Source organism: Protomyctophum parallelum (assembly GCF_964188405.1).
Source record: "Protomyctophum parallelum genome assembly, chromosome: 17".
Classification (NCBI taxonomy): Eukaryota; Metazoa; Chordata; class Actinopteri; order Myctophiformes; family Myctophidae; genus Protomyctophum; species Protomyctophum parallelum.
The window spans coordinates 29,370,891-29,500,010 of record NC_139719.1 but is presented as its reverse complement, the minus strand read 5'-3'; the positions used below and the strand labels follow the sequence as shown (position 1 = coordinate 29,500,010).

Sequence of the window (129,120 nt, the reverse complement as noted above, 5' to 3'; positions counted from 1 at the left end):
TATAGTATGCCGTGCGATATGGGCTATAGCCCATGTTCAAAAATGATGAAAAACAAGGTTATTTTTTTTTTTCAAAATTTCAAAAAACGATGGGCTATAACCCATGTTTTTTTTTTGTTTGTTTTTTTTCAAATGCTAAAAAATGATGAAAAACGGCGTGCTATAGTATGCCGTATGGTATGGGCTATAGCCCATGTTCAAAAATGATGAAAAACGAGTTCTTTTTTTTTTCTTCAAAATTTCAAAAAACGATGGGCTATAACCCATGTTTTTTTTTTCTTCATTTTTTTCAAATCCTCAAAAATGATGAAAAACGGCGTGCTATAGTATGCCGTACGATATGGGCTATAGCCCATGTTCAAAAATGATGAAAAACAAGGTTATTTATTTTTTTCAAATTTTCAAAAAACGATGGGCTATAACCCATGTTTTTTTTTTTTTTTTTTTTTTTTAATCCTAAAAAATGATGAAAAACGGCGTGCTATAGTATGCCGTATGGTATGGGCTATAGCCCATGTTCAAAAATGATGAAAAACGAGTTCTTTTTTTTTTCTTCAAAATTTCAAAAAACGATGGGCTATAACCCATGTTTTTTTTTTTTTTCATTTTTTTTAAATCCTCAAAAATGATGAAAAACGGCGTGCTATAGTATGCCATACGGTATGGGCTATAGCCCATGTTCAAAAATGAAGAAAAACAAGGTTAATTTTTTTTTTTTCAAAATTTCAAAAAACGATGGGCTATAACCCATGTTTTTTTTTTCTTCATTTTTTTCAAATCCTCAAAAATGATGAAAAACGGCGTGCTATAGTATGCCGTACGATATGGGCTATAGCCCATGTTCAAAAATGATGAAAAACAAGGTTATTTATTTTTTTCAAATTTTCAAAAAACGATGGGCTATAACCCATGTTTTTTTTTTTTTTTTTTTTTTTTTAAATCCTCAAAAATGATGAAAAACGGCGTGCTATAGTATGCCGTACGGTATGGGCTATAGCCCATGTTCAAAAATGATGAAAAACAAGGTTATTTATTTTTTCAAAATTTCAAAAAACGATGGGCTATAACCCATGTTTTTTTTTTTTTTCATTTTTTTCAAATCCTCAAAAATGATGAAAAACGGCGTGCTATAGTATGCCATACGGTATGGGCTATAGCCCATGTTCAAAAATGATGAAAAACAAGGTTATTTCTTTTTCCAAAATTTCAAAAAACGATGGGCTATAACCCATGTTTTTTTTTTTTTTTCTTTTTTTCAAATCCTCAAAAATGATGAAAAACGGCGTGCTATAGTATGCCGTATGGTATGGGCTATAGCCCATGTTCAAAAATGATGAAAAACAAGGTTATTTTTTTTTTCAAAATTTCAAAAAACGATGGGCTATAACCCATGTTTTTTTTTTCTTCATTTTTTTCAAATCCTCAAAAATGATGAAAAACGGCGTGCTATAGTATGCCGTGCGATATGGGCTATAGCCCATGTTCAAAAATGATGAAAAACAAGGTTTTTTTTTTTTTTCAAAATTTCAAAAAACGATGGGCTATAACCCATGTTTTTTTTTTTTTTTTTTTTTTTCAAATCCTAAAAAATGATGAAAAACGGCGTGCTATAGTATGCCGTATGGTATGGGCTATAGCCCATGTTCAAAAATGATGAAAAACGAGTTCTTTTTTTTTTCTTCAAAATTTCAAAAAACGATGGGCTATAACCCATGTTTTTTTTTTCTTCATTTTTTTCAAATCCTCAAAAATGATGAAAAACGGCGTGCTATAGTATGCCGTACGATATGGGCTATAGCCCATGTTCAAAAATGATGAAAAACAAGGTTATTTATTTTTTTCAAATTTTCAAAAAACGATGGGCTATAACCCATGTTTTTTTTTTTTTTTTTTTTTTTTAATCCTAAAAAATGATGAAAAACGGCGTGCTATAGTATGCCGTATGGTATGGGCTATAGCCCATGTTCAAAAATGATGAAAAACGAGTTCTTTTTTTTTTCTTCAAAATTTCAAAAAACGATGGGCTATAACCCATGTTTTTTTTTTTTTTCATTTGTTTTAAATCCTCAAAAATGATGAAAAACGGCGTGCTACAGTATGCCATACGGTATGGGCTATAGCCCATGTTCAAAAATGAAGAAAAACAAGGTTAATTTTTTTTTTTTCAAAATTTCAAAAAACGATGGGCTATAACCCATGTTTTTTTTTTCTTCATTTTTTTCAAATCCTCAAAAATGATGAAAAACGGCGTGCTATAGTATGCCGTACGATATGGGCTATAGCCCATGTTCAAAAATGATGAAAAACAAGGTTATTTATTTTTTTCAAATTTTCAAAAAACGATGGGCTATAACCCATGTTTTTTTTTTGTTTTTTTTTTCAAATCCTCAAAAATGATGAAAAACGGCGTGCTATAGTATGCCGTATGGTATGGGCTATAGCCCATGTTCAAAAATGATGAAAAACAAGGTTATTTTTTTTTTCAAAATTTCAAAAAACGATGGGCTATAACCCATGTTTTTTTTGTTTTTTTCATTTTTTTCAAATCCTCAAAAATGATGAAAAACGGCGTGCTATAGTATGCCGTGCGATATGGGCTATAGCCCATGTTCAAAAATGATGAAAAACAAGGTTATTTTTTTTTTCCAAAATTTCAAAAAACGATGGGCTATAACCCATGTTTTTTTTTTTTTTTTTTTTTTTCAAATCCTAAAAAATGATGAAAAACGGCGTGCTATAGTATGCCGTATGGTATGGGCTATAGCCCATGTTCAAAAATGATGAAAAACGAGTTCTTTTTTTTTTCTTCAAAATTTCAAAAAACGATGGGCTATAACCCATGTTTTTTTTTTCTTCATTTTTTTCAAATCCTCAAAAATGATGAAAAACGGCGTGCTATAGTATGCCGTACGATATGGGCTATAGCCCATGTTCAAAAATGATGAAAAACAAGGTTATTTATTTTTTTCAAATTTTCAAAAAACGATGGGCTATAACCCATGTTTTTTTTGTTTTTGTTTTTTTTTAATCCTCAAAAATGATGAAAAACGGCGTGCTATAGTATGCCGTGCGATATGGGCTATAGCCCATGTTCAAAAATGATGAAAAACAAGGTTTTTTTTTTTTTTCAAAATTTCAAAAAACGATGGGCTATAACCCATGTTTTTTTTTTTTTTTTTTTTTTTCAAATCCTCAAAAATGATGAAAAACGGCGTGCTATAGTATGCCGTATGGTATGGGCTATAGCCCATGTTCAAAAATGATGAAAAACGAGTTCTTTTTTTTTTCTTCAAAATTTCAAAAAACGATGGGCTATAACCCATGTTTTTTTTTTCTTCATTTTTTTCAAATCCTCAAAAATGATGAAAAACGGCGTGCTATAGTATGCCGTACGATATGGGCTATAGCCCATGTTCAAAAATGATGAAAAACAAGGTTATTTATTTTTTTCAAATTTTCAAAAAACGATGGGCTATAACCCATGTTTTTTTTTTTTTTTTTTTTTTTAAATCCTAAAAAATGATGAAAAACGGCGTGCTATAGTATGCCATATGGTATGGGCTATAGCCCATGTTCAAAAATGATGAAAAACGAGTTCTTTTTTTTTTCTTCAAAATTTCAAAAAACGATGGGCTATAACCCATGTTTTTTTTTTTTTTCATTTGTTTTAAATCCTCAAAAATGATGAAAAACGGCGTGCTACAGTATGCCATACGGTATGGGCTATAGCCCATGTTCAAAAATGAAGAAAAACAAGGTTAATTTTTTTTTTTTCAAAATTTCAAAAAACGATGGGCTATAACCCATGTTTTTTTTTTCTTCATTTTTTTCAAATCCTCAAAAATGATGAAAAACGGCGTGCTATAGTATGCCGTACGATATGGGCTATAGCCCATGTTCAAAAATGATGAAAAACAAGGTTATTTATTTTTTTCAAATTTTCAAAAAACGATGGGCTATAACCCATGTTTTTTTTTTGTTTTTTTTTTCAAATCCTCAAAAATGATGAAAAACGGCGTGCTATAGTATGCCGTATGGTATGGGCTATAGCCCATGTTCAAAAATGATGAAAAACAAGGTTATTTTTTTTTTCAAAATTTCAAAAAACGATGGGCTATAACCCATGTTTTTTTTTTCTTCATTTTTTTCAAATCCTCAAAAATGATGAAAAACGGCGTGCTATAGTATGCCGTGCGATATGGGCTATAGCCCATGTTCAAAAATGATGAAAAACAAGGTTATTTTTTTTTTTCAAAATTTCAAAAAACGATGGGCTATAACCCATGTTTTTTTTTTTTTTTTTTTTTTTCAAATCCTAAAAAATGATGAAAAACGGCGTGCTATAGTATGCCGTATGGTATGGGCTATAGCCCATGTTCAAAAATGATGAAAAACGAGTTCTTTTTTTTTTCTTCAAAATTTCAAAAAACGATGGGCTATAACCCATGTTTTTTTTTTCTTCATTTTTTTCAAATCCTCAAAAATGATGAAAAACGGCGTGCTATAGTATGCCGTACGATATGGGCTATAGCCCATGTTCAAAAATGATGAAAAACAAGGTTATTTATTTTTTTCAAATTTTCAAAAAACGATGGGCTATAACCCATGTTTTTTTTGTTTTTGTTTTTTTTTAATCCTAAAAAATGATGAAAAACGGCGTGCTATAGTATGCCGTATGGTATGGGCTATAGCCCATGTTCAAAAATGATGAAAAACGAGTTCTTTTTTTTTTCTTCAAAATTTCAAAAAACGATGGGCTATAACCCATGTTTTTTTTTTTTTTCATTTTTTTTAAATCCTCAAAAATGATGAAAAACGGCGTGCTATAGTATGCCATACGGTATGGGCTATAGCCCATGTTCAAAAATGAAGAAAAACAAGGTTAATTTTTTTTTTTTCAAAATTTCAAAAAACGATGGGCTATAACCCATGTTTTTTTTTTCTTCATTTTTTTCAAATCCTCAAAAATGATGAAAAACGGCGTGCTATAGTATGCCGTACGATATGGGCTATAGCCCATGTTCAAAAATGATGAAAAACAAGGTTATTTATTTTTTTCAAATTTTCAAAAAACGATGGGCTATAACCCATGTTTTTTTTTCGTTTTTTTTTTTTTTCAAATCCTCAAAAATGATGAAAAACGGCGTGCTATAGTATGCCGTACGGTATGGGCTATAGCCCATGTTCAAAAATGATGAAAAACGAGTTTTTTTTTTTTTTCAAAGTTTCAAAAAACGATGGGCTATAACCCATGTTTTTTTTGTTTTTTTTCATATCCTCAAAACAGACGTCTAAAACACGTCTATTTTTAGACTTGTTTTAGACGTTTATAAACAGAACTGTCCATCTAAATTCTAAACGGATGGTTAAATATAAGTTCCCGATTGTACCTCACATGCCAGTGTGGCGCCGTAGATAAACCTGGGGTTTATAAGCAGAACATTCCGGGTTCAATTCTCCTGAAGAACATTTTCACTGTCCATCTAAATTCTAAACGGCTGGTTAAATATAAGTTCCCGATTGTACCTTACATGCCGATGTGGCTCAAAAGATAAATCTGAGGTTCATAATCCAAAGGTTACTGGTTCAAAACTAATACTCAACCAATGCTGCAGTAATTTCAACTTTTCAAGGCTAGAATAAAAAATAAAAACTCATAAGCACCAGGAGACATCTGCTGATTGCCCCAAGGTGCCTTAGCTCAATGGTGTGGTGTGCTTGATCGGTAGCCTCTGCTACCACCTGCCTGCAGGTTCAAGTCCCATGCAAGGTACTAGTGAGGACCATCGGGAGACGGTGCTCTCTCCCCCTGTTTCCTGAAAAGTAGCAGTTGGGGGTTATGTTTGAAAGAACCCTGTCCACCTAAAATTTTACAGATAAGAATTAGGTCAAACGTTTAAAAATAAAATAGCAATTTGGCCCATCATCTGACAGAAAGAATAGTCTGTGTATTTGCATACTGGGCCAAAACTTGGTTGGAAAGTCCCTCTTTTATGTCTGGCTTCCAGGCCAGTTGGAAAAGGGCAAACTGAGAGGTGGTAAGAGTATGTTAAATTGGACATTTTCATGGTAAAAGGTTAGCTGGACAGGGTTCTTTCAGACATAAGCCCCAACCGTTACATCTCAGGAAACAGGGGGAGAGAGCACCCTCTCCCGATGGTCCTCCAGCACCTTGATGTCATGACATGGGACTTGAACCTGCCAACTGCCTGTAGCAGAGGCAACGGGTCAAGCGCTCCACACCATTACGCCAAGGCACCTTTGGGCATTCAGCACATGTCTCCTGGTGCTTTTGAGTTTTTATTTTTTATTCAAGCCTTGAAAAGTTCAAATGACTGCAGCATTGAGCTGTAGGAGGAACAGGACTTGAACATGGAATGTCTGTACTGAAAGCCTGATGATTAGACCATTGCACCATCAGTCAGACACTCTCAGGCAAAGTCTCCTGGTAATTTTGAAGTGATCTTTTGTTCGTTAGCCTTCAGTTAGTAAAGTTTAAATAACACAGAAACATATTAATCAGATGTTTCTTAGCGCTGTTGAGGTCTTCTTTTATATGATAGTGTAACAGCCGGGAATCGAACCCTGGTCTCCCACGTGGAAAGCCAACATCTTAACCACTACGACAATTAGAGTTTTGAGGTAATCAGGCTGAGGCTGTGAGCCACTGCTAGAATAGCAGTAAATGAAGCTCAATAACTAGCATTAAACTTTAGGAAGAGTGGGATTTGAAAATGAACTCTCTGTGCGGAATAACCCCTACTACACCATCACTCAGTAACATCTGCCTCTTTGTACTGTTGAAGCGATCTTTTGTATGTTAGCCTTCAGATAGTAAAGTTGAAAGAATCAAAAGTTGAACATAGAATCACGTTCATCAGAGTGTAACACCCAGGAATCGAACACAGGTCACCTGCACTGAAGGCCAAAATCTTAACCACTAAGCCAAAGCAACTGCCTATGGCTCAGGGGAGATATGAGACTTTTGAGGTCATCAGGCTGAGGCTGTGAGCCACTGCTATACAATAAAAAAAATTAAAAAAACGATGGGCTATAACCCATCTTTTTTCATTTTTTCATTTTTTTTCAAATACTCAAAAATGATGAAAAACGGCGTGCTATAGTATGCCGTACGGTATGGGCTATAGCCCATGTTCAAAAATGATGAAAAACGAGGTTCATCTTTTTTTTTCAAAATTTCAAAAAACGATGGGCTATAACCCATGTTTTTTTTGTTTTTTTCATTTTTTTCAAATCCTCAAAAATGATGAAAAACGGCGTGCTATAGTATGCCGTACGGTATGGGCTATAGCCCATGTTCAAAAATGATGAAAAACAAGGTTATTTATTTTTTCAAAATTTCAAAAAACGATGGGCTATAACCCATGTTTTTTTTTTTTTTCATTTTTTTCAAATCCTCAAAAATGATGAAAAACGGCGTGCTATAGTATGCCATACGGTATGGGCTATAGCCCATGTTCAAAAATGATGAAAAACAAGGTTATTTCTTTTTCCAAAATTTCAAAAAACGATGGGCTATAACCCATGTTTTTTTTTTTTTTTTTTTTTTTCAAATCCTCAAAAATGATGAAAAACGGCGTGCTATAGTATGCCGTATGGTATGGGCTATAGCCCATGTTCAAAAATGATGAAAAACAAGGTTATTTTTTTTTTCAAAATTTCAAAAAACGATGGGCTATAACCCATGTTTTTTTTTTCTTCATTTTTTTCAAATCCTCAAAAATGATGAAAAACGGCGTGCTATAGTATGCCGTGCGATATGGGCTATAGCCCATGTTCAAAAATGATGAAAAACAAGGTTATTTTTTTTTTCAAAATTTCAAAAAACGATGGGCTATAACCCATGTTTTTTTTTTTTTTTTTTTTTTTTCAAATCCTAAAAAATGATGAAAAACGGCGTGCTATAGTATGCCGTATGGTATGGGCTATAGCCCATGTTCAAAAATGATGAAAAACGAGTTTTTTTTTTTTTTTTCAAAATTTCAAAAAACGATGGGCTATAACCCATGTTTTTTTTTTCTTCATTTTTTTCAAATACTCAAAAATGATGAAAAACGGCGTGCTATAGTATGCCGTACGGTATGGGCTATAGCCCATGTTCAAAAATGATGAAAAACGAGGTTCATCTTTTTTTTTCAAAATTTCAAAAAACGATGGGCTATAACCCATGTTTTTTTTGTTTTTTTCATTTTTTTCAAATCCTCAAAAATGATGAAAAACGGCGTGCTATAGTATGCCGTACGGTATGGGCTATAGCCCATGTTCAAAAATGATGAAAAACAAGGTTATTTATTTTTTCAAAATTTCAAAAAACGATGGGCTATAACCCATGTTTTTTTTTTTTTTTCATTTTTTTCAAATCCTCAAAAATGATGAAAAACGGCGTGCTATAGTATGCCATACGGTATGGGCTATAGCCCATGTTCAAAAATGATGAAAAACAAGGTTATTTCTTTTTCCAAAATTTCAAAAAACGATGGGCTATAACCCATGTTTTTTTTTTTTTTTTTTTTTTCAAATCCTCAAAAATGATGAAAAACGGCGTGCTATAGTATGCCGTATGGTATGGGCTATAGCCCATGTTCAAAAATGATGAAAAACAAGGTTATTTTTTTTTTCAAAATTTCAAAAAACGATGGGCTATAACCCATGTTTTTTTTTTCTTCATTTTTTTCAAATCCTCAAAAATGATGAAAAACGGCGTGCTATAGTATGCCGTGCGATATGGGCTATAGCCCATGTTCAAAAATGATGAAAAACAAGGTTATTTTTTTTTTCAAAATTTCAAAAAACGATGGGCTATAACCCATGTTTTTTTTTTTTTTTTTTTTTTTTCAAATCCTAAAAAATGATGAAAAACGGCGTGCTATAGTATGCCGTATGGTATGGGCTATAGCCCATGTTCAAAAATGATGAAAAACGAGTTTTTTTTTTTTTTTCAAAATTTCAAAAAACGATGGGCTATAACCCATGTTTTTTTTTTCTTCATTTTTTTCAAATCCTCAAAAATGATGAAAAACGGCGTGCTATAGTATGCCGTACGATATGGGCTATAGCCCATGTTCAAAAATGATGAAAAACAAGGTTATTTATTTTTTTCAAATTTTCAAAAAACGATGGGCTATAACCCATGTTTTTTTTTTGTTTTTTTTTTTTAATCCTAAAAAATGATGAAAAACGGCGTGCTATAGTATGCCGTATGGTATGGGCTATAGCCCATGTTCAAAAATGATGAAAAACGAGTTCTTTTTTTTTTCTTCAAAATTTAAAAAAACGATGGGCTATAACCCATGTTTTTTTTTTTTTTCATTTTTTTTAAATCCTCAAAAATGATGAAAAACGGCGTGCTATAGTATGCCATACGGTATGGGCTATAGCCCATGTTCAAAAATGAAGAAAAACAAGGTTAATTTTTTTTTTTTCAAAATTTCAAAAAACGATGGGCTATAACCCATGTTTTTTTTTTCTTCATTTTTTTCAAATCCTCAAAAATGATGAAAAACGGCGTGCTATAGTATGCCGTACGATATGGGCTATAGCCCATGTTCAAAAATGATGAAAAACAAGGTTATTTATTTTTTTCAAATTTTCAAAAAACGATGGGCTATAACCCATGTTTTTTTTTTTTTTTTTTTTTTTTTCAAATCCTCAAAAATGATGAAAAACGGCGTGCTATAGTATGCCGTACGGTATGGGCTATAGCCCATGTTCAAAAATGATGAAAAACGAGTTTTTTTTTTTTTTCAAAATTTCAAAAAACGATGGGCTATAACCCATGTTTTTTTTTTTTTTTTTTTTTTTTTCAAATCCTAAAAAATGATGAAAAACGGCGTGCTATAGTATGCCGTATGGTATGGGCTATAGCCCATGTTCAAAAATGATGAAAAACGAGTTTTTTTTTTTTTTTCAAAATTTCAAAAAACGATGGGCTATAACCCATGTTTTTTTTTTCTTCATTTTTTTCAAATACTCAAAAATGATGAAAAACGGCGTGCTATAGTATGCCGTACGGTATGGGCTATAGCCCATGTTCCAAAATGATGAAAAACGAGGTTCATCTTTTTTTTTCAAAATTTCAAAAAACGATGGGCTATAACCCATGTTTTTTTTGTTTTTTTCATTTTTTTCAAATCCTCAAAAATGATGAAAAACGGCGTGCTATAGTATGCCGTACGGTATGGGCTATAGCCCATGTTCAAAAATGATGAAAAACAAGGTTATTTATTTTTTCAAAATTTCAAAAAACGATGGGCTATAACCCATGTTTTTTTTTTTTTTCATTTTTTTCAAATCCTCAAAAATGATGAAAAACGGCGTGCTATAGTATGCCATACGGTATGGGCTATAGCCCATGTTCAAAAATGATGAAAAACAAGGTTATTTCTTTTTCCAAAATTTCAAAAAACGATGGGCTATAACCCATGTTTTTTTTTTTTTTTTTTTTTTCAAATCCTCAAAAATGATGAAAAACGGCGTGCTATAGTATGCCGTATGGTATGGGCTATAGCCCATGTTCAAAAATGATGAAAAACAAGGTTATTTTTTTTTTCAAAATTTCAAAAAACGATGGGCTATAACCCATGTTTTTTTTTTCTTCATTTTTTTCAAATCCTCAAAAATGATGAAAAACGGCGTGCTATAGTATGCCGTGCGATATGGGCTATAGCCCATGTTCAAAAATGATGAAAAACAAGGTTATTTTTTTTTTCAAAATTTCAAAAAACGATGGGCTATAACCCATGTTTTTTTTTTTTTTTTTTTTTTTTCAAATCCTAAAAAATGATGAAAAACGGCGTGCTATAGTATGCCGTATGGTATGGGCTATAGCCCATGTTCAAAAATGATGAAAAACGAGTTTTTTTTTTTTTTTTCAAAATTTCAAAAAACGATGGGCTATAACCCATGTTTTTTTTTTCTTCATTTTTTTCAAATCCTCAAAAATGATGAAAAACGGCGTGCTATAGTATGCCGTACGATATGGGCTATAGCCCATGTTCAAAAATGATGAAAAACAAGGTTATTTATTTTTTTCAAATTTTCAAAAAACGATGGGCTATAACCCATGTTTTTTTTTTTTTTTTTTTTTTTTCAAATCCTCAAAAATGATGAAAAACGGCGTGCTATAGTATGCCGTACGGTATGGGCTATAGCCCATGTTCAAAAATGATGAAAAACGAGTTTTTTTTTTTTTTCAAAGTTTCAAAAAACGATGGGCTATAACCCATGTTTTTTTTGTTTTTTTTCATATCCTCAAAACAGACGTCTAAAACACGTCTATTTTTAGACTTGTTTTAGACGTTTATAAACAGAACTGTCCATCTAAATTCTAAACGGATGGTTAAATATAAGTTCCCGATTGTACCTCACATGCCAGTGTGGCGCCGTAGATAAACCTGGGGTTTATAAGCAGAACATTCCGGGTTCAATTCTCCTGAAGAACATTTTCACTGTCCATCTAAATTCTAAACGGCTGGTTAAATATAAGTTCCCGATTGTACCTTACATGCCGATGTGGCTCAAAAGATAAATCTGAGGTTCATAATCCAAAGGTTACTGGTTCAAAACTAATACTCAACCAATGCTGCAGTAATTTCAACTTTTCAAGGCTAGAATAAAAAATAAAAACTCATAAGCACCAGGAGACATCTGCTGATTGCCCCAAGGTGCCTTAGCTCAATGGTGTGGTGTGCTTGATCGGTAGCCTCTGCTACCACCTGCCTGCAGGTTCAAGTCCCATGCAAGGTACTAGTGAGGACCATCGGGAGACGGTGCTCTCTCCCCCTGTTTCCTGAAAAGTAGCAGTTGGGGGTTATGTTTGAAAGAACCCTGTCCACCTAAAATTTTACAGATAAGAATTAGGTCAAACGTTTAAAAATAAAATAGCAATTTGGCCCATCATCTGACAGAAAGAATAGTCTGTGTATTTGCATACTGGGCCAAAACTTGGTTGGAAAGTCCCTCTTTTATGTCTGGCTTCCAGGCCAGTTGGAAAAGGGCAAACTGAGAGGTGGTAAGAGTATGTTAAATTGGACATTTTCATGGTAAAAGGTTAGCTGGACAGGGTTCTTTCAGACATAAGCCCCAACCGTTACATCTCAGGAAACAGGGGGAGAGAGCACCCTCTCCCGATGGTCCTCCAGCACCTTGATGTCATGACATGGGACTTGAACCTGCCAACTGCCTGTAGCAGAGGCAACGGGTCAAGCGCTCCACACCATTACGCCAAGGCACCTTTGGGCATTCAGCACATGTCTCCTGGTGCTTTTGAGTTTTTATTTTTTATTCAAGCCTTGAAAAGTTCAAATGACTGCAGCATTGAGCTGTAGGACAGGACTTGAACATGGAATGTCTGTACTGAAAGCCTGATGATTAGACCATTGCACCATCAGTCAGACACTCTCAGGCAAAGTCTCCTGGTAATTTTGAAGTGATCTTTTGTTCGTTAGCCTTCAGTTAGTAAAGTTTAAATAACACAGAAACATATTAATCAGATGTTTCTTAGCGCTGTTGAGGTCTTCTTTTATATGATAGTGTAACAGCCGGGAATCGAACCCTGGTCTCCCACGTGGAAAGCCAACATCTTAACCACTACGACAATTAGAGTTTTGAGGTAATCAGGCTGAGGCTGTGAGCCACTGCTAGAATAGCAGTAAATGAAGCTCAATAACTAGCATTAAACTTTAGGAAGAGTGGGATTTGAAAATGAACTCTCTGTGCGGAATAACCCCTACTACACCATCACTCAGTAACATCTGCCTCTTTGTACTGTTGAAGCGATCTTTTGTATGTTAGCCTTCAGATAGTAAAGTTGAAAGAATCAAAAGTTGAACATAGAATCACGTTCATCAGAGTGTAACACCCAGGAATCGAACACAGGTCACCTGCACTGAAGGCCAAAATCTTAACCACTAAGCCAAAGCAACTGCCTATGGCTCAGGGGAGATATGAGACTTTTGAGGTCATCAGGCTGAGGCTGTGAGCCACTGCTATACAATAAAAAAAATTAAAAAAAACGATGGGCTATAACCCATCTTTTTTCATTTTTTCATTTTTTTTCAAATACTCAAAAATGATGAAAAACGGCGTGCTATAGTATGCCGTACGGTATGGGCTATAGCCCATGTTCAAAAATGATGAAAAACGAGGTTCATCTTTTTTTTTCAAAATTTCAAAAAACGATGGGCTATAACCCATGTTTTTTTTGTTTTTTTCATTTTTTTCAAATCCTCAAAAATGATGAAAAACGGCGTGCTATAGTATGCCGTACGGTATGGGCTATAGCCCATGTTCAAAAATGATGAAAAACAAGGTTATTTATTTTTTCAAAATTTCAAAAAACGATGGGCTATAACCCATGTTTTTTTTTTTTTCATTTTTTTCAAATCCTCAAAAATGATGAAAAACGGCGTGCTATAGTATGCCATACGGTATGGGCTATAGCCCATGTTCAAAAATGATGAAAAACAAGGTTATTTCTTTTTCCAAAATTTCAAAAAACGATGGGCTATAACCCATGTTTTTTTTTTTTTTTCTTTTTTTCAAATCCTCAAAAATGATGAAAAACGGCGTGCTATAGTATGCCGTATGGTATGGGCTATAGCCCATGTTCAAAAATGATGAAAAACAAGGTTATTTTTTTTTTCAAAATTTCAAAAAACGATGGGCTATAACCCATGTTTTTTTTTTCTTCATTTTTTTCAAATCCTCAAAAATGATGAAAAACGGCGTGCTATAGTATGCCGTGCGATATGGGCTATAGCCCATGTTCAAAAATGATGAAAAACAAGGTTATTATTTTTTTTCAAAATTTCAAAAAACGATGGGCTATAACCCATGTTTTTTTTTTTTTTTTTTTTTTTCAAATCCTAAAAAATGATGAAAAACGGCGTGCTATAGTATGCCGTATGGTATGGGCTATAGCCCATGTTCAAAAATGATGAAAAACGAGTTCTTTTTTTTTTCTTCAAAATTTCAAAAAACGATGGGCTATAACCCATGTTTTTTTTTCTTCATTTTTTTCAAATCCTCAAAAATGATGAAAAACGGCGTGCTATAGTATGCCGTACGATATGGGCTATAGCCCATGTTCAAAAATGATGAAAAACAAGGTTATTTATTTTTTTCAAATTTTCAAAAAACGATGGGCTATAACCCATGTTTTTTTTTTTTTTTTTTTTTTTAAATCCTAAAAAATGATGAAAAACGGCGTGCTATAGTATGCCGTATGGTATGGGCTATAGCCCATGTTCAAAAATGATGAAAAACGAGTTCTTTTTTTTTTCTTCAAAATTTCAAAAAACGATGGGCTATAACCCATGTTTTTTTTTTTTTTCATTTTTTTTAAATCCTCAAAAATGATGAAAAACGGCGTGCTATAGTATGCCATACGGTATGGGCTATAGCCCATGTTCAAAAATGAAGAAAAACAAGGTTAATTTTTTTTTTTTCAAAATTTCAAAAAACGATGGGCTATAACCCATGTTTTTTTTTTCTTCATTTTTTTCAAATCCTCAAAAATGATGAAAAACGGCGTGCTATAGTATGCCGTACGATATGGGCTATAGCCCATGTTCAAAAATGATGAAAAACAAGGTTATTTTTTTTTTCAAAATTTCAAAAAACGATGGGCTATAACCCATGTTTTTTTTTCTTCATTTTTTTCAAATCCTCAAAAATGATGAAAAACGGCGTGCTATAGTATGCCGTGCGATATGGGCTATAGCCCATGTTCAAAAATGATGAAAAACAAGGTTTTTTTTTTTTTTTCAAAATTTCAAAAAACGATGGGCTATAACCCATGTTTTTTTTTTTTTTTTTTTTTTTCAAATCCTAAAAAATGATGAAAAACGGCGTGCTATAGTATGCCGTATGGTATGGGCTATAGCCCATGTTCAAAAATGATGAAAAACGAGTTCTTTTTTTTTTTTCAAAATTTCAAAAAACGATGGGCTATAACCCATGTTTTTTTTTTCTTCATTTTTTTCAAATCCTCAAAAATGATGAAAAACGGCGTGCTATAGTATGCCGTACGATATGGGCTATAGCCCATGTTCAAAAATGATGAAAAACAAGGTTATTTATTTTTTTCAAATTTTCAAAAAACGATGGGCTATAACCCATGTTTTTTTTTTGTTTTTTTTTTTTTATTCCTAAAAAATGATGAAAAACGGCGTGCTATAGTATGCCGTATGGTATGGGCTATAGCCCATGTTCAAAAATGATGAAAAACGAGTTCTTTTTTTTTTCTTCAAAATTTCAAAAAACGATGGGCTATAACCCATGTTTTTTTTTTTTTTCATTTTTTTTAAATCCTCAAAAATGATGAAAAACGGCGTGCTATAGTATGCCATACGGTATGGGCTATAGCCCATGTTCAAAAATGAAGAAAAACAAGGTTAATTTTTTTTTTTTCAAAATTTCAAAAAACGATGGGCTATAACCCATGTTTTTTTTTTCTTCATTTTTTTCAAATCCTCAAAAATGATGAAAAACGGCGTGCTATAGTATGCCGTACGATATGGGCTATAGCCCATGTTCAAAAATGATGAAAAACAAGGTTATTTATTTTTTTCAAATTTTCAAAAAACGATGGGCTATAACCCATGTTTTTTTTTTGTTTTTTTTTTTTTCAAATCCTCAAAAATGATGAAAAACGGCGTGCTATAGTATGCCGTACGGTATGGGCTATAGCCCATGTTCAAAAATGATGAAAAACGAGTTTTTTTTTTTTTACAAAGTTTCAAAAAACGATGGGCTATAACCCATGTTTTTTTTGTTTTTTTTCATATCCTCAAAACAGACGTCTAAAACACGTCTATTTTTAGACTTGTTTTAGACGTTTATAAACAGAACTGTCCATCTAAATTCTAAACGGATGGTTAAATATAAGTTCCCGATTGTACCTCACATGCCAGTGTGGCGCCGTAGATAAACCTGGGGTTTATAAGCAGAACATTCCGGGTTCAATTCTCCTGAAGAACATTTTCACTGTCCATCTAAATTCTAAACGGCTGGTTAAATATAAGTTCCCGATTGTACCTTACATGCCGATGTGGCTCAAAAGATAAATCTGAGGTTCATAATCCAAAGGTTACTGGTTCAAAACTAATACTCAACCAATGCTGCAGTAATTTCAACTTTTCAAGGCTAGAATAAAAAATAAAAACTCATAAGCACCAGGAGACATCTGCTGATTGCCCCAAGGTGCCTTAGCTCAATGGTGTGGTGTGCTTGATCGGTAGCCTCTGCTACCACCTGCCTGCAGGTTCAAGTCCCATGCAAGGTACTAGTGAGGACCATCGGGAGACGGTGCTCTCTCCCCCTGTTTCCTGAAAAGTAGCAGTTGGGGGTTATGTTTGAAAGAACCCTGTCCACCTAAAATTTTACAGATAAGAATTAGGTCAAACGTTTAAAAATAAAATAGCAATTTGGCCCATCATCTGACAGAAAGAATAGTCTGTGTATTTGCATACTGGGCCAAAACTTGGTTGGAAAGTCCCTCTTTTATGTCTGGCTTCCAGGCCAGTTGGAAAAGGGCAAACTGAGAGGTGGTAAGAGTATGTTAAATTGGACATTTTCATGGTAAAAGGTTAGCTGGACAGGGTTCTTTCAGACATAAGCCCCAACCGTTACATCTCAGGAAACAGGGGGAGAGAGCACCCTCTCCCGATGGTCCTCCAGCACCTTGATGTCATGACATGGGACTTGAACCTGCCAACTGCCTGTAGCAGAGGCAACGGGTCAAGCGCTCCACACCATTACGCCAAGGCACCTTTGGGCATTCAGCACATGTCTCCTGGGCACATGTCTCCTGGTGCTTTTGAGTTTTTATTTTTTATTCAAGCCTTGAAAAGTTCAAATGACTGCAGCATTGAGCTGTAGGAGGAACAGGACTTGAACATGGAATGTCTGTACTGAAAGCCTGATGATTAGACCATTGCACCATCAGTCAGACACTCTCAGGCAAAGTCTCCTGGTAATTTTGAAGTGATCTTTTGTTCGTTAGCCTTCAGTTAGTAAAGTTTAAATAACACAGAAACATATTAATCAGATGTTTCTTAGCGCTGTTGAGGTCTTCTTTTATATGATAGTGTAACAGCCGGGAATCGAACCCTGGTCTCCCACGTGGAAAGCCAACATCTTAACCACTACGACAATTAGAGTTTTGAGGTAATCAGGCTGAGGCTGAGGCTGAGGCTGTGAGCCACTGCTAGAATAGCAGTAAATGAAGCTCAATAACTAGCATTAAACTTTAGGAAGAGTGGGATTTGAAAATGAACTCTCTGTGCGGAATAACCCCTACTACACCATCACTCAGTAACATCTGCCTCTTTGTTCAAGGTTACTTTTATTAGTGTCCCCGAAGGGCAAATGGTTTTACAGCAGATTCATAAGGCTTGAAACACATAACATACATCAATCAAACTTATTGTTGCTGGTCGCAAGCGTGAGCTGCGCCCGGTTCAAATCCCAGTTCTCCTATAGTTCAAATTCAATGCTGGAGTATTTCAACTTCCCTTTACTGACAAGTTACAACATACAAAAGAACACGTCTTCAGTCAAGAAGTGGTTGAGAGATGGTGTACTGGTCTGATGATCAGGCTCTCAACACAGAGGTTTCATGTTCAAGTCCCACGTGTGTGTGTGTGTGTGTGTGTGTGTGTGTGTGTGTGTGTGTGTGTGTGTGTGTGTTTGTGTATATAATTCTTATTATTTTCTAGTAAAGTGCATGAGCCAATTAACTCAGCCAACGTATAAATTCAATATTGCACAAAGATGTTAATGAAGTTAGAAACACGCTCAACACTCACTCAGCTCACTCTAATTCAATTATGAATATAATTAAATGTAAACTGGTGTTTGAAAATAAAAATCTATAGCAGAAGTTGAAAATGAACTACGCCGACACGCCGTGCACACGCCGTTGATACGCCGTCTTTCTCTGGACGGCGTATCAACGGCGTATCAACGTCCGCTCACGCCGTCGGACGGTTTTGGACTGTTTTTGTGGATTTCAGAAAATTCAGTCTGTTGAAAAATGAACTACGCCGACACGCCGTGCATACGACGTTGATACGCCGTCCAGAGAAAGACGGCGTATCAACGTCGTGTGCACGGCGTGTCGGCGTAATTCATTTTCAGTTCACTTTCAACAGTCTGAAAATACAAAAATAGTCCAAAAACAGTCCGCGGCGTGAGCGGACGTTGATACGCCGTTGATACGCCGTCCAGAGAGAGATGTCGGCGACACGTCGTATGCACGGAGTGTCGGCGTAGTTCATTTTCAACTTCTGCTATATATTTTTTGATTGATTGATTGACTGATTATTTTCCATACCGGCGTATGGACGTCCGCTCACGCCGCCGGTGCTTTTGTGGAAATGTAAGAGCTAGATTTCCTCAGTGACAGAATGAATGAATTACAACTAGGCCTATATCTTTAGTGGATTTAAATATGGAATGAATTATTACAACTAGGCCTAATCTTTAGTGGATTTAATTTAATTGATACAAGTGGAATGAAAAATCACAACTAAATGTCTTTAGTGGATTTATTTGATACAACAGATGACATACACAATGAAATGACAGTTCCAGAAATACAACAGATGACAATAACACAATGAAATGACAGTTCCAAATACAACAGATGCAATAACACAATTCATTAAATGATATAGTTCCGTCAGTCAGGTCCGAAATATACTTATGAACATTCTATAATAGTTTGTGGTGGTGATAATTGCCTGGTTCAATAGGTAAATTAAATTTGTCAAATGTAAATAAATATATTAAACTATTGCATTTGTGAACCTGACGGCTGACAGTGAAATATCTGTCTGAGCTTGGTCACCATGGGTTTGATTGCTTATGCTTATTGGGCCTGGCTCTTTAGTCGACTGGTAACGTATGAGCCTTGTTGATACGAGTTCCGGGTTCGACGCCCCAGCCGATCGAGGCTACGCTTGTTTCTTGTGTTTCTTTCTACATTTAGTATTTTTTCCACCACTGAGTGGAATCAAACCAAGGATCTCTCACTCGTAAGAGATGAACTCAATAGGAAGTTCGATGTTTAAAGTTAAATCTTATGACTATGTTATCTAAAATGTCTATACAGGCGACAAACGACAGAAACATCTAGGTGCCCTCTGAACATTGGCCACCCCTTGTACAGCGAGTGAGTTGAGTTTCCTACATAAGAAATGCAATCATGATTCACTTCACTATTTCATCCCTGAGATTAAATCCAACCGATTCATAGAACATTATCGTCTACAGTAGTGTAGACTCTACACTATAGTCACAAGGGGGCGCTCTGTACCAAGAACTGGAAGAAAATGTATTACGCCAGGGCTCCACTGGGCGCGTCTGCGGCGCGTCTGCGTCGCGTCTCCGTCAGTGTCGGGAATGTGCCCTTTTAATCAATGGAGGGTGGCTCCACTGCCCGCGTTGCGTCGCGTCTCCGTCACCATAAAATTGAACCGGTTCGTTTTTTGACGCACGCACGCGTGACGCACGCGTGACGCAACGCGCCCAGTGGAGCCAGAACCAGAACACACACTAATTACTAATACATTTTCTTCCAGTTCTTGGTAGACGATATGTTCTATGAATCGGTTGGATTTAATCTCAGGGATGAAATAGTGAAGTGAATCATGATTGCATTTCTTATGTAGGAAACTCAACTCACTCGCTGTAGCCTACAACAAGGGGTGGCCAATGTTCAGAGGGCACCTAGATGTTTCTGTCGTTTGTCGCCACATAGTCATAAGATTTAACTTTAAACATCGAACTTCCTATTGAGTTCATCTCTTACGAGTGAGAGATCCTTGGTTTGATTCCACTCAGTGGTGGAAAAAATACTAAATGTAGAAAGAAACACAAGAAACAAGCGTAGCCTCGATCGGCTGGGGCGTCGAACCCGGAACTCGTATCAACAAGGCTCATACGTTACCAGTCGACTAAAGAGCCAGGCCCAATAAGCATAAGCAATCAAACCCATGGTGACCAAGCTCAGACAGATATTTCACTGTCAGCCGTCAGGTTCACAAATGCAATAGTTTAATATATTTATTTACATTTGACAAATTTAATTTACCTATTGAACCAGGCAATTATCACCACCACAAACTATTATAGAATGCTCATAAGTATATTTCGGACCTGACTGACGGAACTATATCATTTAATGAATTGTGTTATTGCATCTGTTGTATTTGGAACTGTCATTTCATTGTGTTATTGTCATCTGTTGTATTTCTGGAACTGTCATTTCATTGTGTATGTCATCTGTTGTATCAAATAAATCCACTAAAGACATTTAGTTGTGATTTTTCATTCCACTTGTATCAATTAAATTAAATCCACTAAAGATTAGGCCTAGTTGTAATAATTCATTCCATATTTAAATCCACTAAAGATATAGGCCTAGTTGTAATTCATTCATTCTGTCACTGAGGAAATCTAGCTCTTACATTTCCACAAAAGCACCGGCGGCGTGAGCGGACGTCCATACGCCGGTATGGAAAATAATCAGTCAATCAATCAATCAAAAAATATATAGCAGAAGTTGAAAATGAACTACGCAGACACGCCGTGCATACGACGTGTCGCCGACCTCTCTCTCTGGACGGCGTATCAACGGCGTATCAACGTCCGCTCACGCCGCGGACTGTTTTTGGACGATTTTTGTATTTTCAGACTGTTGAAAGTGAACTGAAAATGAACTACGCCGACACGCCGTGCACACGACGTTGATACGCCGTCTTTCTCTGGACGGCGTATCAACGTCGTATGCACGGCGTGTCGGCGTAGTTCATTTTTCAACAGACTGAATTTTCTGAAATCCACAAAAACAGTCCAAAACCGTCCGACGGCGTGAGCGGACGTTGATACGCCGTTGATACGCCGTCCAGAGAAAGACGGCGTATCAACGGCGTGTGCACGGCGTGTCGGCGTAGTTCATTTTCAACTTCTGCTATAGATTTTTATTTTCGTGTCCTGCACACAAAGTGCCCAAACACCAGTTTACATTTAATTATATTCATAATTGAATTAGAGTGAGCTGAGTGAGTGTTGAGCGTGTTTCTAACTTCATTAACATCTTTGTGCAATATTGAATTTATACGTTGGCTGAGTCAGCCGCGTCAACTCCGGGGGTGCAGAAGAGCAGCTGCACCCACTGGCATTCTGTTTTAAACTTTTAATAGCAGAATATGCACCCACTGTATAGTGACTGTCCTGAATGAAAATGTCACGTAGTCACATACCAGCTTGTGCAGCGTCGGGCGCGGGCCAGAGAGGTGTTGGGCCGCCGCCCATGGGCATTCAAATGCTAATAAGGTGGCTTTTGTTCTGCTGCCAGGTAGAGAGTATAAATGGGGGGGGGGGGGGGGGGGGGCGGGGGTGGCACCCACCGCCGTTATAGGAACGTGACGCGTCTGGGCTGAGTTAATTGGCTCATGCACTTTACTAGAAAATAATAAGAATTATATACACAAACACACACACACACACACACACACACACACACGTGGGACTTGAACATGGAACCTCTGTGTTGAGAGCCTGATCATCAGACCAGTACACCATCTCTCAACCACTTCTTGACTGAAGACGTGTTCTTTTGTATGTTGTAACTTGTCAGTAAAGGGAAGTTGAAATACTCCAGCATTGAATTTGAACTATAGGAGAACTGGGATTTGAACCGGGCGCAGCTCACGCTTGCGACCAGCAACAATAAGTTTGATTGATGTATGTTATGTGTTTCAAGCCTTATGAATCTGCTGTAAAACCATTTGCCCTTCGGGGACACTAATACAAGTAACCTTGAACAGGGAATAGCCTATCTGTGCTGAGAGTCTGACTATTAGACCACGTCCCCAGCAGAAGTTTCTTGTATCCTACTCTAGAAGTGTAGCCTACATAGTTGAGTAACTTTCATGTCCCTGCATTTGTCTTTTAATGCTTTTGTCGTTGACTCGTAGCTGTCAAAACTAACCCAATAGAAGATTTTGGTACCTAAAAATACAATCATTATTTTTCTTCCAGTTTCCTCGTCAGATCGTCTTGGTACAGAGCGCCCCCTTGTGACTGTAGACAATATGTTCTTCTATGATGACACTGGTCAGTTGGATTTAATCTCAGGAATGCATTTCTTATGTAGATCTACAACTCACTGATCGCTGATTAAGACACTTTAAGTTATCACAGTTTGACACAACGGGCCTTAATTGTAGCCCTTGATGCCTGAAAAGATCCCTTGATTATACATTTGTTCCCTTTTTTATTTATTTTTGACAAATCAAACCCTGCATATGGGCGACACAGAACCTGTGTACCACATACTTTCCTTATTAATAGGCTAACCTGGAAGACAAACCATGTTTTTCATATTAATTTAGAGGAACTGTTCAGCAGTACAGTGACAAGTACATCGTCATTCACGCTTACATCATGTCAGCAGAATGTTTTCAATTTCTTTTTACAACAGGCTACAGTTTGAGTTTGTTGGCATTTACTCAATATATTCGATGCAAGTATACATTCATTTATTGTACTGTCTTAGGAGTTAATGTACTTGTCTTCAAATGCACGGTGAAAATGTAATTTATCCAGTGGACACCCATTGTGACTTTAGACACTAGACAGAGTTCAGTGGATGGGCAGTTAGTGCTAAGAAGAAGAAGAACAACAACAACAACAACACAAAAGTGACACAGAGGATAAAATAAGTCAAAGACAGCACTGAATTATTCTTCAAGTTTGCAAAGCTCGTCTATTCACATATATAAAAAAATAAATACAAGCACGTGTAGATAGGACCAAAGATGAGACATATTTCATAGGCATGGTCAAAAAGCATGCTGCTTCGCACATACTAGTACAATGTCCCTCCACGCTTTATGAGCCCCATTTACCCAGGTGTACACTACATCCACAACACACGACACGTATAATGACCATCTTCCACGGTAGGGGCTTAGCCCATGTTCAAAAATGATGAAAAACGAGGTTAAAAATAAATTTCAAAATTTCAAAAAACGATGGGTTATAACCCATGTTTTTTTAATTTTTTAATTATTTTCAAATCCTCAAAAATGATGAAAAACGGCGTGCTATAGTATGCCGTACGGTAGGGGCTATAGCCCATGTTCAAAAATGATGAAAAACGAGGTTAAAAAAAAATCTAAAATTCAAAAAACGATGGGCTATAACCCATGTTTTTAAAAAGAAATTCAAATCCTCAAAAATGATGAAAAACGGAGTGCTATAGTATGCCGTACGATATGGGCTATAGCCCACATCCTCGCGGTGTATAGCGGTGTATGAGAATGGGTGTTGCGGAGGATGAGAGGCATTCCTCTTTGGCATGCTACTAGTCCTACATACTTACACCTAGCAACCCCATTCTAGCCTACTTAGGTTCATCTTACGGTGGACATGTTTGCCTGAAAAGGAATCTTTGAAATGTTTCATAGTTTTAGAAATATAGTGCTTTCAAATTTACAATGGGGCTCAATGGCAGACATTGGCACGTCAAAAATCACTTTCACCTAGAAACTCCATTCACACTTTTTATTATTCAGCTTACTGTGGAGACACATGCTGGAACGTTTTACTTTGAAATGTTTTGTAGTTTCTGAGTTATTTAACTTAAACGCCCTGTTGTAGCCAATTTGATCATTTTTATTCTGTGGTTAATTTGTTGTGAAGTTGCTATGACAACCTGGGAATAGGCGGGTTCAGTCAAATTTCAATCACAGGCACAGCCTACTTGTATGTGTCACAGGTGTACGGCAGCAGGGATTTTGGGAAACGCCACAGGGAAGCCACACAGTTTTTCAACCGTGCGTGTTTTGTTTGTTTTCAGTTGTTTTGAGTTATCCTTTGTTTATTTTTGCATCACGAGGTATTGTTTAAGTTGAAGTTAAATATCCGGTTTATGTTATGCCTTATCCACCCTGCAAGCAAAATAAAACCTTTTAAATGCACTCAACGAGACGACCTGATTTACTGTCATCATCACCACGCGTTGGAAAGAGCTTCACACCATATCCCTCACTGGCATCCTTTCTTTGAAAAGTTGCCTTTACACGCCCAATGCATTCTCTATGGCAATAGCACAAACTTTGGCATGCTAATATAGTCCTTCATACTTAAACCTACCAACCCCATTCTAGCCTACTTAGGTTCATCTTGCGGTGGACATGTTTGCCTGAAAAGGAATCTTTGAAAGGTGTCGTAGTTTTAGAAATATAGTGCTTTCAAATTTGAGACTTTTAACATGGGGCTCAATGGCAGCTCTATAGGCACGTCAAAAGTCACTTTCATCTAGAAACTCCATTCACACTTTTTATTATGCAGCTTACTGTGGAGACACATGCTGGAACTTTTTACTTTGAAATGTTTTGTAGTTTCTGAGTTATTTAACTTAAACGCCCAATGCATTCTCTATGGCAATAGCACAAACCGCTGACTGGACCGATCTTTTGTTGAAAGAATTGAGTCCTGAACACAGAATCACATTAATCAAATCCTTTGAGCACTGTTTTGTACATTAGTGTAACACCCGGGAATCGAACCCAGGTCCCCCGCACGGAAGGCCAACATCTTAACCACTAAACCAAAACAGCTGTCTATGGCGAAGATATATAAGACTGTACAATAGCCTTCAGGTAGCTCTACATGTTCAAATCTCTGTTCCCCTATAATTTAATGCTGGAGTGTTTCAACTTTACTAACTGAAGGCCAACACACACAATTACCAGGAGACTTTGGCTTAGGGTGTCTGACTGATGGTGCAGTGGTCTAATGATGAGTCTTTCAGTACAGACTTTCTGTGTTCAAGTCTCATTCAATGCTGCAGTAATTTGAACTTTTCAAGGCTTGAATAAAAAAATTAACTCAAAAGCACCAGGAGACATCTGCTGAATGCCCAAAGGTGCCTTGGTTCAATGGTGTGGTGCGCTTGATTGGTTGCCTCTGCTACAGACAGTTGACAGGTTCAAGTCCCATGTCATCAAGGTGCTGGAAGACCATCGGGAGACGGTGCTCTCTCCCCCTGTTTCCTGAGATGTAACGGTTGGGGCTTATGTCTGAAAGAACCCTGTCCAGCTAAAATTTACCATGAAAATGTCCAATTTAACATACTCTTACCACCTCTCAGTGTGCCCTCTTCCAACTGGCCTGGAAGACAGACATAAAAGAGGGACTTTCCCACCAAGTTTTGGGCCACCAATCAGGGCCCAGTATGCAAATACGCAAACTATTCTGAAAGATTATGGGCCAAAATGCATTGGTATTTTATTTGTAAACGTTTGACCTAGGGGGAGAGAGCACCGTCTCCCGATGGTCCTCCAGCACCTTGATGACAACTGTCTGTAGCAGAGGCAACCGATCAAGCGCACCACACCATTGAACCAAGGCACCTTTGGGCATTCAGATCCTGGTGCTTTTTTTTTTCCTTTTTTTTATTCGAGCCTTGAAAAGTTGAAATTACTGCAGCATTGAATGAGACTTGAACACAGAAAGTCTGTACTGAAAGACAATGAGATTAGACCACTGCACCATGAGTCAGACACGCTCTGCCAAAGTCTCCTGGTAATTTTGAAGTGATATTTTGTTTGTTAGCCTTCAGTTTGTAAAGTTGAAAGAATTGAGTCCTGAACACAGAATAACATTCATCAAATGCTTTGATGCTTTCATGCATAAAGTCAGTGGCAAATCGAGTGGCAAAGTGAGTTTAATTTGTTTCACATAATTTAATGAAATCAAATAGGACTTTTCTGTATGATGTTTTTTTGCCACTCAGTAGGCCCGCATAACTTCCAGGTATGATGATGTCACGCGCATACCCTCTATTTGTTAAAATAAGTGCAAATGTGTAGTGTGTTCGAGAGGGTGAGGACTGTATTTGTATTAGGTGGTAGGGTAGCGGGCAGTAGTATTCGCCACAGGGAATTGGTAAGAATTCACAAGGAGACAAGGATGGAGTGTTGCTCGTAGGCACAGTCTTTGTTGAATGTAGCACAGCACAATTAAAGAGCACAGTATGGTAGATTGGCAAGACACAATAATCTTTGTCTGTTCACAATAATCTTTATCTGTTCATGTGTGTGGTTCTAAAGGAGGGAGGGAGACAAACAGTACTTACGTCCACAATAAAGCACATAACATTCACTACATTATACACCATTGTACACAGCAGTTAAGTATTCACAAATAATCACTTAAGTCAGCTTCATGAAAGGAAATGATCAAATACAACATAAGGGAACTAGGCCTAAGGGAACTAGGCCTATATTGTCACCCATATTCTGTATATTAACACTTGGTTGCCACATTTACATGGGGAAATCAAACCAATCATACTAATCATTAGTCTTGTCACTTACATGAATCAGAACCAAATAACAGTAATGTAGGTAACTTACTTTGGGTCAGTGACGCACACAACATAAACATTTGGACTGGTAACACAGTAAAACAGACTAAATAAGATAGAAATGTTCAGCTCTGTTGCTGGCATGTTCTCCTCTCCTGTCCTTGTTCTGAAGTGAATGAAGGGCACGGTGACCTTGTGTCAATAATCACACCTGCACTGGATGTGACTTAATTGTCCATTTCATTTAAGGCCTTTTGTACAAAGTGAAATAAGTCAAATGTAACAGTATACTTTACTCAAGACTTGGACTCGAGAGACGGGGAGCCCACTATGTTGTTTGTTAATGACCTCAAAAGGAAGAGCTTTTTATCATCTAAAGAGTAGAGGTTCAATATTTAAAGTTAAATCTTGTGTTAAAAACAACAGTTAACATCTAAAGCTGCCCTCTGAACATTGGCCTCACTCACTGTACCAGCAGGGGCAGCCCGGGCTGGTACAGTGAGTGAGTGTGAGTGGTCCTAGGGCGGCCTATACATAAGAAATACAATCATTCAGTATTTGATCCCTGATATTAAATAAATATATATATATATATATATATATATATATATATATATATATATATATATATATATATGTGTGTGTGTGTGTGTGTGTGTGTGTGTGTGTGTGTGTGTGTGTGTGTGTGTGTAGTAGGCCTAGTAGTAGAGAAAGGTGAGGAGGAGGCCAGCAGCCATGGTGTCATGCACATTCCCCTCAGCTGGATGGATGGATGTAACAATCCACTCTGGAGGTAGATGGGTTCCCACATCCCAGATTGTTCTGGAAGTGATGGAAGGAAAGGGACACAGCCAGTTAGCAGATACAGGTCCAGGGCGGACACCCTCAATGTTAAATTAGCAGTTTTTCTCAAAATAAATACAAAATAAATGTATGATTGGAAAATGGTTGAAATAAATGTAGCCTAAAGTATAAGATTTGAGACCAGCTCAGTGGCCTTGTGGATAGAGCAGGCCGGGTGCCCAAAAGGTAAAGGTAGATCACATGCCCCTAAAAATGTATAAAATAAAATAACTATTTTGGCATCTGCCAATTTAATTAAGGTGACTTGATTGATTGACATAAAAAAGGGCCTGTCATCTCAACCCCATAATGCATTAATTTGTTTTCAAGAGTGCTGCGCACAAGCATTACAAAGTTAAATACCCAAAAAAAAGAAAGAAACGAAACGAAAAATTAAGGGTGGCACGCACCCTTAATTTAATCTACCCTCTAGTTTCTTGTTTATCCCCAAAATGACTGGATATCAAACAGGTTTAGGGTTACAGTACTGTTACAGTAGCCAATCTGCCTATGTATTTGGCCCCTCATTTATAAAATGCATGTACATTTTAATATCAAATGTAAAATACAAAATGATATATAATAAATAATAATAATTATTATTATTATTACAAGGGTGACAAGACAGGTGCCCACTGTTCCGGTTACTGTAAGACAGGCACACATGTGGGCCTAATAAACAAAATCCTTCTATTTTAGAAAGGTGTTGCCCAAAATAGATATAGGGTTAAAGAAGTAATTTCAAGATTGGTCTGCCTTCAGGTAACACGTGACGGCAGAGTTAATGTATATCTTCACGCAAAAATCTGCTGTTCATTCATGGTAGGTAGGCTTTTGGTAGATGTTTCTCAGTCTTCAGGCAGCACACGTCGGCCGTTGTGTGCCTTTAAACAATAACCATCCTATATTTGAAGACCACTCCTCTCGTCTCGTGTAATTTGAGATGCTGTCTATCCTTGCGTGTTCGGGGGTCGGAATCTCGGAACCAAAAGTTTGGACAGACTCACTGGGGCAAGCTTAGTTTATACTGCCCAACTTCGATTCAAACGCAAAGAATTAGAAGGCACGGTTGTTTAGCCAGATGTTTGCAACGAACTTGGTGACCTGATCGACCTGACTCCAGACATTGAATACTCCTTTATTAAGCGTTATATTATATAATATATAAGAAAACAACGGTTAGTCATTGGTTGGCATGGCATCACGTGTAAACGAATCTAAAGGCAGGCATGAAAAAGACCTCACTCATCATGCCCACCTATAGCCTATGATTTATAGATTCTCGTAGAGGTATTTTTCGATTCTGACGAGTGTAAATCTTAGGCTAATGCCCACCTAAGAGCTATAAGAGCCGCACTAAACCCCCATTTCAAACTATTTTGTTCTGCCTGGGAAAATATTTGTTTAAAAACAAATTTGTCAAATTACCATACTTGGTCTGACATGACATCCCTGTATTGCTTAGGTTCTTACTAACCTAGCTATTTGTAGGCCTATTGTGTATTGTGCGGTGTCTGAAAACAGTTATGTAGGCAGCACCGTTCAAAATCCCTTGGAATGTGACTGTCTTGTGAATATATTTAGATTTATTTATTTTTAGCCTATATGCTATTGAAATATAACCTGCTCTACTGTTCTAACATTTTTATCCTACTGTATACTCATTAGATGACCGAGAGTTGTGGAGTGGACCCCCTGTATGTCCCCGGCCCGTGCGACCCCCACTTGGCTGCACGTCGACTCTGTGGAGCTACAGGGTCACAATATTTGATGGGCCACCGATGTGGGTATAACCGCTTAATTCCTGAGCAGCAAACTGCTACTGCAGACTGTCCACGTTTACAGAATTCCTCCAGCAGCTCTGCTCTTCACCGTTCCACCAAGGAGCTCCCCCCTCTCTCTCTCTCATTTCTTCTGTGTGCGTGTACAGAACAGACTACAGACACGAACGCACGAGCCTGCACGAAGATTCAACTTTGCACTATATCTTTAATATATTTATATCCTAATTATAACTTAGTTTTTTGGGGGTGTAAAGATGTTTGGCGCTAGTATTTTCATGTTATTCCTCTGGTCTTCTCTGGTGGTGGACTGCAACCCAAACCGCTCCGGGGAGATAGTGGTGGACAGATACTCCATACCTACCGACTGTCCCAGAGAGGTGAAGAACGGAGATTATGTCCGATATCACTACAACGTTACGTTTGTGGACGGGAAAATCTTTGATTCCAGGTGAGTGTGTGCCATAGGCCTATGCATAATGCATTCATTCATTTGTGAACATTTGAATGAATGCGTTTTCCTCTTGCGATCGAAGAAGAGAGACTAAACGCTTGTTGTTCTTTGTTAAGAAGAAGAAAAAAACTTTTGCAAAGTAAACCTAAGTATGGAAACATGTATGCTATATATTTGTTTATCTGTTGTTATAGCTACAACTAATTCATGGTTGTGTATGTGGCGATAATCACAGGCGTGATTTGTGAGGTCACCTCAAATGAACTCCCTTTCTGCAATCGGCTAAATTCGCCTAAAAGTATTTTTCTGATAAAACTAGCCTATAGTAGAGGCATATTTCAAGACTACAAAAGACTATTGTCTGTCAACTATTATATATATATATAATAAAAATAAAAATAAACAATAAATTATTTAGCTTGCACCCTTCAATGTAAGGTTAAAAAGCGACCATCATGCTCCATATAATGAATGTTTCTTGTCTGTATCCGTTTCCCATCTTTTGTCTCCCTCAGTTATCAGAAAGGAGATGCAAAGGTCGGCCTCATCGGGGAGGGGAAACTGATCGCCGGAATTGAGAAGGGTATGCAGGGGATGTGCGTAAACGAGCGCAGAAAGGTCACTGTGCCCCCAAACATGGCCTATGGAAGCACCGGTGCAGGTAAGTGTCCAAGTGTACAATGTGTCCCTTCACTCCCTTGGTCTATATATCTGATCACATATGCTTCTCAAACCTTTTCATGTCAAGATCGAGTTGTTAAAATGTTAAAAAAAATATTCCACATTTTTCGTAGGAGCTCAAATCACATAGTAGGCCTATAAGGCCATAGTAGGGCTATGTGGTTTAACAGATTTTGTGTGTGTGTGTGTGTGTGTGTGTGTGTGTACACACACACACACACACACACACACACACACGATATAGGGACCTCCAATCACTGTCTGCAGATGTACTAGTTATGTATATTGTATTAACGCACTCCACATTCCAGATTGATTAAAATAATGTTTAGTTCCAGATTGCAACTGAGAGTACAAAATAAATGAAACCAAATTGACCCATGTATGTCCATCTGTACTCTGTCAATAATAAAAGTCCACATACCTACTCAAAGATAAATGAACACTCAGGATTTCACATTGTAGTAATGTACTCTCTAAAAAGTGAAAACGGATCTCCCTGACAGTTTTGTTATTTTTTACTAATTGCTTGATTGATTTTGAAGTGTCCAGTGTTAAAGATCGAAGTGATGAGATTCTGGCCCATATGACTAGGGCTGGAACTATTAATTATTACATTTTTGATTATTTCTATTGTGGGTTAATAATTAACGGGCAAGGTTATTTCAATCGGTGGCCGTGCTTGCACGAGCGTGTGCGTGTGGCAAAGTGCTCTAACCCGCCATTAAATCGTGACTACACCCGTGATTCAATTTATATTTATTAAAAAGTATATATATATTTTTTAAATAATCGATTGTTTGGATTAACTGTTGCTTTCCCACAGGTGACGTGGTCCCCCCAGACACCACGTTGGTGTTTGAGGTGCATCTGTTGGACCTGTGGAACAAGGCTGACCTGGTCATCACCAAAACCAAATCCACTCCCAAAGACTGCAAGCGCTCTGTGATTCGCTCAGACTATGTGAGATACCATTACAACGGCACCTTGTTGGATGGAACAGCCTTTGACTCCAGGTGAGGTGCCGCCTGGAACGGATACCGGAGAACTCGACAGTTTGCCGACTCACCGCGGTTTAGTGCATTTAAATTGCATTGAATTGAGAGAGAGAGAGAGAGAGGATAGTTGTTTAGAGTATACACTAGATGAAGTAGGAATGCTAAAGTTTAAACACCAAAGTACCGAAACAATGTAATTCATTAGTAAACAATATCCTGAATTGGTAGGCCTACTATAATTGGTATTCACAATTTCACATAGGCTACTCAACTTTTTATCATTATCTAGCTGACCATTTAATTGCACAAAATAATTAATTAATCACTTTGGAAATGAACTATAACAGCTGTGGGTTTGACATTCTATACTGATGATGATGTTCTCTGCGGCGAGTTGGTAAACTGGCGAGTTCTCTGGATACCCCTGGAAAACTCCTGGGCAGTGGTGGGAAAAGTACTCAAAGTATCAATACTGCAGCATTATAAATACTCTGTTACAAGTAAAAGTCCGGAATTCAAAATGTATTTGAGTAAAAGTACAAAAGTATTGGTATCAAAATGTACTCATTATGCAGAAAATTTCAAATCTACAAATGGCCAAAATGAAGTGGTAAATGTATATTTTGTAATAATAATTAAAATCTACAATGTAAAGTTTTCAAATAGTTTGGTGCCGTTTGGGATGGGTAGAAAGTGGAAATGGTTACTTGGTCATCGGGAATGACATTCCTACACTTGTATTCAAGAAACGCCATGCAGGGTCTAACGAACTGTGAGACTAAGTCCACGACACCTTTTAAAGATGCTGTTTACAAAGCTCTTTCACAGTCAAATAAAAGTAAACATTGTGGCCCTAATCTGACCTCACACTGATCTGAATCCCTTATACGAATGACGGTCCTTTTGCGTGTTAGTGTCTCTGTACTGTATCAGTGTTGGGCCGTCCAAACCAAGCACGATAACTACAAAAAAGGGGGAAATGTTTGATATAAATAAAATAGAATTACTATCATTTTATTTTTGTATATCCTTCCCTGGGTTAAAGTGGTACTTTGTGTCGGAGATAATGTGTGTCTGACTTTGCTCTTGTATGAACCCTTGTAGCTACAACAGGCAGTCAACCTACAACACGATGGTTGGTGAAGGCTGGGTGATCAAAGGCATGGACGAGGGCCTCCTGGGGATGTGTGTGGGAGAGATCAGGAATATAGTCATCCCGCCCTTCAAAGCCTATGGAGAAAAAGGATACAGTAAGTTTTAGAACACATGACCTACCTACAAAGTAAAGGCTTGTTAGAGGTGATGAGCTGTAGAAGACTATATGTTGGTTTATCAAATCTCCTGGAGAATCAGGAGAGAATCTACATGAGCTCACAAGTCACAACATGTCACAAGTGTTGTGAGCATGTTGTAGATACCGGTAGTCTCTTTTAGCTATGAATACAGGTGTGCCTTGAGATTTAAACTTACCCGTTGGTGTGCCTTGGGTACAAAAAGTTTGAAAGTCACTGATTTATTTTCATACCAGTGTACCTCTGTATGTCTGTCACTCCAGATAGGATTTCAATGCGAAAATATGAAAACAAATACAGCCCAACAATATCAAACAAGCTCAGTGGAAATCTATTTACCTCTCTCCTCAGCAACAACCTGTGATTGATAAACTTCATTAACTTACACAGGAAGTTACACGTTTAAATAACTTGTGGCGAGCCCCAGCTTTACCATACACCCTCTAGTCACTTGGAGGAATATACTGTACACAAAAAAACATAAATCAAATATATGGCTCTTACACTTGCAGTATGTTATAGAAGTTAGTATTTACAGGACGTGTTCATAATGCACCAACACCAGACAGAACAACAGATGTTTGTGTGGGAGATTACCTTATTGTAAATGTTATGCCAGAGTCTGGACTTTATGGCTTATAAAAGTGTCCCCTCTCAATTCACCCCTCAGGTACAGACATCCCACCTCATGCCACGCTGGTGTTTGACGTCCTGCTGGAGGACATCCACAACTCCAAGGACAATGTCACAGTGGAGCAGGAGGTGGTGCCCGAGTCGTGCAAGCGGATGTCGGTGTCGGGGGATTACATCCGCTACCACTACAACGGAACATTCCTCAATGGCGTCACCTTCGACACCAGGTTAGCCCTGCTTCCTTTACCTCACTGGTGTCCAGCCTGTTTTTGCGCCTTCATACATTGGACAACAGCTGAGAGACCCCTCACACGTACACACACTTGTGTTCAGACATGTTAACAATGTAAGCCCTATATAATAGTGAAAATAGCTTATCTACAAGCTCACAGTGTGTCGCATCATGACATACAGTACTGTGAGCTTGTAGATGCGCCATTTAAAAAATATAAATAAAATAATGTTTTGATATTTCTTTTACTATGTTTGACTATTATGACAATATAATAACATGCCCAAAATAGGGATCTGAGGTTGTGCTTCTCAATGATGTTGCTGTGAGTTACAGTAGCTACAGGATAACAGATCATGTATGACATTATCACATTGAGCACACACACAGGCAGGCGGGGGATGAAAACAAGTCATCACCACCTCCAAACAAACCTCACATTCCGATCTTAGATCTATAATGTGCCCCAAGGGTGTGTGTGTTTGTGGGAGGGGGTGCTCATGGTAGCTTTCACACTCTGCCATAAACAGACAGGGGACCATAGTACTATCATGCTCTTTTATTTCCAATTGGGAGAGTCTATTGGAAGACTTTTGTCCCCAGTTTCCATGTTACCTTTTAACATGTATAACCTCTATTCATATTATAAATAGAGGTTATGGCTAAAATATAATCTGACATATCAGCTGGAGTTGGAATGCCAGTGGCACGCAGTGACGTGTTCTATCAGGTTTTCACATGTCGTCCTTGCAATAGAACTGTAGGACCAGGTTAAAAACCAGGTAAGTTGACCTTTAAGAAGCCAATAAACTGTTAAAACTCAACATTTCACTTGAGCGATGTCAAACCTAGCTAAAAATACTTCTCATACTCATGACCATGAGTACTTGAGTGTTTTTGTATAGGAAAAAGCTAAAACAATGTAAACTAAATACAAATCATTCTCATCCATCATCACTTCTTTAGAAGTGTTATCCGTCACTGTTGTCTGGTGTATTTTGAGGCTGTAAATTATTAGTTTGCCGTGTGAGACACGAACAGTAAACACAAAAGAGAAAGTTGCTGCAAAAAAGGGACACTCAGGTTACATGATCCCACATTTACATTTTCATCCTTTAGTTTAGGCAAAACTGTCATCCACAGAAATGTTAGCAGGTACAATGGGTCCCATACCCATTGGATTACTGTAGCATCTTGCTCTAGTTCTAGGACACTGGGAGACTGACAGTTCTATGAAATGTATAAAAGTACTTACTTATTGATGTTTTCCTGTTCACAGCTACCAGAGGAACAGCACATACAACACATACATCGGGATGGGTTATGTGATTCCTGGCATGGACCAGGCTCTGCTGGGAGTGTGTATTGGGGAGAAGAGGAAGATCACCATTCCACCACACCTGGCTTATGGAGAGCAGGGAGCAGGTCAGTCAACTCACAGGACCAGAGCCATTGAGATAGTAGAGTAGAGTCATCTCTGTTCATCATTGTAAATTAAGAATATTGTTTTGGTGTTCTCAGACATAACAAGAACAAACAAGAAGAATGCAGAAGTAATAGTTTCAAACTACTGCATACTGTAGTCCGAAATGACAATTGTGACGTGTTGAGAGTTGATTGGCAGAGGGTTTGATATGGTTAACACAGAAATGATTAATTAGATTGTTCCATTTATATTATCTTCTAACTATAAATGCACACTCTGTGCGTGTACGTACGTCTGTAATCCACGTAACTCGAGAACCGTTCGCCCCACCGACTTCAAATTCGACACACACGTTCCACACCCCCACAGGGAGTGTGCAGTGCCGGGTGTCGAGTAGGTCGGACCAACGGTTGTCCAGAAACGCCCCAAAAGGCCTCTGCCTCTAGACAGGGTCCGTGCCCAGTGTCCATATATGGAGCTGGCCTGTTCTGACATCATTCTGACGTCTGCATCTCTATATTTGGGCATGCCTGACAAAGAACTCCATATATGGGCATAATAGGGACACAGACATAATATCTGATTGGGGCATGCATTTCCAACTTCCAAGTAGGCCAGTGCCCAACGGGCACCGCTGTAGAGGCTCCAATGGGCACCGCTCTAGTCAGATATAAATATCAAACATATCAGACAGTACTATGCTTCCCAAAAGGAAATGCATGCTTTTAGTTCCGTCTGACCAGAAAGCAGGGATAAAATACATCCCTACGGACCATAAAAATGAATGACCAAAGGGGGGGGGGGGGGATCTCAAAAGCAGAGGCACCCATCCCCCCAGAAAATCAAACCCTTACGAATGTTTCAGAGTCACATTTTTTATCATTACGTCTTTGTCTGTCCAGGTAAGGACGTCCCCGGCTCAGCTGTGCTGGTCTTTGACATCCACGTCATCGACTTCCACAACCCCAAGGACACTGTGGTCGTCCAGGTCACCCACCGCCCTGAGGTGTGCAACGACACCAGCGTCGTCAACGACCACATCGACTACCACTACAACTGCACTCTGATGGACGGAACTTTACTCTTCTCCTCGTGAGTCGCATCAACCCAACACCACCATAATATTCACACAGTGGCCATTTTGCTCTTACATCGGCGACATAAAAGTGTCAGGGTAAATGGCTTGAACCCTAGTCAACAAACAGGGTAAATAGTCACATATTAGAGTGCAGAGAGAACAAGGTAGCGCAGCAGAGATACTAGGAGATACCAGGTAAACACCAAACCTAGCAGCTGTCTAAACAACATTCTTAACATTTATGGTAAAAAAAAGTATCCAACATATTATAGTATTATTTGCAATTTTAAAAAAGTTGACAAAACCTGACAAGAAGGGATGAACTAATATATCGAGAGAACAAAAGGTGACAAAGACAATTGAGTTCTCACAGGGTGTGAGTCTGAACTGAAGGTGTCTCTAGACATTGAATTGAAGAGGTGTCTGAAGACTGTGGTGGGTGTAAGTTTCTCATACACTGACCTCCACATGGACCTTCTGTTATCTTGACATTTTTCTTCCTGCTGTCTTTTTCTCCTAAACTGCACTGTCTCTGGCAGATTTAGTTGTTAAACAATACCCTTGTTCACACATATCATGCTCAAATGTTCTTCTCAGGGGTGACTATGCGAACGTTCAGAGTACAGTACTGGGTGCAAACAAAGTGATTGACGGCCTGGACGAAGGGTTGACTGGCATGTGTGTGGGAGAGAAGAGGGTGGTCACTATTCCTCCTCACCTCGGACACGGAGAGAAAGGAGGTGAGAAACCATGTCTGCAGTCCATAGTATGTGTCCATGTGTCCTACAGTACATAATCAATATGCGCAACATATTTTTGAGTGCATGCATACACCGAAGTACTGTATGAATCTTTTAGAATGCATGTATAGTTGAACCAACCAAGTGCCCCGTCTAGTGGACATCAGATGTACTACACATAAATATTTAAATGGGTCCAAAAGATGAAATTGTCTAACATTATGCCTAGTAACGTCAAACCTTACACTTACACACGTGAACATGAAAATGTTTGACAACCGCTGACTGACCTTAATCTCTCTCTCTCTCTGTGTCATTCAGCTCCTGGTGTGCCAAGCAGCGCTGTGTTAGTGTTTGAGCTGGAGCTGGTGGCCATAGAGAAAGGCGTTCCACCAGGATACCTGTTTGTGTGGATAGAGGACACTCCTGCTGATTTATTTGGAGCCATGGACATGAACCACAACAAAGAGGTTCCAAAGGAGGAGGTAAACTGACACCGATATTAATCTTAAATAGAAGCAAAATTAGCTGAAAGAATAACCAGTAAGTTAAGTGCTTTACAGAGTTGAACGTAACTTATGACATGTCATGTTTCAGGGCTATATCTTATCACTAGAAAAACCATCCAATGTTCATCTTTCAAAATCAAATTAAGCACACAGGAGCTTGGGCATAAGGGACTCACCTCACATAGCAACACTGAACTTCATATTTTCTCCATAGCATAGCCTATTGGGCTATGTTATTTATTTAAATTAACACCCAGAAAATGGCCAACCGAGCACATTTCGATCTATAAGGCAGTACATATTTATATGTAGCCTAAAGAGTACATGAAAGGAAGCCATTAAAAGAAAATCCTATGGAATTTCACACAGCTGGTGCCAAATGATTGATTACATCACTAGCAAAAGGTGCAAAACTGGACCAAGGCGTCGCGGTGTGAGCTTGTAGATTGGCCAGCACAGGCAGTGGTATATGTTATTACATTGCATGCTGTACAACAGTAAATGAAGGGACATCACTTAAATTACAATCTGAGTTACAACCCATACAATCTGAATTACAACCCATCGTCAAATATTCGGGAAAACAGCGAGAGACTACTTAAATTACGATGATATAGTGTAAAACTCACTTCAGTTATAACTACATCTCAACTCATAACAAAAAATATAAGTGGCATGTCAGTACAGTTTAAACATATTTGAACGTGGCAGATCCATCCAGCTCACCACGTTGCATGTAGGCTAAAATAGATCTACAGCAGAGGGTGTCACAGCTGCCATCTAGTGGATGAATAGGTGATTGCACATAATCAAAAGACAGACGCCAGCAACACAGGCAGGGCATGTATGTATGGGCAAGTAATGAACGGCGAGCATTGCATGTGTTAACTCACCCCAACGCAAGTCAAAACAGACTCAAGGCTTTTAGTCGTTCTGGTACTTTTGGATGAAAGCGTAAAGCATGGGCATACACGTGTATGCCAGTGCCTGTTTTCATGAAAAAGTAGTAAGTCTAATACTAGGACTTCAAGGGTACTAGTTTTATACACCGATATTAATCTCACGTGATAGATTGCTTTTTTTCCGCAAAGAAATTTGGTGAGAGGGACAATACGATAACTAACATGGATGCAATTCTTTGCCATTTCTAGTTTGGAGAGTTCCTCAAGCAACAGGTGACAGCGGGCAAGGGTCGCATGAAGCCTGGCTTGGGCGTTGAGGACATCATCGAAGACATGTTCAACAACCAGGACAGGAATAGTGACGGCGTCATCACCCCTGATGAGCTCAAAACCAAAGTGGAAGAGGACAAGGAGAGAGAGAGACACGAGGAGTTGTGATGAGAAGAAGATGGAGGTGCACTCTAAAGGTCCTTGCAGAATGCAGACTGATGCGTTTTTTGGCAATTTTCCACCGGTTATTTCCAAAAAATGCATCAGTCTGCAAAGACCTTAACTCAGGGACTGACCCGAACAACAATAAAACATCCAGAGACTGACAATTTGTTCTCCGTACAGAATAGTGTTTTAATATTATTTTTCAATGACAGCCTTTTTCAAACAGCGGGAAGAAAATAGTGCAAAGGGTTTCATCGAAATGGATCTGTGTTTGAGTGAATGATTGTGTTACATAAAGTGGTGTTTCAAAGAGATTGCGTGGAATATGTTGAAAAGCAAACATGCACCTTTTGTATTATCCCTGATGTTCTCACGGAATAAAATGTTTTTAAGAAAAAAAAAAGAGAAATAACGTTTTGCCATTTGGTTTGTTTTCGAGAACTTGTGTGAAGGAATACGTTTACAGAAAACCTTTGCATCTACTACTCTAGGATCGTTCAGATGCAAAGGAAAACTTTCAATAAAGTCAACTTAACATAATTATGACAACATCAGAGATCTGATCTGATCCCTGTGACTTATTCTTATAGCTTATTTAAACTGGAGTGCAAATTCATGGCGGCCAGGCCCATAGCTGAATGTGTAGGGAGGCCTAAGGTCTCCGGATCACCCCCAGAAGTGTCCCTGAGCAACTTCTAACCGGGCGCTGTATAGAGCGCCGAAGTCCTGACGTCACTCGCTCATCCCCTGGTTCACGGAAGTAATTTCTCTATGGAGAATAACATGGGGCCATCCGTCTCATATAAGCATTGTGGTCCAAAAATAAACTAGCTGTCTCTGCGATATTGTCAGGGAAGTGTCTCTGTATCGTTTACGACCGTCAGTCACTCATATTTGATAGTCTGTTTCTAGTGGAAATCTAACTAACATTTGTTACAGTAACATTAGCGTTTTCTCGCAGTCAGTTGCAACATTAGTTGCAGTAACATTAGCGTTTTCTCACAGTCAGTTGATTCTTCATATCCATATGAGTGAAACGGCCGGGATGACATGTTTAGTTTTCAAACAGTTCTTATATGAGGTGATCTAAAATCCCCCTATGGGAATTACAATAAAAAGTACAGGAACCTGTGGACTTGCGCCTTCTACCTCTACAGACTTCGGTGCTCTATTGATGGCACGTACAGCTCCTAATAGTTAGGATTAGTAAACGCAGGAGGACAAATGTGCAAATGTACAATGACAAATACTACCCCCAAAGGATTGGGACTAAATTATAATTTATTATCAACAGGTGCTTTATCATATTCTAGCGTTCACCTGCTTATCACTAGTCTAGTGTGGCCAGACTGTTGCTTCTCGCAATTTTTAAATGCTTCCGTCATACAGTCTGGAGCAACGGAAGCTCTATCATGAGTAAAATATAGAGCGGATGTGAAGCCTCCTACCCACTTCTGTTTCGTCTTTACAGTCGCACAAATTAATCCTAATATAAATAGAAATGGCAGCTTCCTTACTCGGATTTTGGGAGGTGTAGTTCCAGACTCTATATAGCATTCGGAGATGGAATAGTTGTCTGGCTACGTGAGACCAGCGTATCACCTATCACACTTTATTAAGTGCCACCTCATGATCACATACTGCTTGCTTCTAAAAAACATATGGGAAAAAAACATAATTATGTATCTCCATGTACGAACCCATGTTTAAGTTTGAATTCAATTCTCTGATCACTTTCCTCAAATCTAGAGATTCTGTATTTAAATAAAAGATGGAAATCTTGAGGCTGGACTGGATTCCAATAATTTTATTATCCTTAAAATTGTCTAAAACATTACTCATTCAATTACATTATATACATTTCCATCTCTATATTGTAAAATAAAACAACTAATTTAAAACAAGCGATAATTATCTAAAATGGAAACTCAACTGTAAAACATGGTTAATGGCTTATGGTTAATTACCACGACTCAGTTATTTGTATAAGTGGGACTTGTCTTAGTTAGATCACTGGACACTTGTAAAAGAAAGATATGTTTGGGCCCTCCAGATACTTTGAAGGAAGCACTGTTCCATTTTGTATTTTACTGTGTCTATATAGGCAACAACATGGCCATATATAATATTAATACCTGTACATATAATAGCCCTATAATATTCACATGTGTCTCAGAGTCCCAAATACACATTTAAAACATAACTCAAAATGCTGGGTTTGACATACAGTACAGAGTTGGGTTTTCAGTGAGTGTCGTTTCCACTGACTACCACTAGCACCAGTCTCTTCAACGTTTTTTCTTTTTTTTTAAATGTACCTAAGGTTTAACAGCGGTGTGTTCCTGTACATGCAGCTACCTGAAGGTGAATGGTGAGTTCCTTTGTGTGATTGACAAACCGGTACAGCCGTGCAACCTGGAAGTTAGCCATCTACTGGCTGGCTGGGTGTTCCAAATGCGTTGCCGTCCCAGTGTGTTATATTTATTGCTTTATCTTTCACTTGCCAGAGGTGATGTAGCTGAGGAGAGCGTTTGGGACGTCCAGGGTCTCGTCCCGGACCAGGACGATGTCAAAAGCATTGATGTATGACTCTTTCCTCTCTTCCACCTAGCGGAGACAGACAGCAAACAGAGACCCACACCCTGAGGGTCAATGGCTACATTTACACCAAACTTGTCAGGGAAAGCCCTGTGTTAAATTCACCTTATTTCAGGCATTGTCAGATAGCGTACACTCAACTGCTTGCCCTGCACCGTTTAATGCAGGGGTCGGCAACCCTTTTGACTTGAAGTGCCATCTTTTGATTTTCTTGATAGTGTGTTTATGAATTAATATGACACCACACCAAAATATAATATTTCCAAGATATTTTGATTGTCCATAATAGTACCTTTATTTTATTTTGAAATGGCCTATTTATGTTTTCCCATCAGAACATTGTAATGAGCATTAGACTGAGAGCCATAACCCACCCATCTCCCAGACTCCCTCCCCAGTTAGAGTTTGAATGAATGTCAAATAATTTGCATACAGATGTGAGGGGACGTCATTTACTACCACTTTATATTTTTCAGGAAAAATCCTCTATGTCATCAGGCACCCGGAACTAGTGGCAAGTAAACTGACACTTTGGGAGCCAACCCAGGACAAAGCCAGGAACACTGTAGAGCTCACAACGCTGATAGGTGTGTGGAGGGCAACGATTCAGGAGTCCCAAGTTAGTGTTGGCTAGACCGCACTCTCGCATCACATATCATATAAACACTGACTGTATCCTGTTTATAACAAACACATAAAACCTATTAAGCCGCAACAGACTCTCAATTTGTACTTGCACTTGAAAAGTGTAGACACTACAGCCTGACCGGCCAACACAGTGGTTTATACTTATAGTATACAATCTGCATGGTCGCAGCTACAAACCCATATAAGCTCTTATACCAGTTGTAAGAAACCAGGATATGGATGATTCCCATATTATCAGGGATATTGAAAGTTTGAAACCATCTTTAATTTCAGAGAGTTATGAAAAGAAAGCTATCATCTCTCTTCTCAACAACTACTTAATAGATAAGAGCTATTAAGCAGTCTTGGTCTGGTTGTGAAATTAACCGGATTGTTAAAAAGAATCGATCTGGGCACTTAGGCTACAATGTAGCCTAGACAGTGTGTTGTGGGTACGAGTCCCAATCCCAATAGCCTTTGCTGCGTGTCACTCCCCATCTCTCTCTCCCCATTTCCAACCTACTGTCCTATCCAAAATAAAAGGCATAAAATAAAAAACAATTCACCAGTATAACTAATGTTTTATCGGTGTTGTGCCAACTGCCTTACAGACCAAAGATAGGCAGATAATCTGTTTATTCAGATCTTGGAAAGCAGGTTATCAAAAGTTCACACATATGTAAACAGCGTGTCCCATGTAAACACAGCCAGTGTGTGTACATCTCGTCACCTGTGGTGAATAAATGTGATAAGACATGCGAGTTGAACTTAGCAGAATAGCAGATCACGTCGTAGTGCAATGCGTTATGAGCTAAGATCGGCTATTTTTGGCATGTGACACAGGCACATAACTCAGACTATTGTATCATTTAGCTGGGGACCCTCTGGAACCCCCTCAAGGACCCCTGCAGGTCACCGGAGTGACCGGACCCCACATTTAGAACCAGTCTCAAGGAACAGTCTGCACTCATGATGTTTTTATTTACCACAGCAGCAGTCATAGTGCTAAAAATATATAATTGTGAGTATGGTTTCTTAAGATAATAATAATAACTAGAACTGCACTCTGTCGAGTGCATACTTGCTTGTTGCACACTAGTAGGCCATAAATGGCCAACTAGTGCGCAAGCAGAGCGCGCAAGTACTTTCGACCGCTGTAAACTGTCAAATCTCAGTATATCTGTGAAGGAACGTTTGAAATGTATAATTATTAGGTGTAACTATTTGCTACCTACCTACTTTATGCATATAAACACCTAGTATTATTAAGTATGGTTCAAGTTTCTATCTATATAAGAAATACAGTTTTATCGATGTAGATATATTCTAGATCCCTTTTTAGTTTTTCAAAGAAAAATAAATCATTGATATGTGATGAGAAAAAAGGTATATAAACTGAATTAAAATATATTATACAGTATAATTATTTTATTATTTATTGTAAATTGTAAATTTTATTTTACTGATTATGTATAGTATACGTATGACTAACTCTAAATGATGACGTAAGACATACGTATACATATACTAGTATGTAGTTGTAAGTTGATTAGCGGTATACTGTGGTTACTTTGCGCCAAAAACCGTGACAGCCAACCCGCCATTTGATGCGTATGCAAATAAAACAGCAGATTTGTGCCTGGTTTGCTGGGACCAGATTACACAAATGACCATATTTCTTACGTCATCATTGAGAGCTAGTCATACATATACACACCACGTACTCTGGTCCCAGCAGATCAGGCACAATTTGCTATTTTATTTTACTGATTATGTATATAGTATACGTATGACTAGCTCTAAATGATGAAGTAAGACATACGTATACATATACAATTTATACATATACTATATAGAGTATGTAGTTGTAAGTTGATTAGCGGTATACTGTGGTTACTTTGCGCCAAAAACCGTGACAGCCAACCCGCCATTTGATGCGTATGCAAATAAAACAGCAGATTTGTGCCTGGTTTGCTGGGACCAGATTACACAAATGACCATATTTCTTACGTCATCATTGAGAGCTAGTCATACATATACACACCACATACTCTGGTCCCAGCAGATCAGGCACAATTTGCTATTTTATTTGACTGATTATGTATAGTATACATATGACTAACTCTAAATGATGACGTAAGACATATGGTCATTTATGTAATCTGGTCCCAGCAAACCAGGCACGGATTTGCTGTTTTTTTTGCATACACATCAAATGGCGGGTTGGCCAGGGCGGGCGAAATTATTACTTGCGCGCTCTGCTTGCGCAAGTAATAACTAGAACTACCTACTTGCTTGTTGCACACTAGTAGGCCATAAATGGCCTACTAGTGCGCAAGCAGAGCGCACTGTGTTCTAGAATACAGCTCTATGACTTACTTAAAAAGTATTTACCTGTCTGACACTATTTTGAGATATGTTGAAGAACATGAAGGTAATTCTATTTAAGCATTTCAAATTCATTCTTTCGTTACGTAATTAACAATCAATTACGTAATGTTGTAATTAATACAGATGAGTGACGGCTTTCGATGGTGACGTATATGTCGATCAGTGTCGGGTGGATTAAAGGAAATGCCTCTATGTATATGTAATTTGTAAATTGATTAGCGGTATACTGTGGTTACTTTGCGTATGCCCCGTTTGATGCATACCGTAGCAGCATATGACGTCAGGGTATAACTGGTACAACTAGCTCTCAATGATGACGTAATAAAGATGTGGATCAAAGGACCCAATGCCAGGGTGTAATTGGTTTTCGATGGTGACGTAATGACGATATGTTTTAGTGTCGGGAGGATTAAAGGTAATGCCCCTATGTATACAGTACATGTATGTAATCTGACACCACTGCCATATCAAGCACAAGTAGCCATTGCGTCATACGCTGGCACAGCGCATACACATCAAGCGGCGACATATGCATCGAAGCACTGGACGAAAACTATTACTTGCACGCTCTGCTTGCGCAAGTAATAATGGATTGCATTTTTATAGCGCTTTTCTATGCACTACGTGCGTACTCAAAGCACTTTCATATATTGGAAGGTGAAGCGGCGAACAGTCAACACCAGCGTCCTCACTTCCCACATTCACACACCAATGGTGGAAAACACTGGAAGCAAGGTGTGGTTCAGTGTCTTGCCCACGGACAATTCGACATGTGGACAGGAGGAGCCGGGATTCGAACCACCTACAAGATTGTTTGCAGTGAGTCTGCATCCGTCATTCCTTAAAGTTTAAGGAAGTTTAAGGCTTAAACTACCGTCAGTAGAGCACCCTCCCTTAGCTCGGGACTAACACACTACAGACGTGTAGTGTTTTAATGCCATAAGGATTCACACATGTATGGAAACACTCAATCTCTCAAGAAAGACAGATAAATAAAATAAAAAAAGACATGAGAATGAATGGGTTCCCAGAATGGGAAACACTGGGTTATACGCGTCTGACCTGGTCGTTGAGAAAGCCGACCGTCAGGGTGTTTTGTGGCTGAGTGACTCCGTCGGCCATGGTCAGGTCTCCCAGCGAGTCGCCCAACAGCAGGACGTTGGGCCGGCCCTCCAACTGCTTGAGATGGGACACCTGTTGCACGGACCCCTCCTGCTTGTTGAACGTATGGATCAGTGGGCCTTTGAAGGCCCGCAGGACTCCCTGCTCGACAACACAACATTAGAGGTGCTTGTTAGAAGAAAGTCTGAAAATGTATTTGTGTGAGTATTGTGAATAGCTGAACTGTCACAGTGGCTCCTATGGCAGCGGGCCATCTAGAAGAGGGCCTGTGTGTGTGTGTGTGTGTGTGTGTGTGTGTGTGTGTGTGTGTGTGTGTGTGTGTGTGTGTGTGTGTGTGTGTGTGTGTGTGTCTGTCTGTCTCTCTGTCGATTCATGGAAAATGTGCACACTGCCATTAGGCCAAGAAAGTAGATTCCCAAATAGTTTTTACATGATGAGAGTGTGAATATGTCTTTAAAGACAGTGGAGGTTGTACTGGGCTGATATGGAGATATAGACTGGCCACATAATGACCGATACCCACATCGCATCTTAGGGGCCGTGTACACAGAAAGTGTACAGAGGAGTGCTTTGAACATCATGTGAGCTCTCGCACACATCATTTATGTCCGCAACGTTTGAACCGAACGGCCCCTTATAGGTCATCTATTTTTAGCAGAGATTTGCTGTAGGGGGTAAAAGGACGGGCCCAGATACAGACCCCTGGGGGAGCCAGTGACCCAATAGTGTTTAGTGGTTAAAAGTGTTAAAACTATTTTTAACTAAATGGTGCAGAGGCCGGCTTAACTCACTGTGTGGTCAAAGTCCATGTAGTTGGAGATGACGTGCACATTGGGATGGAAGACCAGTTTCTGTCGCATCACTTCTTCCAGGACATCCCCGACGCCGGCCGAGAAGATGAGCAGAGGAACCTGACGTTCAGCCAGGCTGTCAAAGAACACCTTGTAGCCCTCCCTTAAGAGAGAGAGAGAGACACACAACACACACCCCTACGGTTGAAATCTGAATTTGTCTCTAAAACCAGTGGTTCTCAAACTTTCATAATTCTCAGAGTTACAGACCATTTGGTTCCTAGCTATAACAATCATCTACCTCGGGACCCTCTGTAACCTCCTCAAGGACCCATTGGGGGTCCCAGGACCACACTTTGAGAACCTCTCTATTTTTTTCTCTATTGAATTTGATCAGTGAATAGAGAGAACAGAAAGACAGTAGAGCTAGAGGGCCTCAGGCTGGATTCGAACCCGGGACAGTCGCATCAAGGACATACAGTAGCCTTGATATTCTACCATTTCAGCTACCCTGAGCTCAGCTACAATCACTAATTCCGATCCACTTAAACACTATAAATATAATATCCCATATGCTTTGTTGACCAGTGTCTGCCAGGGATCACACTCTACACCAAATGTTTTCATTGAAAATAGCCTATCTACAAGTTCACAACATGTTGGTTTTCAGTGAATGTGCGCCTAATATGACATTACAGAATAGGTGTTTAGATTTTACTGTCTGTGTGTCTCTGTCTATTTATCTGTATATTTGATTTGACATGGATTTTAAAACATCTATTTAGATTCACTGCATCACACTGAGACTTGAGTATTATTGAGTTAATACAATGGGTGAGTGGTATAGACCTGAGCATGGCATTGGACTCCCTGACAGCTTGGGACAACATGTCCTTCCTGATGTTCTGATCAATGAGAAGATCATGGACACTGGTCCACCTGTGGAGGCAAAAAAACAGCAACAAAACTATTAGATTGTGTGTGTGTGTGTGTGTGTGTGTGTGTGTGTGTGTGTGTGTGTGTGTGTGTGTGTGTGTGTGTGTGTGCTCTCCAGTCCTTACCATTTCACCATGAGAGGAAGCTTCTCCTCCACAGTGCGACCAGGGTCTATCTCTATGGGGTAATAGGTGTTCAGCAGCTGCCTAATCTACATACCAACAAAACCCCACAAAATAACAAACAAACTTTACTTTGCATTTGCGTCATCAGCAGTTGTACACAATGTTGGTTCATCATTATTTAAAACCTCTTTTTCAAAAGGTGCAGAGGTACAGACAAACAAATGCAGGCACAAACTCAGGGACGTAGTAGCACTTACTGTACCAGAATTAGAATCATCTTTAATTTGTCACATCACAGTTTTACAAGTAAAAAAGTGGGTGAAATTTGGTTTTGTGCCTAGTTCCCACCGTGTCATGTTTCCAAGAACAAAAAAAGAAAGGGGAAGAAGAGAGAGGGCGTTCAAGGCAGGAAAGAAGAACATTTGAGCACTGCATTTTCTGTATGTATGTGATCGAGACTATCCAGTCGCTTTTTGGGGGTGCATCTTGCACCTTGCACCCCCAAAATCTGGATTCATACACATTCTTGCACATCAGTATATCATGTACTATATGTGGAAGTAAGTGCTGATTCGTGCTCACCTTTCTAGTGCAGGCTTCACTTATCAATAACCTGTTATCCAAGATGTCTGCAGAGAAGAGACATGCACAAGATCAGAAACGCAGGTGATTATTTCAGTTGATGCGTCTGTTGTGTGGACGCCCGGGGCGGGCTAACTTACTGTGCGTGGTGGGCACTCTGCTCCCATTGTGGGCAAACCTGGTGAGGGTCATGTCAAAGTCAGAGATAACCTGTGGAAACAAAGAGCAACTCTTGATGATACTCAAGATGATCGTACAATTATATTGTATAGTGTCTTCCGCCGAAAATAGCAGATCTGTAATGTGTGGCGCGTTTTGAGCTTGTAGACATGCCTTCTCTGTGAATTTGACTCAGATACCAGATGCCTGCTCAAATAAATACAATTACAGAACTGCATGCATGCGCAGTTTGCGCACAGCTGCAAACACATTTCCATTAATGTACAGCCGGGTGTACCTGCAGCCTCTCCGTTCCAGCTCTCTGCATAGCCTGCAGGGTCTCCTCCACCCGGCTGCGTTCTCTGATCAACACAGAGCTTCTGGCCAGCTCTGGGATCTGTGGAGAAAACAGGAGAGCAGTTGTCGTCACACTTTTTTTTATTTCAAGGACCCCCATAACTCTCAGGGTTACAGAACCCTCAAACTGTGTGTAAGTTCCCAATGTCCATGTGGTTCCCAAGTATCATATCCCAATCACTTCACTTAACTGGGCCTAGGGGGATTTTTACAGTCTATGAACCAAACCCAAGGGCCCCTGGGTGTCCCCAGACAGACAGACAGACAGACAGACAGGTCAGACAGACAGACAGAGCAAAGGATTTGTGATCTGACCTCAGTCTTTGTCAACTGGTTCCACATTGCCAGGACAGTCCTCACTGGCATATAAATCCATGGGATGTGGTAGATCTGTGCACAACCGTGAGACAAGTGTTCAGTAACCACAGTCAACTGCAATAATAACACAGCATTGTATATTTTCTAAAATATACACATGAATACACATTAAAGTGATTTGCATAATATACATTATATGATAGTTTAACTACATGCAAAACTGTTTCAAATTCACATCCAATTCCAGGAAACGTTGAAAGTTACTCTAAAATCTATTTCAATAAAATGTCAATACAGCTACAGGAATTCATTAAAACAGAAGAGAAACACAGCTGTAAGCTGCTGAGGATAACATCTTAGTAGCATAAAGCTAAATAATTCCACTTCACTTTCTAGAGTCCAGGTACATGAACATACCATTTCCAAACGGATGAGTCCAATATGTCAGAAGCGGTGAGTTGAAAACGTAAATTGATTCATTCAAAATCAATTTAAAGTCCGGCTGGGAGCGTTTATTTACACTGTAATTGAGATCCCATTGGTCGAAGGGGCCGTCGTGCCGATTGGCTACTTGGTTAGGGCTATTATTAGGTCAACTACATTATGTAGTTGACATAATAATACATCTATGTAGTCTACATAGATTGCTACCTACAGTATTTCCTCGTCAAGACTATTTTGTCTAATAAAACAGGCGACAGATTATATAGCAAGAGCTGTCAGCAGAGCAGACTACTATACATTTTGTACGTTGTCTCCTTAACAACCAATAGCCAATAATAGCGAGACCTTATTATATAACTGAGTGAGACCCGCTGGACAATGGGATTCCTTTCACTGTTTACGTAGTCAGCTCCTGCATCTGCAGTGCTCCCAGTAGAACACACACTATACCATTGGTTCCGGAATCGTTTGTTCCTACTCTCACTGTATGTCGTTTAGAGCATTTCTGCAATGGCAGACAATTAAAAATTAAACCGATTCCGAAGCACTTTGTGTGCGCATATACTTTTTGGTAAGAAGCAGTGGGTGATTTAACTGATTTGTCAATTAATGCTGCATAATTAAATACTGAAGCATAATTAAGTATTTATCTAGACTGTCAGTATTGTGCACCGTTTGCAAATAATCAAATTACACGTTCATGTTCAGTGAAATATGATTTTTATTTAAAATGAAGGTACTCTTACAACTCTTGCACTAATGTATGAAACCACACTCCCAATGACATCTGGAACTGGGCTGTTTTCTCACCAAAAAAAATATATGAACTGAAAAACCATTTTACATGGCGATTATCAATATAGCATGGCCAATGAGCAAAACACCCTACATAGTATAGTCAATAATTCCCTTACATTTAAAGTCCTGTGAACTGACTGTGTAAATTAAGTGCTGTTCCAGTATGTAAATCATGAAATTGGAGAACAATAAGAGCTGCAGGCTTGCGTTATCTACACTATGAATACTAAATTTGTCATATTAACCACTTTCACCCTGGCATCACTGTTTTGGGCATGCCATTTTAGGTGATTTTGTAATGTTTTCAAAAAAAGAAAGATCTGAATTTAATATAGGCTCATGTAGGTCTGGTAGATTTCTTTAAAATAAGGCTTAAGTGGTTAATGCAAGGAATGTGATGATGTGGCTCACAACACCAGAAGCTAGCTCAACAACAAGATTCACATAGAGCCTGGCTGGGAAATAGTCAAGATGAAAGCAGTCAACTTCAACGTACACGTAACAGTCCCAACGGCGCAACACTTTGTTGTGACAGCAATACAAGTCCAAACCGAGCATGACATTAAAGTTATATCAAATATATTTTAGCTCCTTCAGTGTGTGAAATTTAACTTAAATCGATTGTGTCCTTGTGTGGAAGAACTTTACCTTCAAGTAAATAGAAAACCCACATTGTGGTTCACTGGACCAGTTGCAAAAAAAAAGAAAAAAAAAAAAAGGTTGACCTGCCCCTTCACAAAAAAAGTCATACTTCTTTTCCAGGTGCATGAGATTGACATATCATCTTTCTGCATTTATGTTGCACTAAAAGCTTTTTTTAAATGCATGGTGAACGGAAATGTCAATGCTTCTAATTTAGTCTGTTTGGATACAAGATGTTCCCAATTTCATTATTCATTATTCATTATATTTGTTGTATAGCCCACAGTGGTGTCCTTATCTCTGCTGTTGGGCAGAAACCAACTATATCCAAAATATTAACTTAAGGACATTTTAAAACACTGCCTCATCAAAGTTGGTATGGTGACTTAATACATCATCAGATACTTGAATGGGTCATTATCACCACTTTATCCCAAAACAGCGGTGGAGTGGAGTTACAAGGTTTTTGACCATTAATGTGGAGACATAAAGGGTGTCCAATAGCACTGATCAAAAAAGGGGGGAAAAAGTTTAAAGAAATGAAGATCACTGGTTTCTGCCCGACAGCGACGATATGAGAGGAACACTGAGGAAGAGGCAAAGCAGACGGCCTGATTTATACTGCCATATGATGTAGTACATGCCGGAAATAGTCTATAAGCATTGTTGATATTATACATCTGCTATTTTTGATCGGCAAAAAAGTGTGTTTTACACTCTATATCTGGACTAATATAAAGAACATTTTAAAGTAACTGGTCCACTGATGGGAATGTTTTAACAAAAACTGAATGGTATAACAGACCCTGCTGGAGATTATTTTATCAAGACAGTTCATAGATATCAAAGTCTTCATTCGAAAAACCTGTGCTTGTTCAACCTATACACACACACATCAGCCCACAAAGCCTTGAAAAATAAGCCAACATATTGGAATATCCAGAGGCTACCAGCTTAAGCACATCATAGAAAACCAGTGCAAATCAAGCGTCTTCAATCAGAAACCCTGCAACATTTCAAATAGCAAACTTGTTATTCAATGTCATCGGCCTATACATGGGCCCTCATTTTGGAAATTACAGAGGCACAATTTTAACCATAATATGCAGATTTACAAAAAGAAATAGTGCTTAGTCTGGGAAATTAAAGCATGTATATTTAAATCCATGAAAATATTAGAGGAAAAAAGTATGTGAAGGCCAAAGAGAATGAAACCATATGAAAAGGTTAACAAAACTGTCACAGATTTTAGTGCAACAGTGTAAAAAGCAGAATCATGTCATGAGTATGATTGTGAGGTCTACACTGAAAATGGTTAACACTCTCCTCCGCAATTCCACACAGTGCAGATTTAGACCTTTTCAAAATAAACATGTGCGACGCAAGATCATCCTCATTTCACCTTCGTGCAAAAGCCAACAACTAAAAGAATGAGAGGTAGAATAAATATGGGTTGAGGATAGGCTTAGCACTAAATAATTAAAGCTTTTTTCTCAAACCTTTACCCGACAATGTGTAAAGTGTGGAAAGACATGATTTACTAAGTTTTAACACAATATTAAACGCAAACCTAAATGGAAAGTCATTGGTTGATAAAAGGAATGGACATTTTCAAAAGATTTAAGAGGTTACATTTCTTGAAAGAATTAAGGTAAGGCTATTTAAGTAAGGCTAAAATGATTAAAGTTAAACGGAATTTAACACATAGCCTCGCCAAATCTTTATGTGCCACTTAAACCTGCTATACAAACGTGTGCTTGTACATCTCACTCGCACATTCAATTCAAAAGACAAAAAAACATTAAGACAAAGTACTGGACTATCTACAGGCCGCTCATCAGCCGAAGACAGCAAACAGCAGCGAGGAAATGAGCCATGTGCAAAACAGCTTCCCCTCCAGGGGAACACGAGAGAGCTCAGCACTCAATCTGAGACTGGAGTTGCCGGCGCAGGGTGAGGGTGCGCCGATGGAGTTGCTGCATCTGTTGCATGCGATCCCGCTGGCGTGCCAGGTTCTGGGGCATGGGGTAGCGTTGGCTGCCGTACAGATATCGGTAGGGTATGCGAACGTGGCATGCGGCGGCTCGGCAGCGCGGCTGGGGCATCGGCGGAAGCAACAGCCAACGCTTCCTCTCGGCAGAGTAGCGGTACGCCTCCTTGCGGTACTGCTTTTCCACATCGTCGCTGTTCTTCCAACCCCCGATGACGAAGACGTCTTCTCCCAGGTAGCAGATGGCAGCACCCTCAATGCTGGTGACCTCCGGGGGGAGGCTCTCGAGAATGTCGTCGGAGATGCGTCCGCTGATTTTCTGCTGAGCCACCTCGTCCGGCACCTTGTAACTTTTGGGGCAGCAGGATGCCGTGTGGTAGAAGTTGGTGGGAGCAACCGCCATCTGGAAGATGCAGTAGCTGTCGATGAGGGGTAAAGAGTCCACCTCCTGCCACTGCCGGCTTTCCGTGTCGTAGCGTGTCGTCACCGTCTTCAGTCCATCCTCGTTGTCCGTGTCAACGGGCGTGCGGGCTGTCACATACACGTAGCGGTCTTCAACGCTCACTGCCTTCACATCTCGCAGGATCTTCGGGGCCGACTCCAGGTTGTGCCATTTGTCCTGCTCAGGCTCATACACGCTGACGTCCTTGAAGCCCGGGCTGAAGTTACCGTGACCACCGATGCTGTAGAGAATGTTCTTTATGCTTGTGAGGCCAAAGGAGTGCTTGCGTGTGGTCAAGTTGCTCACCTGCTCCCAGGTATTGTGAACAGGGTTGTAGCGCTCTACAGTCTTTGCGAAACCCGGTTCCATAGACCCAGCGACGTAGACATGGGAGTCTGTGACCGCAATGGCATGTCCGTCGAGATGGTTGTGTATGTGTGGCAGGTTGACCCAACGGTCCTCGTACACAAAGTAGCCCACACACTCACTCAGATAATCACCACCCTCTGACACTCCGCCCACGACCATGATTACATCCATGTTTTGACCAAAGCGTGGCTGGAAAGCTGGCATACCAGAGGCGCAGGGCTCCAATTCAGCCGACTTGATGTGCTCAAAACGTATTGCGTGACCTTCCACAGCATCACACACCAGCTGTAGGCAAACCGCGCTGTTGGCGACTAAGGGCTCCTTTTTCACCACCCGCATCAGGTAGGCAGGCTTAATTTGGGGCAGCCTCAGGAGCTGGAACAGCTCCTCGAAATACTTCACTCGCTCGGTTGGGTTGCGCTGCACCCATTTCACTATAGACTCAAACAGTACCTCCTCCGAGTCTACAGTGATTTCAGTATCAGAGAGCCAGTCGCGCACCAGGTGAAATGGCAGCGTGTAGAACTCATCGTCCTGGATGACTTTGTGGAAGTTGCGTCGGATCATCTCGGCGGCTCTCAGTGCCAGCTGGTCCAACGTGTACATGTGGGCAAGGCTGTGCACGGCCACACAGTTGGTCAGACTCAACTTCTTCTTCAGGAACTCGCCACAAAAGTCCTTCAGCTGCACCAGTAGGAATCTATCGTGAAAATTATGGACTTTTTAGACCACTTGAGTATAAGAGGTAACTTTGGATTAGCTTCTATACATAATATTTGACCATATTCCATAGGGTGAACCCAAGTAATACTACTTGGGTTCATAAGACAAAGAGTAGTATTGTTTAGTGATATGACTAGCCATGTCCAATTCATTGACAAACTCACATTAGATCTAGCGAGAGACATCTTATTTACAATGTTCCTCCCCATAACCATGTACAGTAATTAGTAAACCTTAATGCCATCTTCTGGATAGCACTTTAAATTGCCTGCGGCGAAAACGAACAGGACAGATTTAATTTGTCCTCAAATTGATCAACTCGCAAAAATGCTCTTTCTACATTTCCATCATCCATTTCATCTTTCTGTTGCAATATATGTTACATTGTCATTCAACGTATGGCCAATATCAATATGTTGTAATTGTAATAATTGTATAATTAGATTATAGAATACTGTAGCCACATAACAGTTCAAACATAGGAAAGGGCCGGCATGCAATTGCTTTTCCATTGTGACGTGTTTACATGATCCAGTGTTAATGAGACACCACAATATTACATTTACCGTGTATATACCGTATATCATCTCACATGACACGACATACCAATACCATTGTTTTGGGCATGCACCCAGCACCTCCAACATGGGGAGGATAAAATGAAAACAATATAATTCACCTGTCAGCAAGCTCCAGAACCTCGTGGACATTGCCGATGGTCACCCTGATCTCCCCCGTGTACATGAACTGCACGACGGCCTCCACCGTCTCCGGGTCGGGCCCGGTCTCCGAGCTCCACTCTCGGATCTCCACTCGCCGGGACAGCGACTCGTAGAACTGACCGCCGAGCAGCGGCGTGAAGTAGTCCGTGGCGGCGGACAGCACGGAGCGGTGCGCGGACATCTCCAGTGTCTGCGAGCCCGTGTTGAAGGCCAGCGTCACGTCGCAGAACAAGCCGGACCTCCTCTGCTCGTTCTGCCGCCGCGACAGCTCCGAGCAGTGGACAGGGCAGCAGAAGCCCTCGGTCTCCTCGGTGTCTCCTGGAGGAGGGACGCTGGGGGTCCGGGCGGCGGTGGTGGTGACGGTGGGGCTGAGGTTGGTGGTGGTGCTGGTGGTGGTCGTGGCGTCCTCGCCAGCCGCTGCTACTGCTACCGTGGCCGCCATCATGTCGGCTGCAGGTGTGGCGGGTGGAGGAGCGGTGTTGGTGTGGCGCAGTACCGCGGGGAACAGCTCATATGTACAAACAACGCAGGTAAACAAACAGTCAAACATGCGTAGCTGAGCTCTGCCTGCTGCTGGTGGTGCGATGACTCTCACAACGCGGAAGTAGCTGCTATGGGCCGTTTGTGTGATGTGTGTCGCTGAGCATGCGCGCATTTATACTCCGTAGTCCGTAGTACGACGGTGTCCTTCTCTCGCGCGCGCGCGCGCACACACACACACACACACACACACACACACACACACACACACCACTAATGTTTGCAAATGTTAACTCCTCTCCACTGACTTCCTCTTAGCAAATTGAAAAACAAATATACAAAACCTTTTGTTTAGTAGTAATATTTATTTATTATTAACGCAAATCACCATCTCCTCTTTAAGGGAAGCTGTCAGGGGATAGAAGTCCAGTTGTACTTTTAGGTCAGCTAATTTCTGGACTAGAACAGAGCTCTCAGTATTACTATTTATGAGATTATTTATTTATTTTACATGCAAATATCATGTATATAGGCTACTAGACTGTAAATCCTGTTAAAAAGCAGAAAAGGCGACACTCCAAAATAAAAATCACACTCGAGTGGACTGTGGAGGCACTGGAGGGGCGCCTGGTAATGTTGAAATTAAGCATAATTTAGACTTTTAGAAGCCTGCACATAATGTGGCAGAGACAGAGTCACTTTCATTCAACAATTAAAGATTTATGATGATTTCCTGTTCTTTGGCTATAGAAGTATATATTTGTACGTCTCTAAATGTTATGATGAATTGAACAAGGTGGACCCTCTTGTTGAGTTGTGCTTGAAATGTACTGTAATTCTGCAAACTGTTAATAAATACTTCAATCAATCATTGCAGATTCACTGTCACATATGGTACGAGACATGAACGCAGTGTTATTATTCCATAACACGAAATCACAATTTCACAACAAGTCACAATATGTATTCATATTGGCCACATGACGTCTCACGTCGTCACGTCAGTAGCCTACAAATAACAACCGTAGACTTGGCTGGCAAACGATTTTTGTTAAAAGTGCTCTAAACAAACATTAAAAGTTCATGGACTTGGCTGCCATATGTTTTAATTTCAAAAGCTATGTATTGGAGGGGCTAGCGCCCCTCAAAAATCACACTTGTGTGAAGTGAGGGGCGCCGACTGTGTCTGCCACATGACATCACAGGTGCAAGAGTCCATAGACTATGGCTGCTACTGTGCTACAGGACGTCACGAGTGAAAGCCAGACGTTGGAGGGGATAGCGGCCATTACCCTCACCTCTGGCCCTTTCAGAGTGTACATGTGACGGTTGTCGAAGGTGCACACCCCCGGACCGGCATCCACCATCGCTATGGAGATCAGCTCAGTGTCTTGCCCTCGCCTGTCACCATCTTTGGGGGTGCAGAGGAGCCTCAGCCGCAAACCGATGTCCAGATTGGAAGGGATGTATACCCGTTCCAGTCCCGCCACTCTCCCCCCTACCCTTACATGACTGTAATAGAGGGTATGTGTGCACTGTGACATCATCATAATACCCGAAAGTTATGCGGGAACGCCTACTGAGTGGCAAAAAACGACTTTCTGCACAGCCCATACAAATCCAAACAGTCCTATCTGATTGCATTAAACGACATTAAACAACATTAAACTTATTTTACCACTCACCTTATGCATCCGCATACCATCTATTCCGAGAGTGTAAAAATGTTTATGTCCTATTTGTTCATGAGATGATGTATAACGATAAAAGCCCCCTCAGTTCACACAGGTGTGATTTTTGACACTCAGACCCTCAGCCACGGAACCCTCTTTCTTAATCTCTGGGACCCCAGTCTACGGTGTAAAATCCTCAGTGTTAATTATCCTTAAGGGTCAGAGCTACAGTACAGACGCATGTAAGGGTCAATTAGGGCACCCTGTTTGGTCCCGGGACCCGACCTTGAGGAGCAGTGCTTCAGTGCTTCCAGCGGAGGTCACATACCAGTGCAATGTGGTCTGAGGGGTGGGCTACACTGGGCAGAGCCTGGTATGCCGTCACCTCCTTGTGACTCGGCAGGGGGATCACCTGCTCCACCTCCATCTTGTCCGGCTCTGTGAAGATGTAGTCCAGACATCCGTGGAAACCTTCTATGTAGTTGGTGTAGGCCGGCTCTCCGCATGCACTGGAGAGAGGGCGGAATGGCGGGGACACTGTCGGTGGACAGGCCTCCTTCAAGCCTCCAGACCTCCAGTCCGGGTGGTTGTCTGGAGGTGGGATGACTCTCTGGGTCAACAGCCTGAACAGACTTGAGTTTGGGGTGGAGTTGAAGTCTCCAGCGAAGACCAGTGCAGCGCCAGGTGCCACCTCGCTGATCACATGGCTTAGGTGTCTCAGAGCAACACTAATCTGCACCAAGCGGATGTTCCCTCCTTTAGGGTGCCAGTACAGATGGGTGTTGGCCACACAGATCCTTCTAGAAGGTTCCTCCAAGACTTCAAACATGCTCACCTGCAGAGCAGTGGATTTGTCTTGGATCCTTTTTTTGAGGTTGGTGGATATTTTCTTTAACAGTTCAGAGTATAGAGGGTCGGAGGTCAGCACTTCTGCACTTAGGATGATGTCATGCCTACTCAACAACCTCAGCTTTGACCTACGGTAGAATGTAGACAAGCCTTCATGTTGTTTCCCTTTTTCCTTGAAAAACCCGTCCAAACCAAATGCATCAAGAGACGGAGCCAGACTGTCAATGAACACCCTTTTGTCTACTTCCTGGAGACAGATGACATCAGCATTGTACCCTACCAGTTCTTTCCTGATGAGGTTCTGTCTGTAGTCGACCTCCAGGGCATGGGGGGCACAGTAGGAATACAATGGCGTCTTAGACGGCTCCGCCTGGGTGTAGATGTCGGCGAGTATGTTGTATGACACCACCCTCAGCACCCGCACCTCTGGCCCTTTCAGAGTGTACATGTGACGGTTGTCGAAGGTGCACACCCCCGGACCGGCATCCACCGTCACTATGGAGATCAGCTCAGTGTCTTGCCCTCGCCTGTCACCATCTTTGGGGGTGCAGAGGAGCCTCAGCCGCAAACCGATGTCCAGATTGGAAGGGATGTATACCCGTTCCAGTCCCGCCACTCTCCAGATGTTGCCGCTGTTGTCTCCTCCTGCTGTGTACCAGGTAAACTCACACTCCTCCAGGCGGCCAAACTCCACCTCCAGTTTAGGACAGACGGGGAATCCAGCCAGCAGAGATGTCGGGAGTACCGCCGTGGTGAAAGTTGGCGGATTTAGCTGTATGGCATATTTGACCTCTCCGACATGTAGCATCGCCCCGTCCAGCCATGCTTGGGAATTTATCACACCCTCTGGCACCAACTCATTGTTATAAAACAGGTTGACCACTGGAGGTTTCGTAGGCTGCTTCTGCTGAATTCTGTTTCTCTTGGATTTTCTGGCCAAACAATTGCGGCCTTTGGAAGCACTGATGGATATCCTCGTCAGGACATTACCCAGGTCCTCGGTTGGGTCCCTAAGCATGTGTTTATTGCTGCCATCCAGGTCGAATGAGATGCTGAGTTTGGGCTCCCCGGAGACATATCTGACCACAGCCTGTTCCATCGTACACTGTTGATTAGTGACATCACACAACCTAGAACTGCTCTATTTGATAGAGATTTGGAAATGACGTGATAGCTGTCAGAGTAAAGCCCTAGTATACTATTAATTATGCACGTAATGGAATGCATATCTCTATCAGGACGGGTGGAACTCCATAACTGGGCTCTGTAGTCTATGACATCAGTCATATCTATGACATATGACCCCATAGTTCAATATAAGCTCAATAGTATATATTGTATTATATTTTGTGTATAGGAATATACACAATAACTGTAAAGAACCATGAATGCAAGTAGTCACACCGATAGGGGCACTAGGTCTCAATCCATACAAATATACAAAGGATTTGTGTGTTTCTGGTTAGGGATTCAACAATTGGAGTCCACGTAAAGAGCCAACAAGCACAGTCCCAGGAGTGACAGTGGTCTCTTAGGAATATGGCTCCACTGGAGGTGTCTGCCAGCACCTGGGACTGTAAGCAAGTGGCCAGATGGCTGAGTGAAGAAGGCTTCAGGGAATATGTGGAGCTCCTGTGTATAACGCACCGCCTGGATGGCACCGGCCTGCTGTCGCTGACTGAAGCAGACTTACGTGGTCCCCCGCTGTGTCTTGGCGTGCTGGGCGACATCAAGAGGCTGACCTCAGCCCTTGGGCGGCTCCAGAGGCAGAACCAGGCCCAGGTGGAGGAGCTGAGTTTCAGCACCAGAGTATCGTCAGTGGGACATGAATGCAGCCGGTGTAACAGGGCTGAGCACTTTTGTAAAGGGCCTGAGCTCTGCCTGAGCAACTGCGACAGACAGGGTTATGGATCGGACAACGCGGGCTGTCACAGCTACTTTAACGGGAAGTTGTGCAGGCAGCACATGGCCGCCGATCGTCGTCTGGACCCAGAACTGTGGAAGACGGCCATCAGCTATGTCTATGTCACGTTTGTGTTCGCATTCACATCCTTTGTCACGGTTCTCGTGCACGAACGTGTCCCAGACATGAGGACGTACCCGCCACTGCCAGACATATTTCTGGACAAAGTTCCCAGAATCCCCTGGGCTTTTGCGGCCGCTGAGGCCTGTGGCCTGATCCTAGGTTACATATTTATGTTGATCCTGCTGTTTCACAAACATCGATCAATTGTGTTTCGGCGTCTGTGTTCTTTGATCGGAACGGTATTTCTTCTCCGTTGTTTCACCATGTTCGTCACTTCCCTCTCCGTACCTGGACAACATCTCGACTGTGCCAGCAAGATCTACGGCGACACATGGGGAAAGCTCCAGAGAGCGATGGCGATCTGGAGTGGGTTCGGGCTGTCCCTGACAGGGGTTCAAACCTGTGGGGACTACATGTTCAGTGGACACACCGTTGCCCTCACCATGCTGAACTTCTTTGTCACCGAGTACACTCCACGGAGCTGGGGTCTGATCCACACCATCTCCTGGGTGTTGAACCTGTTCGGGATCTTTTTCATCCTGGCAGCTCATGAGCACTACTCTATTGACGTGTCCATAGCCTTCTACATCACCACGCGTCTGTTCCTCTACTACCACACCTTGGCCAACTATCACACCGTCCAGCACAGCCGGCGAGCACGTATATGGTTCCCCATGTTCACTTTCTTTGAATGCAATGTTAACAGACCAGTGCCCAACGAGTACCATTGGCCCTTCAGTAGGCCAGCCTATTTGAAGACTCTGTTTGGATGAAAGGCTTTAAAGGCGTTAAAAGACTCAGCAGTAGGAATATATATAGGCTATAGGATTATATTATTCAAGCCAGGCAAATATTATTCATTCATGTTATAATTATAATATTATTAGGAGGATATTGTAATTAAAATATAGCTTTTTTTACACCATGGTTCATATTTGTCATAATTTCAGAGACATCTTAATATTATGTAGCATAAGAACTGCTTATGTAATTTCCCTTGGTTAGAGACACAAATCAGTCACACCTGCCTTTAAATTATTTTATTCACCACTATGGTGATGTAACTGTTCAATATTTTCATATTTGGGGTTGTCAGTTTTCTTGATTCTTTAGAGTGTAGTGAGCCACTATAGAAAATGTAGAAGGTTCACCACACAATTTAATTTATGTATGAAACACTGAAATGTAACATTGATGATGTTTTGTTTTATTTTGCATTTGTGCTCAACAATTCTTTTTTTATGATTCTATTCTGCCGTATTAATTTGACGACGATGATGATTCATCATAGAATTTGACTTATGAATTTTATTTTGACTTCTAGTATAAAGTAATCTTCATAATTGTTACTTTTAACATCTTAACAGTACAGAATAGGAGACAGTATGTAGACCAATATAGCCTGAACCGAATCCAAACCATAATTTAGTGGCATTTGCTATTGATTTTTCCGTGTGAAGTGAGCGGTGCCTTCATCATCATGATGATGATGGCAATGTCATCATACATCAGCCAATTAAATCATCACATCCTGTACTACAAACACATTCCGTGCTCAAACACCTAGAGTACACACAAAGATGTGCATAGGAGTGGCTGCGCCTGCTCCGCTCAAAGGTATAGTTAGTCCCAATTTAATGTCCCCATACCCTGAAGCTCACACCCTACTGTAACAAGTTGGACTATTATCACATTGGGAACATACAGGCAGACAGTGGGCAAAAGCAAGTTGATGTATATTTCCTAGCAACTTAAGAGAGAAGAGTCTGACGACGGACAGGCCAATGAAAGTTTCCAAGTCCATTTTATTATCAGAGCTCAGTGTACAAAAACAGCATCGCAGCCATGCAGGGGCTAGAGCCCCATGCATGCACCCAGCCAGCCTCACGGCTTGTGGGCCTAACACACAGTTACAGACATTTCAGTGGAGTCTTATACAGGTCAGAACAAAGAGATCAAAGGGAAATGGCAAAAGGTGGTTCCCAAACCCCCACTCCCAAATTGTTCCCTTATATGGTAGTGGTCAACAGGAGGACAACAGGAGCACAGTATAGGTGTAGCTGCTTGCAGCTGTTATCAGCAAGCCATCTTTTAGGGCCCCTAAAAATCCCTCCTGCCCATGTATCCTGTCCAGACATGCCTGTCTCTCATTCATGAGAGAAACAAAGATCCACTTTAGTTTAAACATGGTTATTTAAGCTATATTATTGTGAATTGTGATTTCCATATACATCAAAGTTATGATCTTGTGCAACATGTTTAAAACGTTGAACTACCTCCAAACAGTCATGGCCTCATGCCCCCCTGTGATCTTTGCCATGCCCCAAGTGGGGCCCAGACTCAGGTTGAGAAACATTGACCCAGGCATTTATCACTTCATGAACTAGAAAATTCCCAATTTTTGGAAATTGATAAAAAAAAGTGATAATGTGCTCGAGTAGCTCGCAAAGTACAGTATGATGATGATATCTGGTGATGATGTATTGATCGTTACAGGGGGCGGACTAGCCTCGATACCCAGGCTTTCATTTCGTCTGCGCGAAAGATGAAAGCCTGGAAAAAGCCGTGGGCTGAACCAGTCTAAAAGTGGGAGTCAACCCTTCCGCGTAGGCGTCGCTCTAAATGATGTGATGTAGCGCTGCACTAGGGGGGAGAGGAGGGGCCGGGGGTGACGGACAGATCGATGAGATCCAATCAGGGTGCGCGTTTTTCTGAGCCGCGGCCCTCCCATCTAGGCCAGAAATGTCTCTGCTTAGGTCAGGCTAGGGGCGGACTAATAAATAGGCAAACCTTTTGCAGTTACTCTAAATAATAATAAAGTCAGGCAATGTAGTCTAGTCGCCCTGTTATGGCTACCACATTAATAAAGGAGATTTTCTGGTGGGGGTCATGACTTAGTATTCACTTACTTAGTATTAATTGACTTCGTATTCACTGATAAAGTAGTCACTTAGTATTTACTGACTTAGTATCATAGTATTCACTGACTTAGTATTACACTTAGTATTCACAGCAGTTGGTATTCACACTGACTTAGTATTAACTACAGTAAGTCTGGGTTGAGTTGTCCAAAATGTGAGCCAAATGCAAACGAAAATAAAAGCCTGGGTACCGAGGCTATCCAAAATGCAACAAGTCCATGTTAGGTTAGCCAGATTAGCTAGATGGATGTTATTCATCCATCTAGCTAATCTGTCTTCATCTAGCTCACAATGCCTAACAAACAATTCCAAATATCAATATTGGTTTGGTTCTTTATTGTTTCAACCATGTTGCTATGAGACTTGCAGTTACCTTCAAAGAACACGTCTGTATCCAAAGCGCTTTACAATCACACACTCCCTCTCCCCCAGAGCAGAGAAGGGCTCAGTCAGTGCCTTGCTGAAGGACACTTCGACATTATGCCAGGGATGAAACTGGGAAGTTTAGAAACGACTGGTTTTGACTTTCTCAGTTTTGAGTTCACATGTAACATGTTTAAGACCGCTTTATCTTTCCATTTTTAATGGATTACCATAGTTGGACACAGATCTTTCTTCAGACTCTACTTCTAATTTAGATAATGTACCAGTTGTCAAGTTTAGGTATTTCAATTCGTGTGGTGTCCTGCCATCTTCCCAGACATCACACAATACAATGTACTGTTCACTTCTGAAGGACATCACATCTACAACAGTCATACTTCGTTGTACAACATGTCATACAACTAACCTACCACACACACGAAACAAGTGTAACATTTAGAATTAAAATATTCGGAATGAAAAGTTTAACAAGAGGTTCTTTATTATGCTACTATATAACAGCATATATTAAAAAAAAGAAAACAAAGCATTTATTTCACAGTTAAATAAAAACAGCAAAAACAAGGGACAAACGTACAGTAGCAGGCCATACACTGGACAGTAACAAAGCTTCTTGAGGTGAGGTCAAGTCTTAACAGAAAGAGGTTGTTTACAGAATGAGACATGTAGAGCTGTACGACGTGCAAGAATGTTACTTCATTCACCGAATAAAACAAACTGCCTTCATGGTCCCTCGCAATAAAAAAAAAGTGCGTTTAAGACTCACAGGGCACATTCATAAAGCATTTTAACCATTTAACACCCTTTTGACCAGAAAACAAAAACAAGTCAGTCTAAATTGTACTTAAAATATCAATTATAATGTGAAAGACCTGAGGGCCACAGTGAGGCGAAACATTTAAAATAAAAGTAGTTATATCCCAATTCTTACATTTTTGTGTAAGTGTAACCTTAAACCGATGGCATTTGGATAATCAGTGTAATTTCTACCAAGTGACCATCTTGTCAAATCAGTTACATAGATATAAAGTTAAAGCAAAACATACTTTGGTTAGTCTTATGGAGGTCATAGACCACCAGACCTCTTTTCCCTTGAAAGGGACATCGTTTAGAGAAGCAACTTGACAGATTAAAATAGCTCTAGTGCACTAGTGTTATATTAAGGTGCAATACCAAGTGGGCCTCAAATGATACCCAGACACACTTTCTAGAGCAATGGTTCTCAAACGTTTCCATGCCAAGGACCCCCAAATTGTTACATTTCAGGCCACGGATCCTAATTTGAAAATATTGTGCCAGGGACCCCTACATGAGAACATTGTTGTCGGCAGTTGTTAAATTCTGTACTAAATATAATCTATACTGTGTAGGGAATAGCCTAGGTAGGTAATAATCTTACACATTCTCAAAGTCTAGCCACAGAAATGGTGAAACTAAAACGTAAAATTCAAAAGTAAAGCTTGTTTCTGGAGGCTTAAGAGAAGGTGAAGCACCTTAACACAGATCTACAGTCATCTCCCTCTCAGCCGATAGTCAAACAACTCGAAAGCCTCAAGAGAGGAAGTTGCCATCTAAACGAATACGGTTAGGAAAGGTGAGATTCAGGCTTTGTACATTCAGTTTAAAAACATGAGGTGCGATATGAGTGGTTCTACCAAACCAGCTGAACAAGCGTGAAGTTCTTCAACATGAAGAAGGTCCAGGTAGAAAATATGAGTTGCTTCCTCAAAAACGGCTTTAAGAACCGCTGTTCTAGATTAGAAGCAGTGGTTCACAAAGTGGGGTCAGGGGTCCCAAGCTAAATGTGGTAATATAGTATCAAACCACTTGCCATTTTCAAAACAAAAAAATCATAAAAATGTTCGGATATTTTTAAAACATTTTAAAAACAAATATTGTATGGGTGTCCATAGCAAAACAGATGAAGGTCCTTGACCAAATGCATATTAATTTGGGGGTCCTTAACATGAAAACATTGAGAACCACTGTCCTAGAGGCCCAGAACAGGCCAAACGCTCAGACATATTAAACTAAGGGTTACCGTTTGCAAAAATGTTATTAAAAAAAGAAGCGACAATTTACAGTATTGCTGTGCTTGAACAGGAGCAGAAATCTTCGCCACAAAGCGACTACCTCAGGCTAACTAATAAAATTCCACAACGCAGGGGTCGTGGTCAAAGCTGTGCAGCCAATTCTAACCTCATACCAAGTGTGTGAAAATGGAAGATCTACAAGGTGACAAGGCAATGCCGTTGCAACGCTTTGTGAGATCATATATCGGCTATTTGCGGCGAGCGACGCCACTGTACGATGAAGTATAAATCAGAATAAGAGATCGGTTGTGCTTCCTGCTTCCCAAGTACCAATTCAACTTGCAGTTTGCATTGATTTGGTTCTTTGTTCACAACGTAATAAGTTACATCTTTGTCTATTTAAATAGTCTTTGAAAAACAAAATCTAAAAACAACGGCTCCCATTTCTCCCCCCCTCCCCCCCCCCCCCCCCCCCCATAAAAACCAGTGCTCCCTCCCCTTCTACTCAGGCTCATCTGGATCAAAACGGCATTTCCAGAATCTTTCCAGGATCAATCCGGCACAGTTTTTCCCAAAAGCAGGTGCTGTTGCGGTGAACGGTGCTATGAACGGCAGGGTACCGCAGCAGCCTTGCATTTCTTGGGCGGTGGTACCATGTGGAGGGACATTTCACCGCACGAGGTCACCATTACTGGGACATGTGTTCAGGAAGCACGTAGGAGATGTCGTCCCAGGGGTGGCGGTACAAACCCTGCTTCAGCCTCTTCTGGTCCAGGTAGTGACCTGCCGCAGGAAACACAAGTTAGACGGTTAGATCTTCCAGTGGCTCAGGGGTAGAGTTGCCGCTATAGTGGCTGGATGGGAAGTTTCCAGTAGATACCAGGCTCTGTCGAAGTGTCCTTGAGCAAGACTAATTGCTCCTGATGTGCAGGTTGGTGCCTTGCATGGTTTCCTCCACCATCAGTGTATGAATGCGTGTGTGTGTGTGTATGTAATGCACATGTAAAGCACTTTGGATAGAAGCGCTATATAAATGCACCATTTTACGACATTGACATCCATCTTTCTAGAGAGAGGTAGTCGTGTTTACTTTCCCCAACGTCTTCACTAACAACCGTCATAAATATAGATCCTCTCTAGATATTATGTAGACGATTACACCAGCAATCAAAGGGAAGATTTGGAACCTGCAGTAGATCCCATTGTTCTACATGTGTGGATATTATATGTAGAGTGGGAAATTAAATACCCTGTGTTCGCCAGCATCGGGAAACAATGCATTTTGTGGGACAAATACAAAGACACCAACTAGATCGTAGATCTGCTATTTTGATGGTATATCAACTAATTATCAATATAAACAATCTAATATAATCACCCAGGACGCATGTTGATGTTAGTTACACTCACCAATAAAGCCCATACTGCGGCCCAGGACGAAGATCCCATTCAGTGCACCGATCTCCACAAATTCATCTGCCTCATCCCTGGAAAAAAAACCCCATTTTGATCATTCATCCAAACTCATGTGAGAACCAATACCCCATTTGGGGAAATATAAACTAAATACAATACTGGCCTGTGAAAATTTCCACAGCTAAAACAAACCCAATAAGATCCATCCACACCCACCCCAAAATGTAAATGTTATCCAGAGACCACAAATGTCATTATTGTCAGCTGAAATAAGCAAAGTCAACTAAACTGGGTATCTAAAATGCAAATAAGTAACATTAATTTCCCCCAATAAATGGGGATGAATTCAATGATCCATATAAATTCTAAAAGGTTTCCCCAATTCTGATTACCAGGCAGCCTCTCTACACAGAGTTATGGGCGGGACATTGCAAAAATAATGGTCCAAGTCTTGTTCAGTGAAAGTGGATGGATAGCAATTTTACATGTAGTCAGTCAGTCGGTTTGGACATCGGTGCATCCTTGATTACCCAATAAATGTGAAGTCAAGTCACCACAGAGCTGAATCCAGTGTTCTTACCGTGTGAAGCCACCACATGTTCTGAGCAGGTCCACAAATGCCACGCCGATAAAACCGTCTACGTTGAGGATCAGATTAGGTTTCTGGAAAGAAACGGGGGAGAAACATTTAAATCGGTACTCCAAAGCCAAAATAGGGACACCAGGTTGAACCGCGTGGTTAAAATATAGAATTTGCCACTCGATTGGGAAATCAGTGCGCACAAAGTACTGATACAGAGGAAAAAAATCTAACTTTTTGTATAGTTCTAACTATTGAATTAATGCGGTTGACACAAGCACCGGGTCTCAAGCATATTAAAAGACACTGATGTATTCTGGTATACATGTATTCATAACCTTAAAGTATCTTCAAGCATCCAAAGCACTAGGACAACTAATTACATTTACAGCAGGACATATTTAAGTGACAAGGGGTCAAACGGAAGTGGGGAAGCAGGATATGCGCTTTATTTTCTACTCAATTACTGCACTTCCAATGTACAGAATGCTAGGTGGAAGCATTTGAACATTGTGTAAGCCTATGTACAGAATGTTAGGTGGAAGCATTTGAACATTGTGTAAACCAACAAGCAGTCTCGAAAGATTAGGAGTCGCTGCTAAAAGACATGTGGCGTGGGAGAAGATCTCGGACGGACGGAAGGACATCCCCTCCCCCCAACCCAGCCTAATTTCAGCGGAGTAACACCCAAAGCATTATTGTCGTCGGTCCTCGAGGGAGGGGGCAGCAGGGGACAGTAGAGATACTGTACCTTGGAGGTTGTGATCTTCTCCACATCCAGAGCGTAGTCTAACATCTGGGTGGAAGGGAAATGCTGCTTCACAAAGTCCTTGAGAATCTGCACTCGCATGTCAGGGTTGTTGATCTGAAAAGACAACCCCACACATTAGCCCGGAACCGGAACCACACAGGAAACTAAACACAACCTTCCTAATCCTGTTTTAGGAGTTGTGCTGCTTTTTTGACCAAATAATCAAAGCCATCGAACTAAGCAAAAACTCGACCATGTCTTGCTGTAGTGAGAAATTATCAAATGTTCTGCCTCTTCGTTTAAAGGCTATGCAGCAGTGGAGGGTAGTTTGTGCACTTTTATTTCATTTTGCGAATATTGATCAACACTCACCGACTTGACTCTGTGACCGATGCCCATAATAAGCTTGCCGTCTTTTTTCATCTTGTTGACAAACTCCATTGGCAGCATCCCACTGTCAAACGCCTTGCTGAACTGCTTGGCTGCTGCGTCTAGAGCACCCCCGAAACGATCCCCCTGAAACAAGGACATTTAAAAATATATATATAAAAGAAAATTGTGAGACAAGGGTGAGATCAGCCCTCAACTGCTTGCTTCTATCAGAAATATGGGGAGGGGATGGGGAGAGAAGCCTCGCCCTATCGCCATCATCCACCCCCTTACTAGGCAGGGCTTTTCTTACCCCTCCCCTACTGGGTGGGGTTGTAATAATTATTTTACATGAGTTGGACGTTGTCATAAAACAGTTATAGGGTTAGGTTTTGGGGTAGAGTTAGTGTCTGACATACAGTACATACGTTCACCCGTGGCTTCGAGCGGTGCCACTCAAAGTGACTACTAGGTTGGGCTTGTTGGATGCATGGGCAAATCCCTAGTATGTATGTCAGAAGCAGTTGAGGTCTGATTTCACCCCAGTGCTAAATATGTTTTAGCTAGAGCATTAGGAAGAGTACATTTATTTGATTATTGTCAGTTCAGGTGGATTCGAACCCATAGACATTGCTGTGGTGAGCAGGTACTTTACTCCTGGCGCCACCCGAGTGCTTCACACTGCTCTTTCAACCACTGACATGCACCACTACCACCCTACTCCAAAGAAACACACATACACGTAGTGTGTGTGTGTGTGTGTTAACACTTACGATAGTGAGCAGGCCTGAGGTGAGGCTGGAGATGAGGTCCTTGCCAGCGCGGGCGCAGACGATGGTGTTGTGCGCCCCGGAGACAGCCGGCCCATGGTCGGCGGTCACCATCAGACACATCTCAATAAACTGGCAGGCGTATCGAGGCAACCTGGAAATGAACAGTTTTTACTATCATCTGTTGGCTGGGAAGAGACAGTCTACCTCAGTGGTTTTCAAAGTGGGATCTGGGGACCCCCTGGGGTCCTTGAGGGTGTTCCAGGGGGTCCCCATCAACATTGATTGATAGCTGTAACTCTGAGTGTACAAATGGGTTCCGGGACCATTTGGTTCCATTTGTACGCTCTCAATTATGGGGTACGTGTTGTAATGCATACCAAAAAGGGTCCTTGAAATATATATATTTTATATGGTTTGAGAACCAATGGTCTAAGTCATTTCTCACTGAGATAAATAATAAACTACAAAGACATGTTACTGCTGCTGCAGTACAGTTCGGACTATTTGAATCCTGAAGGCGAATACAACAGTAGGCTTGATTTAGCTAAACTTGCACGTTCAAGTTTCAGACTTGACCACATGAACCATAGTGTCCCAATTGTGGGGAGAACATTTGCCCAAAAATAGCCGATTGAAAACATTTTGTGTACATACAATTATAGGCATTTGTATTATCTCTTCTATACTATTCTTCCAAGTGTCTGGTTACTTCCAGGTGTCCGGCTAAGTGTTTATCTCAAACTATGTAGGTAGCTTGTGTGACTACCTGTTCCGTATCAATATGTCACTAAACCTACAAGTTCCCTAAAGGTCGGTTCAGATCAAAGACTGCCGACGCCACAGAACCATTTTAGAATGTTGCAGTCGATAATTGAAGTGGCATGATCTAGCGTGTCTGTCTTCAATGATTCAAAGTAATCAGTTTCATCCCATCACAAATAAATAATGTAAACTGGCCTGTTCATAGTCCATGTTCATGTCCATAGAGTTTATGACTAACTGTTTCACTTCCATTCCCAACAGTGACTCATTTCTAGAGTTTATGACTAACCGTTTCATGATACCGACATTGTTGTACACACCTGCGCTGGAACCAGAGCAGACCCAGAACTCCTCCGAGGCCCATCTCCTCTTTGAAGACCTCAGTGATGGGCATGCCGGCATAGATAAGCTCCTGGCCTCGCTCGTCACAGATGCTGGTCATGAAGGACGCTGGCTTGCGGATCAGACCCAGTTCCTGGGGAACATGGATAACAAGCCAATATTAATAACACTTACTTTATGCCCATGTTTATACTGCTCCAACAATTAAAAAAAAGAAAAAGTTTATATTTCAAAAGTAGCAGCCATAGGTTAATTGGTAGAGAGGTGGTGATGTGGTAAGGTAATTAGAAGGTCACAGTTTGTACCCCGGTCAGCACATCTATTCCTAAGTGTCACTTAGCAAGAGACTTGTCATAAACCCTTTCATGTCATACTGAAGAGGTGGAGAGACTTACATTTCAAGGACCTCCCCAACTATGACAGTATAAAAATGTAGTTACAATAGTACTGTATATGTCTTACCCTAGCCCAGGAGTAGTCCATTGGAACGGTTGGGGGAGGTACCTCCTGAGCTGGAACAATAGTACCATTGGCCACCAGCTCGTCATACACCGTCCTGTTCAACCACACATGTACAGTGTCAATGACATGCCCCACTCAATGACATGCCCCACTCAAGTAAGTCAGTCGTCATTATCGGGCAGAAACCATGCATTTTTTAGTATTGAAAAACAGAGGATCTACAAGCTCATAATGCATCACGGTGTGTTGTGAGCTGAACTGCGTTGTGAGCTTGTAGATCAGCTCTATGCTACAGTATATATGGCATGCCCAAAAGACGGACACCAGGTTGAAGGTGGCAAAGTCTGTCTGCAGGTTTTTTTAATGTTTTATTAATATTTAACAGGAGCTTGTGACTAAATAATAACTACACTGAAGACACAAGTAACGTTTTGGGCATACAATGTTTCTAGCCGACAAGGAAGATATGTACAGTAAATATCTACATAATCATGTGATGTGACTGCGTGTCAAATGTCTCACTTGATGACGTCGCCCAGCTCGTCAAAGCTCTTTGGTACATAGGCCCCGGCATCCCTCAGGGCTTGGTTCTTGGCCACTGCTGTTTCAGAGGCCTGGTTTGCACAGGCACCTGCGTGGCCAAACTGGACCTACAGATGGCGCCATCGTTCCACAAGGTTTGACAAGGTTAGGTTCTGGAATTGTAATCTTACGCCCATGTGTTTAACACTAAAATGTATAATTTCCACAGGTAAACGCAGTTTACGGTAATTAATTACATTGAGGGTGCATTTCATGTAGGCATTTATGTGTGCCATCGTGAAGTTACCTCTACAGGAGATATCCACTCTGGCACAAAAGTCACACCCTCAATTCACAGTCACCCGTAGCTGTGTGTATCCATCAAAATGGCCTTTGGGTTTTGAAGCGACCCTTTTCACAGACACCCCACCGCCCTCCTCACGCCTTCCCTCCCTGCAACCCCATCCCCCTCTTCACACCTTCCCTCCCTGCAACCCCATCCCCCTCTTCACACCTTCCCTCCCTGCAACATACCTCTGAAGTGAACATTGTGGCACAGGTTCCTATGCACCAGCAGACCACAGGTTTGGTGATCGTGCCCTCTTTGATGCCCTGGCAAATCTTGTACTCCTCCATGCCGCCAATCTGAATGCCGACACGATGACAGAGTCAGAGACCTCAAAACACAGAACATCCTCTCACACAGCGAGGTCAATTGAATGCACAGGTGACTTAAGGATGTAACGTCATCCCTACCTCTCCCAGCATGATGATCATCTTCACTCCCGGAGTGTCCTGGTAGCGAATGACGTGGTCCATGAAGGTGGAGCCCGGATACCTGCAGAGTCCAAACAACAGACGGGCTTAGAGAGGAATCACAACATCTGCTAATAGTCGCCGTCTGGCAGAAACCATTATGTTCACATGCAGGGGTCATCGCCATGTTGGCTTGTGGACATTTTTGTCAACATAGTTTTTGCCACGAACATACAAAATGAGTAGACAATAAAAGTACCAGAAACACAAATAGATAGCCCTGAATAACAGGTCTGTAACTCTGAGAGCGTTCAAATGGAACCAAACCATTTGAACCATGGTTCCATTTGAACACTCGGTAGTTACATTTGAGAACCACTAGTACTAGTTGGACTCCTAATGTGCCATAATAAATAACTACCATACATATTCTGAAGAAAACCTGGAGATTCACATACAGTAATTTGGTCTTATGATCAAAATAAGATCATAAGGGTGTATAAAACACACAATCTAAAATGTTGCCACGGACATGACCAAGTCTTTGCCATGGACTAATTTTGTCAGTGTACCGACATATTGGTGACCCCCGCTCACGTGGCTCAGATCCATACCTATCGCCTCCGATGGCCACTCCTTCGTAGACGCCGTCGGTGGTGCGCGAGATGATGTTGTTGAGCTCGTTGGACATGCCTCCAGAGCGGGACACGTAGGCCACGCTGCCGGGCCGGTACAGCTTGGACGCCAGGATGTTGTCCAGCATGCCGCCCGTGTTGCCGATCTTAAAGCAGCCAGGTTTAATGCCTCCCACCTGGCGGACACGCAGTGGTGGAAAAGGTACTTAAGTAAAAACATATCAATACTGCATTGTAGAACTACTCTGATATGAGGAAAAGTCTGGTATTCAAAAGTTTCCTTGAGATACAAAAGTATTGGCATCAAAATGTATTAAAGCAACAAAAGTTGAAAGTACTCATTGTGCAGAATGTCCCATTTCAAGTTAAAAGATTTACCGGTATATAAATTTTCAGCCATTTGAAAATAAGAAATAAGACATTTGGTAAACAATAAACATACAACACATTTAGGGCTGCAACTATAAAACATTTCTCATCCACCTTTTTTTATGAATCTAACTGAGACACATTTATTTATGCAATTTCTTTTTTATATCAACAAAACGATTAAGCACTTGCACAATGTCGAGAAAACAAATGGTTAAAATGGCCGATCAACAAGCTCACACCCCTGCAACGTATTGTGAGCTTGTAGATCAACTCTTTTTTTGAAGGTTTTGAAGCCTTTTGCCAAGAATGGCATGCCTAAAATAGACACCTCTGTTGTGCTATGAAGTGTGTGTGTGTGGTGTTATACTGTAGGATATAAAGCAGTTACCGTGGCGGGCCCGATGATGGTGACGCCCTTCTGATCAGCCAACTTGATCATCTTCCTGGTCTGGGCTTCGGGAATTCCCTCAGCGATGATGGCGATGGTGTGGATCTGAACACACAGATAAGACAGTAAGACGATAAGGGACTAGTAGAGCTGATTGCCAGAACTTTACATTGGGCAGGTAAATCTACTTGTGGGTTGGGGTCCAAATGGGTCCAAGTTTTTAATGTTAGATCCGGAACTGAAGTGAAAAGCTATATATTTACAGTAGTTAAGTAGGAATTGTTAAGGAAACGAATCCTTAAAATGCACTTGTTAGGTACATGGTATACATTTTCTTTTTTAAACACTCGAAAGCTCCAATAAAATAAAAACAAACCTAAATCATGGAACATAATATGCATAATATGCATGTACCTGTGGGTACTGCATGGTTTCCATGGTGCTGTCAAAGGCAGAGCGCAACGAGGCGAAGCTAATAACCACGTCCACCTCAGGGTGCTTCTTCATGGCGTCGGCCATGCACTTGTAGACCGGGACCAGGATTTCCTTGTGGCCCCAGTAGAACTTCTGCTTATGGTCCCCACTAAAGGAGACACACAGGGAAGAGGTTTGCCGACAACCAAAAGGGCAAATGGAAAATATTTTTTTTCCCCGACCTCTTGTCTGCCTAGTCGAGGACTCGTTGGTTGGAACCTACGTGAACGGGTACACCATCGCAGCCACCGAGGGTTCGTCACGGGAGCACACGTAGTCGAAGTCCATCATGCCCTGCACAGCACGCGTCTGCATGCCCCACACGATGGACTTGGTGTTTCTGCTGAAGAGCGTGGTGGCTTTGGCTGTGGGTGAGGTGGTACGACACAGTTCGGCAGATGAGGAAGGAGGAGAAAGCACAAAAAACAAAAACGAGAGGAACGGCTTAGTGTCGCAGCAGGAATAAAGGCGGTGACAAGCAGGAGGTGGAGGGATTACACAGGATTCACATGGTAGACACACAGGGCACCATTAAAGCAACAACACTGAGGAAGAGGTGGGTCCCCACACTGTTAAACAAATGGAAATCACACTGGCAGTGGATGGACAGAGCAAGTGACATGTTGACTTCAAACGTAAAAATTAGTATATTACAATGTGCTTTCTGAGTAACGAAGGTAGTTTTTCCCCTTGGCATTCACTTGCATAGGGATTTTAATCTAAATGACTCCCAGCCCTGTGCTCCTAAAGATCAGATCTGTGTTCCCAATATCAGAAGCAAATGTCAAAGCTGCCACCTAAACTATGGGAAGCACCTTAACCCATTTTGACCTAGAATTTGAACGATTCTACAAATGTCTTCTAAATCCTGACAGTTTTCTGAAAAACCCCAGTGGTTCTCAAACTATGTAATGTCAAGGACCCCTAGAATAATATGTAATTGGCTGCAGACCCCCATAAGAAAATATGTTGTACCAGGGTCCAGGGACCACCCAGATGCAAAGATTTGAGCCAAAAACGAACGCTCTGAAAGAATATATATTCAAACATTCGGGCTATATTGTCACGATTTTCAAAAATAGCAGACCTACAAGCTCGTAGCGCGGCACAACTATTTTTCAATAGTTAAAGTATAACATAATGCTTCAAACACCAAAAGGGGTTCCCGCCAAAAATGGGTTAAAGAGTTTAAAAGATTAAACAGTCAACTACATTCCAAAGCAGTACGTTGCAGGCATCACACCAAGCAGAATGATAAAGAACAGTGATTGTACAAACATGTCCTTTAATTAAGCAGCATTAGAACCACCCAAGTGGCTGGATGATTGCAATTCTTTGAGACACACATCACACAAATCAGCTAATGTCTTGGGAGATGAAAGCACTGCATAGCGTTTGATCGTACAGTGAAATCTTTCTGTCCCAGGCATGTGTTTTTTTCCCCCCACCAGAGCTCTGTGCAGGTGAGTCACATCAAAGCAGCAGACACAAACAAAGGGAGAGGGGAGCAGAGCAGGTCCATCACACCCTTCCCTACCTCCACTGTGGCCTGCCGACGTTTGTGCTTCTGCGACCCCGCAGGATGGAAACACAAACATGACAAAAGAATAGTCAAACACAAAAGCAAAAAAATAAGACTTTAATGTATTCATTGATCTGTGTGCAATCTAATAGTCTGCCATCAATACGTAAGTTCACTGGAAGCAAATAAAAATGCATTAAGCAACCTTGTATGCATAAGCGCTTATCAGTGCAATATGGAATATGAATTCCACAACAATGGCAAAAGCAACGACAGCATTCTTAACTCTATGTCTAGCGGACTAACCAAAGCAGTAGTAACATCATCCGTTATCTGATACATTAGATATACTTTTAGAGAGAGCATTGAATTCAGGCCTAAGGTGTACTGAGAATGACGTACTGAGATCGTGATAATGTGTGAAATATTTTATACACAGCATGTCATGAAACCATCAGAGCAATCCTCAATTCATTGACAACCGGAAAATTATCGTTAGCAACCTTCATGTCACGGTTTAAACCGATGAGCCTGACCACAAAGGAATCAACAAGGGCATGGCACTTCTGTACCTTCACTAGATGACCCATCAGCTTCCCTATGACATCCTGGCCAACGCCAAGGACTGTCTAAAGAGGACAAGAAGCGAAGACCGTACGGGCGCTCACATGGTGCTCCATGGAAGGAAAGAAACATGCGCAGTTGCAGACCAAGGAAGCTGAACGCGGAAGTGTTGGCTGCATAAAGCCCATTGCGCATGTTTCTTTCCTTCCATGGAGCACCATGTGAGCAACATGGCGGCGCCCTTACGGTCTTCGCTTCCTGTCCTCTTTATACAGTCCTTGGCCAACGCTGCACACATCCTAGTCTCTTCTCTTCCCTATAGCTAAATTCCAATACCCAAAATCTCAGACACTCGCTCACTCCCACTCGGTCACTCGGGGTCATTCCAGCGTGACCCGGAAATGGTTAACGTTCCATTTGTTAAAGTGAGAGTGAGAGTGGGCTCTCCGAGACCGCATAGAGCGAGTATACATCAGGTGCAGGCTCGGTGGGGTATTTTGTCTCCTCGCGATTTCCACATCACGTGTATTTGTTTTTTTCCTTCTCCAGTGACATAAGTCCGCCTCCTCCACATGTGGCACAAAAACACTGGTTGAAACCCGATACTATGCCCCCCCCCCCCATCCACTAGCTGCCAGCCGGCTGACTGGCTGAAGTCGCTGACCCAACGGCCAACACACACATGCACGCACTGTTCAACTGTTTGTTGAAGAGACATTTTCGCTGAATGAATAGAGCTTCAGAATGATAAAGTAGCCTATCTAGCCACTGGCTTTATTGCGTTGTGTGATATAATAATATATATATATAATATATAATATAATATATTATTATAATATATAATAAAAGTAGGATATATAAATTAGGCCGGCGGCGGCTATATTGTGCGCACCTCAAAAGCTATAGTTAATTTATCTCTGTGCATGCCTGAATGCACAGACTGCTATGAATGGGTGACAAAAATGTATTTATTTATATGTGGACTGAACTGAATATGTAAGTCAGAGAGACTATACCCAATTCCTGTTATAGTGTCCGTTATTTGCAAAGACCGCGGAGGAGGACTGACTGTCGGAGGAGGGGGTGTTTTATATGTATATGTATTGTTCCACCACTTTTGCTTTGGCAATGTTAACGTATGTTTTCCCATGCCAATAAAGCCCTTTGAATTGAATTGAATTGATACACGTCATTAGTGATCTCGGAATGTGTCGTCGCTTTGAAATGACAGCGTAGTACATTCCGATTCTAGAGGAAAATTCGACCACCACTCTGTCCTCGCATCGAATCCTCTCCTCCTCCTCCTCCTCCTCCTCCTCCTCCTCTCCTCCTCGCTGGGGACGGAGCCGAGGAGCAAGTGGAGGACGCGAGGAGAGTGAGCGAGTGTGAAAGTTGCGGTATTGGAATTTAGCTTATGACACCCTCCTGGCTCAGTCAGCACTGCAGATTCACTCCCCATTTTCCACTGCAAAAGAAACCCCTCACCTTTTCAGACTCCACCTCATCCCCTAGCACTACTCACTCCTTGTATGCATCTTGTTACTTATTCACTTGTGTTATTTGAAGTTATTTGTTAACTTGAAGCACCACATTTGTTTCTTTGCAGTCTACTTATGCAACCATTTACCCTTCTGTTATTTGACTGGGCTTCATGCCATTTAATCTGTTGACTGGGCTCCATGCCATGTACTCTGTCTGATCTTGTAGAGTAATGTAGTTGCTCTGGACAAGAGCATCCTAATAAAACAAAATTGAATCATAAAAACCATAATGCGACAAACAGCTACAGTTGACAACCATGTCACGTCTCTGATATTAAAAGGTTATGACATGAAGGCTGTTGACAATGAATTTTTTCCAGTGTACTTTTCTTTTTCAACCAGGTACGTTTCCTTCAAGCCGTTATGATAAACAGCGACACTTCTTTTAGTGTAAAGCTTGACATACATTGTCAACCACCTCAGTGCAGCCGTCTAATACAACAGGGCTCAATCTAGGTGAGCCTTAAAGGATTTTGACATCTCAATCACACAAACATCTTAAGTAAACCTCTAAATGTGAAATCGTCTCAATTCGTCAGATTTTAAGTTATGATCTGACATTAAAAGGATAAAGTTTGCAATTAACCACCGTGTGTGCATTCTACACTGAAAGAAGATATTTCTCAAGGAAAATATGACCCTGGTTGAATTCTTTTTTACAAATTGGTACTGGTAAGATGATGCAGAGATGCAAATTTTGCAAGCTTCCCCGCAATGCACAAACACAAACACGCAGACCCCATTCTTCACAGTAAAGTCCACAGTGTTCATTTATACATTGAGTGAACAAAAATGTAAGCAAATGGAGGGACCCATAAAGGTTTGTTTGCTTAGAACACTCTTACATTTACATTAATCCAGCATTTGACTGTGTAGCTCATATGGGGGCAGTGAGGAAGGGCAAAGCCAATCAGGACAACAGGGGTGAAGGCACAGGGATCTACAGTGCAGGTGTGACCACAACACACCCTCCGACTTACCTGCATAGTTCCCTGTGACCACATTCTTCAGGGGCCACAGTATAGAATGTAGAGAATCTTTGGAGGTGTGAGAAAAATAAATACATGAATAAATAAATAAAAACGAGAGTCGGGAAGGAGGGGGTGCAAGTGCATAGCGAAATGAGGGCAGGAGGGAGTGGGGCAGGAGGGAGTGGGGCAGAGAGAGCAGCGACAGAAACGACAGGGGAGGTAAAGAAAGAATACAAGGAGAAGGACAACAGGAACGAAAGGATGAGCAGAGAGTGATGGAGGAGGCAGCGATGTTTACCTGGTGGGACGCCTGCTTTACACTTCTTGGGCGGAGTGACGTCATTGACTGCTCTAGGTTCAGAAAATGATGCTGTTCTGGTAGGAGCAGGAGTCTGAGAGAGAAGATGAGGGAGAGAGAAAGATGTGGACAGAAGGAAGGAGAGAGAGAGAGAGACAGTTTTATCAACTACATGTTCAATGTACAGTAGCTACCATATGTTAAGTACTTTACCTGAACTAATGAGCCTTTTAGCTCATTTAACTAAATACATTTTTAGCATCCCCATCTGATCGGTTCTGGGGTTATACAGCATAAGACAGACAAAAGAAACAGCCTTTATCGTTTGAGAATGTGTCATGCGTTATTATTAATGGCAAAAATAGAAACATGTGTCAACGTGACCTAATATGAAGGGAGCACAGGATGTTCTCATTAGGGCTGTGACAGTGACGCTATTTTCAGGCTCGGACAGACAGACCCAGGCCGCCAGCCAGCCAGGGACAAAAGAATATCCTTTTAACATACACAACAATACTAATGGACCACACACACACACACACACTCAGAACTTGAAGAGTGTTAACACCCCGAGCGGCAAGGACGGAGTTCTCCATTCAATCAATTACCGGTAGTAACGCCCAGCACTCAGGACGGTGATTGATAAAAGGACGGAGATTTATTGATATCAAAACCGATCGCATTGCTCCACAGGCTGGGAGCGTCTGTTGTGCAACATTCGATGTTATTTCACGGTGGGACTTCCATCGAAAATGTTCCATTTTAGCCGATGAGACAGAAAATCTTAAAACGTGAATAACTCTTGATCTAAATCATTCAGTCCAATTCTAAGCAAAGATGATGTGTTAGACGGCCCATCACGGTCCCGTTAGAATATACCTCCCGTTGTTGTCGGGGGTGTTTTGGCTACATCAAGCTACTTCAGCTACATCCGGGATAGCGGCTGGTCCGTCGCTAAATGTGCTCCGCTGCTATAAATCGCTGGGCACTCTGATTTAATGGATTAAATAACCCCGGGCGTTTGGTGTGTTAATGTAACTCAAGTGTGCAAATGCAAATTTTGCACACAGGATTTTACTGTGAAAGTGGTAAGGCCTGTGAAATTGTGTGGTCAGTCACAGTATTTGAATACACCACACATTATTATTATTTGAAGACACCGTAGCATTGACATTACCATAGCATTGTTACTGGCGTTCAGGAGGAAGTTAGCGGTGTGTGCGTCCATGGGGGGTTGGTTAGGTATGGGCCTGTGGCCCATGGCCATGCCCACAATTGCCGTCATGTGGGTTTCCGTACCGAACACGTGGATAGGGATGCCCGTGGTTTTTCCTGCAGAGTGGGAAGAACGATCAGTGAGAGAGCGACCTCATAGACACGGCATATAAACGTGGGTAATCGCATCAGCACGCTTCTGTCATTGGAGATATGCATCAACGCAGCTGACATAATGGCATGGGCAAGCCATGGTTCCTAATGCATGTATTCCCCAATCCCCCCCGTACAGGTATATCTATTTACTATCAAAACCATCATAACTCGCTGTGGTTTTATTTTGTTGGTTATATTATAAGATATTGGTTGAATTAAAAATGGAATACCATAACACCTTATCCTATGTAGACACTACTACAATAATACAACAGAAATGTTTCCACCCCTGCCAAAATATGGTGGCAAAAAATGTTGAGGTATGATCCAGTGGCCTCTATGGGACGTCTATATGTCAACGTCATCCACAACACAACAAGGAAGACAAAACAGTCTGCTGTATGGTTCACATTGTTGAAATGCACTGAATTCCAAAATGAACATTGTAGGAATGAAAGAAGCATTGTGAAGTCATACTGTATGGACTACTTAGCCATCATCAACATCTTGAAACAAAGTCATGTAACTAAGCAAATTTGAACAGAAATCTAAATCTTAATGTCATTCATTCCCACTTTAACAAGAGAGCTCATTTATTTCTTTACATAAAAAAGCAAAACCCATTAAAATTGCATTATAAAACGCCAGAGGTTTAAACCCTGTATACTTAAACGGGGTCGCCAGGAGTATACTTGACCTCCTTTTCCCGCCTTATAGCAAATTCCTTTCAGAGAAAATGGCCCATCTTCGAGCTCAAGTTTGTATATGGGCCTGCAATTTTCTACCAACATTAAAGGGGAGTGGGCCTTCTTCCATCACTCCCCTGTTCTGTGACAGGGCGTTGGAGCCCAGGACTACTCACCCACTTCCCCCATCACCCTGAGACCCTCCTGGTAGTTTGGTCCACCGCGCCGGACAAAGATGGTGACCTCGTGCTCTTTTAGAGGGCCCTGGTAGTCTTTGATGGCCCTGACGATTCCCTACATACACAGACAGGACATAATTTATGTGGGAGACATATCGCTTTGCAGGCATGTGTGCAGTGACTTGGCATAATTTCCTTCCTAAAAATAGAATAGAAGATATTTGCGGCATCAATTTTGCGTTGGCCATGTTGGTTATCTAATTAGGAACAGTTATCTTTTATAATGAAGATTTGTTTCCTTCAAAAAAAAGGGGAATACATAACACCAAAAAGTAAAATAGACAAACATCAGTATCTGACAAAATAATTGTCAGGAATATACATGCATATTCATTGTCATTATTTCTCACCTTAAACGTTGCTGCTACGTTGGTGAAGTTTGCTATGCTTCCACCGATGATCAGTACCTTACCTGTGGGGTGGGAGGGGCAGAGAGAGAAAGGTTGGCTTGGTGAGAGCAAGTCCACAGCCAGTGTATTGCCACACCATAGTACATTACAGAGGCCCCTTTTCCACCGGTTGGTTCTCAATGGGAACCGGTTCACTTCTTTGTTTCTTAGTCCATGAGCCAGAGCTCCAAAATTGGAACGTTAATTATGAATTGAGTGGGCAAAACCACACCTATATTAGATTGTTGTCGCCATGAAACTTCCCCAATTGAGTACTTACACGAAGGCAATTATCTATTGTATTACAAATTCTACATTTTTAAATATGCAAATGAGGCATTATGTAGGAAAATATGCAAAATAATCGAAAATATGAAAAAGCTACTACTGTGGAAGGGTTATAATGAATTTATCCTATAAACAATTTAATATAAGTCCGGTTGGGAACCAACCGGTGGAAAGGGGTCAGAGTGTGGACACTATACTATAAATGTATTTACAAGGGAATATAGCATTATGAGCTGTGACTTTTCAGCGGACATACAGTCTATGGTTATGGCTTTCCCTCACATGCTGAAAGATACCCATCTATATATCGATGCCCACCTTCTGTGTGCTTCTCGCGGGTCATGAGTGAGAGGATGGTCTTGGCGTAGTCATAGGTCTGCTGCTCGCTGGGTGCTCCAGAGTACTCTCCGTAGTTGGCCAGCTCATCCACCCCGCCCAGGTCACAGATGGTGTCACTGAGGGAGAAAAACAAATACCTCAATATCCATATAGGGATGAAAATTCCCAAATCCCTCTGGCACCCACCTGCAATGCTCTGGCACCTCACCAGGTGGGCACACCTCACACTTGAAACTCTGCCTCTCATCACTTTATCTTTTAGCAGCAGTGTAAAAAAAAAAAAAAAAAAAGAGAAAATAGTGTACCCAGCTCTAAAATAAGACCACAACCAACATTTATTTTATCCTCATTTGTATATATATTTTATTATTATTCCTGCTATTGCATTAGGTTAGCACAGTTCTGCAGAACAGGTCCCACCAACATTCCACTGCTTGAAGTGACAACAAACCCTTCTTGCTGCTTGATCAGCGTTAGCCTGGCCCAGCCAGCGTGCTTTCTAGTATAGAGGGGCGGGTAGCGCATGGAGCAAGCGCTGTATAATATTGGTTCACTGATCTGAGCGCCCGCCCCCCTGCCTCACTCCACGGTAGAAAACAGCAGAGAAAACCTGACGCTCCTCTGCACTGTAGTTCACTCTCACTCAACAAATCTAAAAGCCTGGGTACCGAGGCTAGATCAGTGTTGTCCCACTCTGCCTACCTGTAGACCACTGAGGCTCCGCCTCCCGCCACCATGGTCCAGATTCTGCCCCGAGGGTTCAGCAGGGTCAGCTTCAGGCTGGCACCGCTCTTAGCATCCAGGTCAGCGATGTAGGCCTCCTAAAACGGAACGATACAAACAGGTTTACACTCTGTGCTACGCAATCAGTGATTCAACCAACCGATGTTGCATCCAGGGGACGCATGTGAAAAAACAAACGGAAAAAACAACCGTTTTGTTTTAGCATCTGCTGCACAAAAAACGGTTTACGTCACGTTACACAAACAAAACCAGTTTACATCATGGTATACTACAAAACAGGTGGACGAAGCCTGCGTGCTCATAATCTTACAATGTTGTTATGATGACCAAAGTGGTGGAGTGTCTTCCATGACAATTACCAACAAAACAAACAAACCACCCATTACTGTACATTACATTTGCAAGTAAGAAATATTCTATACATAAACGCCAAAGAAATATTCTATACATAAACGCTGCGTGTACGTGTCGACTGTCACACATGACAGAGGAAGCATTCAGTCCACAAAGACTGTTGCATGGTATCCATAGCAATAAGCTCCATTGGGTGTGCCTGAGCAAAGTAGATGACTGGATATGAAAAGAGTGTAGATGCAACATTGCATCATTTTCACTGCCAGAAGGTAAAAGAAAACCCAGCTCTACCAACATTGTATCTTACACAAATTATTGCATAATTATTGAGACTAAAACTACATACAGCCAAGTGGTAAAGTCGATGCATCTTACCTCTGGGTAAGCCTCCCTGCCAAAGGGTGGAGGGAAGTCCACATCTCCCCACTTGGCCTTGCAGATGTAATCGGCTGTAGCATCAATCTTAGCTGCCATGTCCAGAACATACACGCCTTCTTGGGTGACCACTGGTGACAGACAGGAAGAAAGTGCCATTACTCACTGAAGTTGACTGAACACAACAAAAACAATCATGGTTAATTTAATGCCAAAGAGTGTACAAACTGTACACTCTTGAGTTAAATGAATTGTAAGGATTTCACAGTGTATCTACATGACATCTTTGCTTGAGCATTAAATCATGCAATCTAATTTAGTCAAAACAAACGGAAATTACTTGGGATGGAACAAACCAGTGACTCACTTTCCTCAAAGAGATCTATAAATCAATAACGGTCTCTTATCTTAGCTTCTAAAACTGGAGATGTTATCTACAGTTTTACTTGTTTATGCAAAGCAAACAGTCAGTGTTAGTTTAACCACATGAACCCTAGCATTTGGTGAAATGCAATCTACAAGCTCACAACACATCATGTTGCGACACATTGTGAGCTCCTAGATCGCCTATTTTCGCTATTTGACATACAATGAAGTATACGTATATAAGTGATAAACTGTGTAAATATGGAGCCTTACAGATAAATGTTTACACTGGACTGAACAACATTAGGTTAACTGTGGGGATCTATCCGTGTGATAGACACACACACTGCAGGTAACAGAGCGGAGGACGTACCCAGTGGGTTGATCTCTAGGTAGGTGAAGTAAAGGTCCTCGTACAGGTTGAACAGACCTACGATGAAACTGGCCAGGATCCTACAAGGAGACGAGATTAAAAACATGAATTATAGATAGGATGACAGATCATTATCTACCGTACAGAGTCATGCCAACCATTGCATTTAATTAGGAGGACGTGGGTCAATGGGTAGACATATCTCCCTGGAAACCAAACAATTATTGATTAATTAATCGTTTTCTGAAAACCTTCAAATTCGAACTCAAAATAAACACAAATTACTAGAAATGCACCGCCGAGGTGCCAACTTGCGCCTTGCACACAAGTAGGTGCAAGCAGAGCGCGCAAGTACTGCTACTAACTAATGTCTATTACAACTGCTATTCTAAATCCTTTAGACCCGTTATTGACATTACACGAACCTTGAAACGTACCTTAGTTACATCACCATCAACAGCCAATAAGGGACCACCATACTTACCCCGACATACATACCCAGCCGATCACCAAGCTTACCTTAGTTACGTCATCAAGAATGATGGTCCCTTATTGGCCGGTGGAAAGTCACAACACCGACATACGGTACAGTGGCCAACACAGACATACCCAGCCGATTTCAGTACTTGCGCGCTCTGCTTGCGCAAGAAATTATGTTGCTACATGTTTAGCAACAACTAATGAGACACAGGTAACTCCCAGATTTCAAATGGTATAACAACGTATAGGTTACAACAGGTGTAACAGGTCCAAATGGGTCAATTTAAACCTAATGAGTCATTAGGTGATTTGATTGGCTGAGCAAAGTACATATTGAAGATAAAAATGAGGGCAGAAAAGTGAAGACGCCAAAATTGATTGGCCGGAATGACATTTGTGATGATTTGATTGGCTGAGCACGGAATGTGATGTATGATGATAAGAGTGCCTCTCACTTCACACATTCTATTAAACGTTCTCAAACTTAGAACATATCTCTCTTAAAGGGATTGTGACATTTAAAACACATTTTTGTAGATTTTTTGGCTTTTTTGGCTTTTCTTGACATCAATGTCACCAAAAAAAAACGAAGTTTGAACATTCAGTGTATTCTCTGCTTTCTGGACTTCTGTGAATAATTATGCAAAAATGTCTCATCTGGTTGGACGGCAGAGATATACGTAGATCTCCGCTAAAGCTCCGCCCCCTCCCCTCTGCTCCCTGCCTAGTGCCTACCCTCTCTTCTCCGCTTCCTCATTGTGATCGCGACTTTGTTTCTTTGTAATACTTACTAATAATGGCTTCTAGAGAAAAATCAATCTGCTCTGTTGTTGGCTGTGTCAATCAACACAAGTCTTTACACTGGATACCAACTGGCCTAGATGACTCTTTTATTTTTGACGATGACTTCCTACCAAGTTGTCAAAGTAGCGCATCTTGGGTTGACAGGAAAGGGGGAATTACCGACATCTACAGGCTAAAATAATGTGTTTTTCCATGGCTTTTCAGGATGAAGATTAGACATACACAAAAACGAGAAAAAAAAAATACTGGAGTGGAGTTGAGTGTTCAAACTTTTTAGACACGTTTGAAGGACCATGGCCAAGACTTTTAATGTTGTTAAAATTATGTTATAAATCATGTCATAATACCTTTAACAACTTGGGAACGATTATGCAGTCCTTTTAAAACTTTAAATAGACATTTTGCAGACATGTGTGTGTTAACGTACTCTTTCTTCTCCTCTGGGACGTGAACCAGGAGGTGCTGTGAGACTTGGTCTTCAGTCAACTTCTCATCCACAGCCACCAGGAAGCGCTGGGCCTTGGCATCCACGTCGCCCACCTCCACCCCACCTTCGTGGTGGAAGAGCACGTGGTCGCCCTCACGAGTGGCGTAGATACACACATAGAACTCTTCTTCCTGTTCAGAGAGGAGATAAGACACAGCTATAGGACTGATGCATGCTGGGAGCAAGTAAAGTCTGAACTGAACCGCTTCCCAACCGGTGGGAAAGGGGCCATAGTGTCCTTGAGTGGGTTCCAAATGGGCCTGTAAATCTGAAAGTTATAGGGGTCCTTGATATGTGAGAACCTTGAAATTCGAGAACCACAGTACACTAAATGGAACGAAGGAAGGGAAGCGGCCCAGAAGTAGGAAGAGTTAGTGTGTGCATAGAGCCCATTAACCTGGTAGGATACAAAACCATCATGGCATCTATAATAACACTAATACCAGGGGAATTCCACAAGAACCAAAGTTGAGAAGCACAAATGTCACTCTTCTTACGTCTTCTTTTCACACAGGGGTGACACTACTTCCGTGTGTACATTCTTAAATCTATAGGGTTGCAATATGCATGTGTAATTGTGTATAGATGATAAATTCAGTTCAACATGCATGAGATGAACAGGAATGCTACAGTTTCTCAGGATTGTTCCCGCTCGTCTCTCCGTCTGTCAGATGGCCCATGCCTCCCTCCCTCCCTCCCTCCCTCCCTGCTCGCATCTCACTGAAAATGTATTACTAGGCAATCAATGTGAAGAGACCTTTACTGCTGTTGCTGCTCTGACACAGCTAGGAGTTTCCCGCCAGGGATCAATAAAAAGGTATATCTAATCTCGTCTCCTGCTCACTGCGTTCCACGTCAACAAATGATGTGTCATAGAGGTGGTGTGACACCAATCACCTCTAGAAACCCTGAGCATGGTGCCAACCTCACAACATACAACTTGAACAGGTTATGAAACTGTGTGTGTGTCTGCATGTTCTGGGTGTTGCAATGAACAAACACCTGACAATAAATAACCCAAAACACACATACAGCACATCAAACAAAGTTCACAGGGCGGGGATCCAGGACATGCGTTACCTCACCTGTGCATGTGGCACGAACGGCTCGATGAGGAAGTTCTTCAGCACACCCTTGGCCTTTGCCACCTGGGAAGACAAAACAGTTTATTATAAAGTGTTTATCTAAGCTTGTTCAGTCAGACAACCCTTGGATTGAAGTCAATATATTTATTGAGCATGAATACATGAGCAATACATGGATATTCTGTAAGCATTTTTTGGTATCAAGGCTCAGTCTCAATTCTTGAATTCCCTGTAAGCATGGACATATGTATAATAAATATGTGATCTGCCAAATGGATATTACAGGGAATGGAAGAGCAAGGCCTTAAAAGGGATACAAAATTCATGGTGTTAAAATTATACTCGTAACGAAAATACATCGCATAGATGCACCTGGGATGTATCCTCAGTGATGTATCCCAAGGTCATTGGGGTTTCGAGTCTTGCGAACATCATACCCCTCACTCGGGTGACCCAGCCGGGGGGGGGGGGAAATCAAGTCCCGACTTACATCCCAGAAGCTACCCTCGATCAGACCCACTAGGGAAAGACCAGGGCAAAACAATCCGTTGGGACCACTCCGGAACTACTCTGCAGGGACTGGGAAGAACAAATCTGGCAAGTGGAGGGACTAGGCTCTGTGGGTTGACTCCAGACCGGGCCCCTCCTACGTCTCACCAGGTCCACTCCTGCTCTCAACAGGAGTACAGCCAGGACCTGTGCGTTGCACCAGACCCCCAGCACCAGACACATTCAGTAGTGGTGAATTCTTGAGCCGCAATGGTTCTGCAGGCTCCACTGCTGGGCAACGGTGGTACTGCAGGCTCCGCTTGCGGCTCGAATGGCCCTCCTAAAGGACTCAAAGGTTTTTTGGGCTTCCTCCTCGTGGAGGATGCAGGCTGGGGCGCCAACCCATACTGCTCCCGGGGTGCCGTCTACATTCCGGCTGTCACCCGCCTCTCCGGTCATGAATTATACTCGTAATTATAGTAAAATTTGGGTAAAGTACATGTCGTCGTGCCCTGGACCTCTCTCTCCCTCTACGCACGCACTGTTCTTTTGTGCATGGAGGCACAGCGCTGAGCACAGACAGCAGCACAAATCGAGATGAAGAAAGTCCCTACTCCCCACGTTTACGCACGGACAGAATATTCTTTAGGCTACACTGCAGGCACAAAAGCCAAAAACATGATGCCGGGGGAGGTCTTTCAAACCAGACTGTCGGCTCACACAATCTTCAAATGCTTCATCCATACAGTCTGTAACGACTGCAAAGACAGAAGGGGGAGGGGAGATCCGCTTTACTCCTGTATGGTGCAGATTTGATCTAATGTAAATCACATTAGTTGAAGTCTATATGGATTGCTGCTTTGCAGGAATTAAGATTCCAAAACACATTTGTTACAGACTATGCACATTAGCCTTCAGAGATTGTGGAATAGGTGCCTGGCTTGAGAGACTACACAAACTTCATAATACAGCAAACTGTACAGCAGACAGCAGCAGAATAGCAGATCAGCAAGAATGCAGAGCAAGGAATCATCAGGTAAGCAGAGAGGTGTAATCAGTCCGTCGTGACTCGTGGGTGTTCTGCTGCTGGGGATACACAATAAATAAGAGGTCCTAAAGGACCAAGTGAGTGCTGGTGATCTTTTCAAAGTTAATCAGCTGGCCCCAATCAGATGGGGCAGGCAGCATACAAATAGTTAATGTGGGGCAGAAAGAAACCTCTTATTAAACCATACTAGACGGGTGTCCGGCTGAGAGCACGGTAACGATGGAAGTTGGAGATCCATGTCCCATCCGGCTATGCAATACTCGTTGTACCCGTGTCAGAGTACCCGTTCCACCCATCTGTCCGTGTCCCTTTTATGCCCATATATGGAGATTTCTGTGTCCCTTTATTCCTATACAGGGAGTTCTGTGTCAGGCATGCCCAAGTATGCAGAGAGTCCAGGCAGTGGCCTTTTGTGGGGGTTCTGGACAATCGTGCGTCCGACGGACTCGACACCGGGCGCTGCATGTATGTGGGATGTATTGGACAGGCCATTTACATCTCACTGCTTTTTGCACACCGGTTTACTTTAGAGACAGGAAGTGTTGCTGTCTGTTTTTTTCCATGTGCCTTGCTGGACCAGAATAGAGCCGTGTCCCCTGTCCCCCCTCCTCTCAACTTCTCTCTCCCCGACATTGGCATTATGCAACCTCTGACCTGGCAGAGCTAAACATACAACGTGTCCTCTGCGGGAGGACATGCATGCCACCAAGTTTACGTTTGGCAGTATGGCATATAGATCTCACTCTATACCATACAATGTATGGCCACAGCCAATAGACTACTTCCACCAATTTCACCTTTCAAGTATTCAAATTATATCAAATTGTGCCATATATATACACACACACACACACACACACACACACACACTTGCTCTACTTAAGCTCCATATAATTCAATATTTGACTATGCCAAAAAATATCTGTTGCCACGTTTGAAAATGTCCCCACACACACACACATTAGTGTGGTCATTAGTGTGCTTTGTAACGGGGGGCATACTTAGTTTAGACTTTAGACTAGTCATTGGTTAGACATGGGTTAAGGTTAGGTTTAAGTGTGCTGCCCCGTGGGAGGTTAGGGTGAGGGTTTGAAATAGGTTGTAGTTGTAGGACTAATGACTAATCAAATGACTAGTCTAAACTAAGTACTGCACCCCTTTGTAACCGTTGTGAGAATGTTTGACAGTGCAAGGTCGCTATATTGTGTAGACGTGTAGACCTGTATATCCAGCGGACCCTGATGAAGGCTTGTGCGTGAGCCGAAATGAGTTTGGAGCTTTTTTTAATAGGTTTCCAACTGAACAGGTGTGCCTTGGGATCGTCTACCCACTGTACACGCTTGATCCGTGGAGGAAAGGAACAGAAGTCTGTTGCCATGTTATAACCCTCTCCAAGGAGCACCCGTTTCTACATGGGCTAAACTCTGTTGCCATGTTATAACCCTCTCCAAGGAGCACCCGTTTCTACATGGGCTAATTGGGCTTTGTGGACCACGCGCAGGGCTCCAAATTGTCCATCTTGACATTTTTAGAATGCTAAATGATCAGAGACAAATAGAAATGGAATCAGGGAGAGTGCACCAAATTAATTGTGTGTCTGTAACTCAGTGTACACTCGCAGAGTTAACCCATTCAGGCCTGACGTCGAAATTTTAAATAAATGTTTTCTAAATCATCATCATCATACTATAATTCAGTCAATGTCTGTCTGTCTGAATGTGTGTCACTGTGACTGCCGTAGCTCCTCACTGCCTGCACCAATCACTCCCACTTTTCACACAGGCATTGACCATAATAATATGGAGGTCTTACCGAAGCCCTTTTACCAAATTAAGAAATTATAAATTAATAATTCATTTATTAGTGAATTAAAATGTGAAAACGCACCCAGGGCACAGTACCCCCAGCTGCCACAAGGGGTGGCAATATCTCACAACGGGCAAGGGCTAGTCATGACAATTTTCTGAATGATTTGAGGCAAATTTTAACGATTTTTCAAAAATAGCAGACCTACAAGTTGAGCTTGTAGATCTGCTATTTTTCAATAGCTAAATTATAACAATGTTTGAAACACCAAAAGGGGTTCCCGCCCAAAATGGGTTAAACTCATTTTACAGTGTAAATTGGGGTCCAAGACATTGCATCAAATGTGGGTCTGTAGCCTGAGCCTGAGGCACACCAATGTGGGGTTAGAATCACTGTATTAGTTGAACTTACAGTGGTCTCTCTCATGAGACGGTGTTTGAGCCAGTCCTGGACGCCCTGCAGGTCCAGATCGACACCCACCAAGCCCAGCTTCCCGCGCCGTTTAATCAGCTGGTCAGGTTTCACCACAAGACGCTGGAGAAGAGGGAAGGAGGGGACATGAATCCAACTGGAACACACAGGTCTCAAAGCCAGTCCAACGTGTTGGGCTGATTAGCAAAGCAGAATAGAGGCAGTCTCCAATATTCAAATGACTGACACACACACACACACACACACACACACACACACACACAAAATGAGAGAGATGCTAGGATTTGAAGTGTGCACTGCATATATAATGCAAGGAGATGTGGCAGTCTTCTGATTTTATCATCAAGATAATCAATATCCAGCCAATCTCCAGTAATCTTCATTCTGATGCATTGCAAATACTCCAACCTTGTAGCTTGGTTTTGTTTGCATGAATCTAGCCATCTCTCACGTCCTTGTATCACATCATAGTGAGAGAATTTGATATATGCCGACTTTGGTCATTGATCTGGGTCGGAGTAACCCAAACGTTGCAGCTGAAATTAGCTTCACATTCCAGTGACAGCATCCCTCTCTCGAACAAAGCCAGCTGGCACAGGATTCAAAAAATACCACGAGCCCAAGCAGTAACAAGACAACATGTTTACATGTTCAGAGCTCCAGAGTCATACCAGTGCAACTTGCAGTGTCCGTCTGCCGTTTGTCCAGACTCGGCACCAGAATTTGTATGCATGCTGTCAGTAGGCCACATAAGTACCTCCACTTGTTTTGAGGGGAGAAAAGGAGTGGACCAGGAATAGAGCCCTGGGAGACCCCAGTCAGTATAAAGGCGGGTTAACACTTAAACCCCAAATACTAGTTACCGAATACCTATAGATTTGTGTGATTTAATCTAATGATAGGGCGATGGTCATTTTACACTCAGTGTCTCAGTCTTACTAGTGCTTCCGAAATCATATGCATGGATTTGTGTAGAGTGACGATAAGAAAGCATTCAATCTCTGAGACAGTCGCTGATGCCTCTGTCTGCCCACGTGAACAATGTGTTGGATTTAACCCATTGATTAAAGCATCGGTATCATTTTAGATTTTAACCACTTTACCCATTCTTTTCTATACTTTGGCTATTCAAAAATAGCAGATATACAAGCTAATATCGCATCACTTCGTGCCGCAATATAAGCTTTTTTTTCACACACGAAACCTATATATTTTTAAGCATTTATAACTCAAATCTTTGCTTCCGGGGGTCCCTGGAATAACATATTTTGAGATGGGTGCATGCGGCCAAATCCATATAACTTTGGGGGTCCTTGCCATGAAAAAGTTTAAGCACCACTGAAATAGCATTATACGTTTTTCTGAAAACCGTTATAGGATTTAGAAGACATTTGTAGAATCGGTCGGCCTCAGGTCTTACTGGGTTAAGGTCAAGGCCATGTGGCCACCATGTGAATATGGCCTATGGTGTGTTTCTTACCTCAGTCAGTAGCCAGGGGTGATCCTGCGTCAGGCGATCCCAGTCTGTCTCAGACGTGACGTTGGCGTACTGGAAGCGGTTCTGTACGGCGGCCGCCGTGCATATGTACTTGTAGAGGAACTCCTTGCCCGTCTGCTCCGAGATGGCTTTGGCCGACATGGCTGCTGCGCTGGCTGCCTAACACACTTTGGGGGGGGGAGAGAAGGAGAGTACCAGATCAGGTAGGAAGCTCTAGCTTGAACGTTTTAAGTCTCCTGTCCTGAGTCCTGACAGTGCCACAGTGACATAGCACAGTGTTAGCAGATTAAGCTAACAGCAGGAGAGGGGGAGGAGACAAACAGAGTTTCTTTTTCTAACTTTCTACACAAAAAGAGGTGGTGACCATAGAGGCAAAACCAAAAAAAAGATTGTAACACTATAGAAGCTTGATTTAACTTCTTAAGCTTCATCCATGCTTTGTTCACATGGAGGTAATGAATACACAGATTTTTTTCAAATAATACCTGAAATGTATATACAGTAGGGCTTTTCTAAATACTGAAAGTCACATTACATGTGTGTGGGTGGAAAAATACATTAAAACTGGGCTCAACTATGTATGCATACAATTTAGGCCAGGGGTACTCAACTGGCGGACCGCAGTCCGCGACCGGACCGCGGACCACCTCTTTGCGGACCACCCAAAAAAAAAAAAAAAAAAAAAACGTTTCTTTCTTTTTTTTTTTAAGTTAATAATAATATAAATAACATCAGATGGTACATTTCTCATGTGAAATTGCTGCAAAGGCCCCCAAAATGTCCCCCAAAATTCTGGCGCGCGCTGTGCGCGCGCGCGCGCGCAGTGTGGCCTGCCAGGGCGTATAACTCCCGGCCTGATTTGGAGTTCCACTCCGGGCCTGCACTCTGAACCCCATTATTGGTTGGGTGGAAGGGGATCTGATTTGTATAAGCTTGGCTTGACCATACTAAACGGGCATAGAGCCCCGCTCTCCGATGGACGCCGCGCATGGGACCGGACCTCGGTCTTATTCAAAAATATATTTGTGGACCTTCATCATTTCTAGTTGAGGACCCCTGATTTAGGCATTTAGTAGACGGTCTTAATCCAGAGCGATTTACATACATGGGTTGTTTGTTTTATGTTGGGTTGAACATTTATGGGACCATGAACATCCAACAACTGACCTTATGTAGAGAATGTAAGAATTGTGTTTTCTGATGAACACGTGCTAGTCACATTATTCAATCAAGGTCAGAAAAGGACAAGAGGAAGAGGCAACTCCTGTTGTAATAGAATTGTCACATTGCTACAGTACTATGGACAAGAGAGGCTGCACTGCGTGTGAACAGTACCAGCCCAAATATGCAAAATAAAAGATATGCAACAGACAGTGTCACAGTATATAGTTAGTGGCTTTGTTTAGTTAAAGCTAGGCAGCAGCCTTGAAGCATTCCGCAACCTTGGACTTAAAAGCCAGGCAGAACAAACAGTTTCTGTTGAGGATGACTTTGTCAGATGAAGACAGCGGTAGTATTGAATGGTTAGCTGGCAGCTGCAACACAATAATTGCTCTGTTGAGAAACTGAGACAGTACCTACTTTGGGTTATAAATTACCCAGAGAAGCTTGGCTGTTCTACACAGTAAAATTCTCAATGTTAGTTTATCTATTTATAACTCTCACCGAGCTAAATCAACAGCAAGGACAGTAGGACACTAATCAACACTTTGTGAGCACATATTTCAGAGTGGATGGGCTGAAATACATGAAATTAGTTTGAAATTGAGGAAAATTTGTCAGTATACACCACTCCCATCACACACACTACAAACAGAAACAATCACCTTGGGTGCCGACAAGGCCATTTGAAAAATAAGTTTCAATCGAGTCCGATTTTAGCCATTATATGCACCATTATTTTACTTTCAGTAAATCAGTTTCGGCAATTATACAGCTGAGCTGATGTATCCCTATTTTGGGTACAAATTACAAAGTATAACAAGCTAGCTTAAACTATGAATTCTGTTCAATCTCTTATGGGAGGACAGAGATTTCAGTTCACTTAGGTATTATACTCCAATTCAGTATTTAAGTCCGACGTCATTTTGTAGTGCTACGTTACGTCCGGGTCCAAGTGGCACCAGCTCCCGTCCGCATCCCATTGTAAATAGAATATCTAAACGCGTGAATCTTTTTACAATGACGTTAATTTTCAGAAAAGAAGCCATTGAGGGTTAAAATGAGTCTTAATGCTTCCAACTCGAGTAGATTTGTGTTTTGTACAAGTGTCCATGACAACAAAAATATATGATGTGGAGACAATAAAGACTATTATTATCATTAGTATTGAAGGTGGCAACAGTCCATAATATGGATATATTTCGGGGGCATATTTAGAATGTGTGCAGGCTTGAGTATGTTGAATCTAGTTTGCATTAATGAGGATTTAGTTGACACAATGAAATACAATGGCGATAGTATTCCATGTGGGGCAGACGGCCTGTCACAGCCAGATTTGGGAGAGCAGCGCAGCTTTGTTGTTGCGGTAAAATGAGACTTTCGTGGTTGTTTTCGTCTCAGATTTAGTCCGACGGAGCATCACAGTATAACTCTATGGGGACACAAAAGCGACACAAAAGTAGGACCCGGAAGTATCTCAGGAGGGGGCGCTCACGTCACAGCTAAAATACTGAATATCCTATGCCTGGAGTTCCAGCATGTACACAATACCAGTGGTGTCATGCTCGTAGAACGCAGTACCACGCCGTGGTACCAGTAATTTTTTGACGTGCACGTGCAGGGACGGAACGGAACAGTGCACGTGCATGCACGCTATAACGTGTCCCCCTAGTTTCAAGAGAAGACGCACCAACCTCACGTCACCAGACTTTCCAAGACGCACCAAGTGGTCTAGGTTTACTGGCGTCCCCCCCTATTTTCACACCGTGTCAAGTACCGTGCCGACTTTAAATGGCTACTACTTTGCATAACAGCTTTAACTGCATGTTTACGTGAGCGCACATAGCCTATACGGTAAGCATGCACACTTACAGCAGTAGGCTATGGCTCCAGTAGGCTATACTGCTGCTGTGTGGTGTTCAGCACACAAGAAGAAAATAAAAAGCTAACTTTTTATTTTCGCTAGTGTGCAGTAAATATGTTTGTCTGACTATTTTAAGTCTACTTGTGTGTGTCTAAAACTCTTACACTATTTAACAATAGGCTTAGGTTATGCAGACGTTCTGTGTGCATGCCGTGATGCACGTGCGTGTGAGTGCACGTGCGTGCACGCAATACACATGCGTAGCCTTCAGTCAACAGACCCCTCTTTGTGCTGCACGTGGATGGATGTACAATTAAAGACTCGCTGCATGTAGCACGCTACCAATAACAAAATATCTCTGAGGTGTGCATTCAAGATGCATGATGTTCTACTGGGGAAGACACAATGTCCTGCTGGAGTGGACAAAATGTCCTGCTGGGGAAGACAAAATGTCCTGTAGTTTTAATATTATATATTAAATATTTTAGTATTATAATGCTTGGTTGGACATGGTGAACAGGGTGACAAAGCCCTGGGATGGACAGACATGATATCCCAGGGTGGACACAACAAACATCCTGGGGTGTCCCTCCCAGGGTGGACATGTCACAGTGTGGCCATGATGGGAATGACACCCCACGATTCCCACCCAGGGTGGGCATCATGTCCCGTGGGGGATACAGCAGTCACAGTCAATGTTTGTACAATCATGCTGAAATTCTTGCAGGCATTTCTTTCAGCTTTTGAATGGACACTTACACTTCTCTAATATTTAAGTTAATTTTCTGATAAGAGGCTCAGTTGGACAATAGGAAAGGACTAATTTCCCAGGCCAAACCCTCCTCATTAGCATCTGTTAAGTTTCCTACTACTGCAGTGATACCTACTGCTATAGTGTCTAAAAAAATGTAGTAAAGGTTGTGTGTTCAGACTGAGAAAACAGGTTTCGGTCCAAATAATTCAGACATGTGCTAGTTTCAGTACCGCAGCACAGCGTTTGCATTATAAAGGCAGGCGCAGCAGGTCTAGAATGCAAGCACAGGAGCTTCCAGGAAGTTGTTGCATCATTATGGTTACCCAATGCAAATCAAACTGAATCACAGGTTGCTAAACCCGCAAGACGTGACCTACCAGTGCCTTAAAAAAACATTTGTTTTCACATCACCACCAATCGCCCCTCATTGTCACAATCTTTAAAAGCTCCTGTGGAAGGCATTTGTGCCCCAACGCTGTCCATTCCAGGGTAGTTATTCAATAACCCTGGAATGGAGTGTTGTACACATGTAATTAAAATGGCCTGTAATACATTTGTACATTCTCAGATTTAAAAACAGTATAATTCTGCAGTGCTGTTCATTTATCTGTGTGTCAGCAGCAGCTGAAGTAATCACAGTATAGTTAAGGTGTGTTCTGGAATAAATATAAGATGGGTCGGGTTCATAAATTCAAAACCAGATGCAGATGGCAGGTTGTACTACATTGGAGACATTCCCCTTTCAAACACAGTGGCCTGCCCTGAACAGCTCATCCAGCTCCACACTTACATTATTCTTTTATACACCTGCTCACTAATGTCTTCGGGGGGGCATTCGGCTCACAGCCTGTGTGACAAAACCAGAGACTGGTAGGTAGGACAGCCAACAGGTGCAACTGGTAGGTGCCCTGCCCTGCACTCATCACTGGCACAACATTGTGCATTTACAATTAAGTAGACAGATAAGACGACAGGGGGCTGATAAGAGGCACTTTGGGCTGATAAGAAGCACCTTATCTCGTATCAGTTACTCTGTTTTATGAGGGTTTTCGTATCCCAGCTACTGTACCGTTAATACATGAATAGTTGATGGCTAAAATGATGCTTTAGAATGCCAAGGACACGACTGACATACACGACTGACAATATCAGTCGTGTACTTGGCACGACTGACAATATCAGAGTATCAGCTTATAGTAGCTACTAGGACGGACGTTACACGAAATCTTCTCCGTATTGATTTTATTTGTAAATCGTGCATCAAAAGTAAACAGCATTTGTAAACACTCCAGACTTAAGCATGACACCCAGGATTTTACAGCGTAATCCACTGTCTGAAAAGTAGCTGTGAATGTATGGACTGACTGTCTGTCACTGTCTAGTAGTGAGTGACCATCTGTGGAGAGGAGGATGGGTGTATTGCAGCGATATCGGTGTCCCATCGAATTCTACGACAACCAGAAGGTTTTTTCTGGGGGTGAGCAGTCGAGAAGCGATGATGCATGTGCATTAAAATGACATACATTGTGACACATACAAGCAGAATGTGTGGGTTAGAACGTTTCTGTCGCAGATTTTGACAGGTCACCATTCTCGGTGCAGCCACTATAATGCATGAGAGGCTGGCAGAAGAGCATGGAGGTAGGGGATTAGCCTTGATGCGGCTAGCGGAGCAGCTATCCGCTTTACCGAGCGTCAGCACTTTGGGCGTCAAAACATCATCACTTCTCCAAATTCTACACAACTTTTTACCCCTGTTGTTGCCGTTTCACTACAACTACACTGCACCACACCCACTTTCAAGCTAACCACCGGCAGCATGGCTATGCTAACCAGCTAACTAACGTCACTGTTAGTTAGGGTGGATGATCTGTGAATAAACAAACATGATCCGGGTGATGGCACTTCAGCAGCAGTGTTGTAAGCTGCATTTATTCCTCATCGTACCACGGTGTCGCTTGTTGACCACAGCAGATCTCCAACAAGCTGTGGTCAGGGCCACAGATTGATGAGGAGCAGGGGGGCCCCCGCATCACGTTCGCCGCAGTCATAATCATCATCATCGTGCAAGGCTAGCAGTCATTGTTTTCTAATATATATCATATTCATAACACGGTTCTATAGATCTAGACAACAATGAGCTCCTTGTGCACGTTTAGGATCGTTTGTTTACCCCACGGTACAACCAAGATACTGTTGTCTGTTTTAGTTTACCCTTAAACAAAATGACAGCTATACAGAAAGATTAAATAAATGATTGCTTAATAATAAATAATAATTAATGTCTTAGTTACCTGGTTAATAGTCGTGCGTGTGTGGACTTCTGGTGGAGTTGTGTCCTGGTGGTCAAGTTGAAGTGGGAACCAGTCCTCAACCTCTCTGCTCTCTCTCTAGTCTCTACTGCTCTCTCATCAGACGATCATCTGGCGATGCCTTACACAGCCCCAACCACGCGTCTTATTGGTCCACGCGCGGCCACGTGGCTCCGTACGACCACGCCCACACCCGCGTGGTTGACGCTGTTGGTCGTGATGGAGGTTGATCGAAAAATAACAGATCTACAGGCGCACGGCGGTTGGTTTACGACTTTACGGAACGCGCCGCGAGCTTGTAGATCCGTTATTGTCGTCGAGCAGCACTGTCGTACGGCGAAGTAGCAATAAGCAAACGCAACGCATCCTAAAATCGTCTGTCTTGATTTGAATGATTGCAAAATTTGCACAAAAGAAGAATTACATAAAAAAAGCTTTAAGTTTATACCATCTGAACTGGAGAAGTAAATATCAGAAGATTATGAATAACTTGTTATCAACAATAAATATTAATGACACATTAATTTACACGGAAGCGTAGGCCTATGTCTGGTGGTGGTGGTGGTCAATTGGGCTGTCACTGACTGCACCATGCGCCAAAGCAATTATATATACACCCGTTTATAAATGTGGTTGTCTATGTATACATTCATGAATCCACTTGCTGACCGGCTGAAAGTATTGGGCAATCTTTTTATAGGGTTACTTTCTTGTGACGCTACCATGCATTAACATCCTATGGCAGGCATAAATTCAAACTTTCCTTTTGCTTTAAGTATAGCATGTGACATGTAAAACTAGGGGGTTTTCATGATTCGGAAACCATTCCAAGCATTAGTTTTGCACAAAATACACTCCTTGGGCTAAAGACAGATTCATGACAAATGTGATGAGGTCAGCACATTGGGGTCATCCCTATATATGTTCCCTCAGCCCTATGTTCGTCCCCTTACAAAACATACCCTATGTTCCCTCAGCCCTATGTTCCCTCAATCCGATAAGTGCAATTGTTTAATGCAATCAGATAGGACTTTTCTGTTTGGATGCATGTGTTGTCAAGGCCAGAAAGTAGATGATTTATTTTATTTATACAGATTTTGTCCAAATATCACAGAAGTTGGTACACATGATCTCTGGACCTATCTGATTAAAACACCACAGGCAGACTTTTGGTAGTCCGTATCGTTCGTCTGTAATCACCGTCCGAAGTTTTTGCCAGTTTGCCAGTCAGGCGTTGTCACCACCCTGCATCTAAATCAAGGAAGCAGACACTGCAATTCATCTTAATGTCTCTGAGCATTTTATCGGGTGCACGGTCTGGAAAGAACCTGATAAACAAGAGAATACCAGCACTCACGAAACTGTCCTTAAAGGAACTTTCCATAGGTTTTTAATCTGAGCATTTCCCAGAGTATATTTTTTCAGTGTTCCTATATATTTATTTTTACCTTCCTTGTCTGGTTACATTTGGTAATGTGTAAAAAGGATGAGTCACACCTGACATTTGACAAAAGACCATTGATATGAAATATTGAGACTGTACATGACCAACAGTGATAAAACCGAGGTAGTCCTCATTGGTTCCAAATCCGCACTCTCAAAGCAACCCAGTTTCACCCTCACCATAGACAACATCTCAGTTTCCCCCTCCCCTCAGGTTAAGAGTCTGGGTGTCGTCCTCGATAGCACACTCTCATTCCACACCCACATCAACAACACCATCCGGTCTGCCTACTTCCACCTCAGAAACATCCACCGCCTCCGCCCCTCACTCACTCCCCACAGTGCCGCAATCCTGGTTCATGCTCTCGTCACCTCCCACTTGGACTACTGTAATTCCCTTCTTTTTGGTCTCCCCCACAAACTTCTCCATAAACTCCAACTGGTCCAGAACGCTGCAGAACGTATCATCACCAGAACCCCTGCAGTCATCAGTCACATCACCCCTGTTTTACACCAACTCCACTGGCTTCCCATCAAATTCCGCATTGACTATAAGATCCTTCTCCATACTTTCAAGGCCATCCATAACCTCACCCCCCCCCCCCCCCCCCCCCCTTATCTGTCTGACCTTGTCCACGTCGACATTCCCACCCGGTCTCTTCGGTCTGCCTCCTCCGTCAAACTGAAAGTCCTCCAGCCCGTCTGTCCACCATGGGGTCAAGAGCTTTCAGCCGCTCTGCCCCTCACCTCTGGAACTCCCTCCCCCCTGACATCAGAAACATGGACTCTATCACCATATTCCAAACTCACCTCAAAACCCACCTGTTTAGGCAGGCTTATGACTCTGTGTGACCTGTGTCTTCTGCTGCAAGCTGTGTTTTGTTCTGCTTTTAACTATGTTTTTGTGCTGTTTTTAACCTGTATGGCGACCTTCAGTGCCCTGAAAGGCGCCTTATAAATAAAATGTATTATTATTATTATTATTAAGACTGTGTTGTTGTGGAACATTTGCTATAACAAAGTAGATACGCCAGTAGTGTCATTGCTGTAACTTATCTATAATGTGATGCAGTTGCTGCAGGGTGAACTATGGGTAGCATTACAGTATAATTGATGCCTTACAGCCCCCCCACCCCACCCCACCCCAAATCACCACCAGCCTCCACTGGAGGGAACATAGGGTCTGTTTTGGAATGAGGGAACATAGGGCTGAGGGAACTTGGGTACGGTCCCACCTGCATTTGCATCAAAGGTTGTCCACCAGAAATGTCTATGACCCAATAGAATCACAACCTATATGGACACACCGGTCAATTTATTTTTCTGGAAATCCAATATGGCCACCACAATATTAGCCCCCATTAGCCTATAATGCGGGTGAATAGGGCAACATTTTTTACTGAGGGATATTTCCACAAAACTTCATAGGTTGATCAATGATATGAATACCATAATTGTTTGTATTGGAAGTTTCCATGATATCCAATATGGCCACCACAATACTAGCACCCAGAAAATAGGTTTGGCTCTAAATTCTGAACCATAGAAATACAAACTCATGGTTTCTAACCACGAGAGATATATTTTAGCCATAATTTCCCTCTATTAAGTATTATTGTTCTGGGGTGTTTCTTTGCAGAAAGACATCCCTCTGGCTGTATTTTGGTTTTTTTCTACTATTTCTGTTGGCTTTTCCTCTGTTTATGTTGACAATCATCCCTGGCAGGGACGTGCATCGCCAAGCCGGACATCCCTTCACTGAGTATGGATGGTATCTCAGTGATGGGAATGCAGTCCCCTGTGGTTTGTTGGAGTGCTTTCACTGTCTCTGCACTGGTGGGGGGGTGGGGGGGGGGGGTCAGTCAGATCAGCTTTGATTGGCAGCTGGGGTATCGTGGCAATATCCTCTTCGGAAATTGAGGACTCCCAGTTTAAGACCTCACTGAAGTGCCCTTCCCAGCGTGCTAGGATGTCACTCTTGTCAGTGAGCAGGACACTTGTCAGAGGAGCGGACTGGAGCTGAGCCAGTGGTTTTGGGCCCATAAAGAGCACACAGAATGATGATGCATCTGAGACATTCCCACTAGGAATGGAGTGAAGCTCCTGCGCTGCATCTTGTCTCCAGTCCCTGGCACATGAACAGATTTTCTGGCAGCCTTTAGTACAGCTACATGATATTGTCTTGTTCATTGACATAGGCCAGGCTGGCTCTGTAGATGGACAGGGGACTGCATGTCTGCATTCCCGTCACTGAGAGACCATCCAGACTCAGTGAAGGAAGGGATGTCCGGCTTGGCGATGCACGTCCCTGCCTGGGATGATTGTCAACATAAACAGAGGAAATGCCAACAAACAGTAGTAGAACAAAACCAATTGTATTTCTAGCTCATCTGGTTCATAATTTAGAGCCAAACCTATTTTCGGGGTGCTAGTATTGTGGTGGTCATATTGGATAGGGCCTATCATGGAAACTTCCAATACAAAAAAATATGGTATTCATATCATTGATCAACCTGTGAAGTTTTGTGGAAATATCCCTCAGTTAAAAATGTTGCCCTATTCACCCCCCATTAGGGGCTAATATTGGGGGCGGCCATATTGGACTTTCGCAACAAAATTGACCGAGTTGTCCATATGGGTTGTGATCCTATGGGGTCATGGATATTATTTCTGGTGGACAACTTTGTATGTTATGACAAATGCAGGTTTCCTAAAATAAATCACACCCGTGTGAACTGAGTGGTGCAACTCCCCTCCCCCCCCTCCCACGCCTCATTTCTCTCTCTCTCTCTCTCTCTCTCTCTCTCATTAGCAGGCAACAGAGCAGCACTTTCTCTCTCTCTCTCTCTCATTAGCAGGCAACAGAGCAGCACTTTCTCTCTCTCTCTCTCTCATTAGCAGGCAACAGAGCAGCACTATCTCTCTCTCTCTGTTTCTGGCACAGCGCCCTTACTGGTACTAATAGTCATACTGGTGCTCAGATACACTTAATAGGCGGGTGGGTTACACAGACATTGCTGGTTGTAGGAGTGGTTGCACCACTCAAAAAGGGTGGTTTGCCCCCTGGGTATAAGGAGTGTATTTTGTGCAAAACTAATGCTTGGAATGGATTCAGAATAATGAAAAACCCCTAGTTTGACATGCTACTAAAGCAAAAGTAAAATTTGACATTTTTGCCAGCCAGCCATAGGGTCACAAGAAACTCCTATAAAAAAGATTGCCCAATAGGCTAGCCTACTAACAGCCGGTCAGCAAGTGGACTCATCATTAATGTATATATAGACAATATTTTAGGCCAATAAAAAATACTATATACCAAATTTCCCACTTTAAACAAAAGAAGCCTGTCGGCTGCCGGACTATGCCAAAGCAAGCCTTTCCGACAATGTGCAGCAGGATTCGTTTTAATGCAGTAAAGCTTTCTGGTGTGAAGGCGACCTTAGTTTAGAACAAAAAACACGCACGCACTGAGCTATTCGAAATCTGAAATAACACTACCATCTAGTGGGCAATCTGCCAATCTGTTAAATGCGCTGAAATGCTGCAAATGCAGAGAACAGGGTCATAATCAGTCTCCAGGTTAAATGCATACAACAGTGGGGGGGAAAAAGAAAAGAAAAAGACTGGATTATGGACAAGAATAATTACAAAAGTACATACTGTATTTACTGGACTTGGTATATATAACTTGGTATTGGCGTATCAATATCCTTCCATGTCAGCCAATGACCCAATGACCCATGACCCAAAATTGCATTATAAAACAAAATACCAGAGGCCACAGTGTACTAATAGGGAAGCAGCTCTGTTACCTGTAACCTGTGAAATTAAATGTAGGTGTTACATAATTGTATCATCCATCCATCTTCAACCACTTATCCGTAGTCGGGTCGCGGGGGCAACAGCTCCACCAGAGTGTTCCAGACTTGAGACTTCCCTTTCCAGAGCAACATTAGTGACTTCCTCCTGGGGGATCCCGAGACGTTCCAAGGCCAGTGAGTAGATTTGTTTCCTCCAACTGCGCCTTGGTCTTAACCTGACTCCGCCAGATGGGGCAGCAGAGAGTACACAGGGTTCCGGGGGGGGGGGAACCCTGTGTACTCTCTACTGCCCCATCTGGCGGAGTCAGGTTACCTTGGTCTGCTCCGGGGTCTCCTCTCAGTGGGACGTGCCTCGAGGACCTCCCTAGCGAGACGCCCGAGAAGCATCCTAACCAGATGCCCGAACCACCTAAGCTGGCTCCTTTCCAGGCGAAGGAGCAGCGGTTCTACTCCGAGTCTCTCTCGTCTGACTGGAATTCTCACCCTATCTCTAAGGGAGATGCCAGCCACCCGTCGAAGAAAACTCATGTCGGCCGCTTGTATTCGCGACCTTATTCTTTTGGTCATGACCCTTCATGACCATAGGTGAGAGTAGGAACAAAGATTACTCGGTAGACAGAGCTTTGGCTTCTGGCTCAACTCTCTTTTCGTCACAACAGTGCGGTACAGCGATTTTATAACCATCTTAACCATCTTTTTATATATTATATTTATCTATATGGCCTATGCATGTATTCATGGTTGGAGAGTGGAACACTGACATCAGTTTTCAGTCTAGGTCCTGTTGCCATGTGTGGGAGGAGAGCTACCTGTTGCTATGCCTCGCCTCCAACAGTATATTGCTATAGACCGATTCACAGAGGGTTTCCTGGGTGCGGCCATTACTGAGGTGTACCATTGAGTGCAGCAGCACTGATTAGCTACACCTGGCCTACGGAGCACCTGCTCCATGGATTACACCTCAGTAATGGCCGCGCCCAGGGCACCCCTCTGTGAATCGGTCTATAACGAACCTCAGGCTTAGGCCTGACTCACACCTTTACAACAGATTGACCTATAGCTGATGCATGAGACTTGTTTACTGATGCAAGCTCACAATTAATTTCCAATGGGAGTCACATGGTTTGACACATTTGTTGTATGAGGGGGTGGGGGGCAGTAGAAACACAGGCGAAAGCCGTACAACACAAATGTGTCAAACCATGTGACTTCCATTGGAAATGCATTGGGAGCTTGCATCAGTAAACAAGGCCCAATCCCAATCCACTCTTGCTGACTCAATGAGCCCTCACTGATTTAGCTGCGTGTTCATGTGAAGTCTGCGAGGGCTTGAGGGATGTCCCATTTGAAATCGGTAAGTCAGTGAGGGCTCAGCCCGCCCCTTTATGTGCCCTTTGCCAAAGTCAGCATCGATGCTGACAAATAAATTACCCACAGTTCATAGCGTTACCAGGGGAATGAGGGGGATCCTCCGAACTTCAATCATTTAAGTATGCAAATTAGTTATGTATCGCGGTTAGAATGTCAACAAACACAATAGTGCTTTCTCACTGTTCTCAAAGGGAGACGGAATGGAAGGATAGGCTATATATTTAATAATAATAATAATAATAAGGGAAACATGATGAGAAATGACTAATGAGCAAAGTAAAATAATATGGAAATGCAATTTATAATGATTATATATGAAAATTACAACCCATATCACACAGGAAAGAGTATTTAAGAAACTAATAATAAAAACGATCAGTTTAAATACTAAAATAGACATGTATAAATAGGCCAAGCATGTAGGTAGGTACTGGCTGTGAATAAGGACTGTTTTTATAAAGTGATGCAAAGTGTCATGAATGGCGGAATCATCTTCAAAGTGCTGTCCCATTACTTTCACAACAATGTGGAGCCCTTGCAGCCTCTCACCCTCAGCTGACGTCACTAAAGTCAATGAGGGTTCAGGGCTCAGGGCTTGAGGGAGGCAATTGGGATTGGACCTCAAGTCTCATACATCTAGCATGCATCAATGTTGTATGCTAGATCGAAAGGTGTGAGTGAAGCCAAAGGCTGTGTATTGACTGCCCCCCTCCCCCTCATACAACAAAAATATTGTGTCAAACCATGTGACACCCATTGGAAATGCATTGCGAGCTTGCATCAGCTATACATCAATCTGTTGTGACCGTGAGTCAGGCCTTAAGAGATTGTGATTTTACCAGGGTGGCCATGGTCACTGAGTTGACATCACAAAACATTTACTGGATGTTTTCTAAATGTTGGGGGAACATATTTAGCTGTTCAAAACACGACTTACGAAATTGATAGAACATGTTTATGACAATGCCATATAACGTAGTAGATACTGTTTTTCCACTTTCCCTTCATTCCCAGCATTTAAAAATATATGTTGCCGTCTTTACTAATAGGTAAATCATCATATGACCACAATTTATGTGTACAAAAATAACTGAGCATTTAAAAATGACAACCTGTTTGAGAACAGAAGAATACATTTAGTAGATATAACGGGGGGAAAAATAGACAATCGTAAAAGACAAACCTTTATTTTCCAATTACAAAACATTGCAGGTCGTGTCTACACTGACATATGTACACAGGTCAATGACTATGACAGGACTATTACAATGTCCATTTTTCTTATCCCTTGGTTCTTCACAGGTTGAATGGGTGAGGAGAAGGCCTACTCTGCCTACACATGCATGGGAAGTGCCCAATTTATACTCCATTGCACGACAGTGACACTTGCCAAAAAGAACAGATCTTCAAGCTAACAACGCATCAATGTACAACACATTTACAATGCATCATGGATGCTGTCAGAGTCAGAATAACAAAGGACATGAAACCCCAAAAGCCTGAAATATAGTCTAGTTGCTATGGGCCACAGCATGTTCCAGTCTTACATTCACAACAGCAGGTTATTTTCGGTAAGTTACACCATCGTGCCAGTATAATTTGAGTTTAAGTGGATGTCACTGCCCATAATTCTAAATGTATTAAGTCTTCTAATGGATAGCACTCATAGCAGGTGCAAAAACCTCCAATTTGGACTGCTAAAAGCATTTAATTGCAAAATGAAATGACAAATAAACTGTTTTCTTTTAAACAGAGCACAAAAACATGCTTGGCGATGTTCAATTTATTAGCGGGGTTGGCTCTACATTTTAAGAATAATGGTTAAATAAAAGCCTAGCCATAAGATATTTCCTCAAAACATGAGCGACATTAGCAGTCAGGCAAGGCACCACTTAATATAACAATGGATAATAGCCTTATCCACACATGACCCTATGTCACTGAAGACCTCATGTAATTAATTACCCCATGGCCACTGTTTTCTGAGGCTCATTCGCAAATGGCAGATCTCTGCAAATCCATTTCAAATTTCTGGACATCCAATTAATGAGTCCTGTTTGAACAGAACTTGTGTCAGTGACAAAGGGGATACAATGGTCAGTGCTCAGAGTACACCTTCAAATGGCTTAAAGGGCAACTTCTGATTTTAAACATGAACCCTACTGTGTGGACTGTGTGAAAATCTGACAAAACTTCACAAATCGTTCTACGTGTCAAACGCACTGGAAAATCAGTCAGCCTAATCTTAAACACGCCGGTTTGATGAATAGGCCAACAGCGATTTTCCTCCTCACAGTACAACAAGATTCGTGTTAAAAATCTGTGAATGTTAAGAGACATTGACTTGCTTGATGTTTGGCCCAGTTCAACGACAAAGAAATGTACACACTGTATACATACTGTACAGTCAATGAAACTCAGAAAGAAGAGGGCTGGGGTGAAAGGTTTTTGTTTTGTTTGTTTTTACAACTAATCTGCGTAAAAATACAAGCTCCTTGTGGGAAGACCGTCCACACTGGCACTGGGATGCATACATTACATACAGTTTGAATATACAATAAATAATAATAGGCTTAAGGGAGACTGAAGAGAAATAGAGGTTACAAACATGAATGAAAACACGTTATGCCTGATTTATACTTGGTTGTGCACCATGTTGCATACTGAAAACTAAAACAGCCGATCGGCAATTTCCTGTGCTCGACACCAAGACTCAACCAAGTATAAATCACCCTTTACATTCCAGTAAATTTTACAACGTCTGGTTGGAGACCAGAGGAAAAACGTGCCGTTTGACCCTGCGGTCTGCAGGAGAGCGAATAAAACCTGGACACACACACATAAACATACACACGCGCGCACATGCGCGAGCGCACACACACACACACACACACACACACTCGCACACACACACAGGCTGCATTTGACACGGACACATCATCCTCAATTGCTGCCCTGAGGTCCGTTTGAACATTTACCTCCAAAACTTGATCTGAATTAACCACTTAAAGTCTATATACTTCATTGACTGGGGTCCCTCAGGGCTCTATACTAGATACACTCCGTTTTCCTCCTCTACACTAAACCTCTTTGTTAAAGATAGCAGATCTATAAGCAAGCTTGTAGATCTGCTATTTTTGCCAAATGTTCTCCCCAGAATAGGGACGCACACTGTTCTGCCGAGATGTCGATACTGGCTCTTCAGTCGATCGTTGCAAGGGTTACCTTAACAAAAAAATACAATCTACGGTACTGCTCCTAAATCTAAACATCTATGCAGATTTACACTCCACCAGTGTATTCCTAAGTAATTTATCCTATGCTAAAATTTATTTCAGTATGAGACAAATTTGTGTTTTGGCAATTAAGAGTAGTCGACAATTCGCACCATGAAGCTTGTGCGATTAGCTTGTCCAAATCGGTCTGGGCATTTTAGCTGATTTGTTATCGAAAAGTGTTAAGTTCAAATACAAAAAACGCAAAATTCCCTGCACGATTCCGGTTAGTATAAACTTGAAGAGTGAATTTAAGAGCGAGTGCAATAACTAAAGACTTCAGGAGGGTTTCTTTAAATCAGTGGTTCTCGATGCGCGGTCCAGGGACCCTTGAGAGTTTGAGGGCACTCCAAATAGAACCTTACAGGTGTGTAAATCTGAGTGTGCAACTACAACCAAAGTGACCTTTACAGGTCCTTCAAATTAAAAAGTTTGAGAACCATTGCTTTAAAGTATATCAAGTATGCAAGGGGAGGTGTCCAAAGGACACTGGGAGAGGAAATTGGGAGGGAGAGGGGTCCAAATTAATGTAGTCCACTTCAAGGCTCCATCACAGCCGTATGACGCTCCTCTTTAGCCAAACTGGAAAAAGAAGTTTCCAGGACCTGCGTCTTGAAGACAAAAATTCAACGAATAACGTACGGTCAATAACATGCACTCTGTTTCATCACATTTGAATAGTCTTTTAGTGTTTCAAAGCAAAACTCTAGTCTACATACTTTGTTGATTGGATTCAAAGTTATATCCTCCACCACCCCCCCCTTGGCCTCCAAAGAACGCTCTGAAGATGTTGTTGGCATCGAAATCTGGAGAGAAAGAGAGAGAGAGAGAGAAAGAGAAATATCAAACAAAAAGCATTTATTCACAAGCAGAATGTCAGCATAAAATTAACAATTTCTTTTGACAGAATGCACAAACAGGGGACTGTACTATGAAGCAAGTTTCACCAAAATAGCAGATATACAATGTCACAAGTAACAACACGGCACAAGGCGACACGTTGTGAGCGTGTAGAAGAAACCCAGGCTAAAGTACAATAGAAATATGTCCGTCATATAAAACGTGTGTCCCTGACATAACTCTACGTCCTACCGTACAGTATGTCACCTGGCAACAGCCAATTCATATGAATTGCAATAATAGGAATTCAATCATTAGAAAGCAGGTGCCATTGGAAATTCTAAAATGGATAGCTCCAATGCTTGAATCTGATTGCCTCCAGAGTACTGCTGTAAAATACTTGATGAACACACAACCTAGCCAGGACCACATGCATCACAGTGCCAACATCTTTTTCACTACATTCATCGTTACTTCCCATGGATGCATTACCGTTGGTGATTTAGTTCCGATTATAAGGCAAGGTAATATCGCCTACACACTGTACGAAATTTGCTCAGGGAGTCTTTTTGGCGCTCTCCGACAAAACCCCCGATCTGACACAAGATCGGGCTTTGAACTCAGAGGTTTTGCTTGCTGTGTAAGAAAGGCTCTGCGAGAAGATCCAGTGGCAATAAAAGCACTCGCAGATGCCTTCCTGGGCGTTTCTGAATATCTATCAGGTTTGATATTTGGCTGTCTCGCCCATAAGACATATATACGTAGACGCCTCTGAGGCACATGTCACCATTAAAGGCACAATTTTCCAGAGATTCCTTGCAAAGCATTTGCCTTCAATGAGCAGCTTCCACGTGCGTAACATAAGTCCCGGAAAAGACACGCTGTGATTGGCCAGTAGTCACTTGAGTGACAGAGAGAGACATGGAGTCACATGAGTGACGTCACTTGGGCAGCGACGCAGCGTGCCTTCAGCAAATGCAGCACTTCTAAATAAGAAAGCTGCGGAGAACTGTTGCTTTGTGTTCACTCTTTAATGTTTTCTGTTAGTAATCTAATCCCCCTGGCTCTGATGTTGTATTGTTGTATTAATAACTTTGTTGTTTGTGTTTGTCTTGTATTGTAATGTATTGTCATGACTGACTGATTTGTTTAAAAAGAAAAAAGCCTTCAGCACTGCACCGCCTTCATTCGGATACACGTCGCTCCAATGAACTTCAACGGCCACTCGGCCAGTGAGGCATTTATTTTTTATAATATCTATGGTCTCGCAAACTGGACATCATACAGTATGAACGGGGTTGCGACGGCACCCTGGGAAGGTCCATATTACAGCCAATGAGAGCACAGGGCAGCCATGCTCACAGTAAACGGTGCATAAATGGTGCATTTATAGTGCCTTTATTCAAGGCATAGATTGTGCATTACATTCACCCATTCACACATTCATACACCAATGGCAGCAGAAACCATGCAAGGCACCAATCAGCACATCAGGAGCAATTAGGGGTTCAGTGTCTTGCTCAGGGACACTTAAGACACCAACTCTGGGGGAGCCCGGGTTCGAACTGGCAACCTTACGGTTACCATCCAGCCACTCTACACCTGAGCCACTGAAGCCCCTAAATCCAGGTGCCATACATATTGGTAGCTATTGGCCTAATATTGCTGTAAAATAGTCTATAAAACAAATAAATGCATCTCACTTGAATAATGTTGATAAAACGTCGGAATCTACTCTGCAGCACAAACATTTGGACCACATGCATGTGTATATGGAGAGAGACGCAGAGACTTTAATTAATGAAAATCAAGATTTAGTGTCCCGACTACTGTCTCGCTCTATTTCGCCCTGTGTATTCCTGTGTGCGTGAGAGAGAGAGAGATGTCCTGTGTCGGTCTCGTGCATGTATCACGGGATCCTGGCTGCACCTACATGAGACGCCAAAATGAATTGGAATAAAAAACAAATGTAGCCGATGTATGCATGGGGTCTGGATCGCCTCTTGGTACTCTTGCAGTGTGTGATCCCTAGTCGGAGATCAATCATTTAGTGTGAAATCCACAAAGCTATGACAGCCGATTAAAAAAAACAAAAAAAGACTCCTGTACTAGTGTGAAATACCGTCAACTTTAAGGGCAGATTCAGACGGAGTCCGTTTGATTCAAACGAATAAGATTGCCTGGTCCCCATTGGTCATGATTCACAGTGGCTTTGATTCTTTCGCACCCGCGTACTTTGTTGTACACTGTATACACTGTATTCAATGCTTTCACATTGCAGCGATCTGTATCTGAGTAAACTTCAACCAGTCTCGAGACCACCTCCATGCGGAGGGTGGTGATCCGCTCCCGGGAACGGTACACAGCATTCACACTACCACAACATCTGCCAAGTGGTCCCGAGTGTGCACCCGGCACCTTCCATGCATTTGCACTGAAACCTCCTCGTTTGGGCAGGAATTCGTGGGGGATCGATTTATTGTAGAAAGACAAAGCCCTCACCTCCTCCTCCATAGCCACAGTCATCCTCCAGGTCATGTCCGTTGTCATAACGCATCTTCTTCTTGGGGTCGGAGAGGATGGTGAAGGCCTCACCCACCTCCTTGAATTTCTTCTCCTCGTCCTTCTGCACCTCCGGAGTGGCGGAACTGTGGCGGTCTGCAACACACCAACCAGTTATTAGACGGACACTGGAGAAAAATGGCAATAAATTGCCATCTGATAATTTACACAGAAATTATAATTGAAATGAATATACATATTGCTTTGCTTACTTGTGTGTATTGCTCCGTTTCCATTTTGTTTGCTTGTATAGCCTTGTTAGTTTTTTTTAATTTGTCAACTACGGTTGTTTTTAACCCATTCTGAACGGGGTCCCCTTTTGGCGTTTTAACTTCGCTAAATAGCAGATCTACAAGCTCATAGTGCGCCACCGAGTGGCGCACTACGAGCTTGTAGGTCTGCTATTTTTGAAAAATCGTGAAAAATATATATTCTTTCAGAAGACTTTTTTTTACTCCATTTCGATGTCAGGTCTGAATGGGTTAATGTGCTATATAAACAAAGTTTGATTGATTGGTGGTGTGTGCGCGCGCGTGTATACCTGGGTGGTGCATGAGGGCCCGTTTGCGGTACGCTTTCTTAATTTCATCATCGGTGGCAGTTTTGCCTATTCCCAACACCTTGTAGTAATCTTTCCTCTTGCTCTTCTTCAGTTCCAGCTGGGCGTGCTTCAGTAGATGCTTGTGTTCTAGACGGATACAAAGAGGCAAATAGGATAAATTAAACATATCAAGGTGGATGTGGGGAGAAAGATGATATATTGAACATAGTATCGTCAGTGTCAGGCAGAAACCTTGTGTTTTTCACAAATTAATACCTTATTTTAAAAGTCATGACAGTGTGAGATATTTTTGACCTTTGGAATGCCTATAATGCCAAAATAGAGACGGCAGGTAAAAGTTGTTAACCTGTTATTCCGAAAGGTATTTTAGTAAATAGACAAACTTGAGATAAAATGTCAAAAGAAAAGCAAAGTTGTGGAGGAGGTATATCAAATAGACATTTGGTCAGTCAAAAGGCTGTCTTCTAATCTACGTGAATGACAGTGTTACCTTTGGTCTTTTCCGTCTGGTAGACTTTCTCATAGTCTCGCACTGCTTCCTCATACTGCTCCATGTCCATGTAACTGCAAGAAAACACAGAGTGTCACTCCACACACACACATACAAACTACCTCGTGCAGTTTACCTTTCTGACTAATAAAGTATTCAAACACCCTTCAAAGAAACACAGAGACAGAGGGAACCGTACCACTGGGCTCGTCTCATGTACGCCTTGATATACGTCTCATCCAGCTTGATGGCACTGGTGCAGTCTTCAATGGCCTGCTCCAGTTTCTTCAGCTGAGGAGACAAGTTGACATTACAGGTCAGTTGGAGTTAGCAGCAGAGGTAAAGCATCGTTATCAGTTACGAGTCAGGTAAATTGCATGAACACAGCTCATTTGTAAAAACGCAGTGCATGTGGTAGAAAATCAAGTTCATTTAAACAGAAAGGAAATCCGCACACCGTTTTAAAAGCTCCCAAAATAATTGATTGACAACAGAGCGGAAAACAGGGGCCTTCGTCAGGTATACTGGTGTTTAGCTCACAAAAAAGTCCCCATGTTACAGGTTATCAGGTTATTTTCTTTACTTTACAAACTTTAGAAGTTTTCCTGCAGATTTTCCTAGATGCATCTGAACTCTGTTAACTGAGAGCGCACTAGGTCATGAACTGTGTGCTTGGTCCATTACAGGACCGACAGGCTGAGAACCACTGCATGGTAACGTGCATTGTGTCATGTACTGTATCTACATGACAGTGGCCCTATTTGCAAGTGACATTGATGGGTCTCATATATGGGTAATGTTCCTTCTGTGAATTATGTCCAGATATAATCTAGTCGATATCCTTGTAATGTTCTTTAGAAAGACTTATGCAACACTGCATTCCATACCCCTTGTCATCCGAGTCAAGTAATAATACAAGAAAATCCATTCCCTATATTGACCTTGGCTCCAGCAGTGGCTCTGTTGCAGTAGAGCTTGGCATTGGTCTTGATGTTGTTGGGGTCTATCGTCAGGGCCTCTGTGTACAGCTGATGAGCGGAGTCGTAGTTGCAGTCCTTGAATGCCTGGTTGCCTTCTTCCTTCTTGGCTTTCAAGGCTTTGGCATTCTGGTTTGGGGAACACAAAGTAAACCTAGTCAGAATGTAGGGCACTAACATAAAGTATACATTAGGCTTCGTTCATCGAGGCCGAGAGATTGGGTGACGAGATGGCAGATGAGATGACAGACTTACCCTGCATGCTAGTCTGGCCTTTTCGTGGTCGGGGGCCATGCGCAGGGCCTGCACGAAGAACTGCACAGCCTTGTCGATACAGTCCTCATAGTACAGACACAGGCCGCGCACGTACAGTGCGTCTGCATTGGTTGAATCCATGCGCAGAATATCACTGGGAAAGAAGGCATAATAAATAAAACTTTGACCTGGATCCCCCAGGGTTTTATACTTGATCTACTCTCCCCCCCCCCCCCCTCTACAACACATATCTTTGCTGAACTGAAAATAGCCAGAGAGAATAGGTATAGTTCCCAATATACAGTACATTTACAGTAGTAGCATAATTTGTAAACATTGTTTTATGTTTCTTTCTGATGAAGTCAAATGAAAGGGGGCTACCTGGCCACAGACTGGGCTTCTGGGTAGCGTCCCAGCAGGGCCAGGCACTCAGCCTTGAGGATCTTGAAGCGTTGGCAGGCAGCCGCCAAAGCCAGGGCTCTGTCCATACAGTACACCACCTGGAACACAAATATGAACACATTAAGACCTGAGGCCCATTCCACAAATGTCTTCTAAATCCTAACGTGTATGTTGCTGTTTAGTCTACTTGGCAGCCCATAGAGAGCCCATGTTAAGTACCCTAAAGTTTTATGCTAGAAATGTTGAGTATGGGTCCCCAGCATTTAGAAACTGCCGGATGCTAACTTGCATATATTGGGCAATTTTCATAACTAGCCCTTACCCGTTGTGAGATATTTGCCCCGTGGGGGGTACTGCGCCCGGGTGCGTTTTTAATTCACTAATAAATTCATTAATAATCATTAATGTGTCAAGCAGCAAGCAGAGCCGCAGCACCATTGCCCACCACTCCTGAATGAAGTGTCTGGTGCTGGGACTCTGGTGCAACGTACAGGTCCTGGGCCTGGTGAGAGCAGGAGTGGACCTGGTGAGACGTAGGAGGGGCCCAGACAGGAGACAACCCACAGAGCCTAGTAGTTCTGGAGTAGTTCCAACGGATTGTGTGGCCCTGGTTTTTCCCTAGTGGGACTGATCGAGGGTAGCTACTGGGACGTAAGTCGGGACTTGATCACCCGGGCTGGGTCGCCTGAGTGAGGGGTATGATGTTGGTAGACCCGAAAACCCTGTTGACCTCAGGATACATCACTGAGGATACGTCCCAGGTGCATCCATGCAATGTATTTCTTAGTTTTGTAGTTGTAAGTAGCATGTGACGGGTTAAACTAGGGGGTTTTCATGAATCTGAATTCATTGCAAGCATTAGTTTTGCACGAGAAACACTCCTTCGGCTAAAAACGTCCACAGCCGGGCCTGTGATTATGGTAATATATCTGCTTTATATTGTGAGTCATCATGTCTCCTGCTCTTTCCTGCCTTGCCTTACTCTTAATTTAAAAAAGTTTGAGTTTCTTTTGTCGTCTTTCTTTTTGTTTTCCTGTATTTGTTTGATTTCTGTTCATTCATTATTTGGTCATTTCTTTTTACTAAAAACAAAAAAAGTTTAAAAGAAAAAGTTACAAAAAAGCAGAGCAGTGTTGTAAAAGTGAACATCTAATGGCTGAATGTAGTCTAGTTCCCCTTTAAAAACATACCTTTCTGAAATCGCGTTTCTCAAAGCCAAAATCTGCCATGCGTTCGTACTCCAACATCGCTGCTGCGTTCTTGTGCTGAAATAACAAAACACGGAAGAACTGTTTTAATGTGATTCACACCAGGAACACCAGGTTTTTATAAAACCGTTAAAATAAAAATGCGGAATGTGTAGTTGGTGGTTGGCAAGTCACCTCCTGCTGTGCTTGGCCGTTGCTGGGCTCTAGCTCCAGAACCTTCTGAAAACAGCGACTAGCTGCCATGGCGTTACCAAGAGATAGGTGACACTTGCCCTCCCGCAGGTGGCCCTGTGTAGGAAGGAAACACATTATAGTCTTATAGTATATATACAAGTAAGACGCGCAAACGCGGGAAGCGAACGCAGCTCGTGTGTGTGTGGTTGTGTGTGTGTGTGTGTGTGTGTGTGTGTGTGTGCTACAGCTGCGCCCTGTGTGTGTGTGTGTGTGTGTGTGCTACAGCTGCGCCCTGTGTGTGTGTGTGTGTGTGCTACAGCTGCGCCCTCTGGTGGCGGGCGGGTGGTGTAACAGCGGGACAGACACACAGACACACAGACACACAGACACACACACACACAGACATTCAGCCCTTGCTGTCATAGTAAGTGGCTCACTGCGTTCGCAATAAGTATATATTAATAGAGACGTCACCGGATTTCTCCTCTCATTTACTTGCATTGATTTGCTCACCCAGCACATGAGGCATTCTTTCTTCAATCAATGTATTGTTGTGAAATATCCAGACTAAGGGTCAAATTAAGTGGAGCACTGGTCAGCTATGCTTCACTCACACCCACCAGAGCATGACATTCACCAACATGCAATTTTCACCAAATGGTGATCATCATAATAGACTTGACTCTTCATAGCAGAGAGAACAATATGGTAAATATGCTCATTTAGACTAGAAGTGTTACGTTTTCTCTGACTGGAGTCTACCTGACCGGTTTAGCAGTTTCTTATTAAACAGTAAACGTACAGCCCAGTGCTCCAAACTAATTCAGTGGCAGTAGTAGTAATAAAGCTTAGCGTAACATTGAAACTTTCTATTTACAGGAGCTTAAAAAATAAGCCAGGAAACCTCACACTGAATGATATGCGATTGCGTGACCCCACTGACCTTCATGAAGCAATCGTCTAGACGCACTGCCTGCTGCGAGTCCTCCAGGGCCTCCCGGAAGCGACACAGCATCATCAGAGTGGCCGCTCGGTTGCTATAGTAACTAGCGTTTTTGGGAGAGGCATCTTTAGACATAAGAAGAAGAAGAATAAAAGTCACACAAGAGAACAGTCACTGATGTTAACATAACATGTCTTGATGCTCTATAGATGGCAAAGCTATGAGTCAAACAGAGATAATAAGAATATAATCTAATTCTCATTAATACTAACGAAACAAGTGATGATATGGTCCAAAAATAACATTGATATTTTGCCTGGATGGTGTAATAATGAGGTCTAGTACTGATTTGCTGTTTGCAAATCCTTTGTGTCCATAGGGCAGTAGTGGCTCAGGGGTAGAGTGGCCGGTAGGGAGGCCAGATGGGAACGTGAGGTTTCCAGTTCGATCCCGCACTCCTCCAGAGTTAGTGTCAAATTGTCCTTGAGCAAGACGCTGAACCCCTAATTGCTCTCGATGTGCAGGTTGATGCCATGCATGGTTTCATCCGCCATAAGTGTATGAATGTGTGTGTGAATGGGTGAATGTAAAGCACAATCTATGTAAAGCGCTTGCTATATAAATGCACCATTTACCATTGTCATTCTCTTCAGTGCTCTGCAGACCATTTCTACAATTATTTTGTTGGTTGGCTTTGACACTCATTGTGAACAAGCACAGTGTATATCTTTGACTAGGGATGTCGGGGGGTAGCCGACCGTTAAGAAATATCCGAGTATGCTTATCAGCTTGATGGTTAATTTGCATAATAATAAATGCGTGTTCTTAAATCCCTTTTATTTTAGATCGTTTTTAGTAATAGTACAACATAAACATTACAGAGACTGTAGTTGTCACTGCACAATACTTTAAAACAGTTGTCATGTTGCACACATGACTAAAATTGCTCTTATTTGCGCCGCCCAGCTTGTCACACTCCAGGCTGCATGAACAGCACTCGGGCGCTGTTTTCTGCCCCATCAATGTCCAAAAGTTCTCTGTTGTACTTCAATGGCTAGTTGGTTACAACGGTAGCTTTGCGGTAGTCAAAACTTAAGCGAGTGACAGCGAGACGAGATTAACACATGTCGACCGTATCAATGCAGAGACCTACTTGGCATTATTAAATCCATTATTGGCCATTTGGCCTGGAGGGAGAACGTTTACAGCCGCCGCCACTTCCTCCTCCTCCTCCTATCCGTCTCCCCACACTGGCACGGCTTACGGCTATCAAGTTAGACATGTGCTATCGATGTTTGAGGGTTTTCTCGTCAGTGAAAAGTCAACAAACAGACATGCATGCTGATCTTCCTTAATAATAATAAAAAAGGCTTAGCCCATGCATCCAGTGGCTTTATAGGTATAGATTGCTCAGATCTGGACTGGACATATTTATGTTTTGACTAGAACCGGCGGACCTCTGTACTGTAGACGCACAGATGCATGCATGCAGATGCGATGCGTTGTTTATTGATGATTAAGCCTACAACAATTTATTTATATGGCTAAATGTTGCTTTTTTGTTTGTCTTTAAAAAAAAGGAGCATAAATAAATGTATACCATTCGTCTACCAACTTTAATTATGTAGCCTATACATGCATATTATTACATTTGGGGTAGCCTATTAAAAATAAATATATATCAACCAATATCCGTTAATGACCCGGTTAATCCTGTCGGCTAACTGGCTGGGAAATTATCCGTTACAGACATCCCTATCTTTGACTATTTAAATAGCTGCTATTCATGTTATTTAGATAGCTGCTAGCCTAGGTATGTTGTTTACTCAATGGAGACAAATTAGGTATCTATACAAATATAAGTATCTATACATTTGAGACGGTAACAAGTTGTGAGCACACACACTTTGTGCGGACGTGCATGTTCAGTTGGGCAAGTCTTAGACCTTGACACAGGCTGCGGATGCCCCGTTTACGCCCGTGCTCCGCGGCTGCGATACGTCAGCGTCCCTACATCTGTGTTTTCAACCCAGCTCCGTGATGAGCTGGTCCCTGAATATAGTATACAGGGACAGCGGACACACGACATTCACAGAGAAACAACAACATGGAGCAGCAGACACGACATTCACAGAGAAACAACAACACTGAGCAGCAGACACGACATTCACAGAGAAACAAAACAAGAACACACAACCTACCTAGACCGGAAAACACACGGTCAGTGGCCAATGACACACACACACACTGATCGCACTCCAACACATATGCGTGGCACGGAAAAACACCACCACGACCGTGTGGCGTTGGACGTGAGCGTGCCGCAGCTGTGCAAGATTCTAGATGGCAGGCTTGATGTCTTCTTATTGTACACAAATCATTAAAAAGATAGCTGATCTATAAGCTCTCACTGTGTTAAATTGTAATGACATTTTCTTTTACCTTTTCACCCATGTCAAAATATGGACACTCGAGTATATTGTGTTCCAATTCCTTGACCACTAAACCTTGTTCTGTTCTTGTCTCTTAAGCTGACCTTGCACTGTGAATATCTCTTAAGCTGACCTTACTTTACCTGATTGTACCTGATTGTTTATAAGTTTCTCTGGATAACAGTGTCTGATAATTGAATAAATTGTAATTATTCGATCTGATGTAGAAAGTTTAGAAACCCATATTGTGACACATTGTTCAGCCCTATGGTTGCCATGTACTGTACATATGCAATCAATGACAACTGCATTGGCTCATCATGGCAAGCGTAACAGTTCAGCTCCCTGTGACTGTGGAGAACGGTATTGAGTGGGACTCTCACCTATGGCCTTTGTGTAGTAGTTGAAGGCTTCAGAGTAATCCTTCTTGACGTAAAACGCATTTCCTTGTTCTTTGAAGCCTTCGGCTTCCCTGGGGAGAAAAAGACGAGACAGAAAATCAGTCCAAGGCAGGGTGAAGCTGTCACAACGCAGAACAGACAATAAATGACCAATGTCAATCTAAGAGCTTATACCTGCCAGGAAATGCGTATTTTCGTCTTTAGTTTTAAGATAGATTTATAAAGTTATTATTTTGGTTGGAGATATACTGAAGCAGTACTACGGCGTTCCCAACTCTCGCGGGGACATCTTGCGAGGTTTCGTTTGTAAACAAGTCTCCACGCCGTTTGAGATGCACCCAGCTGCAGCCTCGCATAAGAACCTATATGTCAGAACCCCCAACTGATTGCAGAGTGTGACCGTGGACCAGGCCTCTTCATGGAGCCCACCAGAAGTGTGACTGTGGACCCGGCCTCCTCACAGAGCATGACCTGGACCAGACGTGGACCAGGCCCCTCCACGGAGCCCACCAAAGTGTGACCGTGGACCCGGCCCCTCACAGTGCACGACCATGGACTGCTATCATATTATTACACCACTACACTATATCCTAATATGCAAGGGTGCATTTGACACAGTGAACCACCAGCTGCTCCTAGACACCCTATCGGATCTAGGCATCGGTGGAACGGCACTAAAGTGGTTCTCCTCCTACCTCACCGACCGGACCTACCAGGTTTCCTGGAAAGGTCTGTTATCATCCCCCCGAACCCTCCAAACTGGGGTCCCACAGGGATCTGTACTTGGTCCCCTCCTTTTCTCACTGTACACTAAATCCCTTGGCACTATCATCTCTGCTCACAATATATCCTATCGCTGCTACGCCGATGACACACAACTGTTTCTATCCTTCCCCCCCTCTGCCACTCAGGTGGAAGAGCGCATCACCGCATGCCTGGCTGACATCTCACAGTGGATGTCCTCCAACGACCTCAAACTGAACCCAGACAAGACTGAGCTTCTCTTCTTCCCAGCTAAGTCCTGCCCTATGCGGGAGCTAACTATTTCCGTAGACAACGCCCTGGTAACGTCTGTCCCAACAGCCAGGAATCTTGGTGTTGTCCTGGACAGTCAGCTGTCAGCTGTCACAGCTGTCACTCGATCCTGTAGGTTCACACTCTATAACATACGACGAATTAGACTGTTCCTCACCCAGGAATCATCCCAGCTCCTAATCCAGACAACAGTCTTGTCAAAACTCGACTATTGTAACTCCCTCCTTACTGGCCTACCAGCATGTGCACTTAAGCCTCTCCAGCTGATCCAAAATGCCGCAGCTCGCTTGGTCTTCAACCAGCCAAAATTCTCACATGTCTCCCCCCTGCTCCGCTCCCTCCACTGGCTCTTGGTCGCTGCCCGCACAGAATACAAAATGATCGAACCCTACAAACCCTCCCGCACACTCAGATCAGCCAACGCAGGGAAGCTGGAAGTACCCTCACTAAAAACGCCGGGACAACGCTCCACACGTCCCAAACTCTTCTCCCTTCTGGCTCCAAAACTGTGGAATGCACTTCCCATTGTAGTCAGAACTGCAGCATCACTCCCAATCTTCCGCCGTAGTCTGAAAACCCACCTTTTCAGACTCCATCATGGCCCATAGCACTTACCCCACCCCCTTAGATAGCATTTCTGTAGACTTAGATAGCATTTGATACAGACTTATAGCATGTTATGTAAACAGCACTATAATTGCATTGTATGTAGTCATAGCACGTCATAGTACATATGTACAGCATAGTAGTATATATGTATAGTTTCATTATATAGATATTCCACTGTTACTTTCTTAGCTTACGCATGTTTCATGATAAATGTTTTTATGTGATGTATTCCCATGCTTTTTTGTTCTTGCTTAATGTAAATCGCTCTGGATTAAGAGCATCTGCTAAATGCCTAAATTGTAAATTGTAATATTCTCACACATATATTATTATTATCCGACAACATTGTTATACCATATTATATTATCTTACACTATTTCATTAATTATATTATCCTACACTATTTCATTCATTATTATTGCTACTACTTGTATTTGCCTGGCGTTTTTTACTCAACTCGAACAGCAGTGATTCGATCGGCGTAGGCATACCTACCGGATCTTCTTTCTACACAAATTAAGTCAAAACAAGACAAAAATGATTTTTTTTATTAAAAATAAAACCGCATGAGTTTTCCTGATGTCATAAACTGTCAGAACCAGCTTTTATTTATTTATTTATTTTCTTGGGTTGGTTTATGTGCTAAAAGAGTGACTTTGAGAGCTGTTTCCCCGTTACAATGGAAGTCAATGAGCGACTCATTGAATAGACTAGTTTGCCCATAATAAGGTTAAGAAAACAACCCAAACCTCTCAAAAAGTGTCTTACCCTTTAATGACATAGAAATGCCATATAGTAGCAGTAGAAAAGTAGAACAGTTGCGTCAAACACAGAAGAAGGGGATATAATCAAAGAGTCCTCCATGATTCCTCGATATACATTAAACCACTATTGGGTTTGCCAGCAAGGTAGATGGCTGTACACAAAGAATATGGCCCATCTACAGTATACACTTTTCTATTGCAGCCGCGGGTGAGAAGCCGGCAAGTGATTGTGCTCACTGTGCAGCACTAGCAACAGCTACAGGCTGGCAAGGGTGCCTGTTCAGTGGGAAGCAGAACTGGGAGGAATAGCGTGGTCACTCCTGCTGATTAAACTCCAATTAGATGTCAAGAAGTGGCAGCAATTTTTTTTATTTAGTAAGGCCTCATACACACCTCCCCCATCAAACAAAAATGTTTGGTCAAACCATGTGACTCCCATTGGATGGTGTTTGATACGTGTGTATGAGGCCTTAGTCTTTTGAATAACACCATTTAGTCTTAAGGCTCATACATAGACTGGATTTTCGGTGGTTCGGTGACCACCGAATTACAACATGACGTCACAAGCAAACCACCGCCACTGCCACCGCTCCAGCCCTTCTCTGTTTTTACTCACCACCGCTCAACGTTATTTCAGCTCCGGTGGTCAGCTCACCACCGGAGCGGTGGTCACCTCACCACCGAAAATCCAGACTATGAATAGGCCTTTAGTCCTACTTACTCTTCTGAAATTTAGTCTAGTCTTAGTCGACTAAATATAAAAATACGTAGTCTTAGTCAATAAAATTATCACAGCTGGGAACGTCACGCATAATGGTGGTGGCCGTGTACAGTTTGTACACCATCCACAGGCCAACTGTGGAGGATACCAGCCAGTCACAATAGCCTGGGAGTCACAGGCCCAAAAGCTCAAGGAATAGAGATGAACCTGTGATGTCATGACGTACTTTTTATTTGTGTTTGTTCTATTCACTTGGTCATTAAGGTCCACAGAATGACAGGTCTGCTCTGCCCGAAAAAAAGGTTATGGCTATTTTTGTATACCAAACCATAGACGACCAATATAAAGGCAAAATTGTCCAAATTTCATTATACTTTAAGTAGCATGTGACATGTCAAAATAGAGGGTTTTCATGCTTCTGAATCTACTCCAAGCATATGTTTTGCACGAAAAACACTCTTAGCCTAAATTCGGCCATAGCCACTTGTGTTGTGCTGACATTTGTGATGAGGGCTGTGGCCGTCATAGACTCATAGTGAAGTTAACTGTTCATGTGGGAATTACATTTTGGGTATATCAGATCTATACTGCGTCTACACCGAACATGCCTCTGGAGCAGGAATATGTTTCACCTGGAACAGGGAAAGGAGAGTAGGGAACTATAAAGCTAAGAATAGCGCTGTGTGAATCACCTGCTGCAGGCTCATCAAGCAAGAACTCACAATGACCTTCCTTACTACAATAGCACAGTACTGTGGACTATGACACAACTTTCTGTAGCTTCCTTATTGAAGTCCTCTTTCCAATCAGTGGTATCATTCACCATTACTATGTTTATTGAATCCCATGTTGATACCAGATGAACATGTGATTGCCAACTCATTTATTGTGAAGAACTGAAGATGCTATTCTAGTAATCACAATCAGTATTAAGATTCATGATACTGCTACTATTTTGATCCTGTATTCCAGAACCATGGTCATTTCACAACCATCTACAAAGACAGCAACTGAAAACACTCAAGGAAAGCCTAATACCTTAATCAACTAGAGCAGCAGTCCATGAGTCATGAAAAAGCAATCACTTGCAAATGATAAAGGATGCTAGCCTATGACATGGATGAAACACACAATAACTATGATTCATCTTGTGTGTCATGATGAAATTGTCTGAAAGAAATATGTTTTGGCAACATAGTGATACTGCGATACCGATGTGTGAACATTAGGCAAAAATAGCAGATGTACAAGCTCACATTGCATTGTGAGGTTGTAAATCATATAGACCGATTCCGTAGCGGGTCTCATGGTCGCAGCCTACGTATTTCCTGTAGGCGGACTCGACGTAGCTGCGGGGGTAAAACCCTCACCAGGCGCACCTCTTCCACTACAGTGAACGGCAGAGTGACTGATGTTAGTTTGCCTCAAACTTTACTCCTTTACCTGCTTTTTTACTAACACTAACATTACAAAGATGACCAGAACATCGAGATGAACCTGTGTAGTTTATGGCTGCTCCAACAGTAGTGGCAACATAAAAATAAAATAAAAACGGAATGTCTAATATCCACCGCGGTGGCGGAGACCAGAGCCATTGAGCAATGGTTGAGACAAAGCAGTGAAAGATACATAACGCCAGTCTTACCCAATACCAAATATTTCTGTTTTATTAACACAAGGCTGCTGTACTTTATACCTCATACTTTAAATGCTTAGTATGAGGTATAAAATACAGCAGCCTTGTGTTCATAAAACAGAAAGATTGGGTATTGGGTAAGACTGAAATTATGTATCTTGCAGGATTCTTCACTGCTTTGTCTCAACCATTACTCAATGGCTCTGGTCTCAGCCATCGCGGTGGATATTAGACATTCCGTTTTATTTTATTTGTTATGTTGCCACTACTGTTGGAGCAGCCATAAACTACACAGGTTCATCTCGATGTTCTGGGCATCTTTGTAATGTTAGTGTTAGTAAAAAAGCAGGTAAAGGAGTAAAGTTTGAGGCAAACTAACATCAGTCACTCTGCCGTTCACTGTAGTGGAAGAGGTGCGCCTGGTGAGGGTTTTACCCCCGCAGCTACGTCGAGTCCGCCTACAGGAAATACGTAGGCTGCGACCATGAAACCGGTACGGAATCTGTCTATACATGAGGTTGTAAATCAGCCATTTTTACAATTTAAGTGGCTAACTTGAGGAAAAACAAACAATAGAAATATACTACATTTAAGGTCTAATCTTTGGTCTTCTGCATTATGATACAGTACAGTGGAAACAGGAAAGAGTAGACCTTCGAAGGCATTTCTAATGCGGATTTATGCTCAATCAGGCTTAATCTTTGATCTTGAATCTATGATCTTGTGCAAAAATATGGTGTAAAAATAATTCATGTTACAATGGTGACTTCACTGCTTTCACTCTCTCACAACTGCATTTGAAAACCAGGCGGCTAAATGTAGCAGGTTGATGTTTGAAAGATCTAGTAGAGATTTAAATAAAAATGACAAATACATATGCTCATGAATAAATCAAGGTAGCCACAACAATAAACCACAATGCAAAAAAGTTAAGATTAAGGTGTAAAATAATAAAGTAAAAGATAATGGAATAAAAGGGGTCACATACAACAGGGGTTCCCAAACTTTTTCATGTCAAGGAAATTGACACCAATTACACCATTTGAAATATATATGCCAGGGACCCCCATAACATAAGATTTTGACGGTTCTAGCGGTGATTCTCAACCCGTTTAACTTGTTTAAAACCCCCAGTTTGACATGCATTAGTCTACAGACATTGCCATTTAATGGCATTTCTATCTCTGGTACCCCAATTTATATTGTAAAACCACTGTTAATTTAACTCTGAGTTACAGACCCATAAGGGTCCATTTGGTTCCTAACTATCTCTAATTGAGTTAGGTACCCCCTGGAACTCCCTCACCCCTGACATACAAGACAGACATCATAGCGTGGCTATGTTGCAAATGTAAAAGGTTAGAGCATATATTGATCTTGTCCATCAGCCAACCCATTGTTTAGTTATTAGTGGTCTTTTCATGCTTGTGGCAATGCACTCAAATGTGTTACCAATTTCCAATAGGGCTGGGTGATATATATTTGCATTCGCAAATTCATTATTCATTTCACTCAGCTAGACCAGTCTAATAAGTAAAAAACATTCTATTTAACTGTAATGCAGTAAAACATGTAAAACGTGATGTAATCAAAATCCTAATCTGTTTCTTAGGTAAATTGACATACATGTATTTGGCTTGGTGCATTACTCTTACTAAGCTATATTACCAAAATCTATGTAGCCTACCTGACGATATCAATCAATACAAAAATGTATGTAGACAATAGGCATACATATTACTATTAAATAAATATCATATTAGTATGCTATAAACAAGTCCCCAATTAAAAATAAATGAAAAAAAGATCATTTGAATAAAAAAAAGGAAAATAAAATGTACAGGAATAATAGCTATATCATTCGACTTTATAACTTGAGGCATTGATCATGACAGATGAAACTTGTGTCAATGCTAAATAACCGTGATCATGCATCTAACGAGTAGTAGAACCTTCTAGAATGTGGACAGCCGATATCTTTAGTTTGTTTCTCTACTCTGTCCTTGAGCAACTCTCACCATGATAAACACTTAATTACTCTTAATAGCCTACCAAACAACCAACAGAATTATATGTATTATTCGTGTATGACTGGTTAAAATAATTAACTAAAACCACGTAAACAAACACTATATTAAGTTAAACAGCGTCTACGCTATCGTTTTCTGAATAATAGCCTACCATACTTAACAGCAATTGAAGCTATACCAATTATGATTAAACTCAGTTATAGGCTAAATGACTATACACATTGTGACTTAGTTTTAATCAAATACACGTTTAATTTGCCGGCTGGTTAAGGCTTCAATAGCATGCGTTACATCGAAATTGGTGACTAATCTAACTCTATGACTTCAACGCTCCAGTTACATTTCGGCTAATTCGCTCCAAATTGCAAAACAATCAAGAGCACAGACTCATCTTCAACACAAACAGTAAGGATTGTGTCTTTTATGGAAATAAAAATGTTTGTGTTTCCGTGGCAACTTTTTTGCAGGACAACTGACATTTTCTCCCCGTTTCTGCAATAAAAAAGGACAAATCTGCCATCTCTGGCGTCGCATAATTCGATAGGTCACCAATGTATGCGCGGCGTGCTCGTTGGCTTAAGAAGCATCAAGTAGGCCCCACCGGAGAACTGGGTTAGTGTGTCACATCCGAAAACTCTTGATCTGGACATCTTATACATTCAAATGCACTTTAATGATGTGTGGAAATATATTTACCGTTCGAGATTTTCTTCATCGTGGATGAGGGCTTCTGTTTCCATCGGCATGTCGATGTCAACAGCTGCCATGTTTTTCCGAAAGAAGACCAAGAAAGGGACGCAATATCCGGGGGTGGAATGGATATGCGCACGCATACTATGTAAAAAAGGCCTTTTGTTAACAGAAATGTGTAGACTAGCAAATCCTGTTTGTTAACAGGCCTTTTGTTTACATTGGAACTCAAAATTATTTGATTGATTGATTGAAATATTTATTAACAGTTTGCAGAATTACGGTACATTTCAAGCACAAACTCAATACAAAGACTGTTAACTGTGAGTGGACGACCCAATTAAGCATTTATACACTTGTTTACAAGAGGGTACCTTGTTCAATTAATGAAAACAGACGTACAAATAGACACTTCAGAACGAAAATACATCGCCTGGATGCAACTGGGACGTATCCTCAGTGATGTATCCAAGGTCATCTGGGTTTTGGGTCTCTCGAACATCATACCCCTCACTCAGGTGACCCAGCCGGGGTGATCAAGTCCCGACTTACGTCCCAGTAGCTACCCTCGATCAGAACCACTAGGGAAAGACAACAATCCGTTGGAACCACTTCGGAACTACTATGCCGGGACTGAGAGGTACAATTCTGGTATGTGGAGGGACTAGGCTCTGTGGGTTGCCTCCTGTCCGGGCCCCTCCTACGTCTCACCAGGTCCACTCCTGCTCTCACCAGGAGTATAGCGAGGAACCTGTGCGTTGCACCAGACTTCCATCACCAGACACTTAATTCAGGAGTGGTGGATTCTTGAGCCGCAATGGTACTGCAGGCTCCACCGCTGGGCAACGGTAGTACTGCAGACTCCACTTGCGGCTCGAATGGCCCTCCTAAAGGCCTCATCGAAGGTTTTTGGGCTTCCTCCTCACGGAGGATGCAGGCTGGGGAGCTAACCCATACCGCTCCCGGGGTGCTGTCTACATTCTGGCTGTCACCCGCCTCTCCGGGTAACTTCTATATAGTCAAAAAAAGGGAAAAGATACAGTGAGGGGAAAAAGGGGGGGGGGGGGGGGGGGGGAGATTACGATTTTATTGGGGCCAGTTTCGAATTGCAGCCGTCCGTAGGTGCCCTTTGAGAGCAGTTTTGAAGGAGTCAAGGGATTTGCATGTCTTAATGACTGTTGGTAGGGCGTTCCACATTTTGGTGGCATAGGAGCGAAAATAATTTAGTCCCTTGTTTGTGCCGAACCTGGGTTGTACATGGTTTGTTGCACTCCCTATGGTGTTGTGGGTGTGGACTTCGTTAACATTAAGGAAGTATCTAGACAGGTACATGGGTATCTTGGCACCCTGGGCAAGACCTAAGCTGAAAAGACTATCAGCGGAAGTTGCAGGATTTTAGCGGAAGTGAAATCGTTGATGCTTTACAAATCAGTTTACATTCTCCGCGAATGAAACAAGTGTTGTGATTGGTCGGGAAAATATCGTATCCGGGGGAAATACATTCGACGGCTGTTCCGGAGGATACAACCGCCGATAGCTTCTCTGCCTTAGGTTGTGACCAGGCTTTTCTTTTCGCAGATAAGTAAGCCTGGGACCGAGGCTAGTATCTTGGTGGTGTATCGAATCTTGTGGACCAGACCCATTGCAAGATGCTGTAGGCCTACTCTGTCGTCGACCTAGCCCTAGAAGGCTAGAAGGCTCTTGTTGTTTCATACAGTATGTACAGTATTTCACATACAGAGCCATAGAACACCCTGCTTAATTTCTGTTCGGACGTAAAATGCGCGGCCTTAATGTGATAAATGCTAAATGTTTGTACTCACCCATTAAATAATTCCAAGGACATGGAGTGAAATATGGTCCTCTAGTTTCATATCCATGTGAAAGTTCTGGCACAAAGCGTTTATTTAGTCAATTATCTTCACTTTTTTACGAGATGCTCACGGACGTCGGACATCTTTCTCTCCGGGCATAGGGGCCTGGAATGACCTCCTATAAACAGGTTTAATGTTTGTCTTTAGTTCAATGTTTGTTTTGTAAACACCATTGACAATGAATGAAGGGAAAATTATGTCATAATGTAACTCATTACGTCATATTGTCTCTTTATTGTTAATGGCGTGTAATGTTTGTGTTGGCACTGTTTGTTTTACATCACCATTACATCACCTAATCAACATGAGTTAGACTTTAATATATTAGTGCCCCTCACTTCACACGGGTGTGATTTCTTTCCCTTTTTACCTCCTCTATGATGATTTCCTGTTTTTGGCTATATAGAAGTGTATAGTTGTACGTCTCTAAATGTTATGATGAATTGAACA

General features: G+C 41.8%; 7 protein-coding genes across 10 annotated transcripts; 2 read left to right on the top strand and 5 right to left on the bottom strand.

Moving 5' to 3' along the window:
* Positions 1-29,090: 29,090 nt before the first annotated feature.
* On the top strand, positions 29,091-38,861 carry LOC310874873 (peptidyl-prolyl cis-trans isomerase FKBP10-like). The gene is made up of 10 exons (XM_083787790.1): positions 29,091-29,482; positions 30,001-30,146; positions 30,993-31,182; positions 32,269-32,414; positions 33,127-33,316; positions 34,601-34,746; positions 35,650-35,839; positions 36,423-36,565; positions 36,887-37,050; positions 38,226-38,861. Exons 1-10 carry the CDS (start codon positions 29,289-29,291, stop codon positions 38,412-38,414), a joined length of 1,698 nt encoding a protein of 565 aa, XP_083643916.1. The 5' UTR covers positions 29,091-29,288; the 3' UTR covers positions 38,415-38,861.
* A 166-nt stretch (positions 38,862-39,027) lies between these two features.
* Positions 39,028-49,080, bottom strand: LOC310874874 (7-methylguanosine phosphate-specific 5'-nucleotidase-like). Its single transcript, XM_083787791.1, has 10 exons — positions 48,835-49,080; positions 48,415-48,489; positions 48,041-48,139; positions 47,724-47,793; positions 47,584-47,630; positions 47,002-47,087; positions 46,790-46,879; positions 45,941-46,103; positions 45,090-45,290; positions 39,028-41,018 (listed from the first exon to the last, which is right to left on the bottom strand). Exons 1-10 carry the CDS (start codon positions 48,835-48,837, stop codon positions 40,908-40,910), a joined length of 945 nt encoding a protein of 314 aa, XP_083643917.1. The 5' UTR covers positions 48,838-49,080; the 3' UTR covers positions 39,028-40,907.
* Positions 49,081-49,564: 484 nt separating this feature from the next.
* Positions 49,565-55,153, bottom strand: LOC310874938 (kelch-like protein 11). The gene is made up of 2 exons (XM_083787875.1): positions 54,505-55,153; positions 49,565-53,802 (listed from the first exon to the last, which is right to left on the bottom strand). Exons 1-2 carry the CDS (start codon positions 55,095-55,097, stop codon positions 52,218-52,220), a joined length of 2,178 nt encoding a protein of 725 aa, XP_083644001.1. The 5' UTR covers positions 55,098-55,153; the 3' UTR covers positions 49,565-52,217.
* A 1,848-nt stretch (positions 55,154-57,001) lies between these two features.
* LOC310874693 (2',5'-phosphodiesterase 12-like) lies at positions 57,002-58,648 on the bottom strand (the record flags this gene model as incomplete). The annotated part of the gene is made up of 1 exon (XM_083787554.1): positions 57,002-58,648. The coding sequence occupies one exon, from the start codon at positions 58,646-58,648 to the stop codon at positions 57,002-57,004; it is 1,647 nt and encodes a 548-aa protein (XP_083643680.1).
* A 440-nt stretch (positions 58,649-59,088) lies between these two features.
* LOC310874692 (sphingomyelin synthase-related protein 1-like) lies at positions 59,089-60,348 on the top strand (the record flags this gene model as incomplete). Its single annotated transcript, XM_083787553.1, has 1 exon — positions 59,089-60,348. The coding sequence occupies one exon, from the start codon at positions 59,089-59,091 to the stop codon at positions 60,346-60,348; it is 1,260 nt and encodes a 419-aa protein (XP_083643679.1).
* A 5,027-nt stretch (positions 60,349-65,375) lies between these two features.
* On the bottom strand, positions 65,376-98,257 carry LOC310874924 (ATP-citrate synthase). Of its 4 annotated transcripts, XM_083787851.1 has the most exons (30): positions 98,138-98,257; positions 92,047-92,231; positions 90,546-90,668; positions 86,792-86,854; positions 85,647-85,837; positions 83,936-84,015; positions 83,197-83,327; positions 82,426-82,544; positions 81,703-81,839; positions 81,058-81,119; positions 80,645-80,762; positions 79,589-79,743; positions 78,412-78,505; positions 78,123-78,179; positions 75,053-75,082; positions 73,739-73,880; positions 73,456-73,624; positions 73,042-73,146; positions 72,261-72,457; positions 71,647-71,728; positions 71,425-71,535; positions 70,891-71,018; positions 70,369-70,462; positions 69,885-70,039; positions 68,803-68,953; positions 68,033-68,176; positions 67,661-67,774; positions 66,910-66,992; positions 66,324-66,400; positions 65,376-65,696 (listed from the first exon to the last, which is right to left on the bottom strand). In XM_083787851.1, the coding sequence occupies exons 2-30, from the start codon at positions 92,203-92,205 to the stop codon at positions 65,602-65,604; spliced, it is 3,366 nt and encodes a 1,121-aa protein (XP_083643977.1). In that variant the 5' UTR covers positions 92,206-92,231; positions 98,138-98,257; the 3' UTR covers positions 65,376-65,601. The 4 variants fall into 4 exon arrangements, with proteins under 4 accessions (XP_083643977.1, XP_083643978.1, XP_083643979.1 ...); XM_083787852.1 differs by lacking the exon at positions 75,053-75,082; XM_083787853.1 differs by lacking the exon at positions 78,123-78,179.
* Positions 98,258-105,961: 7,704 nt separating this feature from the next.
* Positions 105,962-126,901, bottom strand: LOC310874971 (dnaJ homolog subfamily C member 7-like). The gene is made up of 14 exons (XM_083787950.1): positions 126,803-126,901; positions 119,294-119,382; positions 116,479-116,603; positions 115,536-115,649; positions 115,344-115,418; positions 114,133-114,251; positions 113,752-113,905; positions 113,461-113,625; positions 112,719-112,810; positions 112,520-112,593; positions 112,009-112,155; positions 111,408-111,563; positions 108,785-108,871; positions 105,962-108,676 (listed from the first exon to the last, which is right to left on the bottom strand). Exons 1-14 carry the CDS (start codon positions 126,871-126,873, stop codon positions 108,639-108,641), a joined length of 1,506 nt encoding a protein of 501 aa, XP_083644076.1. The 5' UTR covers positions 126,874-126,901; the 3' UTR covers positions 105,962-108,638.
* Positions 126,902-129,120: the final 2,219 nt, after the last annotated feature.

Excerpts from the sequence above, each read along its gene's own strand:
- LOC310874873 (XM_083787790.1), top strand. The coding sequence starts at position 29,289 with ATGTTTGGCGCTAGTATTTTCATGTTATTCCTCTGGTCTTCTCTGGTG. Across the intron at positions 29,483-30,000 it reads GGGAAAATCTTTGATTCCAG|TTATCAGAAAGGAGATGCAA; the intron begins GTGAGTGTGTGC and ends TGTCTCCCTCAG. Across the intron at positions 32,415-33,126 it reads CTATGGAGAAAAAGGATACA|GTACAGACATCCCACCTCAT; the intron begins GTAAGTTTTAGA and ends TTCACCCCTCAG.
- LOC310874874 (XM_083787791.1), bottom strand. Across the intron at positions 48,140-48,414 it reads ACCAGTTGACAAAGACTGAG|ATCCCAGAGCTGGCCAGAAG; the intron begins GTCAGATCACAA and ends TTTTCTCCACAG. Across the intron at positions 47,631-47,723 it reads CAGAGTGCCCACCACGCACA|ACATCTTGGATAACAGGTTA; the intron begins GTAAGTTAGCCC and ends TCTTCTCTGCAG.
- LOC310874938 (XM_083787875.1), bottom strand. The coding sequence starts at position 55,097 with ATGTTTGACTGTTTGTTTACCTGCGTTGTTTGTACATATGAGCTGTTC. Across the intron at positions 53,803-54,504 it reads GTTCTGGAGCTTGCTGACAG|ATTCCTACTGGTGCAGCTGA; the intron begins GTGAATTATATT and ends TTTTCACGATAG.
- LOC310874924 (XM_083787851.1), bottom strand. The coding sequence starts at position 92,205 with ATGTCGGCCAAAGCCATCTCGGAGCAGACGGGCAAGGAGTTCCTCTAC. Across the intron at positions 73,881-75,052 it reads GTCGGCAGGCCACAGTGGAG|CCAAAGCCACCACGCTCTTC; the intron begins GTAGGGAAGGGT and ends CCTCACCCACAG. Across the intron at positions 68,954-69,884 it reads CTGCTCTGGTTCCAGCGCAG|GTTGCCTCGATACGCCTGCC; the intron begins GTGTGTACAACA and ends GTTCATTTCCAG.
- LOC310874971 (XM_083787950.1), bottom strand. The coding sequence starts at position 126,873 with ATGGCAGCTGTTGACATCGACATGCCGATGGAAACAGAAGCCCTCATC. Across the intron at positions 115,650-116,478 it reads TAGACGATTGCTTCATGAAG|GGCCACCTGCGGGAGGGCAA; the intron begins GTCAGTGGGGTC and ends CTTCCTACACAG. Across the intron at positions 114,252-115,343 it reads AGAAACGCGATTTCAGAAAG|GTGGTGTACTGTATGGACAG; the intron begins GTATGTTTTTAA and ends TTTGTGTTCCAG.